The sequence below is a fragment of the Tursiops truncatus genome, chromosome 11 (genome assembly GCF_011762595.2).
Source record: "Tursiops truncatus isolate mTurTru1 chromosome 11, mTurTru1.mat.Y, whole genome shotgun sequence".
Lineage (NCBI taxonomy): Eukaryota > Metazoa > Chordata > Mammalia > Artiodactyla > Delphinidae > Tursiops > Tursiops truncatus.
Genome location: NC_047044.1, coordinates 48,231,814 through 48,375,992, shown reverse-complemented (window position 1 = coordinate 48,375,992; position 144,179 = coordinate 48,231,814). Strand labels below are relative to the sequence as shown.

The window sequence follows — 144,179 nt, the reverse complement described above, 5'->3', positions numbered from 1 at the left end:
TGAGAACAGCCTGAAGTGTTAAACCATTTGGGCGTATCTAAATGGGAGTATTTAAAGGGAAAATAAGTGCAAGAAAAACAACCCAAAACCAACCTCCAGCTGGTTTATCTTCTACAAATGCAACAAGCATACATTTCTACAACAGTAAAAACATCTATTATCATCACTTCACATGCACAACATAATTCCAGCCAGTGGGTACTTTAATTAAGGAAAGACAACATAAATAGTGCATAGCACAGAGTGAGGGAGCCTTTGCCATCAAGTGCAGAAGGAAAACAGCATGCATTATATAAAAACAATGCTTTGCTCTTTCTGTGGTATAACTCATTTTGATTCTAAGGGGGCCTAAGGGCTCCCTTAGGGATAGAGAAGAAACTTAAAGTGGCAAATGAGGGAGGTTAGGTGGCATGGGGCAGAGAAGTGAAAACAAAATGGAAAAGAACTATCAAGGGGGATAGGGATATGGATTCATAAGGGATACGGAGTCATGTGCTCCTGCATGATAAAAGCACAGTCAAGAGAAAAACTGGAGAAACCAACACCTCTAAAACATAGAGTCAGTGTAAGGTTTGGAAGGGACAGTCCTGAGATTATTCCCAGGACTCTTGCTGATATTTTCACCCAGCGCAAGACACGGTACCAGGAGCAAGTCATCCCATCCTATACCTTGAGATGGGATGACTTCACGTTCTCTTTATCCATGCTACTTTGACACCTCTACATTTCTTAAAGCTTCTATTAGCAATTTCTAAGTATCCGAACACCACGATTCTGCTTAACCGGGATTATGGTCCACTCGCTACCTGACACATTAACTATATTTACTCGATTTCAATACTATGTGGGCTCCTAAACAGAATGTGACATTTACAAGAAAAACACAAGGGCACAGATTTCTTAAAAGTCAAAGAAAAAAGTCAACAAATAAAGGGGAAAGAGAGGTTATATTTTAAGAGAAAAGCAATAGAAAAACAGCTAAGTTTCGAATTCAATTCAACAGCATTAACTACAGACTTCTTTCCAAATCTGATTTCCTCACCAGCACAGCATGGATGTTAAGAGGGATGCCATTTACAAGCTATGGACGTGGATCCAGTTACTTGACTGCTCTGTGTCTCTGTTCCTCTATTTTCAGAATGGAGATAATAGGGGAAAAAATAAAACTTTCCCCCAAATTAACACAACTTCAAATTATTAGCTGTTTCTTCATTCCTAACCCAGTGAAAGTTCCTGAAAGAAAAGTTTAGGAGAGAGGAGAATCCAACATTTATTGTGCACTTATTATTTGTTAGCACTCTACAAGTGATCTCAATTAATCACCATAAACTTGTGAGAAAACATTTTTATCAATTTATAGATGAAATGGAGTCTTAGAGCCTCCAAGTCTTAGATCAGAAGCTGCAAATGACCTAAAATCTCCTCTCTTGTGCTGCACAGCATGGAGTCATGCTCCACAGAACAGGATACCTGGGTCATCCAGCCTCAGAATCACTCAAAACGCTTGTTAAAACTGAAGATTCCTGCACCCTCACACAGACCTGTTGAATTTCAATCTCTTGACAGTAGCAGTTTGTAATGAACCGCCCACTGCCATGATTCCTCTGCACACTCAGGAGCCGTGAGCTCACTGGCTAGGAGAAGGGACTCTGAGGTCAGGCCTGGGCCCAGTTCTGCTATGTTCTAGATATGTGATCCTGGGCATATTACTTAACCTCTGTGAGATTCTCTGCCTTATTCAAAACAGAACCTCATAAGGTTACTGCAATGATTAAATAATGGATGCGCAGTGCCAAGTTCAAAGTCTGGTCTGCATTACAGTAATTATTTTTATTTCCTCTTTGCTTTTTCATTCAACTTCAGGATTCACTATGTTTGGTTTCTTCCCCATCACTCAACTGAAAGCAGCCAAGTGCATATCACAAGTGGCCTCCTCGTCAAATCCAATGACCTATTTTTGATCTCCTTCAGCTCTGTACCTAGTTTGTCCATCAATTATTCATTAAAACTGTATTGTGCATCTGCTCTGGACCATACAGTGGGCTACATGTAAGGTATTCAATGGTGAATATAGCAGGTGCAATCCCTACACTCGTGGAGCTTTCAGGCTTGTGTTGGGACATTGATTTCAGTAAGTCACTGCATATAAGCATATTAAAAAATTGTACAATGAAAGAAAAGAACAGTGTGCCTTAAAAGAGAATGACAGAAGAGATATTTTATCAAGGAGTGTCAGGGAACTTCTGGGACCAGAGAAGCCAGATATAGAGAGCCATTCCCACAGAAGGAACAGCAGCAAGTGGGAAGACCCTGAGGTAGAAAAGAGCTTGTCACATTGAAGGAAATAAAAGAGCATCCATGTGGTTGGACAAGAGGAAGGGTGGTGTGAAATGAACCAGGAAAATAAGCATGGTTTTAGCCATACAGAGCCTCATAAACCACGATGAAGGTTTAGACTGAATTCCAAGGGCAACTTGGGGCCACTGGAGGACTCTGGGCCAGAGACGATATAATCACTGTGGTTGTGATCTGGAGTATGGATTAGAAGTGGGCTAGGAGAGACACTAAGAGATCAGTTGGTTTGCAGAGTTTGAATTTGGGTGCTGAAAATGGAAATGGACACACAGTGGAAGCATGTGAGATATGTTTGTGGTGGAGGATTGAAAGAATCTGAGATGAACTGGATGTGGAAAATAAAGAAGGAAGAGGTGCCATGAAGTACTCCCAAGCTCATGTTTGAGCAACTGGCTGGATAGTAGAGCCATTTACCAAGAAAAGGCACGAAATCACTCTCTGGGGAAAGGACCAGGGCCTGTATATTTCTAGAAAGCTTCCCAGTGATTCTGATGGCTAGCCCTGGTTGACAAGAGCCAACCTGGAGGGGTAGTAGAGAGAAAAGTAGTGAAGTTTAATGGCTAATGATTGTATCTTTCTTTGGCGGTAGCTTGCCTTGTTCAAATCTTGTCACTGGGCAAGTTGGTTTCCTCATTTGTAAAATGGAAATAACAGAATATACATCATGGGGCTGTTGCAAACTGTTAACCTTATAAAATATGTGGAACATTTCCAAGCTACCCTTTTTGGATCAGTCAGTTGAAAAAGCTGGGTGCTTTCACATCTCTAAGCTCTTGCCCTTTCTTTTGCTTCTTCCATGTTGTGATTTCCTATATTCTCTTCAGAGACAGCCTTCCTTGACTACTCCCCCATCACCACCAACCCCAGCCAATCATCTAGGCCACTCCTCCTGCTTGCATGATCTTAGAATTTAACATAGCACGTTATAATTATTTATTTGTTTGTCTCCTGAACAAGCCTTGGAACTCCTAGAAGTAGCTGGCCTTATCTTATACAAATGCATGTCCACAGAACTTAGTCCGATGTCATAGATCGAAGCCCAGAATGAATTTGTTGGATTGAATTAAATTTAGCTAAATTAAAAAGCATGATACCCTCAGGGAATAAATCTCAAAAACTAAGTCTCTTGTTTAATTATGTTATCATATGGATGAAAACACAGCAAGTTACGCCCAAGGGATATAAAAAATTCACCGTAAATGGCCATTTAGGCACAACCTTAAGCCTGAACTAGTCATGCCAAACGAAACACCTTTCTTATCTGCCTCTCACCTCTGCTTTGTTCTTCCTGGGCAACGTGGGGCCCATGACTTTCTGAGGAACAGAAGAAGGGGGAAGGGGGTAGGGAAGGAAGAGACACACTCCTACCACTTTACAAAGCCTTCCTTTGCTCCGTAATGAAAGAAGGAAAGTAGACAGAGATGCTGCATGTGCTGGAATAAGCATGTCAGGCTGGTTTGAGTCCTTTGTAACCCTGTGGCTTGGTACAGACAGTCCAAACACCAGTAGGCAAATACCGATAATATTACAGGCAGAGCAAATCAGCCCAGAACAACTTTCGTAAGAGGACCCATGGTTTTCACCACGCCCTTGTATGGAAGCAAAACTCGATCTCTTTATGCTAATGCTTCTGGAGGTCTAAATCTGCAGAAGGTATGCAGGAGGTGCTGGTCATGCATCTGAAACTGAAATAATTTGATAAACGGTTTGGATCCCTGAGGGAAAAGATGAAAAGGATTTTTCACTCTAGTCTTGAATCTCAAGGCAAATGGGCATAGAAGGAGGCAGTTTGACATGTACAAGCCAACAGTTTTTGGAGCCAAAGAGACCTGTGTCCAAATCCCGACTCATTCACTTTTTAGTCCTGTGCTCATTAAAGTTAATACTAATAATAATGATAATAACAACAGCTAACACTTATATATGTTTATCGTATGCCAGACTCTGTTCTAAGTGCTTTACATATGTTAACTTATTTTAGTCCTAAGAAAAATAAAACCCACGAGGAAGACACTTCTATCATACTTTACTGTGAAAGAAACAGGCTTAGAAAGGTTGAGTATGGTACACGCTAGTTAACAGCAAAGCCAGGATTCAAACCCAGGCAGTGTAGGATCTGACTTCAGACACCATGCTCGCATCCACTGCATTTCCCTGCCCCCGTGTGCTTCAGGAGCACATCATCTGACTTTCAGAACCTAAGTTTCCTAGTCTGTAAAGTGGGTATAATGAGGGCAACCTCAGTGACGCCTGAAGGAGATGATGTAGGTAGAACCCTGGGTACCAAAGGAGCACCCAGACTAGGTCAAGTGCCTTTAATTTTCAACTTGTATGCTCATAATGTATTATCAGAATTCTAGGAAAATGCTAATAAAAGTCAGTTATCTAGAGTGTCCAAGAATAGCAAATGTTTGGGTGGGCTGGAGAAATTGGAAGCTCTAGAATGTACTTTTCTGAAACTTTAATTGATCCAGAAAGCAGTCTTAGTCTATGAAGTCAATTACCTCAATACTTCCAAATAAACGCTGGCTTTTGTTACCAACAGAAGCCCACCAAAGGGCAACAACCAGCTGGAGGTATGAGTCAAAAGCTGGGAGAGCCCGAGGGAAAACAATTATTTAGACCTGGAGGGGCCAGTTAGAAAAGTTCCTGAAGCATGATCAGAATGTTTGCAGGAAGAGAAGAGGGAAGGCTGATGTAAGGAGAGAAATCTGCATGATCAAAGGCACTGAGGCATGAAAGACAACTCACTTATCTCAAGGTTAGAGAAGAGTGAACACTGAACAACAGTGAGAATGAAGGAGGCCTGGAAAGCTGGCCAGCGCTGAATGTCGCACAATGGAGAGTGGATTTCATTCTGTGTGCGACAGGGAGCCACCAAGAGTTTTTGAAAGGACATCAGACCTGTGCTTTAGCAAGACAATTTGTGGAGTGTTGTGTATGGATTAAAGTGGAGAGTATAGGTATCAGGGAGACCACTTTTGAGGTAGAGAGTATAAGGGAACATTTGGTTTTCTTTTACACCAATATATTAAAATATACACCAAAATACACCACTATATTAAAATCTTGAGAGAGAACGGCCGAACATTATTTGCTCTAAAAGTGGAAATAAATCATTACCACCTCTAAGGAGATTAAACTAAGAAATTGTGGTTGTTAGCAAAACTGCCACATAAAATTTTAGACATACAAAGAAAGTAACTGTAGAATTACGCACATATTTCCACCAGAGAATGGAATCTGGACGGAGTGGGTGAAGTAAGCAAAGAAGTAAACATTATTCAGAGCTTAAGAAGTGCCTCACTTTTCACCAAGAAGAGCCAACACTGTTTTCTTTGAATCGGCTCTCATATTTCCCTGAAAAGAAATTGATAGTGTTGTGGAAAACTCAACTACTGAAATCACAACGAAAACTGCAACCCCATGAGAGGAAACTGGTATTATGTCAAAGCAACAAGTCACTGAACTTTTGACCGCCCACCCAAAAAAGTGGAGAATGTTTCAAAAGAAACAAGTTTGAATAATAGAAAATAGCACACCACTTCCCCCCATCCACATTTGACCTTGGGGGAACAGGAACTTGGCTAACTTAATGCAGTTGTCCACATTGGTTATTAATTCTCTACAGGATCCAAAACCAAATACCATTTCTTCAAGGTCCCTCCCAAGACCCTCCTTCTAAGTGACATGTCCCCTCGTTGAATATCCTTCCCCATATTGGTCGCCCTCGTACTTGTATGGGTAATTAGCCTAAGCATTTGTTCTTCTCAAATATGGCCTTTTAACTATTCTTTAAATATTTTATGTATACATGGTTTGTTTCTCCGATTTAACCGTAAGCATTTAAAAAGGGGAATATTTGGGTATATTTCTGTACCATTTTCATTATGGCATATAAAAATCAAAAACAACACAGCAGTAGTAACAATAGCTAAGACTTTTTGAATGCTAGCCATGTGTTCAGCATTGTTTCAAAAGCTGTACATGTATTAACTCAACTAATCATTACAACAACTACATGAGGTTGATACTGTTACTGCCCTCTGTTTACACTTGAGGAAACTGAGGCATAGGAGTTAATCATCTTTACACAGTCACACAGCCTGTAAGCATATGACCTCAGGCAGTCTGATACCAGAGCTGTGCTCCAATGTACCATTTAATATATTGTTTTCTTTGAATCCAAATTCCAAAAGGGACTTGAAAATCAGAGGCCCTAGGTAGGAACTGCAGACAAGATTTGGGATCAAGTAAGGTGTGGCTTTAATTTGACAAACAATCTTTTCGTGGCCTCCACAAGATTTCGTGGGCCATCATACACAGGGTCATCTTTGACTTGGACACCAAGGGAAACACGGCTTCCTGGACCTCTGCTCCACTGTGTTCCCTCTATCTTAATGTGCTGTCACTTACTGAGATCTGAAGATAATGTGAGTAAAGCAGATACAGTGGGAGTAAGTAGAAGAAGCATACCGAACAGAAAACATATCCACTCCTCACCGAAACAGTGAACTCTTCTCACTTTCTGTTTAGCTAATGGCTGTGACTGGCATGTGAGAAGAGGGAGGGGGAATGATCTCAATGGCCCCAGAGGAGTTCGGAGCAGAGAACAGGGCATCATCAGGTCTGGCACCCTTCTTTGGCACCAAGTTCCCCCTGTCAACCACCGCAGTAAGTACCTGCCTTCCTGTAAGCCAAAACAGCACACCCCACTGGAAAGCAGAGCTGAGCTGTGAATGCTACAGGTATTGTCTCCATGCTGTCCTGGTCTTTGAGGCTTTGTGTATCTGTGTCGTCTACTCATTGTGTTTCAACTTCAATTGTTCCAATATATAGCTTGGCCTTGACTTTCCTCTTGGGCTCTCAGGTCTCAGTATACTTTCTTCTCTAGTTCTGTCCCAATGCTCACTTGGGTACTTGGCCAGCTACCCATATTCTCATGAATGAAAGGTTGTTTTTTTTTTTTGCGGTACGCGGGCCTCTCACTGCTGTGGCCTCTCCCGTTGCGGAGCACAGGCTCCGGACGCGCAGGCTCAGTGGCCATGGCTCACGGGCCCAGCCGCTCCGCGGCATGTGGGATCCTCCCAGACCAGGGCACGAACCCATGTCCCCTGCATCGGCAGGCGGAGTCTCAACCACTGCGCCACCAGGGAAGCCCACGAAGGAAAGGTTTGACAATAGGTAATATCATATCAGAGTCCAAACTCTGGACTAACCTGCACCTTTAGTCATTTCTACCCTTATCATACCCATCATGTGTCATGTACAACGCTTATTCTGGGCACAACTGGCAGCAGGGAGATTGTTATACGTCCGAGGTCCTATTAGGCAGGCCTTCGGTAATGACATGAGAAGTGTGCCATCAAACCACTGTTCGACAAAGATGGCTACAACAAGCCTTCCAATTCTGTGCACATGCCTCTCTGCAATGCAACGTTGCCACTCCTCGCATTAAGACACAGTGTCTATTTCCCCTCCCCTTCAATATAAGCTGGCCCTGTGACTTGACTTAACCAGAATAAGGCAGTAGAAGGAACAACTTATGACTTCAGAGCCCTAGCCTCAAAGGGACTTTCAGCTTTTGCTTCCATGCTCTTGCTGCCCTGAGACCACCACAAAAGAAAGCCTGGCCAGCCTCCAAGAGGACAGAGACCACTGCCAGCCAACAGGTAGAACCAACCTTGAGAAATGTGAGTGAGGCCTTCTAGCCTCACCTGTGCTGCCAGATGACTGCAGCTGTATCAGTGACCCCAGGCAGGCCAGGCCAGGAAAAGAATCACCCTGCTGAGCCCTGGCTTCTCAGATCTCAGACCTTCCCTGCCCAAACTGCTAAGACATAGCAATTTATGAGCAGATAACATTAAGTAGATTTTGGCAAGGTTTGTTATGAAGAAACAGCTAACTTCTAAAAACTCCAAGTGAAAACTGAGACAAGAAACTCAGTATCTCTTACATTACCATGATACAACATACTATCTTCTTTAACAGTTACCATTAAACCATTAATGCTTGGCATAGTGTCTAAATGCCCTTCCACTACCACTGCTGCTACTGCTACAAATACAACAACAAAAACAATACACACACACATACACTCTTCAATCTCCTGCCTGCTCTACTCAGATGTTCTTTTGGGCTTTTCATTTCTCTATGTCCAGAATGCTATATTTCCAGCTCAGTCCTTTTAACTAACCCCATCCCCATATTCCCAGCTTCTCCTGTCTATGAAGAGTAGCTATCACTTACTACATACCAGAAACTGTTGGTTTCTCACCATCAACTTATCAAGCAGACCACCACTGTTCTGCTCCCTTTATATATGAGAAAGCTGAGGTACAGTAGATTAAGGCTACTCAAAGTCTCAGAGCCAGTAATGGGTGATGGAGCTAGGATTTGACTCCAGGCAGGAAGGTGCAAGGCCATGCTTTTAAAATCTACACTGGCCTGTACAAACTCTCTAGGTGACCCCCTCTAGGCACTCCAAGCTTTATATGTACAAAACCAACTCATCTTTTTCTCTCAGAAACCTCATATTCCCTACCTTGATAAATGATAACCAATTACTTACATGCCCAAAGAAGAAACCTCGCCCATGTCCGATGAGCCACACCCCACGGAATATATGCTTTCTCATTCATCTCACTATCATTGCCTTACATCAGGATATCATTATTTTCATCTTAAAAAATTGCAAATAGGCTGGTTGCTAGTCTCCTTACCTGTGACTGGATGGGTGAGTCACTTTTCCTTTTTACTGTCTTTTTCTTTTCCCTCAATCCTTGTCTACATCACTACTGAGAAGAATATACATTGTCACCAGAGTAGCTTACCTTGACAGGTACAAGATAGTTGGCCGTACTGGTATGATGATGATTATTTGTGAGTATTAGAGCCTGTGTGTGTGGTGGTGGTGGTGGTGGTGGTGGTGGGTGGGTGGGTGGGTGGGTGTGTGTGTGTGTGTGTGTGTGTGTGTGTGTGTGGGTGGGTGGGTGTGGGTGTGGGTGTGTGTGGGTGTGCGCGCATGTGCACGCGCATGCTTGTAGGAGGTAAGTGCTGCTTGAGGATAGGGCAACCAACTCCTTCCAGTTTGTCCTACACTTTCCCTATTTTAGCACTGAAAGTCCTGCATCCCAGGAAACTGCTGCCTCCCAGGCAAACCAGGACAACTGGTCAGCCTTCTTGAGGGAGTGACTGAGTGTAGGATTTAACTAAGTGGCTGAGTGTGGGAGGCTGTGCAGATGTTCTGCCTCCACTGAAGCCAGTGGATATTATAGCTTCTCTCTTCCTTTCACAAAATTAACCAGAAAGAGAGGTAGTAATACCATCAATCTCTTATACCCTCATTTAAATCAACTTACCAGCATCTTCTGAAATATATGCCTGTCGTGTCCTTAAAATATAGTCTTCACTTGGTTTTCAGCCCTCACACTCTCCTGATTTTTCTCTAGCCTTAATTTCTCAATGTTCTCTGATGATTCCTCTTTCATCACCTATCTTCATGTTGGAAAGCCCCAATTTTCTATGTTTGGCCCCATGATTTTCTCTTTCAATATCCACTGGATAGGTGACCTTATCGAGTGAACCCTCAAGTTCAGAATCAATCATAGGATAAAGTCAAAGAGAGGAGATCAAAATGTCACTTTGTCACTGATTTTTAACATATTTATATTGGAGAATATGGTTGAGTCACAGGGTAACGGGGCTTGCTAATCTTTTGTTGACTAATCCATTCAATCATAGGAACATTTAGACAACCAGAGGTTTCTCCCAAGGCAAACTGACTCTTGAAAAACTCACAGCATGGAAGAATAGAAAATGTATATTCTCTGAAGGCAGACATCCCAAAAAGATACAAGAAAATTAATGAACCATGAACACTGGATTCTTTCTCCCAAACTGACCAATATGTTATGTCAACCCTCCTTCCCTAGGGAAGAGTGACTAAGAGAACAGTAAAAAGCCAGGACTGGGACACTGATGGAGGTTCCTCATAGAAACACAGAAACTAGGTTATATATGTTTTCCCTATGACAAATACCAATTTATTTTAATGACTTTCCATTATATTTCCAGCTTCACCCTCTTCTCTGAGGTTCAGACTTATACGTCCACCTGCCTACTCAGCCTCTCTGCTTGGAAGTCTAATAGGCATTTCAAACTCAACATGTCTAATAGAGAACTTGATTTGTTCACTATCCTCTTCACTTCTGGGTTAGTTTGCTAGGTTTGCTTGGGTACTGCTGCCATAATAAAATGCCATAGGCTGGGAGGCTTAAACAACAGAAATTTATTTTCTCACAGTTCTGGAGGCTGGAAGCCTAAGATCAAGGTGCCAGCAGGGTTGGTTTCTCCTGAGGTCCCTCTCCTTGCCTTGTAGACAGCCACCTTCTCGCTGTGACCTCACATGCCTTTTCTCTGTGCACACGTATCCCTGACATCTTTCTCTTCCTTTAAGGACACAAGCCATTTTAGATTAGAGCCCCACTCTTATGACCTCATTTAACCTTAATTTCCTCCTTAAAGGCCCTATCTCCAAGTACAGTCACATTGAAGATTAGGGTTTCAAAACAGCAACTGGAGGAAAGACACAATCCAGTCCATTAACAACTTCTTTCACAATCTTGCCCCCATTTCAGGAAATGGCACTACCACTGACCAGTTGCTTAAGCCAAAACCTTAGGAGTCATCTAGGAGTCCTCTTTTCCTCATACCCCATGTCCAGCCCATTAGCAAGTTACCATTTCCATATCCTACCACCTCCACTATAAACTCCAGGTTCAACCATCATCTTATGCCTGATCTACTGAAACAGTCTCCTAACTGGTTTTCCTGCCTCCTTTCTTGCCCTGCCACAGTCTATTTTCCATATATCCACCAGAGATATCTTAAAAAGTAAGTCAGATATTACTGCTTCTCTGATTTGAACACTCCAATGGTTTCTCATTACACTTAGAATAAAACCCAAGTATAGTCTATGACCCACCATCATCTACCCCTTACCTCTCTGTCCTAATGCTTCCCCACCATTCACTGAACTCCAGTCACTTTGGCCTCCTTGATTTTCTTAAAGTAGGCAAAGCTCACTTCTGTGTCACAACCATTGCATGTGATGGTCCTTGTCCTTCTGCCTGGAACTCTGTAGAACTGCCTTCCTCCTTTTCATTTTATTTATACCCCTATTCAATTATAACTTCCTTAATAGAACCTTCCCTGATTTCTTTATTTACAATACACCCCACCCCCATGACTCTCCACTCCTTTACCCTCCTCTATTTTCCCTCAAAGCATTTACAACTGCCTGAAACTACAGTGGATTTGTATTTGATTAGTGGTTTACTGTTAGTCTTTCCTATTAGACTGTAAGCTTCAAGAAGGCTTCTTGCTCTCTGCTGTACTGAGAACAGACCTTAGCACAAAACAGAAAATTTGATCATGCCACTTCCTTTCTTAGGCGCTCCAATGACTGACTGCTCTCTGGGTTAAATCCAAGAATTTTGTGACGTATAATAAGTCCCTTCTACGCTTCAGCTTCACCCCTAGCTGCCCTCACCCCACAGCTTGAGCCAGAGTTGTGTTCACTCATCTTGGAATGTTTGGGCTCTAGCACAGTACCTGGCACAAAATGGCTACAAAGCAGCTGGCATTCAGTGGCAGGCATTATTATATCAATATAAAGCAGAGACCAAAAAGTGTCTTCATTTTACATTTAACTAGTTGGTTACTATGTTGATAAAATGGAGATAATAAAATTAGCCCTACTTATCTCACAGGCTTGTTGGTTCTTTAAAAAATCAAATGCATTAACATTTATAAAGCACATAATATTTATGTGCTTGGCACTGTCCCAGGTGCTGGGAATACATTAGTGAGTAGAGAAGATAAAGATTTCAGTTTTCATGGAATTTATGCTCTAGTAAAGAGAAAACATTTAAACACACACATACACACCAAGTGCAATAGAGGGAACTAAATCAAGAGCGGAGGGTGAAGGTATCTGTTGCAATGCATGTGTACATTTCACATTCAGTGGTCAAGGAAGTCCTCACAGAGGTGATGACATTTGAATAGAGACTCGAAGGGGCTGAGGGAACAAGTCAGGTGGCAATCTGGGGGAAGAACACTCCAGTCGGAGGGCACAACAAAGGCAAAGGCCCTGAAACAAGAGCACGTCTACAGTGTTCAAGGCTATAGTAAGGATCATAAAATAAGTCTCAGTAAATATAAGAGGATTCAACTCACACAAAGTATGCTCTTGGACCACAACTGAATTAAATTAAAATAAATTTAATAAATAACAGAACGCATCTCTGGATAATCCCCCAATATTTGGAAACTAAATAACACTACTGACCAACTGAAGGATCTAAGAAGATATCAAAGAGGAAATTAGAAAGTATTTTAAACTGAATGAAATTGAAGACACAAATACCAAAATTTGTAACATACAGTGAAATGTATAGAACTAAAACACCTATATTAGAAAACAACAAAGGTTTGAAATTAATGACTTTGGCTTCTGCCTTAAGAAACTAGAAAAATAAGATCAGGAAACTGGCACAAGCCTCTTAGAGGTAGCCTCATCCACCAGAGGGCAGACAGCAGAAGCAAGAAGAACTGCAATCCTGCAGCCTGTGAAACAAAAACTACATTCACAGAAAGACAGACAAGATGAAAAGGCAAAGGGTTATGTACCAGATAAAGGAACAAGATAAAACCCCAGAAAAACAACTAAATGAAGTGGAGATAGGCAACCTTCCAGAAAAAGAATTCAGAATAATGATAGTGAAGATGACCCAGGACCTTGGAAAACGAATGGAGGCAAAGATCGAGAAGATGCAAGAAATGCTTAACAAAGACCTAGAAGAATTAAAGAACAAACAAATGGGGATGAACAATACAATAACTGAAATGAAAACTACACTAGAAGGAATCAATAGCAGAATAACTGAGGCAGAAGAACGGATAAGTGACCTGGAAGACAGGATGGTGGAATTCACTGCTGCGGAACAGAATCAAGAAAAAAGAATGAAAAGAAATGAAGACAGCCTAAGAGACCTCTGGGACAATATTAAACGCAACAACATTCGCATTATAGGGGTCCGAGAAGGAGAGGAGAGAGAGAAAGGACCAGAGAAAATATTTGAAGAGACTGTAGCTGAAAACTTCCCTAACATGGAAAAGGAAATAGCCACCCAAGTCCAGGAAGCGCAGTGAGTCCCATACAGGATAAACCCAAGGAGAAACATACTAAGACACATAGTAATCAAATGGGCAAAAATTAAAGACAAAGAAACATTATTGAAAGCAGCAAGGGAAAAACAACAAATAACATACAAGGGAACTCCCATAAGGTTAACAGCTGATTTCTCAGCAGAAACTCTACAGCCCAGAAGGGAGTGGCATGATAGACTTAAAGTGATGAAAGGGCAGAACCTACAACCAAGATTACTCTACCCGGCAAGGATCTCATTCAGATTCGATGGAGAAATCAAAAGCTTCACAGACAAGCAAAAGCTAAGAGGATTCAGCACCACCAAACCAGCTCAACAACAAATGCTAAAGGAACTTCTCTAAGTGGGAAACACAAGAGAAAAAAAGGACCTACAAAAACAAACCCCAAACAATTAGGAAAATGGTCATAAGAACATACATATCGATAATTACCTTAAACGTGAAGGGATTAAATGCTCCAACCAAAAGACACAGGCTTGCTGAATGGATACAAAAACAAGACCCATCTATATGCTGTCTACAAGAGACCCATTTCAGACCTAGGGACATACACACACTGAAAGTGAGGGGATGGAAAAAGATATTCCATGCAAATGGAAATCAAAAGAAAGCTGGAGTAGCAGTACTCATATCAGATAAAATAGACTTTAAAATAAAGAATGTTACAAGAGACAAAGAAGGACACTACATAATGATCAAGGGATCGTTCCAAGAAGAAGACATAACAATTATAAATATATATGCACCCAACATAGGAGCACCTCAATACACAGGGCAACTGCTAACAGTTACAAAAGAGGAAATCGACAGTAACACAGTAACAGTGGGGGACTTTAACACCTCACTTACACCAATGGACAGATCATCCAAAATGAAAATAAATAAGGAAACAGAAGCTTTGAATGACACAATAGACTAGACAGATTTAATTGATATTTATAGGACATTCCATCCAAAAACAGCAGATTACACTTTCTTCTCAAGTGCGCATGGAACATTCTCCAGCATAGATCACATCTTGGGTCACAAATCAAGCCTCAGTAAATTTAAAAAAATTGAAATCATACCAAGCATCTTTTCTGACCACAGCGCTATGAGATAAGAAATGAATTACAGGGAAAAAAACATAAAAAACACAAACACATGGAGGCTAAACATTTCATTACTAAATAACCAAGAGATCACTGAAGAAATCAAAGAGGAAATCAAAAAATACCTAGAGACAAATGACAATGAAAACACGATGATCCAAAACCTATGGGATGCAGCAAAAGCAGTTCTAAGAAGGAAGTTTATACCTATACAAGCCTACCTCAAGAAACAAGAAAAATCTCAAATAAACAATCTAACCTTACACTTAAAGGAACTAGAGAAAGAAGAACAAACAAAACCCAAAGTTAGCAGAAGGAAAGAAATCATAAAGATCAGAGCAGAAACAAATGAAATAGAAACAAAGAAAACAATAGCAAACATCAATAAAACTAAAAGCTGGCTCTTTGAGAAGATAAACAAAATTGATAAACCATTAGCCAGACTCATCAAGAAAGAGAGGGAGAGGATTCGAACCAATAAAATTAGAAATGAAAAAGGAGAAGTTACCACAGACACAGAAGAAATACAAAGCATCCTAAGACACTACTACAAGCAACTCTATGCCAATAAAATGGACAACCTGGAAAAAATGGACAAATTCTTAGAGAGTATAACCTTCCAAGACTGAACCGGAAAGAAATAGAAAATATGAACAGACCAATCACAAGTAATGAAATTGAAACTGTGATTAAAAATCTTCCAACAAACAAAAGTCCAGGACCAGATGGCTTCACAGGTGAATTCTATCAAACATTTAGAGAAGAGCTAACACCCATCCTTCTCAAATTCTTCCAAAAAATTGCAGAGGAAGTAACACTCCCAAACACATTCTATGAGGCCACCATCACCCTGATACCAAAAACAGACAAAGATACTACAAAAAAAGAAAATTACAGACCAATATCACTGATGAATATAGATGCAAAAATCCTCAGCAAAATACTAGCAAACAGAATCCAACAACATATTAAAAGGATCATAGACCATGACCAACTGGGGTTTATCCCAGGAATGCAAGGATTCTTCAATATATGCAAATCAATCAATGTGATAAACCATATTAACAAATTGAAGAATAAAAACCATACGATCATCTCAAAAGATGCAATAAAAGCTTTTGACAAAATTCAAGACCTGTTTATGATAAAAACTCTCCAGAAAGTGGGCATAGAGGGAACCTACCTCAACATAGTAAAGGCCATATACGACAAATCCACAGCAAACATCAAACATGCCTAATAAGAACCTGCTGTATAAAAAAATAAATAATATTCAAAAATTAAAAAAAAAGAAACTAGAAAAATAAGAGCAAATAAAACCCAGAGGAAGGAGGAGAAAGTATACGATAAAGATCAGAGTGGAAAATAATGAAACAGAAAACAGAAAAAAACCCAGAGAAAATCAATTAAATAAAAAACTTACTCTTGGGAATAATCAGTAAAACTGATAAACCTCTCACAAGCAAGATCAGAAAGAGAGAGAAGACACAAACTACCAATACCAAGAATGAGAGAAGTGACACTACAAATTCTACTAATATTAAAAGAAAAATAAAGAAATGTTATGAACAACTTTATGCCAATAAACACAACAACCTTAATGAAATGTACAAATTTCTTGAATAGTATGAGCTACCATAGCTCATTCAAGAAGGAACAGATAGTGAATAGCCCTGTATCTATTAAGAAATCAAATCTATTTTTAAATGCAATCTATTAAAGAAGTTGAATGAACATCCTGTCCACAAAGAGAAGTCCAGGACCAGATGATTTCATTGATGAATTCTACCAAACAAGCAAGATATAATACCTATTCTAAACAAACTCTTGTACAAAACTGAACAGGAGGGAATACTTCCCAATTCATTCTCTGTGGCAAGCATTACTCTGATACCAAAACCAGGCAAAGGTAGTAATGAAAACTAAGTACCAATATCCCTTGTGAGCATAGATGGAAAAATTCTTAACAAAACTTTACCAAGTTGAATGTGACAATATATAAAAAGGGTAATAGCCCAGGGTCAAGTGGGGGCTTATCCCAGGAGTACAGTGTTGGATAAAGAGCAAGGAGGCCCAGGTGCCTAGACTGAATGAGCCAGGAAAGTGAGCTGAGATCTGAGAAGTAAAGGGAACTAGATCATGAGGGCCAGAGTGTATTTTCCAGATCACTTGACTTAATTGCTTTTAGTGGCCCTGAGCTGAATAGGCAATACTAATGGTGAGAATTTGAAACCTCTTTATAGGCAAAAAGGGAAGATTTGGGGGGAGAGTGACTACCACAGAAAGAACTGTAAACCTCAATGTAAGGACTTAGACTTTTAATCTGAGTGAGATACCTGAGAAGCCATGACAGGGTTTTGAGCAGAGGAGTGAGGTATCATCATTTGACTGTGTTTTAACTATCTGTTTTGTTGAGAACATACTTTAGTAGACTAAGGTTAGAATCGGGTAAACCAAATAATAATATGTAAAGCAAAGTATATTGTAAATTATAAGTCAGATATTAATAAATCAAATATTGCAATAACGTAGTCATTTTCTTAGTCATTTCTTACTGCACAATTTCTGACATGCTACTCTACATATACTTCTTATAAAGAACTGCCTTTTGATAAAATATATTTTGGTAGGGAGGGCTCTCAGAGGAATGTGGGAACCTTGCTTGGTTGTGGGGTGATCACTGAAGTACAGTGGAGTTCATCAAACCCTTTTATTACACATCCATCAGTTTTATTGTCTGAAACAAAATATTATGCTAAATGGTACAACCCTAGAATAATATAACATTCCTAATGTCATGTGCTTGGTCCTGACTTGACTGTGATGCCAGAAATACACAATATTTAACATTTTCCCAAAGAGTTGGTCTCCTCCGGACCTGCCACCTGTAGTCATCGTCCTCCTGACTGATGGTAGCAGAGAACCCTTGCAGGGTTTAACTTTTGCTTGTGCCAGAGTAAGCCTGAAGAAGCTCCATCATCTACTACTGGGCACAACAGGACATTAAGTTCCCAAGGCCTAAAGACACTGGAAATGATATTTATCTGCAATGACCAGAGACAACTTAAAGCTCCCAGGAAGTGAAAAACCAGAAAGACTGAGGAAAAAAAGCCAAGGCTATAACCAGGTAAATGGAACCAAGGATCAAGTCCAAGGTGGGAAGTACCAGTGGGTAACAAGCTCATGTCCAGGAGAGTTGGAATCAGAATTTGTGTTCAAGGTTGTGGATACGGAATACGAAAGAGAGTTTTACAAAGGGTTTGGAATATGCTCAGGGGTGGGATGGCCATTTAAAAAACATACATAATCCAACACATGCCTAATTTAGTGTTCTAGGTCATAATGATTTAATTTGTTTTAACACTTGTAAAAGAACAATACAATGGTGAGAGTTTACTAGGTCCCTTTGCAGCTGGACAAGGAAGAGTTTTTTGGAGGAAGTACATACCAGGTAGAGAATTAGCAACCTTATCCACACATAAAGTCAGTTCTGCTGACAGGTAAATGTTTTTCACAGGTAGACTCTGCAGTTTCTATTTAGCACACCTGGGAAAGTCCAGCTTGGCTATGACATTTCGGTCCAGCTCACAAAGTTACCTATGCTTCAGAGTGATGTTTTCTAAGGCTGAACATTACTTGGAAAACAAAAGTGATGAGCCAACTAACCCACACATATACTGAAATCTTAAGAGGAAATTACTGCCTACAAAACACATGTACACACACACACAACCACTTTTTAATATTTTTGAGTTTCACCAAGTTCTATTAAATGGCTTCGGAATGTTTGAAACATATCAAAAACTTCCGAGAAATTTTTGTTTCAGTAATTTTTCTATAGAAATGTTCAGGAAATTAAAATGTCTTCTTTTATTCATTTACATATTCACTCAGTAAACATGCATTGAAGTCTATCCTCAATACTTAGGCACTCAGCTTATAACAGTGAAAAACCAAGGTTCCTGCACTGAAGGACTTTAATTTATTGAAGGATAGGAGCATATGCAAGTAGCTACAATTCAAAGAGACAAGGTGATCAGAGAAGTATAAACAAAGTACTTGGGGTAAAAGAGAAGGAAGTGTCCAACTGCCAGGGTCTTTGAAGATCAACAGAGAAAGTTATATACGACCTCAATCTTCATGGATTGGAAAGAATTTACAAAGGGGAGAAGCAGAAAGAGTGACGTTTCAGGCAGAGAGAATAAAGCCTGGAGGTATAAAAGAGCATGTTAAGCCTTAAACCATATTGAAGAAGCCTTCTGCCTTTAGTATCCCCAGCATCTAGCACCTAACCAGTAATTAATTTTAGCCTGTTGACCTTGTGATTGACGTTGAAAGTGATGTGAATTTTGTGCTTATTATGAAATTTTGACTGTGATTATAATGATGAAAAAATAGGATCTTGCCATAGAACTTGACCAAAGTGTCCATGTGCCTGTGCTAACCAGTTATTTGCTACCATAATCAACCTGCTTGCATTCTGCATTTCTAAACCCTTCAGTGCACTCTGAGAAAGTACTAGTATATAGCATGGCTACTTGTTGGGCCTGAAAGAGTATAGAAAGATTATTATTCTTACACTATTATAATATAGTAAATATCTTTCTGAAATAAATTTTTTATATTCAAACTAATTCCTCTCACAATTTCAGTGATACACACACACACGACCAAATTGTTCCAAAATAAATCAGGAAAGTAATAGAGACAATAAAATAAAGAAAATTAGTACAAAAACTACGTTTGGACTAATTCTATTATGTATAACCTATTATACGTTCTTTAGTCTCTATAATAAAAACAATTTATTACTAGACTAAAAATAAACAGAATGTACAGTCCAGAATTAGAAGCTATTATATATAGCATCGTGATATTCAATAAAGGAAACACCATTAATCAATGAGAAAGTGAAGGTTTAGTCAATAAGGGCTGAGTGACCAGTTAGCAATTTGGAAAAAATCTATTTAGAACCTCATTTCATTCCACGCAACCAAAATAAACTTCAGAAAAATTAAGGAAGTAAACATGCAAAATTAAACAGAAATTAGTTGGAAAAAAGAAGTAACATGAATATTTATCAAATGTCTAGAGGCAAAATGATTTACTAAGCTAAAAAATGATAAAAGACATAAGGGAGAAAATGAAAGATTATACTATATGAAAATATAAAACTTCATACATAAACTCTGAAAATCGTGAGATTAATATCAAATCTCAGAAAAATACTAAAAACATTAATGTCTTTACGATATTATGAGCTTATACTACTTGACCAAAAACTCCACAGAAAAAAAAGGGGGCTAAAATACAAAAAAAAATTAACTAAATACAAAAGGGAAATTTTAAATAATTGTATTTATAAATTACAACTCATCAATAAACATATAAAACTTATATTCATTACTAGTAGGAGAAATAAAATAAAACAACACTGAGATATCATTGTTTGGCCGATATCAACAGTATTTTTCTAACTAATAATATTCAACGCAGATGCAGAGGTGGTACAATGGAGAATCCTTGCGTTGGGGTAATGGAGTTGTCATTACTTTTATCTTATTGATTTTTTTCAAATGTCTTTAATGGTGACATTACTTTTATAATTGGAAAAAAGTGACCATACATATCTGTATTAATTAAGAAAAATATCTTCCCCAAATTGGAGTAAATTTATAATTGCATATTACTGGGCCAACAGGTATACACTCCCACTGCCTGTTGTTGAAAAGTCTGCTTGACAGCAGTAGGATCTCCCAGTGAAGAAGGGTGATTTCTATCTACCAGCTCGAAATGTTTAATAACAAAATAGATATTGCTATACGGCCATTATTAGTCAAAGCCAAAATTTTTTTAATAGAAAATATACAGATAACTGAAACATGTATATCCAGCAGAATTCTAGGCAATGTGGTTAAAGAAACAGTGTAACTAAATTACTAGGAACTTTTCCTAGACGGGTATCACGTGTGTAAGTGCTTCAGAAATTTTTATCATCTATTTCTCTTTTCTTTAAAGAGGTTTATGGAGGCACTTGAGTTTATTTTAATACAGTTTTAAATACTTGTAAAATAACTCCACCTCTATACGATTTGTTGTTGTTGTTTGATGGTAGTGGAGGTGTGTTATGGGGGTGACTCTTGACAGTTCACTGAAATCTCAACGAACAGATGGATAGAATGATAAATGGTAAATATAATACCACATGCTGATGGCACAAAGGGCCAAGAGTTCAGCACAGGGGTTAAGGGGAAGAGAAGTTCCATGAAGGGTCGCAGAAAACTCCATGTGCTAGTTCATTGCTTGGACTAAAAACCATTAATGAGTTTCTCCTTGTCCTTCCAGCTTATATAAAACATGTAAGAAATAAAATCAAGGTCCTCCTTTTGAAATTAGTTCACAAAAATTGTTGAACCAGCTACACTGAATAAATTTACATCTCTCTTTTTGCAAAACCTATTTAGAGACTACTGTCTTGTGAAGATGTCTTGTAGAATGTATGACCATGGGGATCAGATCACTATGATCCTGATTGTAACTGGGGAATGAGGAGTAGGGGGTAGGTCAGGCTGGTTTTCAGGCACCTAGGATCTGACTACTCAAATCAGTCCTATAAAATTGAAATAAACCTACCTTCCCCGGCTCCCATCCACCTGACAGGGTACATACAGGACTCGCAAGGCTGTGGGTCCTAATGCATCAGCTGCTGTTTTTGTTCTCTGCTGACCAGGGGAATTTCCAGTTCAGGAGTCTGCTGATCATGGTGTCCCTGACAGAGTGAGAACAGGAGGACCCGGTCACACAAGTGCTTGTATACTGCTTTCCTTTCTTCCCTCGGAGGTTGCAAAGGTGCTTCAGGATGGTGATAATAAAGAATAAGAGTGAAACTAATTTGAACTTGATTGTAAGAGGACAGATTTACTGTATCCTTCCTGTATCTAACTCAACGTTAAAAGAAACACAAAAAAATCTCCAAAAAAGCTGAAGGAGAATCAACAAAACACTAAAAAAAAAAAAATCAAAACAAATAAGAGTTTATTAAGTGGCTTGATATAAAATAAATGAATGAAATTAATACCTTTCCTTTATATAAGCAGCATTAACCAGTTAGAAAACAAAAAGAGAAATAGCCTATTCCTTCAAAATAGGGGTAGGAGTGTAGAAAACTCATAAGATTATACTAAGAGACAGTGAACAGAAAGACACTTTTATAAAATTATCAATCCTGCCCAAATTAATTAATATTTAATGCAATTTCAATCACATAAAATACTTTTGGTTTTTCAAACTACAGGGAAAAGCTGTAAGTTACAGATAAAAGTTGTACATTAATATGAAGATAAATACAGGAGACTGCCTGTATATTTTTATTAAAAAGGAAAATTGAGCAAGGCAGGGTGGGGTACTTGCTATATGGCTGTTAAAACTGCTTACAAAAGTGCTGTGATCAGATTAGATGTGATGCTAGTAAAGAAAGAGACAAGTCAGCAGCAGCCAGAAAAAGATTCAGTTACCTGTGGTAACTTGATATATAACAAAATTAACATTTTCAATTTAGTGGGGGAAATTCAGTCTATTTAATAAACAGTGTTATGATTGCTGATTCACCTAGGAAAAAAGTTTGTTTAACCTCTATCTCACAATTAAGTACAAAAATTTATATACACATATATATGAAGTATATATGTATATGTGAAAGTGTATATAAATTATATATATATGCAATTTGTTTTCTCACTTGCACTTTGGACTTTTTTCATCAGTACATGTATCTTATTCTTGTTTAATGACCTTTGAATGTAACAATTTATTTAACTATTTTTTTTTTATGGACATAGGTCTTGGTTCCAAGTTTTTAAGGGTACTTTCATAAAAGCACAATTAGTAGGCAAAAAGATATGAGCATTTAAAATATTTAGTTTGGGCTAAATTATTGTCACAAAATTCTAGAAAAAATTCCTCATGTGATCTCTTTTTTAAGAGATTATTTTCAGTTAGTTCATGGATGTCTCAATTTGCCCACTACTGTACTTGATCAAATCTTAAGTTTTAATTGAGCACTTTCTTTGCTTCTGACAGTGAGCTAAGGACAGGGGCAGAAGGCATGGAGATGGTCAAGGGATACAATAGAAAGTCCTTATCCTTAGGACGGTTCCCCAAAAAAAGTAGGGACTTCCCTGGTGGCGCAGTGGTTACGAATCTGCCTGCCAGTGCAGGGGACATGAGTTCGATCCTTGGTCCAGGAAGATCCCACATGCCTCGGAGCAACTAAGCCCGTGCACCACAACTGCGGAGTCTGTGCTCTAGAGCCTAAGCGCCACAACTACTGAAGCCCGCGCGCCTAGAGCCCGCGCTCCACAACAAGAGAAGCCACCGCAATGAGAAGCCCGCGCTCCACAATGAAGAGTAGTCCCCGCTCGCCGCCACTAGGGAAAGCCCACGTGCAGCAACGAAGACCCAACACAGCCAACAATAAATAAATAAAATAAATAAATTTATTTTTTTAAAGTAAAGAAAAATACAGATATTTAAGTACCAAATTGGATGATAATGTCTACTGTATATGCTTTAAAAGAATCAGAAATAAAGATTTTTTAAAAGATAAAACTTAACTATTTTCTGCAAATATATTCCCCCAAAATGATTATGATTCCACACCTATTTGGATCTTAATATTTATGGTGATTAATGTTAATAATAATGTCCATGATATTTGACGGACTGAAATAAGTTCTTCTACACCGCAGGAAAGTTCAAAACACATGAATGATCCTGAGACAAAGCTAATGAACACTTATTAACCATGTACTATGTGCCAGGTGCTTTGATTACAGTCTCTTCTATTTTTTTCACCTCAGCATGGCCTGGAAGGAGGATACTTTGCCGGTGATTCTCTAAAATGAGAGATAGTTTTAGAGACTGAAGATTAAAAAAGAGAAGCTAGCGTCTATAGAGCCTCTATTACCTGCCTAGCACTGCACTAGAATCTTGAAGCACACTGTTTCTGTTTTACAAACACTTGATACTCTAAGGGGAGCCTGAAGATACCTTCTAACTGGAGACCAAAGGAGGAAGTACTGAGGACAGAATGGAGTCCTCAGGGACACAGTCCTAAGGGTTATAAGCTTTCATTTGAGGAGCAGAGGCACATGAGAATGGCCTCTGGCTGACATAAGTGCACTCACCTAGTAGGCCTGGGAGGTCACCCTACCACCAACACAACAACCACTTTCCCCTACAGGTCTCCAAAAGTCAATGGCTGACTCATTTGGAATACAAAAGGCCAGTCTGCCCCAACCATAACTCTGCCATACCATTTATGCTCCAGAGTCCTCCAGCGGTCAAGACTAGATTTTACCTGTGACTATATCCTTGATGAACGATATGCCCTTTCCCGTTTTGCCTCCCTGTCTCTGTTATAGGTTTTTCCTGAACACCACTCTCTCAATGAGTCACTTGGGCCTAAATCTATCTCAGGTTCTGCGTCTAAAGAACCCAGCCTAAGACAAAGGGGACCTGAGGTCCTGGCTGTATTTCTATTTATCACACCTAACATTTTCTAATCTTCACAATGACTCTTCAAAGTCGGTATTGTTATTCCAGTTTTATGAATTTGCATATTAAGATTGGTCCACTGAGCCAGATTCAGCAAAGAGGCAGATCCCAGAGAAAACAGGAGTCAACTGCTTAAATAGTTCCAAAAGGAATGGCCAAAGGCTGCCTTTAATAAGGGAGGTGTTTTGCTATCCCACTCTAGGGCCATCCATTCTAACTTTCCACAAACTTACTCTTCAGAGGAAAGTCATACCTAAGATGACACAAGTGGTATCTTTTCAATCCATGTTATAAAGTCACTGTTCTCTATCTTTAAACTTAATCTTACTCATTTCTGATCCCTGGCATGTGGAACTTACTAAATAAATATTTTTCAAATTAATATATGCCTAAGGACTGCAGGATCTAAACAGGAGTGTCATTTCTCTAGGCTTGACATCTCCATCATTTGTACCTTCCCTAGAGCTAGACCCATTTCCCCACAATGAACCTTCTGACTTGAATGCTGATAACATTCCTCTACCTCACCTTCCAACTGGGTCAGGGTCAACCATAGATTCATAACTATACAAGCCTGGAAATCTCACGCTAAACTCTAAATCGACTGGAACTTTCTGGACCAATTTTCCAGCCTTGAAGTACGCCTTCATATGACTAACAAGAACCGCAAGTATGCACTGAATGGGACACTATATCACACTTGACCAGGTGAAAGAAAACTTAATTGAGCACAGAGTGGAATTATCAGAGTTTAGACTATAGTGTGTTATATAGCCCATTGGATGGCTGGTACTAATGAAAGGATCTACCTCTTAATGTTGATAACTAAATCAGAGCTTCTCACTATAAAGCTACCCAATTAAGTCCTACGGTTTGTACTTCATACGCCTCAGTGATCTCTTGAAAGACTGACCCTAAATCAGACAAGGTATCTTGGAACCCAGTGGTCTAGAAAAATAAAGTGAAGTGTAGTAGCTGGGAGGATTAGGACATTATGAGTGGAGCAGAAGGTAGAGATAAGCCACCACTACCCCCCACTCCACCCTCACAGCTGGCTCTCAGAGCATCTCATCTTCCACTGACGAGCTGCAAATCCCAGGACAATGAAAACAAGTGCTTCCTAAGACTTTCGAAAATTCCTCAAGGCACTACATTTATAAGGTAGGGACCCTGTCTTCCGCTGCTTCAACATGTCAAATTTTCTGAGACTTTCAGTACATGCCTGTTATGCCCTTAATCCCAGAACATGTGTATTATTCCCCTTCCAAATTATTTCCTTACAGATGTCACCATGGAGCAGGGATGTCAGAGGTGGGAGTTATTTTATTGTCACAAAGATACCACTTTTTTCTTTCAGTGCTGGAAGGCAGAGATCGAATGAGCCCTAGCATCAGTCTAAGAGATATGAGATTTATAACTACAGGTTTTTAAAGCTCATAGTAGAAAATGAAGAGGAAGAAATGGCATGGCAGGTGAATACATTTGGGGTGTATTACAGAACAGAACAAGAATAATCACTTATGCCTGTCAGAACAGACGGATCTGGAAATAGTTTAGTCCTCAGGGCCAAATGTGACCACAGTAACTTGTTTTTCCCACAGGTCTACAGCCTATCTATGTTTAAAACAAAACAAAAACAAACAAAACACTTTGCAGGAATCCAAATGACCGATACTGAAAGAACACAGGAAATAATATTAATACTATCTAATAAATTTCACTTTCTCTGGCAAACCTATATGCCGGCATTGCTTGCAACAGACGTGCTTGTATGGGAATCACCCTGGAGGCTTCTTAACACAACAAAAGCAAGCAGACAAAAATCTACTTAATCGTGAAGAAATCTACATCTCAAATCATCTCCCCCGCAGTGATCTAGATTCACACTGAAATTATAACAGTGATTTTGCTCAGCAAAAAAGACTGGAAAGACCTGGGCTTGGGAAATGATATTTTGATCTAAGAATCCTGATTGAGTGCCTTGCTGCCTCTTTTAAGTCTTCCTGGCTCTTTGATTACATATCCGGTGACAAGTCAGCAGGGGCACAGCTCTGATTCCAGAAAAGACCCCCCAGAACATTCACTTGATAAGCTGCCTCCTCTCTCCACTCCCACCCCTCTGGTGAGGGAGTTTAAACTTCAGTAGAGTCTCTTACTGCTCACCATGGGTGGAAAAGCAAAGCCACAAAGCTGGAGGCCGTGGCTGGAAGACACTGCCGTTCTGTCACTCCTCCAGATGAGGTCATAAGGAGAACTTTGTGTGAATTTCAACATTTCTTATTTTTATCTTTCTTTGATGTGCAGAGAAGCCTAGAATGCCCAGAGATAAAGAAAGGAACTAACGATGTTGTAGATAAGTATAAACATTGACTATGGGTTTGGGACTGGCAACTTCTGGACTCCCCATCTCCGCTGCTGGTAATGGCTTTTCACCACACATGCTCTCCAGGAATGTTTTTGAAGCTGAGCCCAAGAGGTTTCTCAGCTATGCTTCCAAAGCCTTCACAGACAGCCAAGCACATGCCCACTACATTTACTGCCCCCTATGTGGCTTGAGCAACTTCATCTGCTTTAAACATTAACCTCCTGGTTCAGACTATATTTAAAGGGTTCCACTAATGCACCTCATTCAGGTTCTGAAAACCATTTAGGCTTCTGGAGTCACAGCTCTGCTCTACATGACAGTGACCACCCTGAGCTACATTTCTTGTGTGACTTGATCTACGCCAGAGCATTATTTTTACAGTAGAATTTCCTCTCTTATAAAATAGAGAAGATGTGCTTTCATCCTTGCAGGATAAGTGTGACGGTGAATAAGATAAAGGCTAAATTTACTCGGAAATAAACACTGCCTATTAAGTATTATAACCACACATCAACAGACTCCATTTCAGATTGTGGTTTGAGGGTGTTGGGCTATCTGCTGGCTTAGCTGACTAATCTACCCCTTTGGTAAGACTGGTTCTTATATTTTTCCTGTAGAGAGAAGAGGTGAAAAGATAAGCTATTTTTTAGTTCATGCATTCATTCATCATTTTTTAAGAGACCCCTCTGATGACTATGCAGAAAACAGACTGGGCTGGGAAAGACTAGCAATGGGGAGACTAATTAGGCAGCTAGTGCCATCCCCAGTCAAGAGGTAAAAACCCCACGTTGCAAAGCAAGATTATTTTCACAAGTTATGGAAGTACGCAAGTCTCACACGGATGCCTAATGGATCAACTCTGCCATACCCAAGGAGAGGGGGTATAGTGCAGCCCCAGACTCTTGGTTCAAATTCCAGCTTTGGCCATTGTAAGACCTTGATTCTTGCATCTTGATGACTTGTTTCTTGTACCTACGTTCTCTCATCTTTAAAAAGAGGCTAAAAGTAGTACCTACCACATAGGATCGTCAAGAATACAGGAGTTAAGTATATGTGACGTGTTTAGAATAGTTCCCACCAGGCAATAAGTGCTACTTGTTTTTTGCCTGGCACTATAAAGGATCTAAATGGGGCAATGTGGTTTGTGGCCCCAAGAGGGCAGCAGAGAAATAAGAACAGAGGTGGAAGTACACAACGCCAGATTCACGTTAGTTATCAAAGAAGATGTACTGTCTGATGAGGAAAAAAAGAAAAAACCGGGAGAAGGCTTCTATGAATCATGCAAAATGGAGGTTGAGCTCAGGGTCACGTAGAGCCTGCTACTTTGTTCTTGATAACAGTTCAAGACACAAGGGTAGTCAAAATCAATGCCTCCAGTAATGAGAAGGATCCAGGCGTTCACCCAGGAACACACTTCCACGATGGCTCACTCACATGGCCAGCGAGCTGATGCTGGCTGCTGGCTGGGAGCTTGGCTGAGGGCCAGAGCCCTTGGTTTCTCTCCACGTGGACCTCTCTCTGTGGCCTGGGCTTCCTCACAGTATGGTAGCTGGGCACCAGGATGAGCATCCCAGAGAGGACAGGGAGAGTGGGATCACTTTTCATGACCTAGCCTCAAAAGCCACACATGTCACTTCTACCATATTCTAATAGTCAAAGCTGTAACAAAAGCCCACCCACTTTCAAGGGGACAGGACATAGATGCCACCTCCTGATGGGGAGTGGCAAGGTTCTGGAAAAGCATATGGAATGGGAAATATTCTTATATCCATTTTAAAAAATATATAATCAACCATAAAGTAGATAAAGCAGATCCTAGAAATTCACACTAGGTCCTTTCTGTCTCTCGTTTTCACATGCAGAGCATCAGTATGTCGTAACAGGTACGGGGGCAAAATACATTCCAAAACGAATCTGATCTCACTTCCACTATTCCCCCCGGAGTCCAAGCTGACATGCTTCTCTCCCTGGATCACAGCAAAGCCTCCTGAGCGGCTTTCTCACTTCCAGTTTAGCCCCACATATTATTTATACCAGAGTCAGTGAAACTTTTCAAAACGTAAACCTGATCATGTCACACTGCTCATCTTAAAACCATCCAATTGCTTCCTATCATCCTTAGACTAAAAGCCGAATCTCTGGTGGTGGCCTACAAGACCCTCTCATGTCACCTTTGGCTTTCTCTCCACCACATGCACACTGACCTTCTTCCTCTAATGCCAATACCTGGGAGTGTTTCTGTCTCAGGGCTTTCTGTTCCCAAGTCTCTTCATACCTGCTCTGTCCCATTATTCACACCTCTGCTCAAATACCACCTCCTGGATCACTGAATGTCAATGAGCACTTCCTATCCCTTAACCCCGCTTTACTTTTCTTATCATATTTATCACTGAAATTGTTATTTATATATTTGATTCCTTGTTCACGGTCTGCTCCTCCCTCTAGAATGTAAGCATTTCATAGACAGGGCTTTGGATTTTGTTCACGGCTTTTATTAATAGCACTGAGATACGTTCAATAAATAGCTATGTTGAACACTGAATGAAGAATTTTTTTAAAAAAGGAAACATATAAACACACTCTTTATGGCCTTTCTGATTGGAGGTGGCATAAACTAAGCTCTGTTTTCACTATAATGAAAATGTTTGTGCTCCCTATTAGTTATGGGCAACCCCTTCCCAGGATCCTGTGGGTCTATAGACTAGTTTAGGGGTGGCTGGTTGTCTCAACGTATACACTTAAAGGGGTTTCAGCTCGACCCTGGCTGTTTGCACTGCCGGGGTTCAGTCATGTCTGGGCTTGTTTGGCAAGCTGGTGGTGACAGGCCTCAGAAAGTTGAATTCTAATGAAGTTTTTGGTTTTGAATAGTTGAAGATAAAGGAGGCTGTGGCTGTGGTGAATGAGACAAGTAGGGAGTGGGGACAGGAAGGGAACCTGAGGGTAGTGATGCCTAAGTGAACATGTCCTCACTCTTCTGGACTTCTCAGCACAACTGGACATGCTTCCTACACTTGGAGAATTCCCACCCCCTTGGCAGCTAGCACACCGGGCTAAGACACGGGTCCCCACTGACACATACACCTGAGCAAGGTTTTGAATCACTGCAGAGAAACAAGTGACCCCTGGGGTCCACTCTGGTGAGACAGGCAGCCGGCAAATCCAGCTTCCAGAGGAGGAGTGGCTAAGGTCACACACCAGCCAAGACCAGGCACCAGCAGTGAGTCTGTGCCCAGCAGAGGCCACAGAACAGTTTCCAGCAGAGCAATTCTTCAGTGTGATCTGGGCATTGATGCTGGCCGGGGAGCCTCCCAGCCTGGTTTCTGGCCTCTTGGGATATCCTGTATTCACTAATAAATTCCTTTTCTGCTTACACTATATCTCAATTAGCTGCAGCTGAGAACTCTGACAGGGACCGGTGGGGTGTTTATTTCCAGTCTAACCCAGGGACCAGGCCCGACACCTCTGGAGAAAGGAGATGGAAACCAAAATGGCAGAAATTAGTTTAATAAGCAGTTCTGTGAGACTCGGAGCATGCACGGTAGTGCTTTGTTCCCCAGGTGACAGAATTCTACACTGAGCAGGAAAATGAGCCCGCACCCACTTTTCCTTGGAACACAGCAGAATCCAGGCACCAGGGAGACCCCAGAGAAATAGTCTTCAAACAACTTTTAGAAGTTCTAATTCTTCTTTAACGAAATCCAACACAGAAACAAACCCCCTATGAACTGGATAAAAGTGGACTGCTTTGGTCGGGGTGGGACCTGGCATCCCTACCATGGGGTGGGGGGCTTACTGCCCACTTTGCAATCAACCTCTAGAACTCAATGATGGTGTCGGGCAGGAGGCTCACAGAGTCTGTGACACCCAGGCGACCATGGAGAATCACCTGAGATGACACCTGGCAGGTGCATGCCAGAAAGGCAGCAGTCCCAAGTGAGCAGATTTATTTCTGGGGACATCACCTAAGGGTTCCCATAAGACTGGTGGGGAGGCCACTGGGCCTTGTTTTAGGGACTCCAGGCTTGCTTCAGAATGTGGGGACAGTTAACCAGAGGGATTTGAACATTACATAATGTAATGTCTTTTCTAACACAATCTAGTAAAACCTGGAGAAATTTTGGTTGCAGACCTGTTTACTCAACTATATCTTACCAGTGGTACATTATGCATATTCAAATTACTTAACTTGCCTTAAAACTTAGTAAATTTGTTTATTAATTTCTGTTGTAAATTCATCTTTGGGGGAGAGCAATTTAAGTTGCTCACAAGTGCCCCTCTGCCTGCATCTCCAAGCGTTTTCCATACTCACTCACCTACCCCACTGATGGACCTCTGAATTCTAAACGCTTATCAGAGAGCCCTGGGCATCTCCTAGCACAAGGCTCTCCTGATCCAACCTTTGCCCACTGGATTGGCTCCCCTTACATCACCTTAGCTGCCTTTGTTAACCAAATGACTGTGGGTATTACAGTGGAATGTGTGTGAGTGTGGGATAAATTTGGGGTTCAAATTCTTACTAGCAATGAGATTTTCAGAGAGTTGTTTAAGCTCTCTGAGCATCCGAATAGATAAAATAATACTAACCTTGTTATGAGATAAGGTACCATAAGTACCTTATGGTACCTTATAATATGGTACCTTATGGTACCTTATGGTACCTTATGGTACCTCATAATAAGGTACCATAAGTACCTTATGGTACCTTATCTCATACGTAAGTAACAAGTACGAAGTCTTGAACCTGGAAGTTATACAAAAACATTACCCACTTCTGTGAGGGCACTTACTTTCTCAGGACCACACTTAACCATTATAGCTTTGACCCCTCTCCCTGCCTGTGGTCGCCCAGTCTGACAGCCAGGACCAAGTGATAGGAGATCCTATAGACTTAAAAGATTTGCTCACTTCATGTCTCTGTGTCACATTTTGGTAATTCTCATAATTTCAAATTTTTTCATTATTATTATATTTGTCGTGGTGATCTGTAATCAGTGCTCTCTGATGTTACTATTGTCACTGTTTTGAGGCACCATGAACCACACCCATATAAGATGGTGAACTTAATCGGTAAATGTTGTGTGTGTTCTGACTGCTCCACCAACCAGCCATTCCCCCATCTCTCTCCCCTTCATCAAGCCTCCCTATTCCCTGAGACACAACAATATTGAAATTAAGCCAATTAACAACCCTACAACACCCTCTAAGTGTTCAAGTGAAAGAAAGAGTTGTACGTCTCTCACTTTAAATCAAAAGCTAGACATGATTCAGCCTAATGAGGAAGGCATGTCAAAAGCCAAGATAGGCTGAAAGCTCTGCCTTTTGTGGCAGTTAGCCAAGTTGTGAATGCAAAGGAAAAGTTCTTGAGGGAAATTTAAAGTGCTACTCCAGTGAACACACAAATGACAAGAAAGCAAAACAGCCTTATTGCTGATACGGAGAAAGTTTTAGCAGTCTAGATAGAAGATTAAACCAGGCCACAATATTTCCTTAAACCAAAGCCTAATCCAGAGCAAGGCCGTAACTCTCTTCAATTCTATGAAGGCTGAAAGGGTTGAAGAAGCTTCTGAAGAAAAGTCTGAAGCTAACAGAGGTTGGTTCATGAGGTTTAAGGAAAGAAGCTGTCTCCATAACTTACAAAGCTGGCTACACTAAACAAATTTTCAATGTAGACAAAACAGCTTTACATTGGAAGACAATGTCATCTAGGACTTTCATAGCTAGAGAGGAGAAGTCAATGCCTGGTTTCAAAGCATCAAAGGACAGGCTGACTCTCTTGTTACGGGCTAATGCAGCTGGTGATGTAAAGTTGAAGTCAGTGCTCATCTACTATTCTGAAAATCCTAGAGCCCTTAAGAATTAGGTTAAATCTACTCTGCCTGTGCTCTATTAATAGAACAATGAAGTCTGGATGACAGCAAGTCTGTTTACAACATGGTTTACTGAATATTTTCAGCCCACTGTTGAGACCTACTGCTCTGAAAAAAATATTTCTTTCAAAATATTACTGCTCATTGACAATGCACCTGGTCACCCAACAGCTCTGACAGAAATGTACAACTATTATATTAATTTTGTTTTCATGCCTGCTAACACAGCATCCATCCTGTAGCCAATGGATCAAGCAGTAATTTCACCTTTCAAGTCTTATTATTTATGAAATACATTTTATAAGGCTATAGCTGCAAGAGATAGTGATTCCTCTAATAGATCTGGGCAAAGAAAATTGAAAATTTTCTAAAAAGGATTCAGCCCTAGATGTGATTAAGAATACTCATGATTCATGGGCAGAGGTCAAAACATTAACATTCACAGGAACTTAGAAGAAGCTGATTCCAATCCTCATGGAAGACTTGGAGGGATTCAAAACTTCAGTGGAGGAAGTAACTGCAGATATGTTGTAAATATGAAGAGAACTAGAATTAGAAGTGGATCCGGGACTTCCCTGGTGGCGCAGTGGTTAAGAATCCGCCTGCCAATGCAGGGGACACAGGTTTGACCCCTCGTTTGGGAAGGTCCCACATGCCATGGAGCAACTAAGCCTGTGCGCCACAACTACTGAGCCTGAGCTCTAGAGCCCACGAGCCACAACTACTGAGCCCACATGCCACAACTACTGAGCCCACACACCTAGACCTGGTGCTCCACAACCAGAGAAGCCACCGCAATGAGAAGTCCGCGCACCACAACAAAGGGCAGCCCCTTGTGGGGGCAGCCAAAAATAAATAAATAAATAAATTTATATAAAAAAAAAAAGAAGTGGAGCCTAAAGATGTGACTGCATTGCTGTAATCTCATGATACAACTTGAACAGCTGAGGAGCTGCTTCTTATGAATGAGCAAAGAAACTGGTTTCTTGAGATGGAATCCACTCCTGGTAAAGATGCTGTGAAGACTGCTGAAATGAAAACAAAAGATTTAGAATATTACATAAACTTGGTTGAGAAAGCAATGGTGGGGTCTGAGAGAACTGATTCCAATTTTGAAAGAAGTTCTACTGTGGGTAAAATGCTATCAAACATCATTGCCCACTACAGAGAAATTGTTCGTGAACGGAAGAGTCAACTGGGTCAGCAAGCTTCATTGCTGTCCTATGTTAAGAAACTGCCACAACCTCCCCACCCTTCAGCAACCACCACCTGATCAGTCAGCAGCCATCAACATCGAAGCAAGACCCTCCACCAGCAAGAAGACTACAACATACTGAAGGCTCGGCTAACAGCATTTTTAGCAGTGAAGTATTTTTTAATTAGGGTATGTACATTATTTTTTAGACAATGATATTTCACACTTAAGAGACTAAAGTATAGTATAAATATAACTTTTATATGCACCGGGAAACCAAAAACTCATGTGACTTGCTTTAGTGCTATATTTGCTTTATTGAAGTGGTCTGGAACCAAACCTGCCATGTCTCTGAGGCATGCTTGTATATGGGAAAAAAGAGTTCCAAAACCCTACAAACAGTATAAAACCATTTTAATAAAGCTCAAAACAACTAAAACTACATGGTTATATATGTATGTGTGCTAAAATTATCAATTAAAACAGGCAAGGGAATGATACCCATAACTTACAGGATAATGGTTGCCTCTTGCGGGGGAGCAGGAGAAGGAGAGAACATGATACGAGTAATGCATTGGTAATATGTTATTTTGTTTTGGGGGTGAAGGGTCATGTGTGTATATTTTATTATTATGTTACTGTATTCTTATGTATGTGCCAAATACTGCATAATAAAAATATTTAAAGGGTGACCAATAAAGCTGGAGTAATTAAAATCAGTAGAAAACAGGCAACCTCCTAGAAATGGCACAGATTCTGTGTCCTGTTAGGGAAGGCTGCCTGGATCCAGTCTTTCACTTTCAGGTGTTGAAGACCTGCTCTTGACTAGCCATGAGAAATTTACTCGTGCTCACCAAAACAAACATGAGCCAGAGGAAGACATCAGAATGCCAATGGATATGTTTATAATGAGAAGCACAACTCTCACATACTGGACAAACTCATCTAGCATGGTTAGCACATCCTTTCCCTGTAGGCAAACTACACAGGAAGCCAAATTATAATCAGAAGCCTCATTACTGACTTCTCACAATAATTCTTGATCAGAAGGGTGGGCTTACTGGTTTCAGCAACACATCATGCAACAGTGAAAATAAACTGCAGCTTCACAGAACAATATGAATATATCTTAGAAACACGAGTAATACAAAAAAGATAGTTTCACCCTCATGTCTGTAGAGGCAAACCTGCTCGGGAATTAAAAGTTTGCTTCATGAGCATGGATCAGAATTCAAGGATTAGGCAAAGTGAGAATAAAACAAAGCAAAGCCTCAGCTTCCCATTGTCTGCAGTAGAGTTCAACATAGCCCAGCACACACGATGCCACTCTCACTTCTCATGCCCAACACATACACCATTCATTGATCAGGGATTTTTTTTTTCCCAGGGACTGCCTCAGGATCCTTCTCAAAGCACTCCAGATAGCCACTATTAATTGGGTTGGTACATGAACTAAAAGCTATTGTTTGTAAATGTGGACTAACAGCTAAAATAAAAATTATTTATACTGTCATAGAAGACTTACAATCTGGCCACACACTACTCTAACTCTTTTGGCTCCATTTCGAGTGGTGTTCTCACTGCCCCCCAAAATGTTCTGTACTATTCTAACATGCTCATCTGTGCTCACTCAAGAGCCTCCTACCCACACACACACACCAACCTGAAATGTCCTTTCTTTCTTCTCTGTCCTGCTTGAATCCAACCTCTTCCATGAAGTTTCCCTGACCATTCCTGCCAGAAATGCTGTGTCCCTCTTCTAAAGACCTGCTATTTATATGTTTTTGGCATTCACTATCTGGCATGGGTAGCTGTGTTTTCAAGTATTTCTGTATTACAATTCATGTGGTTTTTAAGCTGCTTGAGAGAAGGACTATACTTCTTTGGATTCCCTACAAAACTAGCATGGCATCTCACATTCTTTTTTCTTCCCCCCTGCACTTAATACCCAACCTGAAACATGAAAAAGATAAGAAAGTCCCATGTAGTCCTCTGCTCTAAAAAGAGAAGAAAGAAATGAGTAAAAAAAGAACATTTCAGAAGATATATGTTCTAATTGCATTTTTAATTGAATTTTTCATCAGGAAAGTGGGAGGGGGTTGTGAGCAGTATGGTGAATAGCAAATTAACTAAAGCAACCAAGAGGGTAAATGGGTCAAATCCCAGAAAAATTTTGCATAATTTCCCCATTTTCTCTCTTATATGTAATGCATTTTTAGTGAAAATATCAAGATAATACATTAGGTAAAGAGAAGTTATGCCTACTCTTTTGTATTTACAAATATTTATTACCTTTATAATGTTCACTATAGAAAATTCAAAAAAAGAAAAGATAAGGGAATAAAAACCAAGCAGGAGTCCTCAGAAATCTCACCACCCAAAGACAACCATAGTTTGGCATATATCCTTTTATTTATTTCTAAATGCATGTATGTATTTGAAATATATATCCCTTTACGTTATAGGGCCATGTTTGCTTACAACTTGCTTTTCCACCCAGGAATCTATTATGGAAATTTCCTTACATTCATGAATATTGCTATGTCTCATCCTCTCTACTACTACATTGTACTATGTTGCATATGCATTTGTTTTCAAGTAACAGAACCCAAATATGAATTGACGTTAACAAAATAGGAGGCTAATCAGATCATGGAATCCAAGGAAAGGCTAAATAACTGAGGAAGGGGCAAGGATGCAGTGGAACCTCAGGAAAAAATTAGGAGGAGGGACTCAAACAACATTGACTTCTCTTCTCCTCATCTGTTTTCTTTCTTGGGTTCATTTCATGTTCTTTCAAAGCAGTATGGATTTCTCCACACAGTAGGAAACATTGCTCTGACTGTACTGACTATAATTTTTAGGGCACAATGTTCAAAATCTCAAGGAAGGGGCTAATTACTTAATTTCCACCCCTGTGCCAATCAGCTATTAGAATACAGCAACTCCCATAGTAGCCATGTGAATGGACAAAGGCAGGTCCTATAAGGACAGAGCTACTGAGCAGACAAAATTATAGATGTTCATCATAATTCACATAATCAATACCCTATGAATGGCCACAGAGGAGGCTTACAACTTTTTTTCAGTGTGCTAGATATTAACACATGTATTTTATGATCAATAAAAGGTTGCTAATTATTGGTGATAATGATTATATTATTTTTTAAAAAATTTTTATTGGAGTATAGCTGCTTTACAATGTTGTGTTAGTTTCTGCTGTACAGCAAAGCGAATCAGCTATACATATACATATATCCCCGTATCTCCTCCCTCTTGCATCTCCCTCTCACCCTCCCTATCCCACCCCTCCAGGTGGTCACAAAGCACCAAGCTGATCTATCTCCCTGTGCTATGTGGCCGCTTCCCACTAGCTATTTTTTTTTCTTTTTTCTTTTAGGTTGTGGTTCAGTTTTACCTTGTTGTTGTTGATTCATTTATATTTTTATTTTTTCTAATTTTATTTTATTCCGTATACTTTGTTATTGTTCTGCTCCTTTTGGCTTTTTCCCTTTTTTTTTTCCTCTGTTGTGGTTTTCCTCTGTTGTGGTTCTGTTCTACCTTGTTGTAGTTGCTTCACTTATATTTTTATTTTTCCTAATATATTTTTTATCTTTCTAATTTTATTTTATATTCTGTATTATTGTACTGCTCCTTTTTTTCCTTTTCTTTTTCCATGCCACGCGGCTTGTGGGATCTTGGTTCTCAGGCCGGGGGTCAGGCCTGAGCTCCTGAGGTGGGAACACCAAATCCAAACCACTGGACTAACAGAGAACCTCAGACCCCAGGGAATATTCATCCGAGTGAGGTCTCCAAGAGGTGCTCATCTCAACACCAAGACCCAGCTCTACCCAACTGCCTGCAAACTCCAGTGCTGGATGCCTCTGGCCAAATAACCAATAAGACAGGAATACAGCCCCACCCATCAAAAAAAATGAGACGACAAAAACATATGTAACGGATGAAGGAGCAAGGTAAAAACCCACAAGACCAAATAAATGAAGAGGAAATAGGCAACCTACCTGAAAAAGAATTCAGAGTAATGATAGTAAAGATGATCCAAAATCTCAGAAATAGAATGGAGGCACGGATTGAGAAAATACAAGGAATGTTTAACAAAGATATAGAAGAACTAAAGAACAAACAAACAGGGATGAACAACACAATAACTGAAATGAAAAATACACTAGAAGGAATTAATAGTAGAATAACTGAGTCAGAAGAATGAATAAGTGAGCTGGAAGACAGAATGGTGGAAAAACTGCTGAGAAGCAGAATAAAAAAAAAAAGAATGAAAAGAGAGGACAGTCTCAGAGACCTCTGGGACAACACTAAACACACCAACGTTCAAATTATAGAGGTCCCAGAAAATGCAAAAGAGAAAGGGTCTGAGAAAATAAGAGATTATAGTCAAAAACTTCCCTAATATGTGAAAGGAAATAGTCATCCAAGTCCAGAAAGCACAGAGAGTTCCATACAGGATAAACCCTAGGAGAAACACACCAAGACACATATCAATCAAATCACAAAAAATTAAATTCAAAGAAACAAAATTAAAAGCAGCAAGGGAAAAGCAACAAACAACATACAAGGGAATCCCCATAATGTTATCAGCTGATTTTTCAGCAGAAACTCTGCAGGCCAAAAGGGAGTGGCAGAAAATATTTAAAGTGATGAAAGGGAAAAACCTACAACAAAGATTACTCTACCCAGCAAAGATCTCATTCAGATTTGACTGAGAAATCAAAAGCTTTACACACAAGCAAAAGCTACGAGAATTCAGCACCACCAAACCAGCTTTACAACAAATGCTAAAGGAACTTCTCTGAGTGGGAAACAAGAAAAAGATCCATAAAAACAAACCCAAATCAATAAAGAAAATGGTAATAGGAACATACATATTGATAATCACCTTGAATGTAAATGGATTAAATGCTCCAACCAAAAGGCACAGACTGGCTGAATGGATACAAAAACAAGACCTGTATATATGCTGTCTAAAAGAGACCTACTTCAGACCTAGGGATACATACAGACTGAAAGTGAGGCGATGGAAAAAGATATTCCATGCAAATGGAAATCAAAAGAAAGCTGGAGTAGCTATACTCATATCAGATAAAATAGACTTTAAAATAAAGACTGTTACAAGAGATAAGGAAGGACACTACATAATGATCAAGGGATCAATCCAAGAAGAAAATATAACAATTATAAATATTTATGCACCCAACATAGGAGTACCTCAATACATAAGGCAAATGCTAACAGCCATAAAAGGGGGAATCAACAGTAACACAATAATAGTGGGGGACTTTAACACCCCACTTACACCAACAGACAGATCATCCAGACAGAAAATAAATAAGGAAATACAAGCTTTAAATGACACAACAGACCAGATAGACTTAATTGATATTTATAGGACATTCCACCTGAAAGCAGAAGAATACACTTACTTCTCAAGTGCACACGGAATGTTCTCCAGAACAGATCACATATTAGGTTACAAATCAAGCCTTAGAAAATTTAAGAAAACTGAAATTGTATGAAGCATTTTTTCCAACCACAATGCTATGAGATTAGAAATCAATTACAGGAAAAAAACTGTAAAAAACACAAACACATGGAGGCTAAACAGTGTGTTGCTAAATAACTAAAAGATCACTGAAGAAATCAAAGATGAAATTTAAAAATACCTAGAAACAAATGACAACAAGAACACGACAATCCAAAACCTATGGGAAGCAGCAAAATCAGTTCTAAGAGGGAAGTTTATAGCAATTCGAGCTCACCTCAAGAAACAAGAAAAATCTCAAATAAACAAACTAACCTTACACTGAAAGCAACCAGAAAAAGAAGAGCAAAGAAAACCCAAAGTTAGTAGAAGGAACGAAATCATAGGACCAGAGCAGAAATAAATGAAATAGAAACAAAGAAAACAACAGCAAAGATCAATAAAAGTTGGTTCTTTGTGAAGATAAACAAAATTGATAAACCTTTAGCCAGACTCAGCAAGAAAAAAAGGGAGAGGACTCAAAGCAATAAAATCAGAAATTAAAAAGGAGAAATTACAACTGACACTGCAGAAATACAAAGGATTTTAAGAGACTAATACAAGCAATTCTATGCCAATAAAATGGACTACCTGGAAGAAATGGACAAATTCTTGGAAAGGCACAAACTTCCAAGACTGAACCAGGAAGAATTAGGAAATATAAACAGACCAGTCACAAGTAATGAAGTTGAAACTGTAATTAAAAATCTTCCAACAAACAAAAGTCCAGGAGCAGATGGCTTAACAGGTGAATTCTATCAAACATATAGAGAACAGTTAACACCTATTCTTCTGAAACTATTCCAAAAAATTGCAGAGGGAGGAACACTCCCAAACTCATTCTACAGGGCCACCATCACCTGGATACCAAAACCAGACAAAGATATCACAAAAAAAGAAAATTAAAGACCAATATCACTGATGAATATAGACACAAAAATCCTCAACAAAATACGAGCAAACAGAATCTGACAACACATTGAAAAGATCATACACCATGATCAACTGGGATTTATCCCAGGGATGCAAAGATTCTTCAATATATGCAAAACAATCAATGTGATATACCATATTAACAAATTAAAGAATAAAAACCATACGGTCATCTCAGTAAATGCAGAAAAAGCTTTTGACAAAATTCAACACCCATTTATGATAAAAACTCTCCAGAAAGTGGGCATAGAGGGAAACTACCTCAACAATAATAAAGGCCATATACGACAAACCCACAGCAAACATCATTCTCAACAGTGAAATACTGAAAGCATTTCCTCTAGGATCAGCAACAAGACAAGGATGTCCACTCTCACCACTATTATTCAACATAGTATTGTAAGTCCTAGCCACGGCAGTCAGAGAAGAAAAAGAAACAAAAGGAATAAAAATTGGAAAAGAAGAAGTAAAACTGTCACTGTTTGCAGATGACATGATACTAAACTCAGAAAATCCTAAAGGTGCCACCAGAAAACTACTAGAACTAATCAATGAATTTGGTAAGGTTGCAGGAGACAAAATTAATGCACAGAAATCTCTGGCATTCCTATACACTAACAATGAAAGATCAGAAAGAGAAATTAAGGGAACAATCCCAATTACCATCGCAACAAAAAGAAGAAAATACCTAGGAATAAACCTACCTAAGGAGGCAAAAGACCTGTACTCAGAAAGCTATAAAACACTGATGAAAGAAATCACAGATGACACAAAGAGATGGAATGATAAACCATGCTCCTGGATTGGAAGAATCAAAATTGTGAAAATGACTGTACTACCCAAAGCATTCCACAGGTTCAATGCAATCCCTATCAAATTACTAATAGCAATTTTCACAGAATTAGAACAAAGTATTATACAATTTGTATGGAAACACAAAAGGCCCCGAATAGCCAAAGCAATCTTGAGAAAGAAAAACAGAGGTGGAGGAGTCAGGCTCCCCGACTTCAGACTACACTACAAAACTACAGTAATCAAGACACTATGGTACTGGCACAAAAACAGAAATATAGATCAATGGTACAGGATAGAAAGCCCAGAGATAAACCCACACACCTATGGTCACCTAATCTATGACAAAGGAGACAAGAATATACAATGGAGACAAGACCTCTTCAATAGATGGTGCTGGGAAAACTGGACAGCTACATGTAAAAGAATGAAATTAGAACACTACCTAACACCATACACAAAAATAAACTCAAAATGGATTAAAGACCTAAATGTAAGACTGGACACTATAAAACTCTTAGAGGAAAACACAGGAAAAACACTCATTGACATAAATCACAGCAAGATCTTTTATGACCCACCTCCTAGAGTAATGAAAATAAAAACAAAAATAAGCAAATGGGACCTAGTGAAACTTAAAATCTTTTGCACAGCAAAGGAAACAATAAACAAGACAACCCACAGAATGGGAGAAAATATTTGTAAACAAAGCAACAGACAAAGGATTAATCTCCAAAATATACAAACAGCTCATGGAGCTCAGTATCAAAAAAACAAACAACCCAATTGAAAAATGGGCAGAAGACCTAAATGGACATTTCGGCAAAGAAGACATAACAGATGGCCAAGAGGTACATGAAAAGATGCTCAACAGTAGTAATTATTAGAGAAATGCAAATCAAAACTACAATGAGGTATCACCTCACACCAGTCAGAATGGCCATCATCAAAAAATCTACAAACAGTAAGTGCTGGTGAGGGTGTGGAGAAAAGGGAACCCTCTTGCACTGGTGGTGGGAATGTAAATTGATACAGCCACTATGGAGAACAGTATGGAGGTTCCTTAAAAAACTAAAAATAGAACTACCATATGACCCAGCAATCCCACTACTGGGCATATACCCTGAGAAAACCATAATTCAGAAAGACACATGTACCCCAATGTTCACTGCCGCACTATTTACAATAGCCAGGACATGGAAACAACCTAAATGTCCATTGACAGATGAATGGATAAAGAAGATGTGGCACATATATACAATGGAATATTACTCAGCCATAAAAAGAAATGAAATTGGGTCATTTGTAGAGATGTGGATGGACCTAGAGTCTGTCATATAGAGTGAAGTAAGTCAGAAAGAGAAAAACAAATACTGTATATTAATGCATATTATGTGGAATCTGGAAAAATGGTACAGATGAACCTATCTGCAGGGCAGGAATAGAAAGGCAGACATAGATAACGGACGTGTGAACGTGGAGGGGTAAGGGGAGGGTGGGATGAATTGGGAGATTAGGTTTGACATAAATACACTACCATGTGTAAAATAGCTAGTTGGAACCTGCCGTATAGCACAGGGAGCTCAGCTTGGTGCTCTGTACTGACCTAGATGGGTGGGATGCAGGGGAGGGAGGTCCAAGAGGGAGGGGATATGTATATACATATAGCTAATTCACTTCACTGTACAGCAGAAACTAACACAGCATTGTAAAGCAATTATACTCCAATAAGAAAAATACTCATAAAAAAATAGAGTGGTGAGAGAGGACAGCATTAAAAAGAGACATTTAACCAGTAACCTGAAGGAGATGAGAGAGATCCATATGACTTTCTGTAGAACTCATTCCAGGCAGAGAAAACTGCAAGTATTTACAAAGCTCTGGGGTGAAAAGATGCACAGCCTGTTCTGGAAAGAGCAGGAGGCTAGTATGGTTAGCCAAGAGGCAAGATACCAGAAAAAAGGTAGAAAGGTGATAGGCCAGATCACAGGAGCCTTTCAGGCCACCACAAGGTCTTTGGCTGTTGCTGTGGGTAGTGAGAAAGCCACTAGTAGGCTTGAGCAGGGAACTAACATGATCGAAGCTGGTGCTACCCAAATTGGGGTCCATGGGTCTGTGCCATCTGTAAGCAGCTTGTTACAGGTTGGTGACAAAACAAGTACAGAAATCAAGAATAAGCATTTAGAACTTGTTATAGAAATTTTCTTATCATTGAAAGGTAATTTTATACTTGTTGAATCAAATAATAAAAGTCACATGTTTTGCATGTCTTTTTAAATTTAATTTTTCTAGTAGTTCATTTTGTACTGTATTTTACAGAGGCATCAATCTATGATGGAATGAAAATTTTAAAATAGTTCTTAATCACAGATAGTTGAGAAGTACTGCCTTAACTTGCATTTTAAAGGACTGCTCTGGCTTGCCTTGTTGAGAACAAGCAGGGATAAGTATAAAGAGAATAGCTAGGAATCTTTTGTAAGAGAGGTTTTGTGGGTTGGACCAGGATGCTAAGAGAAAAAAAAGTGGGCAAATCCTGTGTGTATTCTGATATTAGACCTTTCAGGATTTGTTAAGGCAGTGGACATGGTATATGAGAGTCAAACCTTTCCCTGAGCAAATGGAGAAGAACAGGAGAGGAGCAAAATAGAGGAGTTCTGTTCTGAACATGTAGAATGAGATACAAATTAGACTGCCACGTAAAATTTGAATTCATGGGAGATTCAACTACATGGATATTTGGAGATTGGGTAAATACAGAGGCTCCAGCAAAGGAGTCTGAGGTGGCCACTGAAGCAGGAGGAGAGCCAGGAGAATGATGTCTTATAGGGAAGTGAAGAAAACTCAAGCAAGGAGTGATCAATTATGTTAAATGCTGTTGATAGATAAATGGGATGAGGATGGAGAGATAACCAATCAATTTGAAGAAACTGGCAGTTACTAGTGACTTGGCAATTTCTACGGAGCAGGGAGTGGGGGGCAAAGGCCTGTTTAGAACAGGTTCAAGAGGGAATGGGAAGAACAGAATTGTGACAGTGCACATAGATAACTTCTTCACTCAGTTTTGCTTTCAAGGTGAGCAAAGAATTAGGGATATGGCTATCACCAAAAAGACAACAAATAGCAAGTATTGGCGAGGATGGGAAGAAAAGGGAGCCCTCGTGAACTGCTGGTAGTAGTGCAAAATGTTGCAGCCACTATGGAAAACAGTATGTAGGTTCCTCAAAAGATTAAAAATGGAATTGTCATTCGATCCAGCAATTCCACATCTGGGTATTTTTCCAAAGGGGGAAAAAAACACACTAATTTGAAAAGATATATGCACTGCAATGTTCACAGCAGCATTATTTAAAATAGCCAAGATGTGGAAGAACCTAATTGTCCAACAACAGATGAGTGGATAAAGAGGACATGGAATATATATGTAATGCAATACTACTCAGCCACGAAAAAGAATGAAATCTTGCCATTTCTGACAACATGGATGGACCTAGAAGGTATTATGCTAAGTGAAATAAGCCAAAGACAAGTACCATATGATTTCACTTATAAGTGGAATCTAAAAGAACAAATGAACAAACAACACAGAAACAGACTCATTGATACAGAGAATAAACACGTAGTTGATGGGAGGGGGTTTTCCCAGATGAATATGACAAAGGAAGACAGAGACAAGAGAGTTGAGTTGAATGTGGATACTAAGAGATTTTAATGATGGTTTATGAACTTAATATCTCAAAGACTGAGAACTTTTTAAGGTCTAAACATATTAGTTTTCTATCACTGCTGTAACTAATTACTACTAATTTAGTGGCTTAAACTAACATAAATTTATTACCTTACAGTTCTGTAGGCTAGAAGTCTGACACCGGTCTCACAGGGATGACATCACTCTGTCAAGCAACATCATGTCCCTTTTTGGAGGCTCTTGGGAAGAATCTGTTTCTCTGTCTTTTCCAGCTTCTGCCTTTTCCACCTCCTTCCTCCATCTTCAAAACAACAAGAAATGGCCCTCCCAACACTGTTCTACTCTGATCTCTTCTTCTGACTCCCTCTTCCACTTTTAAGGACCCTTTGTGATCACATTGGGCCCACCTGGGCAATCCAGAATACTAAGGTCAGCTGATTAGCGACCTTAATTCCACCTGCAACTGTAACTCTCTTCTGCCCTATAACATATACTCACAAGTTCCAGGCACTAGGATGTGGACATCTTTGGGTTTTTTGGTTCTGCGTCCCACAATACATGATGCCCAAGTGTCCTGTAGAAACATCACACTCTCTCCAGTAGAGTATGAAAAGGACTATTCACCACTACTTCACTAGTTCTAGGCATTGCTTTTCTTCATTTTGTCAGTTTGTCAGTGGACAATGATATCATAAATGGTCTTTATTTGCACCTATTTGATCACTAATGAGCCTAAGAACCTTTCCTATGGATAGACTTTTATTCTTCTTTTGCAAAGAAACTTTGTGCCCTTTGCAAAATTTTTGAAGGTCTTTTTTCTTTGCTCTTCTAAGACCTAAAAGAGATTAATTCTGTGCCTAGCATATATGCTATAAATGGGCGGGGGGGGCAGGGTTCCAGCTCATCATTAGTCTCTCAATTTTCTTTTCATTATTACCTAGACAAATTTGTCAGTTATTTGGGGTGTATTTCTGGCCTCTGTGCTCTGTTTAGAAAAATATTCTCCACTATAAAGAAATAAAATTTCCCCGGATTTCTCAGTGCCCTTGTAAAAAGTCCTAAGCCTCCTGAGACATGGAAATGTACGTAAGATAGGGACTGTTTATTTTCACTTTCCCTAGAAGAATTATACTCTGCACATACCCAGAGAATTAGATTCTGTAACCAATTGTCTAGTTAATTGTCCTAATCCAATGATTACAGTCTGGTCTAGGCCTCCAGGGTAGCCCTCAAGGAGTCAGGAAGATGGGAGCTCCAGGTATTTATGTTTTAAAAGGGATGAAGCCCAGACTTTGGACACATTTCTAAGTTATAAAAGCTGGAGACACCCACGGTTTCTCTGACTCTTGGAAAGACATAATTACATTCCAAAAGAATTAGAGAACCTAGGATCCTTTCTACACCTCAACAAGGAGCAAAAGGTTGTTTTTTTTAATTCTCTCTCTCTGCCCTTTCAGGAGGGGAGGGGGACGGCTATCTCTCTCCTGTACATAAATGGAGAAAATCCATGGTAGCCTACAGCTACTCTTGTAGGACATCTGACCTGGCTTTCATCTCATCATCCCAGGGGTAAGATCTGGCATAAGCGAGCTATCTCACTTATTTACTGTGAGGTAATAAGAAATCTCCCTCCTACCCAGAACACCTCCTATGCATATTCAGGTTTAAGTTAATAAAGATGAATATTAAAACCCAACAGCCACTCTATAAAAATAGCCTATCTTTTGGTAATTTATAGTTTTATTTCATATATTTAAATGTTGATCCAGCTGTACTTTATTTGGTATATGGACTGAGATTAATTCAGTTTTTTCCCTATCAATGGCTCTCCAGTTGCCATAAGCCCATTTTTGGAAATTAGCAACCTTTCCTCTGTGATTTGAAATATCAGTGAGGTGGGAAGCACAGGTAGAGACATTTCATTCCTATTTGATAATTAGGATAACCAAGGGCCAAAAGATTAAATGATATAAGATTACCAAAAACATTGGTGGAGCCAGGACTAGATTTTTGGTTTAAAAAAATATTTTTTTTTTCTGTAGTTTCTTTCTGGCAACCACTGGCCTGTCGTACCTAAAAATAATCTAGAGTAAGAAATGATTGGAAGATGATGACATGGTGTGATATGCAGCCTCGATCAGCAGGCAGTCTTGAGACAAAACAAAGTATCAGTAGCAATTTTTCCTTATAAAGATATGCAGAACCAATTTCAAAGTGACTGTGTATTTCCTATCTATAAGCAGTCTCTTTCAATGGTAAAAACCTTAGGAAATTCGTAAATATGTACATAAACTATGATACTGATGCCGAAAGCTCAGCCTCTGTGCACCAGTGCCAAACCGAATCTCAGAGACAGAGTTCTGAGTAAAGCAGAAAAGAATAGCTTTATTGCTTTGCCAGGCAAAGGGGGCCACAGCGGGATCCTGCCCTCGAAACAGTGTCCCAACCCAGGAGAAGGTGATGAGGAGTTTTATAGCAATGGTTCAATGGTGGGGTTGCTGATAAGATTAGGGTGTGTGCAGGACCTGCACTGCTCTAATCTGGTCTCAGGTAATCTTCTTGATGAGCTTCTCAGGTTCCTTTAATGTAGCCTCAGGTGGTCTTTCTCTGGTATGAAGAATGCTGACATTTTAAAGAGCTTAAAGACATTGTTATATGTCTCCCTTGAGGTGGAACCAGGACCCTGCCCCAAGGCTGCACTATTATTTCTTAGCTGCCCCTCCCTTGTCTTTGCATCCCTTCCCTTCCTGGATTAGTAACTGTTCAAAGAATCTGCCCTTTGGAACTCAGGGAAGGTCATGGAGGCTGGAGTCAAGAAACAGGGAACAGAAAGGCTTCCATGCCCAGGAGCCCCACAGGGTCCTGCTCAGCTTCAATACCGATTTAAATAGCCAATTAAAAAAGAAAACTGTTGTCAAAAACAAAAGCTCTGACACCTTCCATATATAAAAAGTAAGCAAAACTGAATCACTTTGCTGTACACTTGAAGCTAACATAATACTGTTAATCAACTACACTTCAGTTTTTTTAAGTCAGTGATTTAAAAAATAATTAACTTATGAATTATTTTTTTCCAAGGACCATTATTCAAAACTCCTTAAGAAAATGGAATTTTCCCCGTGACCAACTTCATGCAATCATAAACATATTATTCTTTTACTTTAATCCTTAAAAATATGTCTCACAGATCAGATGACTTTACATCATCTTTCAGGACTCCTATGATTCCAATTGAAATAGGAAAAAAGTACCATGAAAATGTTCCCGCTCCAAGCTGAATGCAAAGTTTGTGGGGGACACCAACAAAGCAGAAACTGAGATACATGTGGACCTGGAAATCCCACCATCTGCTGAAGGTCTCTAGCAACATGAGTTTTGGATATATGGAGACCACCATCCATGTGTGCCTCTATCCTGCTGACTTAACTTTAACTCATAACATGTAAGCATATCTGGTAAGTTTTTGCTTTCTTTTTCTATTTTTTCAGACAACCTTATAACAACATTAAAAAATATCAAATTAAATGGGAAAAGTGCATACATACCACCCTTACAACATCTTATTGCTTTTTGTTTTCAATTAATTCAACCTGTCATTGAATGCTCACTTTGTGTTTCATACTTATTTATGTGTATATATTTTATATAGTTGTAATTTTAGAGTATAAAGGAATAAAAATGTTTTACTCATTTTCATTTAACATTACTTTGAACACTACATTTTCCACATAGTTCTGCTTTTTATTTTATCATAAATTCAGGGGTGATAAAATAGTCCATTCCATTATAATGTATAATTTGCTTGTTTCCCTTTTGTGTTTATTTAAATTATTCTCAGGTTTTTACTAATGTAAGAAGTGTTATAGTATGAATTAAGCATATTAGCCTACACGAGACAATTCTGAATAGTTAACTTAGAATAACTCTCCAGAACTGATATCAAAGGGTCAGAAGTTCTACACATTTTCTGGCTCTTAATACTGCATTATTTCCAAGGCCTCATACCTGTTTGCATAGCAACCAACAAAGTATGAATACACCCATTTCCCTGGCAAATCACTGACTCTGGATTTTAAAATTAACTCTTGAAATTTAAAAATAATTCTTCATTGTCTCAATTAATCACCTTTTTAGAAATTACTGGCAAATTTGAATGCTTTCACAAATATCTGTTTATTTTCCAAACTTAATTTTCCATGTCATTTTTTCCATGTATCTATTGGGATACTGTTGGATTTCTTATAAAGTTGTATGAGCTTTTCACATACCACAGAGCAGAGGTTCTCACCTTTGGCATTATTGATATTTGGGGCTAAATAATTCTCTGTTGTGGGGCTGTCCTGTGATTGTGGAATGTTGAACAAGTCTCTACCAACTAGATGCCGGTAGCACCCCCCCAAAAGTTGTGACAACCAAAAGTGTTTCCAGAAGTTGCCAAATGTCCCCAGGAGGCAAAATTGCCCCATGAAGCACTGCTATAAATCAACAGAAATAGCTATCAATTACTAGTCACTACCTATCTGACACTGTTCTAAGTGCTTTATTTATATTCACACATCTCATATCTACAACAATGCTACAAGTCCCCCTTTACAGAAGGAGAAACTGAGGCCCAATGAATTAAATAACTTGAACATGTTCACACATGTGGTAGAGGTAGGATTTCTGTCTGACTTCAAAGCTCATGCTTTAACCACCACTCCTGGACCTCTCCCTTCCCATTATAGGCTTCCATTTTTCTATTCTATCAAATCCTCTTTGTGTTAGTTTTAATTTTATAAACAATTTTACATAATCAAAACTGTCCCTATTTTTCCCTGTGATTTCTTTTTTGCTTTAATTCTCTCAAAAGCATCCATCTCTTCGACATATCTTTCTACTTTAAAAATTCTTAATGTTTTACTCTCCTATGTCTTATTTTGGCACACAGTTCTAACTTAATTTTTCTCCATATTACTATTTATTATAATATTTAATAAACTTTTCTACAGTCTAATTCAATCATATATGTACTACTATACATTAAATTGATTAGCTCTCTATTACACTTCAATAAACACAAATAATTTTAGTGTTTCTATTACACTGTTTAAATATAATTGTTATTACAAATTTTACTATCTGTTAGGAGTGATCTTCTCCCATTATTTTTCTTTCTTTTTTTTTTTTTTTTTTTGGAATATTCCTTGACGTTTTCTTGTTTAATTTCTAATGCAATTCAAAAACTAGTTCTGAAAAGAATGATGTTAAAATTTTGCTTGACATTAAAGCTATGAACTAACTGGGTGGAAAACTGTCATCTTTATAAGATTGAGTCTTATTACCCAAAAGTACTGGGTATTTTTAACAAAATAAAGAAAATAAAATAATGGTGTTCACATAATACACGAAATGAAAGTGGGTATTATTCTACCTAGAAAATTTAACATCCACAGTGACTCCATACATACAAATGCCCTGACTTAGAAACCTGAGTTCCAAACATTCATTTGCAAGTTGACTTTTTAGATCTCAAAATTTTTAGATCTCGAAAAAAAGAGTATTATATAAATATTAATTGGGTTCCAAAAGAACCTCTCTCTTAACATAAGGAAATATCCATAGAGGACCATTACTCTCTGAAATGGGTAACATTTGGAGGTTTCCAGAAATGAGAGTCGCATCTTGAGATGGGGGGCCCCTGAGGTTCAGCTTCTGTTGCCCCTGAGAATTCCATAAGCGCTGCCTTAGCCAGACACAGTTTAGAGACCTGTACCCTCCAGAATCAAATCCAAGAGCAGAGGTCTAATAGCGCTTCTCTTACACTCTTGGCCCCTTTTAGACCAGGACATCACACTGGAGAAGTCTGACAAGGCTTCATAAGCTTTTTAGTTGTCCCATATTATATTCGTTATCCTCCAACTTCTCCCTATTGGGAACAGGGTAACTCTTAAAATGAAGAGAGATTTTCATTGGAGCAACTATGCTCTTTCACAGCATGGTGAGAAGAGGCTGAGGGGCAGGTGAAGAACCTCTGGAGGCCCAGGGAATGGTGGTCTCCACTAAAGATGGAAATGTTGATGAGCCTGTGGCAAGAAAGGATGATACTATCTCATAGGGTCGGGGTAGCAATCAAGCCAGTTAGTATATGCAAACAGCACTGAGAACAGAGCTTGACACATAACTGGGGTTCCATAAAGTTAGCTGGAGTTACTTAGGAGTAATCATAAGGCCTGAGGACAGAAATATCTCCTTGATTTTCCCCACTAAGATAACTGAAATTAATTTGTACTCAGCCTTTAAGCTGACCCAGAGGAATTGTGACTTCTTAAACTAGAGGAAAGGAAAGGCAAACTAACTCAAATGTACTGATGTGTTGAGCTCTGTAGTTGGGACTGATGTGCATTAGCTCATTTATTTTCTATGACTTGACCTCCCTAAAAAGGCTCATCTTATCTGATCTCTGAAGCTTAGCAGGATCAGTCCTACCTGGCCCTTGATGGGAAGTCAATCTTACAGGAAGGCTATATGAGTTAGTGGTCAAGTGTAGCAGTGTGGTCATCAGCAAGTTACTAAACCTCTCTGCCTCAATTTCTTCATCTGAAAAATGGGGCTAACAATGGTACCCACTTCGGAGTACCATTGTTACTTCAGGACGTTCTTTTTAGGAGTAAGTGAAACAATATATATGCCTGATACACAGTCAGGCTTAATAGCCAGTCAGGCTTAGCTATTATTTCCATTATCATCATTCCTACAATTCCAGGAGTTGGAAATCATTATTTCCATTGACAGAAGAGGCAATAGGTTCAGAAAAGTTAAATAAATTAATAAAGTTACATAGCCACTAGGAAAATAAAGCTAGTATTTTATCCCCAAACTGATTTTAATATCCAGGTATTTTTTTTTTTTTTTTTTTTTTAACATCTTTATTGGGGTATAATTGCTTTACAATGGTGTGTTAGTTTCTGCTTTATAACAAAGTGAATCAGTCATACATAAACATATGTTCCCATATGTCTTCCCTGTTGCGTCTCCCTCCCTCCCACCCTCCCCATCCCACCCCTCCAGGCTGTCACAAAGCACCGAGCCAATATCCCTGTGCCATGCGGCTGCTTCCCACTAGCTGTCTACCTTACTGCGTTTGTTACTGTGTATATGTTGTATTTTTCTTTTTTTTAACTTGAAGCTTCCTTAAGGGAGGACTTGCAGGAAGATGTGAGAGCTGCTTGCAGATGCTTGAAAGGTAGGCTCCCAGATGGGTGGGACTAGGCTTTCTTTGTTGCCTTCAAACACAGATCTGTATCCCAGAAGCAGAAGCTGCAGAGAAGCTCTTTGGGGTTTATTATAAAGAAGAAACTTTTTACCAAAAGGAAAGAAGCTCAAAAGCAGATTGGTCTCTTTAAAGGGGTAGTAAATCCTACGACTTCCCTAACCTCTTCACCTCTGTCGGTATGCAGAAATTAGATGGGCAGCTTGTTGAGGACACTGCAGAAGAGATTTACGTATAATCTATGTCAAAGAGTGTTCTGCCTAGGTTCTCTTCTAGGAGCTTTATGGTTTCAGGTCTTCCATTTAGGTGGAAGTGTAAACTGGCGTCACCATTGTGGAAAACAGTATGGAGGTTCCTCAAAAAATCTAAAAATAGAACTACCATATGATCCAGCAACTCCACCTTTCGGTATATAAACGGAAAAAGCAAAAACACTAATTCAAAAAGATACGTGCACCCCAATGTTCATAGCAGCACTATTTACAATAGTCTAGATACGGCAGCAACCCAAGTGTGCACAAAAGATGAATGGATAGACATGTTGTATACATATACAATGGAATATTGCTCAGCCATAAAAAGAATGAAATTCTGCCATTTGCAGCAATATGAATGGACCTAGAGAATATTATGCTTAGTGAAATGTCATACAGAGAAAGCCAAATACTGTATGATATCACTTATATGCTGAATCTAAAAAATAAAACAAACAAATGTATACAGCAAAACAGAAACAGATTCACAGATAAAGAAAACAAACTAGTGGTTACCAGTGGGGAGAAGGAAGGAAGGAGGGGCAAGTCAGGGGTATGGGATTAAGAGATACAAACTATTATATATGAAATAGATAAGCAACAAGGATATATTATATAGGATAAGGAATTATAGCCATTATCTTATAATAACTTTTAATGGAGTATAATCTGTAAAAATACTGAATCACTATGCTGTATACCTGAAACTAATATAATATTGTAAACCAACTATACTTCAATAAAAAAGAAGAGATTCATGTAACTGCTTCCAGTGTTCCCTGATCTCCTCCTGTCCTCAGCAGTATCTTGGGGACAACACTACACCAATACACCCTCTTTCCCCTATTTCAAGGGAAAGTGGATGGACCCAGCATCTAGGACCAAGGATGAGGGAGGCTTTCCTGGAATCTCCAGAAAGTGATAAATATTTCTCCTTTGCTCACTTTAGATCATTTTTACACATAACTATCAGATGAACGACTCACTATATCTGAATATCCAAGGGTCCTCTAGCTCATGTATGGAAGTCTTTACAGCTCTAGTCTCATCAGCACAGCTTCAGAACCTTTCTTGCACCTCCTAAAGCTCTGACTCTTACTGCTGGGAAATCTAGGGGAAGGAAGCCCTGGATCTCAAGAACAGTCTACTCCTGTACTTGTTCTCTCTCCAGCTCCTCCCAAGGATCTCATGGCCAACTCTGCTGCAGGTGCAGAGAACGCCACCAGGTCAGGCAGAGCTGACCTCAGGGAATGACTATTGTGAGCCCTGGGGAAGCTGCACTATGGTCTGGGGCAAAATGGGGGCAGGAAGAAAATGACCCACTACACAGCTCTGTTAATCTTTGTCATCAATGCCCCAAAGCAATACTTCTGAAGCCCAGATTCTGACAAAGCTGTTACATTAATGTGGCATTTTATTCTTAACAAAGCGTTTCCCAATATTTCCTCTCATCCCTCTTCACCCACGCAAGTATTATTACAGATAAAGTATCTATCAATTATGATTAGTTTAAATACATATAAGAGAAAACTCAACCAATAATAGTTTAATCAAAATAGGATTGTATTTTTATCTAACGTAAACAGGAAGCCTAGGAATGCAAGGCTGATCTATCTGGTGGCTCTGCTGACATCAGGGACGCAGACTCTTTCTGCTTCCTCATTTTCAGTGGGTGGTTTCCATCCACAAGGTGACCTCATGGTAACCTTATGGTTGCAGGAGTTCCAGCCATAACAATCTTGCTCTGGGTAGGAGGAGGAAGAAAGGAGAAAGGGTATATCTCCAAACTGAGTTACTTTCATTTAGAGATTCCCCATTAGCCACTCCTACCTGCAAGGAAGGCTAAGAAATGTCCTTTAAATTTTTTTTAAAATCTGGACACAAATCTATCCCTATCAATAGGTGTCTATTACTAAGGAAGGAGGGGAGAATGATTATTGACCAGGAAAATAGTGGTCTCTAACCAAGGAAACTGAGGCTAATTGGGATTAAATTATTTGGTCAGGGTAACATAACTAGTTAGTTTCTTATATAGGTCCTAAGAAATCTTTAAAACTCTCTCCTGTTACTGAACAACCCTCAGGGATATACTGGCTTCATATTCTATATAAATGAAACCCTTATATACCTTAAGGTGGTGCACTGCACGACTTGTATTGGGTTGGCCAAAAAGTTCACTGAGGTTTTTCATAACATCTTACAGAAAAACCCGAACGAACTTTTTGGCCAATCCAATACCATCATAGATGGCGACGTGACTCTTCCTTCTACACTTCGTAAAATTTTGTGTGTAATACCTCTCACCTCCGCCCCCCAGGAATCCATCTTTCCCTGTTCTAATCAGTTGGAACCGAATATTCAGCGCTGCATATTTTATTAGAGAAGTTAGGGCACTGTCCATTTGTTGGAAGCCCTCTTTCTGCCCAGGGGCAATAAGTCCTCTTCAGGTTTCTGCACACCTGGTCAGGGACTTCCCTGATTAGGAATAAAAATGGGAAGAGGCTACCATCTTTTCACTTCCTCTAAATGGATGAAAAAGTCATAAAGTTTGCACTGCTGGTGTATTTTCTTCAATTGTATGAAAAAAGTATATGTTATGGTAAGTGAAATAAGTCAGAGAAAGAAAGACAAATATCATATGATTTCACTCATATGAAAAATAAAACAAAACAAAAAAAAAACAAGAAAAAAAAATCAGTGAACAAACAAAAACAAACACGTAGATACAGAGAACAGAGTAGTGATTACCAGAGGGAAAGGGGTAGGGGTGGGGTGAAATCAGTAGAGGGTGATGGTTGGAAAACTAAATTTTTGGTGGTGAGTGCACTGTAGGATATACAGAAATAGAAATATAATGCTGTACACATAAAACATATAATTCTATAAACCAGTGTTACTTAAATAAAAAATAAATGTTAAGAAAAGAAAAGAGCATGGGGAGGTTTGGAGAGTTCAGAAAAGTGTGAATATAAGTTTGTCCCACTCCCAATTCCACCTTGGTCACTAACCCCATGCCTGCCAAAAAGAAAAAAAAAAAAGTATATACACATATATATATATATATTTAACACTGGTTTTTAAGGGTCTCATTTGTTTACTAGAAGCTATCCATTTTAGGCACCATAGGGCTTTTACTAATATTAATAGAGTAATACTTTCACTTTCATCCAGGTATAATCCTCATGTGTATTTTCCCTTATTTAGAACCCTGAAGGATGGGAGGAAACCGCTAATAATACCATTTTATTATAAATAAAAGAACTGAGTTAGGAATCTTATTTTTAAAAATTAATCATTATATTTTATGGCTATATATCATAACAGAACACTTTAAAAGTAAATAAATATATTCCTGAAACAGTTCCTATTCTCTACTTTCCCTAGAAGTTGAATTTAAGATGGGGAAATATTGATTAAAGATTCAGGATTGGGTTGGGTTATTGGAGGTTTCATTGAACAAACTCATAAATGCAATAAACTGGGATCTCACTTTCCTGATAGAATAGGACATGGGTATACTTTCCTAAGTATAGAATTCTATTTTTGAAGATGTTATCACTACAGGCTGAAGTCAGGAAATGAGGAGTCTTCCTGTGGCCATCCTGAGGTCTTTCAGTAAACTGAAAGTAACTGAGTGAAAAGGAATCTCCAAGAGAGGCCAGGGGAGTACCGCCAGCCCACCACTACACAGAAGTTCAAAGCTAAGTCAACTCAGAAAAAAATGCTCAACCACAGGGCGGATGTGCTGCTTTTCACACCTGAGCTATTTATTTGAAAAGCAAAGGCAGTAATTGTTTTGAAGGCTTCACAATGTTAGGATTACTCTGGAAGAAAAGAGAAGATAAAGAAACACTAAGCTTCCCCTTCCAGTGTCTTCCTTGCTCACTTGTTTCTCCCAGGCAGATTCTTGAAACGTTATTTCCTTAACAGGAACTATAAAATTAAGATAATCATTGTTAACCTTTAGGGGTATTCATTTAATTAATGTTTACTATTACATCTATTGTGAAAACGGGAAGAACTCCCTGGGAAGTGAATGCAAGTTCCACATGGATAAATGACAAGAGTATTAATTGGCTTAACATACCACTAAGGCTTTAATTCCAAAAGTCTGTTAAATACATGAGTAATAAGAGATTCTAAAGAGAATCAGACTGTGCTTCAAAAAGCCAAAGTAGTATAATCAATTAAGACTAAAAAAATAAGCCAAGTAAGTGGAAAAAAGAAGAAATATCCAAATGTCCTTTGATATGTTGGTGTCATCACGTTTGCACTTTCACTACGTCTCCTTACTTATTGCCTAAGAACTAATGTAAAAAATCTTTAAGGTCATCCCCAAACTGCATGTTGTTTAGAAAGGGCAGACGTCTGCTAAAGTATCTACCCAGTTTGGATAAGGCTTAAAATTTACTCAAAATATTTCTCTTGAAAGCATACTTGCATGAGAAGTCATTGGAAAAAATGGTCTGGAAGGGCTGTTGGGGCATAAACTATCACGGGACAGTTTTAGCACCATTAGCTGCTGCTTGCAACCACACTGATGAGAATGGAAATTCTATACATTCAGTTAAATGATTTGCATACTGGAGCAGTACACAAATACTGGAACAGAGGCCAAACTTAGGTCTCTTACGTTTCCCACACTCTTCTCTGAACTCCCATCTCACTTATGGTCAATACCACATAGCTCACTGCTTAGTCATGCAGTCCTCTATTGTTTGGGTCTCCAAGCAGATTGGAAGCTCCATATGTGACAGGGACCACTGTTATATTAATCATGTGTCTCCCACAATGCCTTTTCTAGAAGTAGCCATGCTTACATGCATTCATTCATCCATACATTCACCTACTGTATACTGGGAGACTATATGTGCCAGAATCCATTCTACAGATATGCTGAGGATATGGACTGTACAAAATCTCTACTCTTCTAGGGCTTAAATTTGAATGAGATGGGACAGTAAACAAACAAGAAAAATACCAGAGGTGAAAAATATGATAGAGAAAATTAAAATAGGGTTCATATAGAGAGAAACTGAGCAGCTACATTGAATTGGGGTATCAGCAACCTCTCTGAGAAGGTGCTATCTAACAGAGCACTGAACGACCAAGGACCTAATGATGAACTGGGTTGGCAGGTAGTATGGAACCAGCAGAGGCCCCGTGTGGCTAGAGCACAGTGAGAGAGGAGGAGGAGGATATGAAATGAGGTGGGAGAAAAGCAGGGAAGAGTTTATGATTTTGGAAACCACAGTTATGAACGCTTCTGGTTCAAAAAAAAAACAAATGTTCGGCATTTAGAATAATGTGGAACCCACATTTACTCTAAATGCAGGGTTTTACCCAGGAAAATAACATGACCCAATTTACTCTTTTTTTTTTTTTTTTTGCAGTATGCAGGCCTCTCACTGCTGAGGCCTCTCCCGTTGCAGAGCACAGGCTCCGGACGCGCAGGCTCAGCGGCCACGGCTCACGGGCCCAGCCACTCCGCGGCATGTGGGATCCTCCCGGACCGGGGCACGAACCCGTGTCCCCTGCATCGGCAGGCAGACTCTCAACCACTGCACCACCAGGGAAGCCCCAATTTACATTTTTAAAAGATTGTTCTAGTTACTGTATGCAATAGAAAGCAAAAAATGAAAGAGTAATTAGGTTATTATAATAATTCATGAGAAAGATTATGTTACTTGGATGAGGGAGGAATTAGAGTTAGAAAAATATAGATTGAGGAGATATTTTAGGGGTATCTTCAACAGGATTTTCTGATGAACTGAGTTGGAGGAATGATGAAAAGAAAGAAATCAAGGATTACTCAGATTTTTGGCTTAAGTAAATGAATAAATGATGATGATTTTTACTGGGATGGATGAGGAACAGGTGTGCAGGTGAGAGCAGAAGGGGAATCAAGAGTTCTCTTTAGTTTGAAATGCTAATCGAAGATGTCCAAGTTGAAAGGTCCAGGCAGCTGAATACAGACGTCTTGAAAAAGGTTGGTAAGAGGTTATATATCTGGGACTCCTAAGCCCACCCATGGTATCTAAACCATGGGGCTGAGTGAGATCACACCCAGTGTAGGTAGAGAAGCTAAGACGGACCTGCTTAGAGGTTGGGAGCCCTTCCAACCGTATATTTGCTGCCTCCGAGAGACTCACTTCAGATCTAGAGACACATACAGACTGAAAGTGAGGGGATGGGAAAAGATATTCCACATAAATGGAAATCAAAAGAAAGCCAGAGTTGCAATACTTATATCAGACAAAATAGACTTTAAAATAAAGACTGTTGGGAATTCCCTGGTGGTCCAGTGGTTAGGACTCCATGCTTCCACTGCAGGGGGCATGGGTTTGATCCCTCGTCAGGAAACTGAGATCCTGCAAGCCGAGTGGTGCAAAATAAATTAATTAATTAATTAAATTAAAATAAAAATACTTTTTTTAATTTAAAATTTTTAATTAAAATAATGTAATTAAATTTTAAATTAAAAAATAAAATAAAGACTGTTACAAGAGACAAAGAAGGACACTACATAATGATCAAAGGATCAATCCAAAAAGAAGATATAACAATTGTAAACATATATACACCCAATATGGAAGACACCTCAATATATAAGGCAAACGTTAACAGACATAAAAGGAGAAATCGACAATAACACAATAATAGTGGGGGACTTTAGCACCCCACTTACATCAATGAACAGATCATCCAGACAGAAAATCAGTAAGAAAACATAGGCCTTAAATGACACATTAGATGAGATGGACTTAATTGATGTTTACAGAGCATTCTATCTGAAAACAGCAAAAGACACTTTCTTTTCAAGTATACATGGAACATCCTCCAGGACAGATCAAATGCTGGGCCACAAAATAAGCCTTGATAAATTTAAGAAAACTGAAGTCATGTCAAGCATCTTTTCCAACCATGCCACAAGGCTAGAAATCAACTACAAGGAAAAAACTGCAAAAAAACACAAACACATGGAGGCTAAACAATATGCTATTATACAACCAATGGATCACTGAAGAAATCAAAGAAGAAATCAAAAAATACCCAGTAGTAAATGAAAATGAAAACACAATGATCCAAAACCTGTGGAATGCAGCAGAAGTAGTTCTGAGGGAAGTTTATAGCGATAAAAGCTTACCTAAGGAAATGAGAAAAATCTCAAATAAACAACCTAACCTTAGACCTCAAGCAACTAGACAAAGAAGAATAAACAAAACCCAAAGTTAGTAGAAGGAAAGAAATCATAAAGGTTAGAGCAGAAATAAATGAAATAGAGACTAAAAAAAACACTGTAGAAAAGATCAATGAAACTAAAAGCTGGTTCTTTGAGAAGATAAACAAAATTGATAAAGCTTTAGCCAAACTCATGAAGAAAAAAAGGGAGAGGGCCCAAATCAATAAAATCAGAAATGAAAAAGGAGGAGTTACAACCAACACTACAGAAATACAAAGGGTCATAAGGGACTACTACGAGCAACTATATGCCAATAAAATGGACAACCTAGAAGAAGTGGACAAATTCTTCAAAAGGTACCATCTGCCAAGATTGAACCAGGAAGAAATAGAAAATATGAACAGACTAATTACCAGTACTGAAATTGAATCAGTAATTTAAAACCTTCCAACAAGCAGAAGTCCAGGACTAGATGACTTCACAGGTGAATTCTACCAAACATTTAGAAAAGAGTTAACACCTATCCTTCTGAAACTATTCCAAAAAATTGCAGAGGAAGGAACACCCCCAAACTCATTCCATGACTCCACCATCACTCTGATACCAGACAAAGACATCACACAAAAAAAGAAAATTACAGGCCAATATCACCGATGAACATAGATGCAAAAATCCTCAACAAAATACTAGCAAACCAACTCCAACAATACATTAAAGCGATCATATAACATGATCAAGTGGAATTCATTCCAGGTATGCAAGGATTTTTCAATATCCACAAATGAATCGATGTGATACACCACATTAACAAATTGAAGAATAAAAACCATATAATTATCTCAATAGATGCAGAAGAAGTTTTTGACAAAATTCAACATCCATTTATGATTAAAAACTCTCCAGAAAGTGTGTGTGTGTGTATATATGTATATATGTATTTATATGTATATATATATGTATGTAACTGAATCACTTTGCTGTACACTTGAAATTAATACAACATGGTAAATTAACTATACCTCAATAAAAAAGAAAAGAATTAGTATTATTACAGCAGGCAGACAGCCAGATATGAGCAGAGAAATGGGGGCAGGGGCCAGGTGGCAGGAAATCACACAGCTTGTAAACAGTGGGGGGGTCCATGGGCGGACAAAGAAAAGCAGGAACCTCCAGACCAACAGGAAACCACACATTTTGGGTGATAAGTGTCCTGGAAGCAGACAAAGAAAGGTGAGGAAAGGTGGGAATCTCCTGCATCGGAATGTAACCTGTTGCTCATTATGCTCTCATTACAATAAAATTAGCCTTGCAGATAAGAAGTACCCATCGTGCACCAACACCATGACATTTCTGATCTAAGCTAAATAAGGACAAAAATCCCTCCTCCCCTCAGGAAGATGGAGCTGCGTTGAAAATCAGGGACTATAACCCCCCAAACTCCTCATTCCCCAGTGAATATTCCACCCCTTCATTTGTATGCCCCTTATAACCGGCTTGCCAAAGAAACCCAGGGTAACAGCTCCTCACCTGTCTGTCCACTCTCCCTCTGAGAGCATATTCTTGCTTAAATAAATCCTCACTTCACTTTCTTAACCTCTCTGCCTCGGCTCCAAATTCTTTCCATAAGGAGGCAAGAACACTAAACTCACTGGGAACAGTATCAGATTCCCTCCCCCTTTTAGCAGAAAAGGACACTGATTAATAAGTGGTGGTTTGCTATTTGCACCAAGACATTCGGCATAAGAAACTCTGATCAAAGTCACTGAGTACTGGAAGAATGAACACTCACTGGATTTCTGTCTTAGTAAATACATGTTTCTCATATTTCACAAATTGGACTATAAATGATCACATTATTATTAAACAGAAAATTGAAATGATATCTGCTTAAAAAAGACTTCTGTAATTGCCTTGACCTATGAAATGCAAGAATGAAAGGCTCATTGGGATCTCAATGTGGTTCCTTTAATAAATTTTATTTGTAATAAATATAAGAAAGCCAAGAAAGAGCGGATGGGTGGGGATAATGGAGTCACTGCCTATGTGAGAAAGTAAAATGCATATTTTTTAAAAGCTTATTTTCTAATTACATAAGAAATATAACATATTGTGATTATTAAAAAAGCAAATATAAAACTAAAGCCCACCTTGACAACACCCCTCAACCTTAGGCCTGTCCCTAGAAGTAGCCATCTTACCAGTTTTGTGTTAATTCCTTGAGTATTTTGCCTGTGTGTCTGTGTTTGTGCCTGTGTGTGCATGTGTATGTGTATATGTGTGTATGCATGTGTGTCACAGATGCTGTTTTGCCCTGCCCAGATCCTCTTTTCTGTTGCTGCCAGAGCTGGCTGACAGTATCTCAGAGTTTCCTTTTTCTCTAGAGAAATGCCCTTGGCCAAAAGAGAGCTGTGACTACCCCCCATACCCCTAGGGTCTGGGGGTAGGCCACATATGGTCAACAATGGAATGACCCAGGGATACAAAATAGCTGCAAGGTGGGAACCACCTTGGTGCAATCTGTGCTCCAGAGCACCACTGCAGACTGAGCTGGTCTCCACCAGGACCACATTCCTGCTTTGACTTCCTTCCCTTGTCCTACCCTGCTTTTCTCACTCCCCCTATCCTGGGAGTACTTTCCCAAAAAACTGCTTGAAGAAGAATCACTATCTCAGGCTCTGCTTCTACGGGATCCAACTAAGACAGTGTATTCTATATATCCATATATGCACATGAGAGCAAGTTTTACATAAATGTTAACATAACGTGCATATGCATAATGTAGCTTTTTTAAATAACAATTCTCTTGGAAAGCTGTTGTATCAATATGCACAGACTTATTCCATTGTTTTTAACTGAAATACAGTATTACATTGTAGGGAAAAAGATAATTTCTCAAACTTAAAAAATGTTCCAATGCCATAAATGAATGTCATCATTGTTGGTCACATTTCCTTGATTACCAGAAGTAGAGTCATCTTGTATGTTTATGGTCCACTTGTAGCTCCTCTTCTGTGAATCATTTTCATATCCTTTGCCTATTTTTCAATTGTACAGTTTGTCTTTCCCATACATAATAGCATTGGTTCTTTACAAATTTGTCTTGGATAGGTTGCAAACACTTTTTCCTAGTTATCACTGTCTTTTATGGGGTTTTTGTGTGTGTGTGCATGCAGTCTTTCATGTTATTCAGGAGTTTGGTAATTTGTTGAAAAAATTATATTTTATTCTTAATGGACTTATTATGTACTGTGATCTTCTTTAAGAAGATCACCATAAAGTCATAAACATATCCTCCTATATTTTCTCCTAGTATTTTAAAGATTTTAGAGTTATTCATTTAATCCACCTGGATTTTTTTTTTTATGACTGGCATTAAGTGTTATAATTTTATTGAATTTATTTTATTTTACTTTTATTTTATTTTTTTTATTTTTATTTTTTGGCTGCATTGGGTCTTCGTTGCTGTGCCCAGGCTTTCTCTAGTTGTGGCAAGCGGGGGCTACTCTTCGTTTCAGTGCGCGGGCTTCTCGTTGTGATGGCTTCTCTTGTTGCAGAGCACCAGCTCTATGGCGCACGGGCTTCAGTAGTTATGGCTCTCAGGCTCAGTAGTTATGGCTCTCCGGCCCAGCAATTGTGGTGCACAGGCTTAATTGCTCAACGGCATGTGGGAATCTTCCTGGACCAGAGATCGAACCTGTGTCCCCTGCATTGGCAGGCGGATTCTCCACCACTGCGCCACCAGGGAAGTCCGTCCCTCATTCCTGGACTCTTAATCCCATTCCCATTGATCTTTTTTTTTTTTCTTAGTTGAATACCAGATTATTTTTACTACCATAGGTTTGCTAAATATTTTGTTTCCTGGTGGGGTATGAACTTTTTTGTTCATTTTGTTTGTTTTTTTTAGTTTCCTTGGCTATTCTTTGTGCATTCATTCTCCCATATTAATTTTAGAATTAGCTTAGGTAGTTTCTTTTAGGATTTTGACTGGGATTGTATTGAATTTATAATGTAATTTGGGTAGAAGTGACAGCTTTAAAATACAGTTGATCCTTGAACAACCCAGGAGTTAGGGGCTTAGACCCCTGTGCAGTGGAAAAACAGGTACTGTTGTCCCGTGGTATGTGCTGGGGATTGGATCCAGGACCTGCTGCAGATACCAAAATCCGCACATGATCAAGTCCCATAGTTGGTCCTCCAAATCCATGGTTCTACTTCCTCAGATTCAACCAACCACAAATCATGTAGTACTGTATTTATTGAAAAACATCTGTATATAACTTTACAGTCAGCCCTCCATGTCCATGGTTCTGCATCCACAGATTCAACCAACCATGGATGGTGCAGTACCTTAGTATGCACTTGTTTAAAAATATCCATGTATAAGTGGATCCATGCAATTCAAACCCACGTCATTCAAGGGTCAACTGTACTGAGTTTTCCCATGCTCAAATACTGTATACAGTTGTTTATTTTTAATACATCAGGTATTCTTTTATACTCTTCAGTAAATCTTTATTAGTTTTTCCATAAATATCTTGAATATTCCTTATGGGGTTTATTCCTAAATATTTTATATTTTTCCTGCAATTATAAATAAAATATTTTTTCTAATACATTTTTTTTTCTCTTTTTTTTTTTCTAATACACTTTTAATTGGTCATTGCTGGCATTTTTAAAAGCTGGAGATTTTTATGTGTTGATCCACACCCCTTTTTAATCTTTCCAATTAGTTCTAATAATTTTTTTTTAACAAATTGATTTTATTTATTTATTTTTGGCTGTGTTGGGTCTTCGCTGCTGTGCGCGGGCTTTCTCTAGTTGTGGCAAGCAGGGGCTACTCTTTGTTGCAGTGCACAGGCTTCTCACTGCGGTGGCTTCTCTTGTTGCAGAGCACAGGCTCTAGGCACACGGGCTTCAGTAGTTGTGGCACGTGGGCTCAGTAGTTGTGGCTCGCGGGCTCTAGAGCGCAGGCTCAGTAGTTGTGGTACACGGGCTTAGTTGCTCCGCGGCATGTGGGATCTTCCCGGACCAGGGCTCAAACCCATGTCCCCTGCATTGGCAGGCGGATTCTTAACCACTGCACCACCAGGGAAACCCAGTTCTAATAATTTTTGTATTGGTTTCTTGGAGTTTTTACATAGACTATCAGACATGTTACGTAAATAACAATGTCTTGTGTCTTTCTTGATGACAGCTACATCTCTTGTATATTTTTGCTTTGGTATTACACTGAACAGGGCTCCAGTACAGTATTAAGCAGTAACTGTGATACAAGGCATCTTGACATTGTTTCTAACTATAATAAAAATGCTTCAAATGTGGCATCATGGAGCATAATGCTAACTGTAAGTTTCTGGTATACCCTTCAAGAATTTTCTTCTAAGTTTGCTACAAAGTTTTGACTTACCAACATTAAATTAATGTTGAAGATTAACAAATACTTGTTCAATATTAATTTAAAGGGGTTTCCTCCCTTCATCTAGTTAATGTAAAGAATTTCACTAGTAATTTTTTTCTTTTGACAAAAGAGTTAATATAATTTATTAATTCATCAGTGATTTTTTTCAAGACCTTAACATGTCATTTATGGTCTATTTAAGTGGTTACCCAAAACACTGCATTCCCAAAATGGCAAATAATTATCTAATCCATGTAGATATTTATGTATTAATCATTACCTACCCCTTCTTCCTTATTGCTCTGCAGGACTTTTCCAAATTCCCCTTTTGGAATAGGTACACAGTTTATTATAGGAAATACTTTCCCAGCAGGCAAGTGATTAGAACACAGAGCTCAAGTTAATTAACATTTTAACTTAAAAATTTTATTTTTAAGCTTCCCATCAACTTGTTAAAAAAACTGTGCATACTATATTTACTTATTTAATAAAGCTAATGAGTAATAACATTTAGAAGCAGCATAAACATTTTGCTTATCATGCTGAATACAGGCAGTAAATTCAAGATCAATTAGAAATCTACATTCTCAATAGCTTAGTCTTTGGAAATGAACAATTCTGATATCTGGTAAAGATTTCCAATTTCATCCAAATGGCTTGGTGTCTGAAGTATCATTGTTGAGACATCTTCTGGCCAACCTGAGGGTCTTCCTTTATTCCCCAGTCAGTCTGTTCTTTCGTTTTAGATGTTCTTTCTGAGAAACATTTCCTTACTTCCTGAAATGTATCTTTTAGACATTAATAAAGAGTGGTCTATTGATGGTAAACTCTCTCAGCTTTTCTTGAAAATGTCTCTATTTCACTTTTATTCTAAAAATATAATTTTGCTTTCTTACAGCACTTTTAAAGATATTACTCCATTTCTTCCGGCTTCCACTATTGCTCTTGAAAAATCATCTGTAAGTGTATTGATCATTTGTAAGCAATTTGTCTTTTCTCTTCACCTGACTTTAAGATATTTGCTTTAAACACTGGAATGCTCAGGCCTTTAGACGCCTTCTCTTGTCACTCCTTCTCTTAGATATCTCAGCCAGTCTTATGGCTATATATACCACTTACATGATAATGACTTCCAAAATTGTATCTTCAACCCAGACCTCTCTCTTTAGTTCCAAAATTATATCTTCGACCCAGACCTCTCTCTTTAGCTCCAGACTGGCATAACCAATTGTCTAAAAATACACCTCCTCTTAAAACATCTCAAACATAACATGCCCAAGTCTGGTCACAAGATTTTCACTTTTTTCCAAACATGTTTCTTCAGCAGTCAGTCTCCCCTATCTCAGTAAATAGCAACACTATTTTTCCATTGTCTTAGAACAAAAGGTAACCATCTTCTTTAGACCTCAGATTCAGTTCTTCAGAAATTCCACCAGCTCTACATTCAAAATAGTACAAAAAATCCATGTCTTGCCACCACCAATGCTTTATGCTACCATCTTTTTCTTGGCTTATTACAGTAGCTTCCTACTTGTTCTCCCTGTTTTTATACTTGGCATTTGTCCAATTAGTATATTTTCAACATAGTAACCAGAATGATGCTGTTTTCTGTGAATCACGTAATATCACTCATCTACTTAATAGCCTCTAGTGGGCTTTTCATTTGACTCTGAATAAAAGCCAAAATCATTTCAATGGTCTACAAGGCTCTTACATCATCTGGCCCCTTCTACTTCTCTGATTTTATCTCTTATTTCTCTTCCCCTTAATCATTAGGATCTAGCCACAGTGATGTCCTTGCTATTCGTCTATCACACAAAGCATGTTTTCTCCTCAGGGCCTTTGCACATGACTTTGCTCCTCGCATAATCGCATGGCTCACTCCCTCACCTCTTCCAGGTCCTTAGTCAATTTTCAGTTTCTCAAGCAGACTTTCCCTGATAACTATATTTAAAATTACAACTACTACCCCTCCAGAATTCCCTACCTCCCTTCTCAGTCAAATATTTTGCATAGCATTTAGACATACCATCAGACAAACCATATATTTTATGTATTTATTTAGTGCCTAATACCCCCTCCCCTACCACATGCACACTAGAATGTAAGCTCCACGCAGTCAGGGGTTTGTCTTGTCTTTCCTTCTTTCTTTTCATTGTTATGTTCTTAGTGCTATAAAATTAGCTGGCACATAATAAGTGTTCGGCTCAATAAGCATTTGCTCAATGAATGAATAAATTATGTTTTGCAGCTTCTCTACAATGTTTCTAATCGTGGATTTTAAAAACTTAATCCTTTTTCAGATAACTGAATGCAAATCTGTATTTTATCAAGACCACTGGATGATGCATATGAACATTAAAACCTGAGAAGCACTTTTCTAAGATGTATGCCTATGAGTATAATTTCTGGGTCATAGAATATGAATAGCTTTACAAAATAATGCTGAATTGCTTTTCAAAGTGATTATGCTACTTGCTTCAATAAAATGTTAATACACATTTCCTCTAACAGTACCATCAGACTTCTTAAGATTTTCCAAATTAGTAGATGTAAAATGATATCTCACTACAGTTCTAACTTGCCTTTTCAGATTATTGATGACATTAAGCACCCATCCCCACCCCCCGCATAGATGTATTTACCTCAAACATTCCTTCTGTAAAATACCTACTTTGAGGGCTTCCCTGGTGGCACAGTGGATAGGAATCTGCCTGCCAACGCAGGGGACACGGGTTGGTTCCTTGGTCCGGGAAGATACCACATGTTGCGGAGCAATTAGGCCCATGCGCTACAACTGCTGAGCCTGCACTCTAGAGCCCGCGAGCCACTGCTACTGAAGCCCGCGCGCCTAGAGCCCATGCTCCGCAACAGGAGAGGCCGCTGCAGTGAGAAGCCCACGTACCGCAATAAAGAGTGGCCCCCTCTCTCCACAACTAGAGAAAGCCCACGCGCAGCAACAAAGACCCAACGCAGCCAAAAATAAATTTTTTTAAAAATACCTACTTTTTTCTTGCACTCATTCACTAAATGGGCAGTTATTTCCTTACCACTTTAGGTGCTTTATGTATTTGAGATACTAAAGCTTTGTTGGTAATACTGTAGCTAGCAGCTTTTCCCCAGTTGTAGTCTATCCTTTTACTTTCTTATGGACTCTTTGATGAATAGAAGTTCTTAATTTTAATGTAGTCAAATATATGATTCCCTTTTTAATATTTAATCCTTTTATTTAAGAATTTTAAGATTTGAGAAATTCTTTCATACCACACAATGATAAAAGTTTCTCTTATATTTTCTTATAAAAAGCTTAAAGCATTGTTTTTCACACTTAAGCCCTAATTTCACCTGGAAAAGAATTGTATGTGTAGTATGTGCTAGGTACCCAATTCCTTATTTAAGCAATTATCCCAGCACCATTTCTTGAACATCCCCTCCTTTCCCCAGTGATCTGAAATGTCACCTCTGTAATATATCAAGTTTCCACATATACTTTGGTTTGTTGCTAGACATTCTCTGCTGTTGGTCTGTATTACCATGTACAAATACCACTGCCTTAATTATTATACAGTTGATCCTTGAATTACATGGATTGAACTGCACGGATCCACTTACATGTGAATTTTCAATAAACGTGTACTATAGTACTACACCGTCCATGGCTGGTTAAATCCGATGCAGAATTGTGGATATGCAGGGTCAACTGTAAAGTTACACATGGATTTTCAACTTCAGGGAGGGTCGGCACCCTTAATCCCTATGTTGTTCAAGGCTCAGATGTATATTCGTAAGTCATGATGTCTTATAACCTACCTAGTTATTGTTCTTCAGCAGTGTTTTGGGTTTTCTTGGCCTTAACTTGCCATATTCATTTTAGAATCTGTCAAGATCCATTTTACAAAAATATGTGAGATACTGAGTGAATTTCATTGATTCTATAGATTAATTCAGGAAGGATTGACTTTAAAGTGGTGAGTCTTCTTGTCTCTAAATGTTTAAAAACAGAGTATATTGCTCCATTTGTTTAATTCTTTTAAATATCTTTCAATATAAGGTTTTATAACTTTCTCAAACAGGCTTTATGTATTTTATTGTAATATACTTTCAGATGGTCTTTGTACCTCTGACTTTCACCTGCTTGTCTCTTCTGTCCATTAATATCCAATCAGTCTTCCTAAAATGAATTTACCACACTAACCACAGACTCAAAATCTATGGTGACTACCTATTGCCTATGGAATCAAACACAAACTTCTCAGGCTGAGATTTAAGTGGCTCCGTTTAGCCAGCCAACATCATACTGGCTAGGGCTCTTTTCCATTTGTTTACTTAGGATGGGATTACAGTGTAGAAGTGAAGAGCTCATTTAGCTTAACAGAATCTAACAAAATTAGAGCCAAGCCCTGACCCTATCACTTACTGACTTATGGCTTAGATGATGCGACTTAGTTCCCTGAGTTCCTCCAAACCAGAAAAATATGGACAATCATAGCACAGGATGTTGTGAAGAATAAATGAGACAGTGCATATGTAGCAGTTGTGATTTACTAGCATTAATTGCTATTATTATATTAATGTTACTCTCGATACATTAAAAACAAACAGATAATGGTATATCTTCTCTGAGTGAATAACCATCATCATGACTACATTTAACTCATTTTGCTTATTAAAGTGTTTTTTCTGCATATTTTTTAATGCTGAGCTGAACCTGGAAGAGGAAATGGTCATACTCTAGATGGGATTGTCCCCCCTATGGGATAGGTGGTGAAGATAGGAAACTGGGAAGGGGTAGGCAGAAGGTGTGGAGACTAAACTAGCTTATGAATGGTCCCTGATATGCAGGCAGCCAGTATCCCCAAATCATAATTACAAAGGGACATGCATGACAAATGCAGAAGCAGTCCAAACTGACTTCAACGTGAAAAGAGAAGCCAAGAGTAACCCACTGGTCACCAGAAAGCAGGAGTCACCATAATGCTAAGAGCCAAGGGAGTGGTGACATTGCTGTTTTAGGGTCTACTTGATTTAAAAGAATGTTCCCTCCAGTGTTGAGGGCTGGTAATGGTTACGCAGGTTGCCAAGCTCCCTTCCAAGCCAGAATGGGTTCAGAATAGGGTTCCCAAAAAGGAAACTGGAGTACCATTTTTTTCTTTAAAATGGCAATAGCTCAGTCATTCATATCTAGCAATCCCAGCAGGGGCAGATAAAAGACAGTAGCTTCTGTGAATACCAAAACTCGTCATTTCCCTGATTCGCATATGGCTCAGAAAAAAAAAATCACGAAGCCCTAATACTATCTTCTTTTTAGTAATAACCTTAGACACATAGTCATTACTATTTTGATGATATGCTATATGATGTGACACATCATATGAAATTACATTATGTATGACATGTGTGATAGTCAGTTGACAATGATGTTCCAGGAAATCTGTCCACATGTAACAGGAAATTCCCACTAGCGGCAAAAGTTGAATCCAGACCTAGAGAAATAGAACTTTCAAGGACTAATCAAGGCCCTGTAGTTCTAGTCCCTAGGGGATTTGGGATGTATGATGGACCTCAAGTCATAGAAGGGACCTGAGCCACCAGACAAGAGAGGTAATACAGACTAGGATCAAGGAAGAAGCCTAAGTCCACACTCTGGGCTTACTTAACATGAGGTTAAGTCAACTTGTGACTCAAAGACTATGAAAGCATTCAGGGCTCATGTCTGATACAGGGATACACTAACACAGTGGATACAGGGTCTGATTAGCGAAATAGAAACATTCTCCTTAGATAATGATGTTACTGGGTTTGACATTTAAGATACTATTAGTAGAGGTGAGTGAACATGTGTAGGACAATCATTTATTTATTTCTTTTTCTCTGTTTGTTTTATGAGGGAGAAGAGTGGAGTACCTTTGGAGCGCCAGAGGAATGATCTGCAGATGATCTCAAGGAAGCCAGGGGTGGGGGCCAAGCACACAGGCAAGAGGTAAGCTCTAAACAGAAAGGCAAAAACCTTGTTGTCACAAAGGCTAGTTAAGCATCACTTCATAAATCAATCTTGTCACTAGGACTAGGGACATGCAGAAGCTGGTCAAGGACTACAGCCAACATCATATGTACAATGGTGACATTCTATCCGGGCATAGATAATGACAATTTCTCCTATTTGTCTGCGAGTCAGGAGACTAAAACTGAAACCTACATGGATTCTTGGTCCTTAGATGGGAACTTAAAACCACATTTAAAACATGGAGGAATTTCATATCATTTCTGCTAAAATGTCAGTAAATACAGTCCAAATCAATGGCCCCCCCAATGACTGAGGTTGGGGATTTTCCTCTGCACCTTACTGTGACCATTTATCAGTAATATGACAAACCTCAAGCAAAAAAAAAAACACGTAATGGGTTTTAAAAAATCCCACCAGGACATTTGTTTTCTTCATATTTTACCTGGCCCTCATATATTGTTTCTATGACAGCAACTCAGTGGCAATTTGCTGGGACACTGGTTGTAATTTTTCCCTCTTGCAACTTAAGGCCAAAGCACTGTGGTGGGACCTACTGAGAAGTCTGCTTCCTGTCAGTGCACAGTTTGCTACAAGCAACCCTTTCTCTGGGCTGCCAGGGCCTGTGGTCTGAACTGTGTGACACTAACATTCAATTACGGTAAGATGTCTATTTAATAACTGACATTTCCAGTAAACTTGTTGTGGGTTCCATATGCCTTAAGGCAATTAGAAAAATTTCAGAGGATACTAAGAAATATTAATACTTTATTGACAAAATTTATGTTCTTCTTCTGATTTATTCTGACCAAAAATATTAAGGATTTTCCTTGGAGCTGCTTCAGACATAGCTAGGATGGATGTGGTAAGACTTTAGTGATCAAACCCTGCGAGTGAAAAAGCTTAGCACTATTTCTGCAGGACAGGAAATATTTTCAGCTGATGATTGCAGGTCCGGAGAAGCACCTGAGAAGTCCTTTTAGGTTTTCTATGGTCTGGTGACAAATACACGTCCTCTCATGCTTATCCTCACTTTAAGTAAACCATGGTGGCTCCTAGCAACACTCTGCCCTCCAGTCATCTGCACAGCTCAAAAGCAAATAATTCTATGAGTTCTCCAGTTAATGTAATCAATGGGATTTGCCTCCTCGGGAACTAATGTTAAGTTTTTCCAAAACCTTATCAGGTTTTGTATACAGGTGCTTATCTAGTTAACAAGATAATTAGAAATACTATCATGTAAGCTCTGAGTTTTCTTGGATAGGAAGTTTGAATTATTTTTCTCTTCTTTTAAACATCTTGAAGAGGAGAAAAGTTGTCTCTTCTCCTTCTTCCAGCTTTGATGGGATCAGCCGAGGAATACATTTTAAATCAGAACTACTCACCGGGCTCCATGGATCTCGGTTTCAAAAAGTCAAATGTCAAGCTAGAAGGCGGGTTTGGGGAATTCAACAAACACTCATACATTTTTCTACTCTGCTCCAGACACACAGAGCTGATAACATTAAACAAAAAGTCCACTAGATGCATAAAACTTTGTGGGTAAATTATGGAGTTTCAATATTGTTTTCGTCTGATCAATCAGGAATGGCATATTATATTACATATCAATTCACAGTTCACTATCGAATATTTTATTTTTTGCTCAAGACTCCCCATTGGGTAAGCAAGGCACATATTTCCAACCCCACTGCACAGACTGGAAAAAAAATTTGCAGCGTTTAGTGACTAGACCAAGGTCAGACATCTAGAAATTAAGGAACAGGAGTAGATCAGAGGCCTCAGTCTCTCTGACTATACCAAAGATGAAAGATGCAGCCCTTAGGTCATTTAATATACAATTTGTAAAAATCTGAAATGTCTTTTCAGTGAGCCATCTTTCGTGTAAAGAATCACCTACATCTAATCTCTTAAAAGGACAGACTAAAATGGCCTATGCTCCATATGGCTGTACAGCTATACTCAATCCACTTTGATAGGCTTTCAGTCCCTACACTACACTGAAAATGTTCTCAACAAAGTCTGTGACAACCTTCCAATTCAATGAACACTTTTTTGACCTGACCTTACTTGAATTCTTGGTGCCATTTATCACTCACTCACTCAGGAAATTCTCTCTTTCTTGGCACCTTTGTCTCTGTGTTTTCTTAAGATGGGCAGCCTGTGGCAATTGAAAAATCATTGGATCTGAAATATCACATACACTTGGGTTATAATTCCAGCACTGTCACTTACTAGTTTGAGGTCTTGGGAAAATTAACCATAACAAGCCTCATTAAAAATAATTAATGTTACCAAAATCACAGGACAGTTTGAGAATCAGAGATAACATATGAAAGCCTCTAGTCTTAGCCCATCAAAAGGCACTCAATGGATGGAGGCTCCTTCTCAGTCTATTTTTGTTGGGCTCTTTCAGGGACCACCCAGATATTAATATCATCAGGGTTCTGATATAGTTCAAACCTCTGCTCTTTTCACTCTCTATACCACTGTTGTCCAACAGGACTTTCTATGATGATGGAAATGTTCTATGATCTGTGCTTATCCAATATGGTAGCCATAAGTCACATGCAGCCTTTGCGCATTGAAATGTGGCTAGTACAACTGAGAAACTGAATTTTTAACTTTATTTAATTTTAATTAGTTCAAGGTTAAATTTAAATAATCACATGTGACCAGTGGCTACTTATAGGATAGTGCAGCTACATATTTTCCCTTGGTAGCTTCATACCACCCCATGACTTCAGCCACCACCTTTATACAAAGAGTTCTCAGCTTCATATTCCAGCCTTGATTTCCACCTGCCTATTAGACTAACTGGGCATCTCACAGGTGCTTATAATTCAATGTGTTCACAACTGAACTCATCACGTTTTCCTTCAAACTTTCTCCTCCTCTTAGTCCTTGCATCTCAATGAAAGCACCATAGTCCATTTACGTATCCTAGCCATGAACCTGTAATTACAACAGACAGTCCCTTTCTCCACCAAGCCTCCATGTATAGTCAGCCTATAATCATTCACATATGTTAAATAACTTCTTCTCTCAATATGTGCTGTCATAGGCTTAATACAAGCCTTCATTACTTCTGACTGAGAAAATATAATGGAGTTCTAATTTGTTGATGTGCTTCCAGTCACACCTCTCACCGTGCCTTCAATCATCCTCCACATGGCTGCCAGTGTTCATTCAGTGATATGATCTTGTCTTGCACTTACTCAAAACCTGTCAGTGGTTCCTAGATCTAAGGAGATTCACATCATCTGCCCTATCTCTAGCTCTCCAGGCTCATGTCCTATTACACACCCCAGAGGAAGAGGAGAGAAAGAAAGGGGAAAGAAGCTTATTCAAAGAAATAATGGCTGAAAACTTCCCTAACAGGGAAATGAAACAGACATCTAAACCCAGGAAGCACAGGGAAAGAAACAGACCTCCAAATCCAGGAAGCACAGAGGGTACCACACAAGAAGAATCTAAAGAGATCCACACCAAGACACACTATAACTGAATTGTCAAAAGATAAAAACAAAGAGAGAATCTTAAGGCATCAAGAGAAAAGCAACTTGTTATGTACAAGGGATCCCCATAAGACCAACAGAAGATTTTTCAGTAGAAACCTTGCAGGCCAGAAGGGAGTAAAATGATATATTCAAGTGGTAAGAAAAAAAAAAATTAACAGTCAAGAATACTCTAGGACAACTCTATCTAGTAAAGTTGTCCCTCAGAATTGAAAAAGAGATAAAGAACTTCCCAGACAAACAAAAGCTGAAATAATTCATTATTAGACCAATCTTACAAAGGAATGGTAAAGGTGTTCTTCAAGCTTAAACAAAAGAATGTTAATTAGTAACATGAAAACATATTAAAGTACAAAACTCACTGGTAAAGGTAAATATTAGTTTAAGTTCAGAATACTCTAACACTGAAATGACAGAGGGTAAATCAGTTATAACTTTACCATGGGGGTTAAAAGACAAAAATGTTAAAAATAACTATAACTACAATAATTTGCTAATGGTGCACATGATAAGAATATGTAAATTATGACATGAAAAACAAAAAATGGAAGGGATAGTACAATACAGAGCTTTTGGATGTGTCTGAAGTTAAATTTTATCAGCTTTAAATAGACTATTATAACAACAAGATGTTTTATGTAACCACAAAGCAAAAACCTATAGTAGATACATAAAAGATTAAGAGAAAGGAATCAAAGCAAAGACCTACAGTATATAGGTAACCAAAAAGCAAAAGCCTATAAGTAGATAAGTAAAAGATTAAGAGAAAGGAATCAAAGTGTATCACGACTAAAAGTCATTAAATTACAAAGGAAGAGAGCAAGAGAGGAAGAAAGAAAAAAAGAAACTACAAAATGACCAGGAAACTATGAACAAAATGGTAATAGTAAGTCCATACCTATCAGTAATTACTTTATATGTAAATGGACTAAATTTTCCAATCAAAATACACAGAGTAGACATATGGATTAAAAAAACAATACCAAACTATATGCTGTCTGTAAGAGACTCACTTTAACTTCAAGGACACATATAGGCTGAAAGAGAAGGGATGAAAAAAGATATTCCAAGCAAATGGAAACCAAAAGAAAGCTGGGATAGCTACACTTATTTCAGACAAAATAGACTTCAAGACAAATACTGTAATAGGAGACAATGGAAGTTGCTATGTAATGATGACAAGGTCAATTCAGCAAGAGGATACAACATTTGTAAATATTTATGTGCCCAACATAGGAGCACCTTACTATATAAAGCAAATATTAACAGACCTGAGAGAGATATACACAGCAATAAAATAATAGTAGGGAACTTCCACACCCCACTTTCAACAATGAATAGATCATCCAGACAGAAAACCATTAAGGAAACATTGGACTTAAATGACATGTTAGACCAGAGGCACTTAAGAGACAGTTACAGAACATTCAATCCAAAAGTAGCAGAACACACATTCTTCTCAAGCACACATGCAACATTCTCCAGGACAGATCATATGCTAGGCCATAAAACAAGTCTTAATAAATTTAAAAGACTGAAATCATATGAAGCATCTTTTGGACCACATAGGTATGAAACTAGAAATCAGCTGCAAGTGGAAAACTGAAAAATACAAAAACATATGGAGATTAAACAACATGGCTTCTTAACAACCAATGGTTCAAAGAAGAAATAAAAAAATACCTTGAGACAAATGAAAATGGAAAGACAACAGACCAAAGTATATGGAATGCAGCAAAATCAATTCTAAGAGGGAAATCTGTAGTGATAAATGCCTACCTTAAGAAACAGAAAAGATCTCAAATAAATAAGCTAACTTTAAACCTCAAGGAACTAAAAGAACAAATTAAGCCCAAAGTTAATAGAAAGAAAATAACAAACTAGGGTGGAAATAGATAAAGACTAGAGAAACAATAGAAAAGATAAATAAAACTAAGAGCTGCTTTTTTTTAAACGATAAACAAAATTGAAAAACCTTTAGCTAGACTAAGAAAAAAAGAGAGAAGACTCAATAAATTCAGAAATGAAAGAGGAGACATTACAATTGAAAACACAGAAATACTACGGATCATAAGAAAGTACTATGAATAATTATATGCCAACAACTTAGATAACCTAGAAGAAATGGATAGATTTCTGGAAACATACAACCTATCAAGACTGAAACATTAAGAAATAGAAAATCTGGACAGACCAATTACTAGTAAGGAAATTGAATCAGTGATCAAAAACCTCCCAACAGTATTTGTCTTTCTCTGTCTGACTAATTTCATTTAGCAAAATACTGTCTTGATCCAACCATGTTGTTGCAAATGGAAGAATTTCATTCTTTTTATGGCTGAATAATATACCATTGTATTATATACCACACCTTGTTTATCCACTCATCTGTTCATAAGCAAGTAGGTTGCTTCCATAGCTCGGCTATTGTAAATAATGCTGCTATGAACATTGGAATGCATGTATCTTTCCTAGTTAGCGTTTTCATTTTCTTCAGATATATACCCATAAATGGAATTGCTGGATCATACGGTAGTTCTGTTTTTGGTTTTTGGAGGAACCTCCATAGTGCCTCCAACTGTTTTTCATAGTGCCTGCACCAATTTGTAATCCCACTAACAGTGTACAAGGGCTCCCTTTTCTCCACATCCTCGCCAATATTTGTTATTTGTAGACTTTTTGATAATAACCATTTTGACAGCTGTAAGTTGATATCTCACTGTAGTTTTGATTTGCATTTCTCTATTAATTGGTAATGTTGAGCATTTTTCCAATGCCTGTTGGCCATCTGTATATCTTCTTTGAAAAAATGTCTATTCAGGTCTTCTGCTCATTTTTAATTGGCTTCTTTGTTTTTGTGATACTGAGTTGTATGAGCTGTTTATAAATTTTAGATATTAACCCTTTATCAGTAATATCATTTGCAAATATTTTCTCCCATTCAGTAGGTTATGTATAAAATAAGCAACAAGGATATACAATATAGCCTGTGGAAATATAGCCATTATTTTGTAATAACTTTAAATGGAGTATAATCTATAAAAATACTGAATCATTACATTGTACACCTCAAACTAATATAATATTGTAAACTAACTATACTTCAATTAAAGAAAAACCTCCTAACAAAGAAAAGTCTAGGACCAGATGACTTCGCTGGTGAATTCTACCAAACATTTAAATAAAAATACCAATCCTTCTCAAACTATCCCAAAAAATAGAAGAAAGAATATTTCCATGCTGATTTTACAAGGTCAGTATTATGCTAATACCAAAGCTAGACAAGAACATTACAAGAAAAGAAAATTACAGGCCAATATCCTTGATAAACATAGATGCAAAAATTTCAGCAAAATATTAGCAAATCAAGTGCAACAGCATATTAAAAGCACCATACACCATGATCAAGTGGGATTTATTCCAGGGATGCAAGGATGGTTCAACATCTGCTAATCAATCAATGTGGTACACCACATTAACAAAATTAAGAATAAAAATCATATGACTATCTCATTAGATGCAGAGAAGCACTTCACAAAATTCAACTTCTTTTCTTAATAAAAACTCTCAACAAATTCGGTATAGACAAGACAGAATGTACCTCAAAAATAAATATCATATGTGACAGACCCACAGCTCACATCATATTCAATGGTAAAACGCTGAAAGCTTTTCCTCCAAGATCAGGAAGAAGATAAGGATGCCCATTCTCACCACTTTTATTCAACATGGTACTGTAACACCTCACCAGGGAAATAAGGCAAGAAAAAGAAAAAAAATAAAAAGTTTAAAAACCAAAAGGAAAAGAAAAAAATCATCCAAATCAGAAAGGAAAAAGGAAAAGTGTCTCTATTTTCAGATAACATGATATTATATGTAGAAAACTCTAACAACTCCACTAAAACCTGTTAAAATAAATGAATTCAGTAAAGTTGCAGAACAAAAAATCAATATAAAAAAATCAGTTTCAATCCTATGCACTAACAACAAACTATCAGAAAGAGAAATTAAGAAAACAATCCCATTTACAACTGCATTAAAAAGAATAAAATACTTAGGAATAAATTTAACCAAGGAGATGAAAGATCTGTATACTAAAACTATAAAACACTGATAAAAGAACTTAAAGAAGATACAAATAAATGTAAAGACACATGTGTTCATGAACTGGAAGAATTAATATTGTTAAACTGTCCATACAACCCAAAGATTCAATGCAATTGCTATCAAAATTCCAATGGCATTTCTCATGGAAACAGAAAAAAAACTAAACTAAGATTCATATGGAACTACAAAAGACACCAAATAGCCAAACCAATCTTTTGAAAGAAGAACAAAGCTTGAAGCATCACACTTCCTGGTTTCAAACTATACTACAAAACTACAGTAATCAAATAGTATGGCATTTGGCCATAAAAACAGACACATGGATAAATGGAACAAAATATGGAGCCCAGAAATAAATCCATGCATATATGGTCAATTAATTTATGACAAAAGCACCAAGAATATACAATGGGGAAAAGGCAGTCTTTTCAATAAATGGGTATTGAGAAAATTGGATATCTACTTGTAAAAGAATGAAACTGGACACAAAACCTTTTATTATACACAAAAATCAACTCAAAATTAATTAAAGAATGGAAAATAAGACCTGAAACCATAAAACGCCTGGAAGAAAACACATGGGGTAAGCTCCTTGACACTAGTCTTGGATTTGACATTAACAGCACAGGCAACAAAAGCAAAACTAAACAAGTGTGACTCTATCAAACTAAAACACTCCTGCACAGCAAGGAAACCATCAACAAAATGAAAAGTCAACCTATGGAATTCACAATAACCTAGACATGGAAACAATCAATGTGTTCATCAATGGATGACTGGATAAAGAAAATGTGATAAATGCCTTTTAAAAGAAGGAAATCCTGTCATTTGTGACAGGAAATCCTGCCATTGTGACAACATAAATGAACCTAGAGGGTACTATGCTGAGAAATGAGAAAAAAAAAATACATGGAGACTAAACAACATGCTACTAAAGAACCAATGGGTCAATGGAAAAAATCAAAGAGGAAATTTAAAAATACCTTGAGACAAATGACAATGAAAACACAACCATACAAAATCTCCGGGATGCAGCAAAAGCAGTTCTTAGAGGGAAGTTCATAATGATACAGGCCTTCCTCAAAAAACAAGAAAAATCTTAAATAAACAACCTAACCCACCATCTAAACAAATTAGAAAAAGAACAACAAAACCTAAAGTCAGGGCTTCCCTGGTGGCGCAGTGGTTGAGAGTCCGCCTGCCGATGCAGGGGACGCGGGTTCGTGCCCCGGTCCGGGAAGATCCCACATGCCGCGGAGCAGCTGGGCCCGTGAGCCATGGCCGCTGGGCCTGCGCGTCCGGAGCCTGTGCTCCGCAACGGGAGAGGCCACAACAGTGAGAGTCCCTAGTACCGCAAAAAAAAAAAAAAAAAAAAAAAAAAACACAAGAAAAACCTAAAGTCAGCAGAAGGAAAGAAACAATAAAGACCAGAAAGGAAATAAATAAAATAGAGATTAAAAAAATAGAAAAAAAAAATCAATAAAACCAAGAGTTTGTTCTTTAAAAATGTAAACAAAATTGACAAACTTCTGGCCAGGCTCACCAAGAAGAAAAGAGAGGACCCAAATAAACAAAATAAGAATTGAAAGATGACAAACAACCACCAATACTGAAGATATACAAAAAAACCATAAGAAAATACAATGAATAATTATATGCCAACAAATGCAACAACCTACAAGAAATGCACAAATTTCTAAAACATACAGCCCACCAAAACTGAATCAAGAAGAAATAAGTAATTGGAATAGACTGATCACTAGAAGTGAAATAGAACCTGTAAAAAAAACAAAACTCCCTGCAAAAAAAGTCCAGGACCATGTGACTTCACTAAGAAATTCTACCAAACATACAAAGAACTTACACCAATCCTTCTCAAACTCTTCCAAAAGACTAAAGAGGGAACATTACCAAAGTCATTCTATGAAGCCACCATCACCCTGATACCAAAACCAGACAAATACCAAAAAAGAAAATTACAGGCCATAGCTCTGATGAATATAGATGCAAAAATTCTCAACAAAATATTAGCAAACCGAATCCAACAACACACAAAAAAGATCATACAGCCACGATCAAGGTGGATTCATCCCAGGGTCACAAGGATGATTCGACATACACAAATCAATCAATGTGACACACCACATTAAGAAAAGAAAAGACAAAAACCACACAATCATCTCAATAGATGCAGAAAAAGCGTTTGATAAAATTCAACATCCATTCATGATAAAAACTCTTACCAAAGTGGGTGTAGAGGGAACATATCTCAACATAATGAAAGCTATTTATGACAAACCCACAGCCAACATAGTAATGGTAAAAAGCTGAAAGCCTTCCCACCAAAATGTGGAACAGTACAAGGATGCCCACTCTCACCACTTCTATTCAACATAGTATTGGAAGTCCTAGCCACAGCAATCAGACAAGAAAAATAAAAGGTATCCAAATTGGAAGGAAAGAGGTAAAACTGTCATTACATGCAGATGACATGATACTATATATAGAAAACCCTAAAGACTCCACATAAAAGCTACTAGAATTGATAAACAAATTAGGCAAGGTGGCAGGATACAAGATTAACATACAGAAGTCAGTCGCATTTCTTTACACTAACGATGAAATATCAGAAAGGGAAAGTAAAAAAAAAAAAAAAAAAAAAAAAACCTTTTAAAATTGCATCAAAAAAATAAAATAAAATACTTAGGGCTAAATCTGACCAAGAAGGTGAGAGACTTACATGCCAAGAACTATACTGATAAAGAAAACTGAAGATGATTCAAAGAAATGGAAATATATCCCATGTTCTTGGATTGGAAGAATTAATCTTTTTTTAAATGGCCATACTACTCAAAGCAACCCACAGATTTAATTCAATCTCTATCAAATTACCCATGACATTTTTCACAGAACTAGAATAATCCTAAAAGTTATATGGAAACATAAAAGACCCAGAATTGCCACAGCAATCCTGAGGAAAAAGAACAAAGCTGGAGGCATAACCCTTCCAGACTTCAAACGATACTACAAAGCTACAGTAATCAAAACAGCATGGTATTGGCACAAAAACAGATATATGGATCAACGGAACAGAACAGAGAGCCCAGAAATAAATCCACACACCTATGGTCAATTAATCTTCAACAAAGGAGGCAAGAATATACAATGGAGTGTACAATGCTAAGTGAAATAAACCAGAAAAGAATGACAAATATACTGTGTGAAATCACCTACACGTGAAATCTAAAAAAAAAAAAGAATGGTAGTTGCCAGGGGCTGGGGGATGGGGGAACAGGGAAGGGTGAGGTTGGTAAAAAGGTACAAACTTTCAGTTTCAGTTATAAGATGAATAAGGTCTTAAGATCTACTGTGCAACATGGTGACCATAGTTGATAATATTGTACTGTATAACTGAAATTTGCCAAGAGAAGAGAACTTATGTTCTCACACAAAAAAAGAGAGAAATAAATATGTGAGGTGATGATAGATGTATTGATTAACTCAATGGTGGAAATCCTTTCACAATATGTGTGTGTGTGTGTGTATATATATATATATCAAATTATCACACGGTACACTTTAAATATATTATAATTTTATTTGTCAATTATATCTCAATAAAGCAGAATAAAAATGTTAATGTCAGGCAAGAATGAATTCAGGAAATGGACACTTTATAGTAATAATAGGTAAATGCATTCCACAATGAAAATGTGAGCCTAATGTTTTTGTGATAAACAGCACTGAATCAACATTTCTAAAGCAAAAACTGCAAAATATAAGGAAACGTAGAAATGCAGTATTTATGAGTTCAATTGACTTATCTCAGGCTTCGATAACTCAAATGAACCAAAAATAAGAAAAGATATGGAGTATTTAATAACAATTAAGAAGGTAGATCCTAATATGAAAGATTATGGGTTTCTGTCAAGCACCCTTAATAATTAGGAAAGTTTGACCATATATCATTAGGCCATGTATTAGTTTCTCAGGGCTGTCATAAGAAAGTACTACAAACTACGTGGCTTTAAAAAACACAAATTTATTCTTTCACAGCTCTGGAGTTTAGAAGTCCAAAATCAAAGCATCATCAGGACCATACTTTCTTTGAAGACTCTAGAGGAGGATCCTATCTTGCCTCTCTCTAGCTTCTGGTGGTTGCCAGCAATCCTCAGTGTTCCTTGCCTTGGGAGAGCATCACTCGAAACTCTGTCTCTATTATCACATGGTATTTTTCCTGTGTGTCTCTCTGTCCAAATATTCCTCTTCTTAAAATAAGACCCTGGGGGCTTCCCTGGTGGCGCAGTGGTTGAGAGTCTGCCTGCCGATGCAGGGGACACGGGTTCGTGTCCCGGTCCGGGAAAATCCCACATGCCGTGGAGCGGCTGGGCCCGTTAGCCATGGCCGCTAAGCCTGCGCGTCCGGAGCCTGTGCTCCACAACGGGAGAGGCCACAACAGTGAGAGGCCCACGTACCCCCCCCACGACAAAAAAAAAAAAAAAAGGAGACCCTGGTGGTCCAGAGGTTGAGACTCCGCACTCCCAGTGCAGAGGGCCTGGGTTTGATCCCTGGTCAGGGAACTAGATCCTGCATGCCTCAACTAAAGATCCCACATGCTGCAACTGAAAGATCCCGTACACTACAACAAAGATCCCACATGCAACTAAGACCCAGTGCAGCCAAGTAAATTAAAAAAAAATTTTTTTTAAAAGAAGGACACCAGTCATTGGATTAGGCCAACCTTAATCTAGAATGACCTCATTTCAACTTGATTACATTTTCAAAGACCTTATTTCCAAATAAGGTCACATTAACAGATACCGGCGGTTAGAATGTCAACATATCTTTTCAAAGGACATAATTCAACCTACAACAGTCCAGACAGGAAGCCTCAGTACCAAAAGTAGAAATAGTTTAGATCATATTCTTTGATCACAATTCAGGAAAATTAGAAACCAATAAGCAAAAAAATTTTTTTTAATCTTTGTCACATGAAAATTTTAGAATATCTCTCAGCTCATGAGGAACTCAAAAGAAAATTTAATGGAAATTAAATCCAACATTAGAGAATATCTAAAAATAATAAGTGAAAGTTTAATGTATCCATAAGTCAGAGGAAAATTCATAGCCTAAAATACAAAAAGTTACTAGACAAGAACAACAAAAAAAAGAATCTAGAAAGGAACCTCAAAATAGTCCTCAGGTAAACAGAAGAAAATAAATACCAAAAATAAAATCCAAAATTAATGAATCAGAAAACAGGAAAGTATTTGAGCTAATAAATACATTTAAAAACTGGTTCTTTGAAAAATGAATTAAAATATATAAACCATGCATTCCCTAAACAATTAGAGAGGGAGAAAAGAAAACTGAAAAATAGCCACAGTCACAGGTTAGAATCATAAGATAATTTGGTCAACTTTATGTGTATAAGTTCAATCACAAAGAATTGGATGGTTTCTAAATAACTAAAAAGTTCCCAAATTGACCCCAGAAGAGATATAAAATCAAATAAGTCAATTACTGTAGGAAAGTACTGAAACTGCCAAAGTGTACTCTTTAAAAGTCACTGGGAACATAAAGCTTTATGGGTAAATTCTATAATAATTTTAAATGACAGCTGATTAGAATACTTAACCTGCTCCAGAGCATAGAGAAGGAAAAAAAAAAACTTCCAAATTATTTCTGTAAAATCAGCAAAAGAGTGAAACCAAATATAACAAAAATGCTACAAAAAAAAAAACTAGAGACAATGTCACTTATGATTGTTATGCAAAAAAAATCCAAAAATCCAAAAATAGTGAACACTGGAAACTATTTGGCAGCATATTAAGAGTATATACCACAAAAAAGTGGTTATCATTATTATAATAATAACTCTAAAGTTCTAAACATCTTTGGCTCTAGGAAAGAATGGTTCTACTCCACAACTCCACATATGCATTGTGAGTGCACACTGATGGTGGGATCAAACTGTGGTCACTCCACTATGGTTCAATCTCAGTGAGAGAAGTTGTTGCATCATTATTGTGTCTATCTTCAACCTAATATTAATTAATAACAAAACTTCCAGATGGGAAGTCCTGTAGTGGAATGGCTAAGAGCATCGCTCAGTATTCAGAGACTGACTGGGGTCAAATCCTGGCTCCACCACCATTACCTGTGCAACCTTAGGCATATTATGTCCACAACATACCTTCTACCTAATCTCCTGATACACGTCCTTTCTCCCTTCCATGAGTGTTATACTTTTAGTAACTCTCAGCGACTTTTGCTCACCCAGTATTCAAACTTAGTTGATAATTAAAACATAAGAGCTTCCATATTAGCTTGGGACTTTCTGGACTGAGAAAAAGAAGAGTATAGATATTTTTACCATAATGCTAGAAAACAATTCATTAAGTCCTCCTTTTCTTATTCCCTCTCCTTGCATCTTCCTCATTTCTTCTTGCTTCTTGCTGTCTATCTCATTCTGTCTGTCTCTCTCCCTTTCTCTGTCTCTTTCTCTCTCTCTCTCTTACACATGCACTATCCTAGGCAATATACATGTGTCATTTTTCAAGGTGCCTTGCTGGGGTAAAATTATTTCTAGATAAATTAAGCCATATGTGATGCCTAGACTCAACTTGATCTAGGATTGGTGGAAACTTAGTATGCATCTGAGGCTAGACAACCTGCTTAAGTGATTTATAGATGTATTTCAGTTAAGGCCCTGAGCTTCCTCCAATAAAGTCACAGATAGCCTTGGGGCTACCCCAAATTAGAAGTAACTGGATGAAAATCTCATACAAGGAAATCTGTAAAACTTCCTTGCTCCAGGTATAAATATTATATCAAATGTTCTCCCACATATGGATTTAAGACAGGATTTTGTTAATCCTGTGTGTTGAGCTAAAATAATACTTATGGATTAAATTCCTTTTTTGAGAATTATGTTTCATTTGGGGCATTACTGAGGACTTAAGCTCAGGATACAGCCTCTCAGATATCTCTGAGGGATTGTTCTGCTGAATTAAATTATTTAAATAAATTATGTTGTAGCTGAAGATCAGATATATTCAAAGGGCACACTGATAAATGCTAAAACGTAAAAAAACTTTGCTGGAAGAAATCTTAAAATGCTAAATAAATGAAGCAAATAGCATTTTTAAATGATTATAGAAGGTAAAAGAAAGGACAGAAGAGACTCAACTCATTTGTACCAATAATTATAATGCCTAACATTTGTTTAAGCATATTACATAGATTATCTATTTTGATCTTATAGTAAGTCTATGTTGGGGTTAATAATCTCAGCATCCACAATGTGCAGATAAGGAAACTGAGACTGAGATAAATTAAGAAACTCATCTGAAGTCATCCAGCTGGGAATACATGGAACTGGGATCCAAACCTGTGCATAGTTATCCCAGACGGAGCTTGTGAGCTCAGGCTTGGATTCCTGGGTCGGAGAGGTGTTCATGCCATCCACATCATAGAAGACAGGGAGGGTGTGAAGCGTAAGCTTCCTCATCTTTGCCATATTGCCCTTTAATGTATCTATACATGTGCTTATTTATCATATATGCACCTCCTCCTCCACTTCCGTCCATAGAGCTAACCGTTAAACATGTGTTCTTGACCCATCTCTTCCTCTACTTGGCATCTTTCTATAATCTCTTGTACCTTTATCTTCTCTGTCTTCCTCTCCAATGACTTTCCCTTAAATTACAAAATGTGAAAGCCACTGCCATCACTGGAGAAAACTGGCTTCTCTGTATATAGACTATACAATCTCTTGACTTCTATTTATAACCAAACACCATGAAACAATATCCTGCAGTTATTTTCTCTATCTCACTATCTACTGACCCTCAACCCTTCATCTTGCTTCAGCATTCACAGGCCCTCTAAAATTGCTCCTAATAAAATCTAACAAAAACCTTCTACCTGCCTGCATAGTCCAATGGACTTCAGGACTTATTTCACTTTACTAAGATATTTGATATCACTGCCAATTCCTTCCTTCTTGATATCCTCTCACCTCTTCCCTTCAATGCCACCTCTCTTTCTTCCCTTCTCTGCCCGCTTAGCTGGCCATTCTTCTCAAACACTGGAGCCTCTAGTTTCTATTCTTGAATTTCTTTTCCTACTCATTGTGTTTTCCTTGAATTTTATCTCTTTCTTATGGCATTTCTAGGTCTGAATTTCCAATGGCCACTGGCCTCACCACCACAATGTTCCAAAAGATACTCAAACAATATGGCCCAAATGGAACTAACTGTCCTCCCACCCTGAATTTTCAAGGATTCCCTATGGTTTAACTATGTCCAATCACTTAAGTGAAGCCAAAAACTGGAGTCAATCTTGATTCTTTCCTCTGCTCTACTCCTTAGCTCCTACTGGTCATGAAAACTATGTTAATCCCAGTTCCCAGATAACTTTGGAATTCATAAACCCTTTTCTCTCTTCATTGTTACACCTTAATTCAAGGCTGAACCTGGACTACTGCAACAGCCTATAATTATTTTCCTAAACTTCTGTGTCATGCTTCTTAAAGCAATTCTGCATGTAATTGCCAAAATGGTATTTCTAAAACACAAATCTGATCATGTGTGGTAAGCTGAAAAATGGCTCCCCCAAAGATGTCCATATCCTAGTCCCTGAAACCTGGTGATTATGTTACTTTACGAGGAAAAAGGGACTTTGCAGATGTGACTGAGTTAAGAATCTTGAGATGGGGAGATTATCCTGTAGTATCTGCAAGAGTCCAATGTAATCACAAAGATCCCTAAAAGAGGGAGGTAAAGGGTCAAAGTGTATAGTAGGAGATGTGATAACAGAAGCAAGAGGGTAGAGTGATGCGAAGAAGTGGTCAAGAACCAAGGAATGCCGGTGGATTCCAGAAGCTGAATAAGGCAAGGAAACAGATTCTTTCCTAGAAACTCCAGAAAGAACACAGCCCTATTGACACTTTGAGTTAGCCCAGTAAGGCTGATTTTGGACTTATGATCTCCATAACTGTAAGATAACAAATTTCTTTTGTCTTAAGCCATTAAGCATATGGTAATCTTTTACAGCAGCTGTAGGAAACATAAATTCATGCCACTTCTTTTCTTGAAATTATCAGATGGGGTCTCATTGCCTACAGGATAAATTCCAGACATCTTAAACTGCATTCAAGAATTTTCATAATCTAACCACTGGAGACATTTTTAGCCTCCTATTCTATGTCTGCCCTCTAGGGACTCTCAACTTATAAGGACCAGATTTCTTTTCAAAACGTGAGCCACATGGTCTGATTTGGTTGATGTGAACAATGGACAGAAATCCTGAATAGCCAAGATGTATCCACTACAATCAGGTGAGAAAGGAAATATTTTGCCATTTTCCAAGTCATCTTATTGTAACAATTCCTGTACTTGTACATATTGTCTCCTTTAACCAGATGTCTTCTTCCCATTTTCTACCTGCTGAACTCTTCAACACTCACCTTAATCACTGCCTCTACTGTGAATCTTCACTGATGTCCCCTGGCAGAATGAGTCATTTTCTCTTTGCTCCTATAGCTCTCTGATCATACATTTAATATGATATTTTATCATATCTTGCTGAATGCTAATAATATAATGATATATTTATGAATTTGTCTTTCCCATTCAACCATTTGCTTCTGTGGTGGTCTCCAAAGATGGTCTTCAATGAACCACATCTTCTGGTGGTCTTGCCTGTAGTCCTCTCCCATGATGAACCTTGGTTGGCCAGTGATATGCTGTAGCCAGCTCATCTCAGTTCTTGAGAGCCAGCTGTGCACATCTCTTCCCAACTTTGTGTTCAGTGATGTCACACTGGTGGCTTGAAATCAGCCAAGGTGGGAAGATTTACACTAGGAAAATCAGTAAACACTACAAATTAGTGGGAGTTTTTTATTCGTTTAGAGAGCTGATTTCCCAGCACACCTCGGTTTATGATTCACAGAAACAAAGAGAATGCAATGGAAATGATGCTGTGTCAATTCTGAGATTAGCTTCTAAGGGGACTGGCAAATTCCACGTCCCTTCTCTTGAATGCTGATTTTTGCCATCACGTAGAGAGATCAGTTACCTGATAGGAGGACACTGAATAGGCCATGTGGAAAGGAAGAAGACTTGAGATTATATGGAAAAGGAGAAGAGCCCAGTCATCCCAGCATCCCAAAGTAGCCTCCAGATGACTCCAGCCACAGACACCATTTCACTGCAATCACATGAGAGACATAAACCAAGACCAGCAGTAGAACAACCAGGTCACCAACAGAATTATGAGAAATGAGAAATGGTTGCTATTGTTTTAGCCAACAAATTTGGGAATGGTTGGTTAGAATAATTATTAACTTAAACAGCTTCCTATGTCGAGATTCATATTTCATTCACCTGTATATCCTGGATACCTGGATAGGTACCCAATGAATACACGCTGGATAAACAGTGGATATTGTCTCCTTTCTTGCAATACTTTCTTAAAGCAATACCTACCCATCTATTCCACTATGATGGGAAAATTTGCCCCTTCATAATAGTATAACACTGTACAACAGTATTTAGAGAAAGAAAATTCCTTTTCAACAAAAATAGATCTTTACTAAACAAACACTGCAACCCCTTTCAAAAGCTTACTATTAATACTCCATTCAAACAGTCCTTCAAAACTGGCTATTATGTCTACCTTCTCCTCACCCTGATGAGTATCAAAAGTCTCTGCTCTCCTACCTGACTTTCTTGGGGGTCTTCCTCCCATGATGACATCAAGGCAAAATTCCTGGAGGGAGCTGATATCTGAGATGTCTGAGATACGTATAAAAGAAAGCCTGTGATTTTAATCTGCTAAGGAACTTAGGTGTGGTTGCAGTTCAGCTTCTGTTCTGACTATGCAGTTCTTGGGAAATGACAAAAATCTTATTTTGAATTCTGAACCTGTTTCTTTATTCCACAACAAAATCTGTTTCTCTTTTATCTATATGTCATTTAGTTATTTCTTGTACTTTTTGCTCTTTACCTTTGTTCTAGTCTCTTGTTTTTCATGCCTACATATGTTTCTTCTTGTATATGCTATGCTCCCTACCCCTATAACTTACCTATGATAAATTAGCCATTTTGCAAGATGCATTACACACATTATCCCATATAATCCTCTTACCTATCCCATGAGCTACACATTATCATTTTCAATTTACAGATAAGAAAATCTAAGATCATAGAGATAGGTAACTGGTTCAAAATATCACAGCCAACAGTAGAGCCAGATGTGCAGCTGGGTCCAGATGTACTCAGATCTATACAGCTCTAAAACACAAGAAGTGGGAGATCAGGGAAAGAGTTAAGAATAAAATTAACTCATATTTTTTTAAAAAAGAGGGGCGATTGAAAAAAACAGCAGAGGTGTATTTTGCATGAATAAACACAGAAACTTGTTAAACACTGTACAGATAGAGTTACCCAAGAAGAATGTTTCCATTTCCACTTCTACTCTGGGGTTACAGGAGAAATCTATTTTTCTCCTTTTCTTAGAACCCTTACTCTGCAGGATCAAAATCACTACACAGTGACCACATAAGTGAGAAACTGTGCTTCTAACTGCATTCTTGTGATTGGCATAAAATTCTGTAGCACAGCCATTCCTTAGATGCGAGGTCACGGGATCCAATAAGCCCACTTGGAAATTCCACATCCAGAGACCAACAGTGTTCTGTATTGGAGCGTGATGGTGAGTTCCTTTGTCCCCAACCTTGGCTGCTGCTCCACCACACAATAGGGACCTGCAAACAGTCTTTGTCAAACTCACTTTGTGGACCTCACAACCGGCAGAGCCCTGGCCTAGAGTCATTCAGGTGTCTAGATGATACAGACATCTGGACAACTTGTTGAAGAAGCAGTGATCAGAACGCTTTGGTGAGCTGAATAACCACCAAATGAGAAACTGGACTCAAAAATGTTTCAGGAGGGTACAACTTTACCTTTGCTATTCATTTTTAGAAGGTAGTTACATATTATGACAAAGCCAATGTACAAACTTACATGGAATTCTAACGTATGAATAATAATAATGCCATTAAGTATTTGAATGATTATCACGTCAGGAACTTCACATACATCATCTAACTTCATCATCACAACACTTCGGTGCAGTCGGTATTACTATATACCCATTTCACAGTAGGAAACACAGGCTCTGAGATGTTTGGTGTCTTTCCTAATCATTAGTTGGTAAGTAAGAGAGTCAGGACATGCACTCCAGTCATTTGATTAAAGAGGCAGAAAGATATGGTGATTTTAAAAAGCAGAATTCTGGATCCAGACTACGTGCACAAAAATCCCAGCTCTGCCCCACACTAGCCGTATGACCTTGGTTAAATCACTGTCTCAGTTTCCTCATCTGTAAGATAGGGATCATCGTAGTATCTACCTCATAATATTATTTTATTTTATTGTTATTGTAAGCATTGGATTAGTTCATATACATAAAACACAGTGCCTGGCATATACACTATATAAGCATTACCAATTATTATTACTGATTCCAAATCCACTGATGTTCTACTTCTTCTCTATCCCCCCCACTCCCGTGTGTGTGTGTGTGTGTGTGTGTGTGTGTGTGTGTGTGTGTGTGTGTGTGTGTGTTCTAAAATCTAGACTGGAGGTGGAAGGTAGGACTGAGAGAGAAGAGAGGACTGGAGATGGCAGCAGAGAGCTTCTAGTAGGTATGTGTAGGCTCTGACCTAATTGATGACTAAAGGAAACTTGGTGTAGCTCTGAAGGCAGGAGAGTAAGAAAGCCCTAAGCTCTGCAGTCCTGTTTTGGGGCTAAACCAATATAACATCTCTCAACCAGGAAACAGAATCTCCATCTATTGTGTAGCTCTTTGCTGAGGCTACTCAATCCATTCACAGTTGATCACAATGAGATCTCCAGGGGCTCTGAAAGAACTAATTACATTTCAGGTCACAAAGTCAATTTTCTGACCTCCTAAGCTTAATATCTGTGCCCTATCTTGAACCCTTTACCCATTTGTGTGTATAGAAATCTTCGTCTATATTACTTATTATTTTAGGTTATATATCTAAACAAAATTAAGAAAAAGGATTTAACATTTTAAGCCCCTCATGCTTATTTCCAAACTGCTTTCCAGGAAAGCTGTGCCAATTCACACTGGTTCAGCCACTCCCACCCACCACGAAGCATCATGATTCAAAAAGGAGAAATCTTTGCTAGAGCCAAAGGAACACATGCATCGGGCTGATTTAACTTGTGTTTCTTTTCTTACTACTGAGGTCAACTTTTTTTTAATCCAGACACTGTGTTATTTATTTTAGCAGTACTTTATGTCTTTAGTACACTTTTTCTGTTGGGAGATTCTGCTTTATTTAATGATTTCTGAAAGATCTTTATATAGGAATAACATTATGTCATGGTTAGTTTAGTGGAATAATGCTCTCCCAGTAAGTTGTTTGGCTATTAATTTACTTTTTAAACACCTTTAAACAGAAGTTTGGACGTCTTCTCATAAAAATTCAGAAATTATTTTACACTTCACTACATCAAACTGAGGTATTTAAGAAACGTATCACTCTTATTTATTTTCTTTTGGTTAAAATATATATTTCTTAAAAGAATACACAGGAATGTAAGTTTTACCAGAATATCAGCTCTTTGGGAAAACAGATCTGACCTATTGTGTTCCCAGCACTTATAACTGTTCCTAGCACATAGTAGGCATTCTATTTGTTGTACAAATAAGAGCATCATTATCTCAAAATTTGCATAAAAGCAGCAAATCAGACTCCCAAAGATTTTCCAAGAATCAAAGATAATTACTGCTAACATGCAAGATCTACAGTGATAATACCTGGTGTTCCGGCTGAAGTACATTTTATTGTTAGAATATTAGAATGTATACACTTGGACCTTTTGTTTTCTTTCTATTTCTATTTTCACAGCATAGATAAATGAAAATTCTGCATGTCATCTGAGATCTGCCTGATGAAAATACTTCAAAAATATATCTCCCCTTCCAATTGGTCTTTACCATCACCACTCGAGTCTAAGCCAGCATCATCTTAACCTACATTCCTACAATGACCTCTCAACTGTCCCCTGCTTCCTCTTTTGACCTCTTCCTATACCTCCCCAATCCATCCTCACTGTGCTCAGCCATGCTGGCTGGCTTCATTTCAGGTCCCTGAATAGGCCTGGTCTATTCCACCTGGGGCTTCCCCACTGCCTGCTGCCACTACCCAGATGGCTCTTGCACACCCCCTCCTGGCCAAACCAGTCATCTCATCACTTTCTGAGTGTCGCCTTCTCTGATAACCTACGCCTCCCCATCAACACACCAACAGGCTATATTAGGTCTTAGACTCTTCAGTCTAAGACTGTGCTACACTGTACTCATAGAGCGTTCTTCACAGTTTGTAATTATATAGTTACTTGTGTAATTCTTTGCTTTACCTCTCTCTCCCCAGCTAGGTAGTAAGTTCGTGGACACAGGGCTTGGCCTGTTTTGATCGTCACTACATCTCCACCACCCACCACAGAGCCTGGCACCTATGTGGCACTCAACAATACAAGCTGAGTAAATGAATGAATAAGAACAGCTGAAGGCCATCTTCTCCCTCACATGCCTAGGCCACAGGGATACTTCTCTTTTTGACCATCCAGTAGCATTTTTGTTTATGACACTTAATTTTGTCCTGGATGATGCATTGTGCTGTAATTCATAAATGTTTCTTGTTTTTATTTTTCTAAGCTGATCCTTTTCTTTGAGGGTCGGATCTGGCCTCCAGCTACTTCTAGAATCCAATTTCTGTTCATGTTCCCTTCACTGCCCTATAGATTCGCTGGCCTCCTAGCTGGTTCTTAGACATTCTTGACTCACCCTTACTCAGAGACTTTGCATTTGCTCTTCTCATTTAGAACACTCCTCCCCCAGATATTACAATGATTCCCTCCTAGTTCATTCAGCTTCTTCTCAAAGGTCACCTCCTCAGATAGACTTTGCATCCTCTCTAATAACTGACCCTGCTTGGTTGCTCTTCCCAGCTCTCATCACTACCTTGCATTACAGAACACATTCACACACCTGTCTACTATCTGGCTCCCTCACCAGAACACAGGCTGTGAGGAAATAAGAATCTGATTCACACCAGATACCTCCCACAGGATGGGGCATACAATATTTATTATACACCTGGCATATAAATATCTATTAAATGACTGAATACCAGCTCCATTGAGAGTCCAAAACTCCAGCGCAGATCGAAATGAGCATGAGTAAATTTCAGCTGGCTTAAGAAGCTATTCCTGAATCCTTCCTTCAGCACCCTATCTCAGGGAAGGAGGTAGGCACTTCTTAACCGACAGATTGCTTCTGATGTAAAGAGGCAACTAAAGGAAAGGAGAAAGATGATGAAAAAGAAGTTGGAGTATAGTAAAGGAGAGAAGTCAACTGAACTGGATGAAAAAGGAAAATACGATAATTGCAAGCATTTGAAATCCTTTCAGCAGCTACCTGACAGCAGAAAGTCAAAGTTCTGAGTTGCTCTTCCCTTTGATAAATGTGGCTCTGAATGAAATGTAACCTCTCTGTGCTGGCAAATCATCTCAGTGCTCATGTATTTGATGAGACATATCACGTAAGGATATATCTCATCTCAGAGGAAACTCCAAGAATAAAAAGAATAAAAAGAAAGAGAGAAAGAATTATAGATGGTAACGCAAAAGAAATTAGATGCTGATGTGGGGGAGAAACATTTATAGAAGTCTCAAGATGAAAGTAAGAGAATATTTCCTCTGTTGAACATAATTGATATTACATCATAAATGGGCTAACCCATCCAGAGCTCCCAAAAGGAAAAGAGACTGAGATGTTTCCACACTGAAAACCACCCAAGAATCTGCAACTTTAGATTTGTATATATACAAAAATACAAATAAGGTGTGGGTGGTAAGGCCCTTTTATAATACAGCAGTTAGAACTGTGGTGGATTGGAATGGTGGGAGGTTTTCTGTTGTTTGATGGTCTGACTGAGAAGCAAGTCCTCAAAAGTACAGTTCTTCCTCTGTACTTGATCGCCCGATATGAGATTAGAATTATGTTGGCAGTCTAATATTCAGTTCTTGGGGAGATAACAGGCATGTCTATAAAAATATCAAGTACAGTCTCAGAATCCATGATTATCTGAAATAGGTTGGCTTCTATCACTAGCCATTTAACTAACTTACATATCCAAAAATTAACTCTTCTCAGAAACAAAGTCTTAAAATTTCCTTTTCTTCCTTGATAAACAAAAGCTCCGGGCTACAGAAATCTCAAAATGAAACTGACAAAAAGTTTTCTTTGTTAATATGAGGTTGATATTTATACCACAAACAAGACTTGGAGAAGAAAAAGAAGTCTGTATAAACTGAAATCATAACTAAAGAAAACACAGAGTATGGAGAAGGAAAGCAGAAAAAACACTATATTAAATATGACTGGCATCTATGCACTTGTCTTTTCATTCATCTTTCTCTCTGAATAACCTAACCATCAATTAGTTAAAAAAAAAAAAAGAAAAAAAATAGCATACATTAATTATTTTAACTACCTTCCCAACAAATACTCAGTGTACAACAAGAAAACTCTTTTTTATACAACAACAAACTCAAAACACATAATTTTACCTCTGGTCTAACTTGAGAAGCCCATGTAATTGGATGCACAGACTTTTTCATTGGTCCCTGGACCTCCAAAAATTTTCTCAGTCTACGTCTTCTCTCTTCCTGCTTTTCCCTTGCTAAAATGAAACTTACTGAGGCAAAGAAAAAGAAAGGAACACAGGAGATCAAAGGGTACGTTTCTTCTTCTCTGATATTTTTAAATGAGCTATGAAATTTTGCTTACAAATGGCCTTTATAATCCCTACCATGATTTGCAAAAGTGGAAAGCAGAATAATGAAAAAAATATACCAGTGTTAAAGCCTAATAAAACACATTGATGACTATGTTATCATTTTATGAATTAGATTCTCTTGAGCAGAATTTAGCATTTCCATCCTGGAGATTTACATCATTGTGAATCCTTGAAAGAAAAAAACAGTATTAGAATACTTGAAAGATATTTACGGCTATATCATGATGTGCATAAGCTTAAGTGAGAAAAATTCAAATCACTTCATGATCTCCTGGTTGTTCATCCTATAATTAATGTTTGCAAGATTTTGTTTTGCATAGTATTAGTCTGTTCGGGCTACTGTAACAAAATACCACAGACTGGGTGGCTTAAACAACAGAAATTCGTATCTCCACTTCTAGAGGCTGAGAAGTCCAAAATTAAGGTGCTGCTATTTACAATAGCCAGGTCATGGAAGCAACCTAAATGCCCATCAGCAGATGAATGGATAAAGAAGATGTGGTACATATATACAATGTAATATATCAAAAGGAACGAAATTGGGTCATTTGTAGAGACGTGGATGGACCTAGAGACTGTGATACAGAATGAAGTAAGTCAGAAAGAGAAAAACAAATATCATGTATTAACACATGTATGTGGAATCTAGAAAAATGGTACAGATGAACTGGTTTGTGAGGCAGAAATGACACAGATGTAGAGAACAAACGTATGGACACCAAGGGGGGAAAGCAGGGTGGGGGGGTTGACGGTGGTGGGATGAATTGGGAGATTGGAATTGACATATATACACTAATATGTATAAAATAGATAACTAATAAGAACCTGCTGTATAAAAAATAAATAAATAAAATTTTAAAAAAAACAAAATTAAGGTGCTGGCAAGAGAGGTCTCATTCTGAGGCCTCTTCTCTTGGCAGGTAGGTTCCTGCCAACTTGACATGCATTCACATGACCTCTTCTTTGTGCGTGCATGGAGAAAGAGCGATATCTCTGGTATCTCTTCTTATAATGGTACTAATCCCATCAGACCAGGGCCCCACTCTCCTGACCTCATCTAACCCTAATTAGATAAAAGACAAAGATGAAGGAATAAAAGTTTCTATTTCCTCCCAAAGGCCCCATCTCCAAATACTATCACATTGAGGGTAAGGGCTTCGACATATGAGTTTGGGCACACAAACATTCCATCCATAATATGCACCATGAGGCACATATGCCATCTTGTTCTTCTAGTCACTATATAACATATATTCTAAGAATACAAACTCCAAGGTCCAAATAATTTAGATTAGCAAACATATGTGTATAGGTAAATGTCTAGTCCAGTTCCTTCATATAATTTAATAAACGCTGATTAAATGATGAATACTGTATGGTCATTCTGCAGGTTTTCACACCAGAAAACCACAGAAGTAAAGTTTTGCTCCAGGTCAAAAAGCTGGTTAGTGACAAGGTCAGGTCTGCTGATTACCAGTCCAGTGTTCTTTCCAATAAACCACACCATCCCTCACTGGCATGAATGCATTTTTACATGTCAGTCAACAGAACATATCATAACCCTGGGTCACATTAGATTTTGAGGGGTGAGACCTAGGATCTCCACTACTGACCTCTGAGAGCAGACAGCTCACTCTGAAAGAAAAGAAGTCAAGAAACTGATCCCTACCCCAAGACACTACAGAGGGTTACACTGGCAGACGTGCCCAGTGCAACTGAAGAAGACTGTGAGCAAGTTCCTTAAAACCAATTAAAAGCTCATATCTGCTGTTGGAAGGTCCAGGAACAAGCTTGTTTTGAGCAGAATGGGAAACACATAGTTGTCCAAGTTCCAAAGAGCCCATAAGCCTTTTTTTGTTTTTTGCGGTACACAGGCCTCTCATTGCTGTGGCCTTTCCCGCCGCGGAGCACAGGCTCCAGACGCGCAGGCTCAGGGGCCATGGCTCACGGGCCCAGCCGCCCCGCAGCATGTGGGATCCTCCCGGACCGGGGCACGAACCCGCGTCCCCTGCATCGGCAGGCAGACTCTCAACCACTGCGCCACCAGGGAAGCCCCTATAAGCCATTTTAAATGGAGACGGACACCAGACTCAATAGGGCTGACTGGCACTGGGAGAAGTTCCTGAGATCCTCTGATATAAAAAGACTGAGGGCATCTTCCAAGGGCTTGCAAAAGGCATGGGCAAGACCTGAAATGAGGGAGAGTGGCAGAGCAGATGCCTGGTCAGCCTAGCAACCTGAGAACACTGGTCTCAGTTTTTTCTTTCAGAGAACTTGTCTTAACTGCACTTCATTAGTTACGTAATTATATGGTTAGACTCTGTCTTCCCAGCCAGATTATAACCCTGTGAGGTAAGGAGTGGTTTCTATTATCTTCAAATTTTTCCCAGCACCTAGACTAGTATCTGATCTATAGTAACTGCTCAATAAATGATGTTCACTTGAGGAAAAGGAGTATCAACTACCTTTGCTAATACCCTTGGGATGAAGACTACACAAGGCATGGAGGCTAGAAAGAGGAAACAGAAACTTAGTCTTTCATTACATTCTTCCTGGAGCAATTTGTCTCAAAATATGATGAAGCTGGAAACCCTGAAATGGGTAAAACCTGGAATAATAATAACAATAATAATACAAAACTCTAATTTGCATCTTTATAGCTCTTGATTCTTCCCAAATAACATCATATTCTTATTATGATTTGCTTTTCATGATATAACTGTTCCCATTTTAAGATGAAGAGCTGAACCTCAGGGAGATTATAACTTGTCCTGCATCACAAATCTAATAAACATGGAACCAGGATTCAAATGCAGGTTTCACAATTCCACATCCAATATTCTTTCTACTTGAAGTACTTTAAAATAATTAAGTTATTAGTAAATGCTGATGTCTGAAATAAATGGAAGAAATAACCATCTTAAAATTATCAAGCTCCTCTGTCTTCTAGACTAGTGATCTGAATTTATCTTTGTGGCAGACAGTCCCCTGGTTCTGGGAGAAGGAAAAAAGCTTAAGAGGGGTTCTACGGTTATGCAAATAGGGAGCAAACCCACCCTTCTTGGGGAAGACTGGGGTGTAGTAAAACATCCCTAAGGTCCACATGACCTTTTTTCACTCTATATTTACTGATTACCTCTGTGTGCTGGTCACTGTTTAGAATAAGACACTGTGGACTACGTAACAATGTCAACTAGGAGTGTCCTTTGACAAATCTTTATGCTTGTGAATTACATTTCAGAGAATGAAACGTTTCCTTCCCCAGTAAGCATTTTGTCAGCTCTATTTAATCTATATCCTCCTTGGGTCTCCTTGCAAGGTGGGGTGTGTTGATGTTTGAGTTCTTTATAGGAACTGGGATGTTGGGAGAAAGAGACCTACATGAGGAAGTGCAGGCTTGAAGCTCCCTTCCTGCTGTGATGAAGGAAAGACCATGGAAAGGACACTGATGGTGTCTGGGACCATGTGACCCAGGCAAGCAGACACAGTCCCACTGACAACTTTATTTAGGAACAGTCCACAAGCTAGGAAGCACTAATGTCTGATTCAGGTGTTCTGATGATTTAGGGTAGCTGGAGGTTAAAACCTACACCCTGGCAAGTCAAGGTAGCACTTTTCCTTAAGTTAATGGTATTCCCAGTCAGCTGTTGTGGACAGACAGTAATTCCAGTATAGAGAGTGTGACTGGGGTTTAGGGCTTTAGACAGAATGTGGGGAAGTCTGTTTCCTGTCTCTGGGGTCGAGGGGGAATCTGCAGTGTTTCTAATGCTTGGGACCTTCTTGTAGGTGGGGTGATGGAGAGGAGCTGATCTCTGCCAGGTGGAGGCCAACTGGAAGCTAAGCAATTCTGAGGGCTCTAAGAAAAGCCACAGCTAGAAGAGGTGATTTAAATTTGACTACTTATGTGTCTAATCTCAGTTGTGTTATAGGGAATTATGGAAGGGCCTGCCTCACCGTTCAGACAGGCTGGCAAACAGGAAAGCAGAGGACAGGAGGAGAGTCTGAGGATGGTCCCCAAGAGGTGACAGGTGTGATCAGAGCAGCCCAAAATATTTTTCAGAGTTAAGAAGATGTCTCTATTTTGGGGTCATACTGGTGAGGCCTCAGACATGGGGGCTGAAGCTCTCTGCCCCCAACGACCCCCACCCTTCACGATGCACGAGAACAGGCCCACGGAAAACAGATTCCAATAACTCTGAGACAGGGTCAACAAAAGACTTTACAGATGATTAAATGTCATGTCTGGAATACTAAATTATGACATTGGAGTAATTCACTTACCCTCAACTGTCTCTCCTTCCTAATTATTCGCTCCATGGCCCCAAGACGCTCTGACAGGCTTTGTTTTAAAGAAACCCTGGGTCTCACCAGGATCAAGGCCCAGCCTAGCCCACAGCAGCTCACACAAACCTGCTTCTTCCCCCGCCCCCCCCCCCCCCCCCCCCCCCCCCCCCCCCCCCCCCCCCCCCCCCCCCCCCCCGTCCTTGAGCAGGGATCAACCACCTGAAATCCATCACATGTAAAAAGATTGTAGTCCTTTCTTGATACTCCTAATTTAATCACAATTTAGTGCACATTTTCAGAGTAAATGGACAAACTTTCATCTTCTATTTTGTATGTACAAAAAAATCAGAAAGAGGTAGAGAAATTGCATTTGCTGAACATTAAGCACAAGCCATTTATTTCTATTTAAATGGCACTAACCCCTTGGTAGCATTTCATGGTTAAGAGCATAGACTTAAGTCAGACCTGGGTTTGAATGTCCTGCTCCACCATGATGCCCTAGTGTCCTCAGGATAGTTACTTCTTATCCCCAAACCTCAGCTGCCCTGATTGCAAAATGGACATGACCATAGCACCTGCCTCAGAGGGTGGTTGTAAGGAGTGACTTATTTAATGCATGTAAACACTTAGAAAAATGTCTGGCATGTGGTTAAGTGCTCAGTAAATATTATTATTCAAATTACGGCATTTCTAAAATATTGCTGAATTCAGATGCTAATGACCGGGGCATCTCGAAAGACACACTTAGAAAGGAAATAACTAGTTAGATTCTGAACAGTACCTTAATTGTGTTTTAACTTCATCACTTGCCACTTCCATTTATTGCTTTTTTGGTAGCATGCTGGAAGATGAACCACAGTGCACTCTAACACCCACACCCCAGCAGCTCTCTAAATCAGATGTTCTTAAATGAGTCAGCACACACCCAAGCATCTTGATCACTCATCTCATGTACACAGGTTGCAGGTTCCCAAGCAGACTCTGGCTGCTGCTCCCGTAAACATTCGCTGGCAGCACGACAAGGATGCATTGCGGGGCGGGGTGGGGATCGGGGGCGGGCAGTTACACACAAGTACACCCTTCCCCAGGATTCAGGTTTTGTCATGTACAGGAGCTGAGCTGCTGGCTGCATGGTCCCTGTGTCTGCTACAAAATAAGCTGAAGAGGCAAGGGTGGTGCAGGAACAGGTTGCCCCGAGCTGCCTGGAGGAAGCATCTTCTGCCCACATTCTGCCTCGCGGTAACCAGCGCTCCAAGTCCCACAGCTTCATGACCACCAACTTCACACAATTAGCTTAGCTATATATAAAACCGTTTCTGTCTGCTCCTCCCTGTATTTTTCTCCTTGAGAAACTGAAATTGACACTTAATAAAATTGTGGATGAAGATATATGACAAGAGTGCTGGGAAGGCCATGGGAAAAATTTGGTGGGAAATCAGAAGATCTGACTTATATTCCTTGGGCGTGTTACTTACCTCTCTGCACGTCAGTCTTCTCACAAGTAAAATGAAAACAGAAAACAGCCCATCTACCACAGAGGGATCACAATTTCTCAGTACTCTGAAAAGCTAAAAACAAAACAAAACTCCAATGCCAGACAGAGAAACATGTAAAATCTCAATTAATGGAAAACTCAAGCAAGAAAGTGCCTTTATTTTCAAATCTAAGTCTGTTTCTAGCCTTTTATCAAAACTTTTCTAAAATACATTCACCCACTGAATAAGTACATTATAATGACAATTTTTGCTTTGAGAATTTGGGATCCTGAAGCCAATCAAGGGCATTAAATAGTACATGTCTTTTGTAGTCATTTGCTATTTCAAAATAAAATTCTCGAAAAACCTCTTGTCTGTGGGTTTCCAGTTGGAGTTTATATGTCAGGTAATAAAGTTGTTTTGCTTTGTTCTCCTGGAATGATACTGAGCTCAATTCTTGCTTTCCACATGCAAAGGTTATCATAAAGGAGCACCTCCATCTCTGGTTACAAAGGGAGAGGTCTGGGAAGCTCAAGAAGTAGGGTCCTAGTCAGGACTATAAAGTGAATAGTGATGAAATCAGGTTTCAGAATGAGTTTAGAAAATTTGACTTAAACTTTCAAAAAGGTGCTTTTTGAAAAGAATGAATGTTAAAGACCTGCATTAGGATTTTAAAGAATAATTATACACATCTTAGACAGAAATAAACTGGTTTGCCTAGGATTAAGAGAGAGAGAGAGAGATGCTAGTTGACCATGCTTAAAATGAGCCACCAATATATATAATGCGCTTGCCAAAAAGCAGCTCTTCCCTAGCAGGACCACCCTACTGCACTGGATTACCCCAGCTTGAAGAGCACAGACAAACCAGGCCCGTCTCTTCTTTCTCACTTCTCTATTCAGCCCACTGCCATCTAAGTTCTGTACCACCACCACTCCCTGCCAACACCTCTGAAACTGTGACTGCCAAAGGTTACCAGTGGACCACAAATTGTCCAATCAGTGGACTCGTTTCCAGTCTTAGGACTCACCCTCTTTTTGCATCTGACATCATCGACCACACCCTCACCCTCTTCCTTTGGCTTTTGTGATGATGCTCTCTTGTTTCTCCTGATACTTTGGCCACCCCTTTTTCAGCCTCCTCTTCTCTTTCTGTCCTTTGATGTTAAACTGTAACTATAGGTTCAGACCTTATCCCTCTTCTCTCACTCTACACACACTACCCAGTGATCTCAACTTCCCCCATGACTTCAACTACCACCAGGAGGATTAGAAACTCCAGATCTATCAGTCTCATCCAGACCCTGAGCACCAAACCTAATATACCCAACTGCATTCTAGAGACCCACGCCTGCATCTTCCCACTTCCCAGCTCTTGCATCTCCCTTCCCGCTCCTATACTCATATCTTGCTAAACAGCATCACCATCTGGCCCAAATCAGAGAACTGAAGACCTCTTCAGACTCTCCCTATCCCTTAGCTACTACATTGAATCAGTGACAAAAATTCTGCTCCTTAGCTTATTTTCTGTCCACCTCTTTGTCTCTCTCTCTTGCTCTGTTCTATGATTTATACGGGAGCAGGAGGCATCTCTGGTTTTTATCCACTGAGATCTAGAAAGATCATCTCTTAGGCTGCCTGCCTCAAAGTACATCATTCGAAGTCTCTTTTTGTAAAAATGTTCAACTTTCTATATACTACTCTAGAAAACAACTTTGATCAAAACTATTGTTAAAGAATGTAAAACTAATGCAGATAGGGAAAGAATAAGGAAAAACTCCTATTCCTTGAATTTTAAGGCATCTTGTAAGAACCAAACAATATTAAGAATTTCTCAATAACAAAAGAAAAATGGTCATTATTAATTCTTTCTTTCTTTCCACAAAAATTCATTGACTCTTTACTTTGTGTTACATGCTCTTCTACCTGTAAGCTGGCCAAGCTGGGGTAGGCTGGGTAACAGATGATAAATAACTAAATAAATGAGAGAATATCAGATAGTAGTAAGTGCTATACAGAGTATAACAGAGAGTGACTTAGAAGCTACTTTAGACTGGGTAGTCAGGAAAGGTATCACTCAGGGAACACAATGTAAACTGAGAACTGAATTATAAAAAGGAGGCAGCCACGGGAGGATCAGAAGGAAGAGCATTCCATGCCAATAAAACTGTCTGTGCAAAGGTCCTAAAGCACAAATAACCTGGGCCAGTTGGAGAAACGGAAAAAGGCATGTATGGTTGGAGCACCATGAATAGAGTTGGGTTACACAGGACAGATATCCATAAACTTCAAAATAATCTTACAAGGGAGTTTTTACTATTTCCACTTCAAAGGTAAGGAAATAGAAGTTAAGAGACTTCATGCAGTGAGAAAGGAAGACCAGATTTTTCTTTGTGGTGTGTCTGATTCTAAAACATGTTACTTTCTCATGGGAAATGATTCAAGTATACTCAAGATTTGTGACACTCTGGACATTTTCCACATCAGTCTAGCCCCGAATTTTGCCCCAATTTCAATCCTTCATTGTAATGATAATTGGTTTCCCCCAATCTTTTTATAAACAAGGGAGGCTTTTAAGAGACCTCTCACATTCAACAAAGTCATAAAATGTGTGACACTTGGAAAGCCCACGGCTACAAAATAAGTCTGGTGTTTGTACTTTTTAAAAAACATTTGTTTTCCTGAGTACAAAAATACTATATGAATATTTAAATTAAAATAATACAGACATATATAAAAGAGGAAAAATACATCCCATGTATCAATTTTTTAAATTGGTTTATTCCTAAGATGTATAGTTTAGTTTTAGTTTGTTTATTATTTATTATTTAACTTTAAGTGATTTTAAACATGCCCAAGGGTGTTAGGATAATAGAATAACTATGTCATCACCCAGATCAAGAAATAAAACATTACCGGTTCCTTAAAAAACTAAAAAAAGAACTACCATGTCATCTAGCAATTCCATTCCTAGGTATGTATCCAGAAAAAAATAAAAACACTAATTTGAAAAGATACATGTACCCCAATGTTCAAAGCAACACTAGGTACAGTAGCCAAGACATGAAAGCAACCCAAGTGCCCATCAAAGACAACTGAATTAAGAAGATGTGATTTATACATATAGTGGTATATTACTCAGCCATAAAAAAGAAATGAAATACTGCCATTTGCAGCAACATAGCTGGACCTAGAGAATATTATGCCTTGTGAAATAAGTCAGACAGAGAAAGATAAATACTGCATGATGTCACTTACATGTGGAATCTTAAAAATAATACAAATGAATATAAATACAAAACAGAAACAGACTCACAGATAGAGAAAACAAACTTCTGGTTACCAAAGGTGGGGGTGAGAGGTGGCAGAGAAAAATTACAGGCATGGGATTAACAGATACTAACTACAATATATAAAATATACAAGCAACAAGGATATACTGTATAGCACAGGGAATTATACCTATTATCTTATAATGGAATATAATCTGCAAAAATACTGAATCACTATGCTGTACACCTGAAATTAACACAACATTGTAAATCAACTATACTTCAATAAAAAAAAGAATTTGAGAAAAAAGAAATAGAACATTATCAATACAATGAAGCCTTTTTTATCCCCATCTCCACTTGTACTTCTTCCTTCCCAGCAGAGGTAATCACTATTTTCAATTTAGTGCTTGTTACTCCATGCACGTTTTCATACTTTTACTCATTTATATATACTTTTACTCAAATGCAAGAAGAGTTGAGGTAGAATAATTGACAAATTGACGAAGGGCAAGTGAGGGCTGGTGAAACAGGGTGAAGCTGCTGGGGGTCCCAGAAGTTGAGGAAATAAGCACCATCTAGGAGACGCTTTCTCCATAAAGACCACTGGGTGTTCACTGAAAACACTAAAATTGTGCATTGTGGAGCTCTTGTACATTGCTGATAAGAATGCAAAGTACAGTCACTTCAGTAAACAGTTTGGCCAGTTTCTTATAAAGTTAAATGCACACCAACCCTATCACCCAACAAGCCACTCTTTGGGATTTACCTGGGAAAAACGAATGCTTATGTTCCCACAAAATCTGTATGCAAGTATTTATATCAGCTTTATTCAAAATCACCCAAAGTTGGAAACAACCCAAAGATCCTTTACTGATGAATGGATAAACAAGCTATGGTACAAGTATTCAATGGAGTTGCATTTAGCAATAAAAAGCAATGAACTATTGATTCCACATAGCAACATGGATAAATCTTAAATGCATTTTGCTAAGAAAGAAGCCAGGCTGAAAAGGCTATATACTTACAATTCCATTTTTATAATGCTCTGGAACTATAAGGACGGGAAACAGATAAGTGGTTGCCAGGCATTAAGGAGTGAGAGGAGGATCTGACTACAGAAGGACAACACAGGGGATTTGGGAGTTAATGGAAGAGAATGGAAATGTGGTGGAAGATACACAACTCTATACATTTGGCAAAATCCATAGAACTGTTCATCACTGAGAATAAAGTTTGCCCTCCATAAACTAAAAATAATCAATCAGGATGTAGGGAAATACAGAATGTAGACTGTGTGTATTACACATAAATAACACAACCACACTGAAGGACACTGGAGTAAAAAGGAGCTGATCTAATGAACTTTGGAAAACAGCATTTTGACCAGACACTGTAAGAATCAAAAAAACAAAACAAAACTAAACACTGTTGATAAGTTGGTCCCTCACAAGGTTATGTGTTTTCAATTCTGAAATGACTTTATTTGTATATTGGTTTTGAACATAAACATAAACACACTGCAGATAATGAAAGGAAGATTTCTCACTGTTCTAAAAAGAAAGTTAGAAATAAGGAAAGTGTCAAGGCTAGAATATGACTCATGGTATTATTTTTAACATGTATTCAGATAGACAGATACAGAAATATATATGCATGTGTATGCATGAGCAAGTGAACCTACATATATTTCCTACTTCTATTCATTGAGAGAAGCTAGAAACAGTGATACCTCTGTAGCTATTAGCATACCTAGTACCAAGTTCTTGGTTTCTACACATCATTCCTCAAGAGAAGGGATGTAGGCCTAGTTGATTCCAATGCTGGTGCAGAGAAAATGTAAATGATATTGGAGCATCTTGTGGTGCCAGAAAGTAAGGAAGAGGTAATAAATTAAATTAAATTAATAAATAAAACCATGTTAAAAGGGCACAGCAGGAGACAACTTGAAAGAGCTCCCAATGGCCAAAGTTAAAACAACAATAGCAACAAAGTAAATTATGATACTATTAGATTACAACCCAAACAATAAAAAACCATTTGTAAACCTATACTGATATTAATATATAACTAAATTAATAAATAAATGGGGAAGAAGGGAAAACTCTTTTGTAGAGAAGAATGTTAATAAGTAATTAACAAAAATGTAATAAGAGAATTAAGCATCACCAGAACATCACAGTAATAATTATCACAGGCAACATCCACTGATAGAAGGTAAAATAAGGGAATCATGAACGTACTGCATGACAGGTAGTTTTAACATGAAGAGAAATCAATACTGACAACTTTGAAAGTTTTTTAAAAAGTAGCTATTAAAGCACAGTATTATTTATTGGGCACTTAAAATATCATTAATAATATTACTAACTTTCCTTGAGCACATTCTATATTCTAGTGTTAACTCATGTAATTTTCCCAGTAACCTCATCCCATGTAACAAATGAGAGATTACAGATAGCTTTCCCAAACTCACATGATTAGTAAATGATGCATCTGTAATTTAATACCAAAACCTACCTGATAAATAACTAGATGATAGATAAATAGATAATATTAAATATTACATTCACATATATGAGAACGATAATGTATAGAGATACATATGTAATATATCTATATCAGTTGTTTATTATGAACTGGAGTCAAACAAAATAAAATCAACCCCACAAAGAAAACACCAGGTGTTAAAATATAAAGGAGGAAAATGAGGAAATATTGGGACATCACATCTGGCTAGAGTTTTGTCTTTTTTTTTTGAATAGAGAAAATTATGGGACCAGTGAGATGATGTGGGAAAAATTGAAAACTAGGCTCTACCTATGTTTTTTTCAAAAGTGGGAGCAGCACACATGCTTTTCATCTGGCAGGGGGACCCAAATGCTTTGTTTTGAAGGTGGTCATCCTTTTTGGAAGACTGAAAGTATCATAAGAAGTCTCGGAGAGGCAAAGCTGCTGAGAAGCAAGCTGGCACGTGGAGGCTCATGGAGATATCTCTGCTCTCCCCTGAGGTTTCTGGGAAGTTTGGCAGCTGGAGCCACAGTTATGATCAACTGTACAGCCTCTGAGCCATCCATCTGCACAAGTTGCTGTCCTGATAAAATATTTCTTGTCCAATATCTTCAGAGAGTAAGAAGGTGCCCTTCTGAGTTACATTTAATAGAGATAAAGCTCAGTTTGGAGAGGAAAGAGGAGTCACAACTTAAAATTTCATTTCAAACCTATTTTGTTTTCTAATAGGACAATAATAATCTTATTTCATGTCAAATATATACACACACCCACAATGATACTGACTGGCTATTTGAAGAAATTATCTTAATCTTTTCACGTGTAATAATGGAATTGTGGTTATGTTACAGAAAAGACCTCTTATATTTAAAGATACATATTTACAATTAAATGATATAGTTTCTGGGATTTGTGTGAACTATTATGAGAGGGGAGACAGGGGACAGTATAGATGAAACAAGATTGGCTACGAGTTGGTTATTGTTGAAGCAGAATAATGAGTTCATAAGCACTGAAAATACTATACTGTCTACTATGGTAAATATTTGAAAGTTTTTATAATAAAAAGCTTTTAAAAAGAATTACAGGGCTTCCCCGGTGGCGTAGTGGTTGGGAGTCTGCCTGCCAATGCAGGGGACACGGGTTCGTGCCCCGGTCCGGGAAGATTACCACATGCCGCGGAGCGGCTGGGCCCGTGAGCCGTGGTCGCTGGGCCTGCGCGTCCGGAGCCTGTGCTCCGCGACGGGAGAGGCCACAGCAGTGAGAGGCTCGCGTACCGCAAAAAAAAAAAAAAAAAAATAATTACAGGTTTGTCTATTATAACTGAGTATAAGTGATATCAAAGAAACCTCAAATCACATTCCAAAAATAGTACTTGAGGAAGTAGAGACTGCTTAGAACCACTCAACCTTGAAACCTGAGCGGCAAGAGAAATCATAACAATCCTATTAATTCGGCAACACCATTTTTAAAGTTAAATATGTAATAAATAAAGAAATATGAGGTAAACATATTTCTTACCTTTAAAAATAACGAAAAGAGGGCTTACTTGGTGGCGCAGTGGTTGGGAGTCCGCCTGCCGATGCAGGGAACACAGGTTCGTGCCCCGGTCCGGGAAGATCCCACATGCCGCGGAACGGCTAGGCCCGTGAGCCATGGCCGCTGAGCCTGCGCGTCCGGAGCCTGTGCTCCGCAACGGGAGAGGCCACAACAGTGAGAGGCCCGCGTACCGCAAAATAAATAAACAACAATGAAAAGAAATTTGTTAGCAGCGCGTGTAAGGGCAGGCTGAACCTCCTCCGGCGTGAGGCGATCGGAAATTGCACCAAGACGGAGACAACTGCGCATGCGCTTGCAAGATGGCGCGGCCGCGGTTCTCACCGAGGAGAGGAAGGAGGTGAACGGTGCCTCACTCCCTCCATCGTGAACAGCGCCGTAATCCGGCGAAGCTCGCTGCGTTGCGCCATTGCCGTACCTTACACCCGGCTTCTGTTACCTAGTGGGGAAAAACATTGACATATTGGACTAGATTGTGCACGAACCAAGGCAACTTGTGTGAAGCACTAACATTACTCGCCAGTAAAACAAGAAACATTAGAAAAATATCTGTCAAATATAGTAGAACACACTGTGTTAATTTAAAGGAATAGTGTAAAATTTCTAAGTATTTTCTAATCCAATCGATTTTTAATGTATTTTGAAATATGTTCATATGGAAATAAATGTTCCAACACTATCAAAAGATGCTGAGAGTAAAAGTCTCCTTTTCCTGGGTCCCCTAGTTTCTACCTAGTCTCACTCCCCAAAGAAAACCATTTTTAATTGTTTTTTAATTGCTCTGATTCTTTTATCATTCTAAATAAATGCTCATTGTTTTGATTTATCTCGTTGATTCATCAACTTTAAATAAGAATTATAGACCTTCCCTGGTGGCGCAGTGGTTGAGAGTCCGCCTGCCGATGCAGGGGACACAGGTTCGTGCCCCGGTCCGGGAAGATCCCACATGCCGCGGAGCAGCTGGGCCCGTGAGCCATGGCTGCTGAGCCTGCGCGTCCGGAGCCTGTGCTCCGCAACGGGAGAGGCCACGGCAACGAGAGGCCTGCGTACAGCCAAAAAAAAAAAAAAAAGAATTATGGACTCCTTGATGTGAAAGATGAAGATGTTTATCCACCTTTGTTCTCTCCTCCTCCCAGTTTTTCTTAGTATTACTTATCGCTACTTCTTTTTTTTCAATCCAGCCTGCCAGCCCGCAGTGTTTCTACTTCTTTTATTGGTCATACTCGTATTTTTAAACAATATAGATATTTCTTGATCCATCTTTGACTCTCATTTGTAAAATAAGATAATTCACTTTGCTTCCCTCCACTATCCAACTTGTTATCTAAAGCTCTACTTCTACATTGTCAATGCTTATAAAATTTGCAATCTGTTCTCTACAATGTCACTTTTTCAGAGGTTTTTCCATAGGTTGATTCCAATTCATGTCCAAAATATTATAGTTGTATTACATTAATTATATTATATTTAACTATTATTTAAAATAAAATTGGATTGAACCCAAAGATGTTAACTCTATGTCACTAAAAATGAGACATTTGACGAATCAAGTTCAACTTAGTTCTCATTTCTTATAGCTCTATAATTGCTGTTTTGGCTTTCTTCCTATTAAGCCATGATTTTTTTCATATGACATTTTTATTCGTGTTGGAATGTCTAATGATCTTTCTTTTTCCTCTAGTCTCTTAATCTTACCGTTTATTACAGAAAATCCACTTTCTTCCCAGAGTTGTTCTCCCATAGCCTATGACTTCCTGTTCACTAACTTATCTCTAGCCTGCTGTACAACTGCTAATCTAGAATTTTATTTTTTTCATGGCACTCTCATTTAAATCCCCAGTTTATTGGACCCCGTGCCTGCCTTTTCTCCAGGTTTCTGTTTTGCTTTGCTAGAGTCCATCTCAAATAATGTTCTACACAAAGGATGTGTAGAAAGTAAATTTTCTGAGATCTAGTGTATCTGAGAATACCATTACCCTGTCTCCACACTGTAGTCATATCTGAGGAGGTAAACAATTCCATACTTAAAATTATTTTCAGAACTTCAGGTCTTCTAGCTGATGAGCAGTCTGATACCAATCTGATTCTCATCCCCTGTAGTGACTTATTTTTAATCTCTGGTAGTTATACAGTCTTTCTTTTATCTTAGGTTTCCTGGTATTTCATATGTGTCTAGATGCAGGATTTCTAAAATTCATAATACTAGAACTCAGTGGATTATTTTGATCCAAAGACATATCATTCATCAGCTATCAGCAACTTTCTTACATTATTTCTTTGATAATTGCTTTCTCTCTAATTTCTCTCTTCACTCTTCAGGAAATTTTATTATATTTATGCTGGACTTCCTAGATTACCCATCTAGTTCTTTTAACTTTATTTCACCTTTTCCATCTTCTTGGTCATTTTGCTCTATGTTATGGGGGATTTCCTTGAACTTTTCTTCTGGAACCTCTTTAATTTTATTTTTAATTTCAGCATTTAAATTTATTAAATTTTATAAATACAATTTTATAATTTTTCAAAATTTTATAAATATGATACCTTATATTGTTCTGAGGGTACTAATTAAAAATATGTAAAGTTCTTTTCTGGCTCCTGGAATCAGTTCTTCTGTTTGATCAACTTGGTCTTTATTTGTACTCCTGATTTCCTTAAATAACTGGCAATTCTTCCTGTATTTTCAAATTTACAATTGGGGAACCAGGTCGATTAATATAAGTAGTTGGCATGTGTTCCTCTATAGGTGCCAACACTCAGAAGGCTTTTTGCTAGAATTTGCCAATTCCAAGTGCTTTGTGTGAGGGCAGGTATGTCCCACAACTGCCTTTAATTTAGGTGCCTAGGCTGAGAGCCACGCTGAATGCTCCTAAACCCTAAATGTCATCTCCCATTCTAGTATCCCAAGCCCTCGAATTCAGGTTATTTGACAGAATATTCCCCAGATTCAGCAAAGGGATAAACCCTCTCACCATATCCATGATGGGTAGAGGTTGGCTTGTGCTGTATTCCCTTCACAGCTCTCAGTTATTCTCTTTGATTTCTGAGTTACCTCCCATTCCTGTTTTTTGTAAGTGCAGGGGGACAAACTTCTACCACCTACACTGTAGCCTTTCCTGTGTTCTGGGCTGCGTCTCTTTTGATCTTATTTATCTCATTATAATTATGATTAGTATCTCATTACCTACTTTCCATCAGAAACTTGTCAAAATCTCACATCTTCTGATGTCTTTTTCTCACTTTATCAGTGTTGTCATGAATTTATTCACCCTCATTCTGGAAGGGCAGGAAGGTAAATGTGGTGATCGGTCAGAACCAAATGCCCACGTCCTTTCCTCTATCTTCCAACTACTCCAGTGAAATCGAGTTAGGATAATGGTACCGGGTATCGGGCTGTATCCCACAGGCCTGCAAGCCTTGGAGCTGCCCAGACTCGAGACTGAAGAAAGAACCTCGAGACAACAACAGAGACATCAGTGGTTTGTTTTCCCGGGGATCTTATACAAAGGGTCCTGGAGCAATACCCTACCATGTGCCACAGATGTTGGGCAGGACATGGCAGCAATCTTCACTACTCCGGGAGAAGGAGGCTACCATTTATAGGGGGAATTGACATCAGGTGGGCTTATCAGTTACCAGGGACTAATTAAGCCCTGTCATTAAGAGGATTGGATAGTCGTGTGAGTGAAGCAGGGACTGGTGGAGCCGGGGCTGTATAGAGAGCAAGAAAACAGCCATCTTAAATAGAGAAACAAGTCTAGAGTTACGTACACATAAGAGGTAATGGTGAGAAAACAGTGTTCAACCTTGAAATTAGCAAAAGGTCCCAGCTGTTGGCAATGACAAGGTCTAAGTTGTGAGCACAGGAGTAAGTAACTGAGATGGCATGAAGGACAAGAGCATCAGGAGTGAGGAAGTTAAGGAATGAGGCAGTGAGAAATAAAGAGGATGCCTACCTACTCCTCCTCCAGGCTCAGAGTACGAGGGCCGTGAGAGAGAAAAGTCACCTTTTGAGTCAGTTTCAGGGAAGAGGTATCGTCAGCAGAAAGCCAGGTTTCAGTTAGAAAGCAAGAGAACATTCACAGAAGAGGCTGATGATACAGGGGATGTTTTTGATGATTCACCTCAGGTTCCACAGGGCACAGAGAAGGGCCTTCTGGAGGAGGGGAAGGATGGGATACAGGATAAGAAAGAAGAAGGGGGTCCCAAAGACTTACAGAGATTAGTACTGGGACATACTGAGAAACCCAAAAAGATATCATTATTGCTATTTATTACTTAGCCATAAGAAAGAGTGAAATTCTGCCATTTGCAATAACTTGGATGGACCTAGAGTGTATTATGCTTAGTGAAATAAGTCAGAAAGAGAAAGACAAATACTGTATGTTATCACTCATATGTGGAAACTAAGAAATGAAATGAATGAATATAAGAAAACAGAAATAGAGTCACAGATCCAGAGAACAAACTAGTGGTTACCAGTGGGGAGAGGGAAGGGGGAGGGGAGAGACAGGAGTAGGGGATTAAGAGACACAAACTACTATGTATAAAATAAATAAGCAACAAGGATATATCACACAGCCCAGGGAAACATAGCCACAGTTATTCTTTAATAACTTTAAATGGAATATAATCTATAAAAATATCGAATCACTATGTTGTACACCTGAAACTAATGTTTAAATCAACTATACTTCAATTAAGAAGAAGATATCATTATTTCTCTTTCCTTTTTACCTTTGTACATGCCGCTCTATCTGGCTGCATAACCCTGGTACCAGCAGAAAGGAGACATGATACTTTGATATTAAACACCCACATAAAATAAGCCAACTTCCCATGGAGTCATTAGCTTCCAATTTACCGAAGGCCAGCCCCAACTTAACAGGAAGGGATTCTTCAGTCTCAGTTTCTAAAGCCACTTCGAGGGGCAGCCTCTCCTGTGGCCCCTCCCCTTTCCCAACACTCTCTTCTCTTCTCTCCCATCTGGGTCCTCCCTGTTTATTTACCTCCTGTTCCTTTCTGAATGGGTAATGAGGAGGGTTGTAGAAGGAGCTTCAAGAATATAATCAGACTTTTTCTACAGTCCAAAAATCACCTTTTGTCTTAGTCCGTTGGGGCTGCTATAACAAAATACCACAGACCAAGCAGCGAATAAACAATACAAATTGATTTCTCACATTTCTGCAGGCTGAGAAGTTCAAGGTCAACGCACCAGAGATTTGGTGTCTAGTGAGAGCCTGCTTTCTTGTTCAGAGACACCGTCTTTTTGCTACAGCCTCATAGAGGAAAGGATGAGGGGGTCTCTGGGGTCTCATAAAGGCTCTAATCCTGAGGGCAGAGCCTTCGTGACCTGATCACTTCTCAAAGGGCCCACCTCCAAATGCCGTCACATTGCTGGTTAGGATTTCAACATAAGAATTTTGGAGGGACACAAACATTCAGTCTACAGAGCCTCCCTCTTTGGCATTCTCTCTTAAATCTTCATGGTGCTACAAGAGTCTCTGTCTCTATTATTACCTTGAGTTGCCATAAAAATGCCCTTTTATTTTCCTGGATTTGGGATGTGCCAGATTCCGGGAAGGGAGGAAAACAAGATCTACTATCCTATACCTGGAAGGTTCTTCGTCCTCTGCCTCACCTAATTAACTCAGGTACCACATCTTCCAGTGGCAACCTGTTTGCATCACCATCATACCATGCTATAATCTTGCAATTATATGTTTTTGTGAGCCTTTCCATTAGATTAGAAATCCTTTCTGGGCAGGGATCACCTCTTAGAAGTATTGATATCACCTGTGCATACCATAATAGTTATGTAGATGTGCAATAAAATTTTTGTTAAATAGATGAAAACCTAGTTCGTTTTCTTCGAAGTTTAAATCTAGTTGTAGGGGGATGGTGGCAGTAACTGAGTTTAACAATGAAGTTCTCTAAAATGGTCCTGAGGTATGTGCTGAAAAAAGATAATACTCTGATTAAGATCAAACCTTTTTTTTTTAAGAACTATATTAGTGAGACAGGCTGGGACCTGGGACCTGTGATGTGGGTGGGACCCTTTTCTGCAGTGCTTACACCTGGACTCCTCCAGCAACAGAATACAAAGAAACTATAAGGGATTAAAAATAACCGCATGCTTGTGCAGTTGGGGCAAATTATGAACAACAAGATACAAAAAGGCCAAAACCCAACTGCCACTTCTTGAGGAGCCAGGAGCAAAAGCCGGGTACTGCACATGCACTCTGCACACAGTAACAATAAGCCACCCCTCCAGCTGACCCACCGACCTGCCCCTACCCTCATCCCATTTAAGGAACCAGCTCGCCCCTGCTGAGCTAGCAAACGGAATCTGTTACTTGTTTTCGCTCCCTTGTGCTACAGCCTTGCCTGAATTTCTTGTCTGGTCTCTTCTCAATTTCTCTTGGTTAAAGAATCCAAAAATCCAGATCAGTAACCTTACAAAGGTGAGGTTAGTGCTATATAACTTTTTACAAGGAAGAATTAGTTAGGGAAGAAATGTTGAGGTCCTTTATTTCCAGAAAGAAAACTGGAATAACTATTTTTATCATACCACTTTATGGCATCTCTGTCATTCTCGCAGGTCTTCATTATCTTTTACAAGAAAATGACAATCATACTGGGTCTTATCGGTACCTTCCCTCTGACAGTGAGAGGGGAGGGAAAAGATTCCTTAGGAGAAAAGCAGTTGGCTGAGACAGCTGGATGACAATGATTTGTGAATGAAAGGAGCTGCCAGTAAAATGCAGCTCTCCCAGGACTATGTTACTTTGTAACACTTGAACTATCTGTGAACTTTGTAGGAGCCTTAAGCAACACATTTGCTTGAATGCTTTCCCATTAAATTAGGAGTTCCTTCAGGGCAGGCAGGAATCACCTCTCAGAAGTCTCAATATCCTCAGTGCATATAACAGTGCTTGATTATATAGGTGCTCAATGAACTTTCCTCGAATGGATGAAAAGCTAATTCATTTTCTTAGAGACCTAAATCTAGTTGTGGGGTGATGGTGGCAGTAACTGGATTTGATGGAACTGAATTTGTGCAAGTTCCCAAAGGGTTACATCTTTGTGGTGGGATTGCCCTGGGTTATGGCGCTCTTAAGATTTTTTTCTTTTCCTGAAGTGAATCTTCCTACAGTGTTCACTATACTCCCACTTGAATACACAATGGGGTGTTTGTTTGTGGAATATCTTCCTATACATTGTGTGGTACAAGAAATGTATGAGAAATTGTTTCTGTCCCCGCAACACTGATAATCCATTTGAGAGATAAAATGGAGAATAGCACAAGATAGCATAAAATGAAATGCGTCACAGAGCAAGCATTTCATTTAAAATGCTCTCCATAAAGACCTCACAGCTTTGCATAGGAGCAGACTGGTCAGTCACTGGTGCTCTGCAATTTATGGGATGTGCAAAAATGCTCCCACCCTGTGCTACAGGGCATGAAGCACCTCCCTTAGTATTTGATTTTTTAGAATGTCATTACCACTCAGGGATATTCTTTGAAAACATCAACGTCCCTAGGATAAGTCGCTCAAAGGCCTGCATTCAATCTGGCTCCTTAGGGAAAAGTTGCCTATCAGATTTCTTCCAGTTGAGTGAGCCAGGTGGGGAGTTACAGGGAAGTGAAAGTTGTGATGGGAGAAACAAGGAGGGTGCTCTCTAGGCAAGAGGCCTTGTGGATGGAGGGCAGGCCTAAGTGAACAATCACACTAAGGGATCCTAGGTAGACAAAGGGCTTTGAGGTCCAGAACAAGGAGACTGGCAAAGAGGAAGTGAGTGGGGACAGGATGCATGTTTCCTACTTCGCAAATTTGCCCAAAGCTCTGTTCTCACCCAGCTTTAACTTTCCTCTGAGGCTCTGTGTGCAGACCTATAAGGCCAGCTCAAGAGCCCCGTGATCACTTCTTCTCCTGTTTAGTATTGCACTTTAGACCAATGTCTCTTTTATTAATGTGGCTGTGACACATATTCTCAGTGTTTTCTCAGCTTTTCTTCTTCTGATTTTAGTTACAATCATGAGCCCATGATGGACAAAGGACTCTTCTCCATTGCTCTTCAAATTGTTACTTTTTTCATCTTATTAAATCTTCTTCTGCATGGATTGCATTGAGTGCTTTCCTGCTGCCGTGACTGCTATAACATCTGTCCAAGCTGCTTCCTCTCATCATTTCAGAGGTGGTGCCTGGGAGCTGCAGGCCCCAGGAGTGAGAGGGAGATGCGGAGGACTGTGTGCAGGGCGTACCCTAGCAGAGTGTATGGGGGAGGCGGGAGAGGCGAATGCATTCCTAGCATCTCCATTTCACAGATGCTTTACATAAAGTCCCAACTGCTCCTCCACGGCAGTCTTCCCCAGAGCTGGGACCACTCTATCCGCACTGCCCTGCCGTTGCCTTTCTCCTGTCCAGCGCAGCAGAATTAGCATAGCCCTCCTTTACTTACTCTCGAATCTTTTACCAGCCTGCTTTCCTGTCTCCCCTACCTCTCCCATCTAATAAATCTAGACATGGCCTCTCATTTCACTTCTGAGAAGCCATTTCCTGTCATCTCGTCAACGACTACCTCTTTCCCACTGACTCTCTCTAGTGAGGAGCAGAAAGCTAGCATCTAAGCCTCCTTGTCAGCAGCATCAGGAAACTGCTTCTCCAGCCACACCAGAAGTCCCTGCCTTGCCGGGAGCAAGTCCCTTCATGTTTTGCCACCTTGGGTGTCACTGTTTTGGTGACTCGGTTTTTAACACCAACATTCTGGTCTAGTCTTTGAGATAGGAAAAAGACGAAAATAAATATGTTTTCACACTGTAAGGTAGAAAACCCAGTCTGTGGTTTCACTGGCTGTGTTATGCCATTCACAACGAGAAGTCATTCAGCCCTACAGGCTGCAATTTTCCTTCTTTGCTAACCTGCTATTCAAAAATTAAAAAAAAAAAAAAAGGTTTCCTTACTAGCATTTAATTTTGATTTTACTGAAACTTATGTGGTTAAAAACATTCTTATACTAATAACTATGTGACCTTTAAGATATTTGGCAGGAAAAAAAATCTCATAAGAATAGAACCTCATTTCCCAACTCAGTCTCTTCTGACTTCGAGATCTTTGCAACGATCCTTTCCCTAAGCCATAGAATTCTCCCCGAACGCCTCTTTTCTCCTCCTCCCACCTCAAGAGGGACTCTGGGTCACTGTCCCATCGTGGAAATGGTCGTCATTGGTCAAAAAATATTTCTCTGGGGTTCATATATGAACTGGCTTTCTTTTCGTCACCCCATCTGAGCTCTTGGGCAACGGGGACGAAACAGCAGCTCTGCAGCGGTGACCACAAGACTTATCTTTTAAAGCCAAAAACTTACTTTTAAACAGAGGTCAAACCAGAATTCAATGAGACAGTTCATTTCTCTCTGATATGCACATAGGTTAAAAATCTAATAGCTTGAGGTCCTTGGAAAAATGCCAAGTCCCAGGTGTCAAGACCACTGTCTGAAAGTCACATGGACACTTTGGGAGGGTATGGCTGTTCAGTGACTCATGGTGTTTTCTTCTTTGTTGCTGCCTCCTCTGAGTTGATGTTTTTTGCTTTTCTGATTCATCTGTAGTAACCTTGAGTCAGGAATTAAAATAAAGTAGAAAAATAACTCAGGGAAACAATCATTGGTCTTAACAACATTATGAAAAACTGCCTTACTGACATTATTCAATAAATTGATCAGTGTCATAGTGTCCTGTTGTAATATAGACATGGATACACTTGCAGACTTGATATGGCAAAGCCAAGGGTCTGGCCTCTTCAGTTACGTCCAATTCAACCCCAGTGTGTTAGCCTAAAGAAACTAATGATGGGGATTTCCTGACTCCTGAGCCAGATTTTCCAGCATGTCATTTTCCAATTATGCAGCATTTTCTACTCTGGTCATGTTCTTTAACTTAATGATAAAAACAAAAATAGCTGAGAGTCAAGTACCCAAGATTTCTGGTGTCCCCCAACTCACCCAACATCTGTTATTCATATTCATATTTCTTATTCCCCTGATGTTTTCAGCGCCTTGTACCTCGATATACATTAGTGCACTAATATACATTAGTGCACAGTACTGTCAATGAATGAAGAAAACTAAACGGGGGCTTCCCTGGTGGCGCAGTGGCTGAGAGTCCACCTGCCCATGCAGGGGACGCGGGTTCATACCCCGGTCCGGGAAGATCCCACATGCCGCGGAGCGGCTGGGCCCGTGAGCCATGGCTGCTGAGCCTGTGCGTCCACAGCCTGTGCCCCGCGACGGGAGAGGCCACAACAGTGAGAGACCCGCGTACCGCAAAAAAATAAAAATAAAAATAAATAAATAAACAAACTGAAAATATTTGTAATGGTCTTGCCAAACCCATTGGAGGATTAATCATATATCATTGATTTGAAAGAAGAGAAAGGCAAGGATGCAAAGTATGTTTCATACATGCACAGACCTGGAAGGCTCTTTAAAATTCAATTAGTTCAATGTTCCTAGGGCTAAATGAGTGGTACCCACTTGTCTCCACTAACTTAATTTTGGAAATGTAAATGTGACAGCAACTCTGTCACAATGATTCCAGAGATTCTACTTGAATTTCACGAGTGTAGAGGCCAAGGATGTTAGAAGTCCTGTAATACATGAGACAATTCTGTGCAATGAAGAATTGCCCCATGTCCCACGCAACTTACATTTTCTTTCTTAATTTATGCAATGACCCTGTAGGTACTCTTATTTCCATCTGACAAACTATTCTGGAGGCTAATTGACAGGCTTATCCTTCCTAATTGCTTGAAACTCTCTATCCCGAGACTTGATCATTCTGTTTCAACTTATACAGACAGTATTCCTCTTTCAATTCCTTTGGCTTGTTCACATACCCACAGGGCATGTGAAGACCCTCTCTAGAGACCTTTGTTATAGCATCAAAGACGATTCACCACCTAAGGTAGTGAGAAATCATTTTGGACACCAGAGAGCTCCTAGAAAGGCTCAAAGATTAAGTACTCATAATTTTCTTTCAAAAAGGTTTTATGCAAGAGGGAAGAGATATGGGAACATGTGTATATGTATAACTGATTCACTTTTTTATAAAGCAGAAACTAACACACCATTGTAAGCAATTATACTCCAATAAAGATGTTAAAAAAAGATTTTAAAAATTGAGATGTATTTGACATGTTATTTCCAAATGGAAAGAAATACTCTTGGTAAAACCTGATAAAATTTCGTGAAAGTTCATACAAATCTCACAACCATGTTAAGGTAATTTTGAACAATTACCCTATTGGGATCCACTGAGTACACTTTTGTGAAGCTCCAGGAACATTCTTTGTACTTCCCATTTCTTTTCAAATCACAAAGTAAAATCTTCTGAGACACAAAAGATTCATTTATTTTTCCCCACCAATTTAAAACATTTCTGTTTTCTGTATTGCATGTATAGGTGAATAAATAGGGTAAGCCTTAGTAAGCTTTCTTTTCTCTGAGAATGGTAGGATTTAAGGGTTGAATAAGCAATAGACCTGAAGGTAAATTGTTTTCATGAGAGCATATGTATTAGGACAAATACTGAGTTCTTATTTGGTTTAACCAGGAAATAACTGTGGTCTTTGAGTGGCTTACAATGGAAAAATTTTCCTGTTTCCTGGGTTTGGGGAAGTAGCACGGTGTCAAGGTGTCTGATTAACCCCTATGGTCAAGTACAAGTGTTGTAAAACTACATAAGCTTGAAAAAGAGAAATAAAAATGGAATCTGCTCAGCCACGTGTATCTTAATGATCAAACATTGCAATTAAACTGAACTGGGCAATTGCCATATCAGCGATTAGAAAACTCCGATTTAACTGATTGGTCCTCATCTCACACTCCCATGAGGTGTGAAGTGGACTAGGCACCTTTACCTTAGAGATAAATGAGTATGCTTTTCCCTTGAATCAGCTGACTTCACTTCCCCACGTTTGAAGTCTATTCTGCTGAGACGTCTTTGTTTATTTTACACCATCTGCTCTTCAAAGCTAAAGACAACTCTTACTTCACCAAACTGAGATAAAGTAGGACCACCCACACATCCATGTAACACTACCTGCTCTCTTATATTTGTTTAGCATTTTTAAAAGTTTCCATACTATACAATATCGGCTCATTTTCCCTGAACCTGAAGGCCTAAAGTTATAGATCGTTTATGTGCTAGGTCTCTATTAGCTCACCAATGGATGCCTGAATTCTCAGAAAGATTTCCGGTTGTCTAGGCAAAGTCCTCAGAACCCCTGAGCAGCAAAGAGGATTAACATATTCGGAATGACTCTAAAGTGAAACGCTTGGATTCCGAGGTAGCCCAGCCCCAGTGAATATGCTAATAACCCGTACTTCCTAGAGAGCAGCAAGCTCACCTTCTTAAAGCTAATGATGGGCAAATAATAATGATGACTTTAAGCATCTGCTGGTGGGTGTCCCCAGGCAGTATGGACGACAAGAGACAGACTTACAAATTGCTGTTGGATTCTACCAAAAACGTACTCCAGCCCACAAAAGCTTCTTCTAGGCGTAAGAATGGTCAAATTTCTATCCATTTTGCTGTTGTTGCTATTCTTTTTTTCTATCTGTACTAATAAAGGTTTTGATGTACCCACAGCAGTATGTGTAAGTTACATGAACATACAGAAATTATTTTTCATTTTTCATTCATCATTAATATCATTTTTCTCATGGTTAAAGAGCAAGTGCTTTATTCTGATTCTTGCCTGCTTGCATTCATTGTACTACTCTTCAGCTGCCACTGTGACAACAAATAAGAAGAATGTCAACCGTGTTTGTTAAAATATAAACAGAAAAATAAAAAGCAAAGTCATATTCTAGTGCTTGGTGGAATATCAACGGATTTTTCTAGTTTGAAGTAGAGTTGGTTTCCCAGAATATTTTGTGAAAATCAAAGAAAATATCCTTTAGAAAAATGCTGTTTGTGTGAGTCAAGGTGATGTATGGTTTGCTCAAGGAGAAGCGGGCTGACCTATAGATAGAGACTCCATTCAGGGCCACATGATTCTTTCAGATTCTCCCTCATCACCTTATTTCTAGTTCTCCCTGTACCTTTTAGACAAGTGAGTTTCTTATGGGTCTCACTGTTGGGATGAGCCTTGCTCCTCTAGCTCGTGATGTTTCTCACTCAAATTATTTGTCTACCTCATAAATCTTTTGTATTTTTTAACATCCTAGGCTTTTGAAACTCAAGGGGAGACTGTTTTTTTCTCCATTTTCCATTGTTCCTTTTTTTTTTAACAACTTTATTGGAGTATAATTGCTTTACAATGTTGTGTTAGTTTCTGCTGTATAACAAAGTGAATCAGCTATACATATACATATATCCCCATATCCCCTCCCTATTGCATCTCCCTCCCACCCTCCCTATCCCACCCCTCTAGGTGGACATAAAGCACCAAGCTGATCTCCCTGTGCTATGTGGCTGCTTCCCACTAGCTATCTATTTTACATTTGGTAGTGTATATATGTCCATGTCACCCTCTCACTTCGTCCCAGCTTACCCTTCCCCCTCCCTGTGTCCTCAAGTCCATTCTCTATGTCTGTGTTTTTATTCCTGTCCTGACCCTAGGTTCATCAGAACCTTTTTTTTTTTTAGATTCCATATACATGTGTTAGCATACGGTATTTATTTTTCTCTTTCTGACTTACTTCACTCTGTATGACAGACGCGAGGTCCACCCACCTCACTAAAAATAACTTAATTTCGTTTCTCTTTATGGCTGAGTAATATTCCATTGTATATATGTGCTATATCTTCTTTATCCCTTCATCTGTCTATGGACACGTAGGTTGATTCCATGTCCTGGCTATTGTAAATAGTGCTGCAATGAACATTGTGGTACATGACTCTTTTGAATTATGGTTTTCTCAGGGTATATGCCCAGTGGTGGGATTGAGGGGTCTAATTGTAGTTCTCTTTTTAGTTTTTTAAGGAACTTCCATACTGTTCTCCATAGTGGCTGTATCAATTTACTTTCCCACCAACAGTGCAAGAGGGTTCCCTTTTCTCCACACCCTCTCCAGCATTTATTGTTTATAGATTTTTTTGATGATTTGACTGACCATTCGGATCAGTGTGAAGTGACACCTCATTGTAATTTTGATTTGCATTTCTCTAATGATTAGTGATGTTGAGCATCCTTTCATGTGTTTGTTGGCAGTCTGTATATCTTCTTTGGAGAAATGTCTCTTCAGGTCTTCTGCTCATTTTTGGATTGGGTTGTTTGTTTTTTGGATATTGAGCTGCATGTGCTGCTTGTATATTTTGGAGATTAATCCTTCATCAGCTGCTTCATCTGCAAATATTTTCTCCCATTCTGAGGGTTGTCTTTTCGTCCAGTTTATGGTTTCTTTTGCTGTGCAAAAGATTTTAAGTTTCATTAGGTCCCATTTGTTTATTTTTGTTTTTATTTCCATTTCTCTAGGAGGTGGATCCAAAAGGATCTTGCTGTGATTTATGTCATGGAGTGTTCTGCCTACGTTTTTCTCTAAGGGTTTTATAGTGTCTGGCCTTACATTTAGGTCTTTAATCCATTTTGAGTTTATTTTTGTGTATGCTGTTAGGGAGTGTTCTAATTTCATTCTTTTACATGTAGCTGTCTAGTTTTCCCAGCACCACTTATTGAAGAGGCTGTCTTTTCTCCATTGTCTATTCTTGCCCCCTTTATCAAAGATAAGGTGACCATATGTGCACAGGTTTATCTCTGGGCTTTCTATCCTGTTCCATTGATCTATATTTCTGTTTTGGTGCCAGTACCATACTGCCTTGTTTACTGTAGCTTTGTAGTATAGTCTGAAGTCAGGGGGCCTGATTCCTCCAGCTCCATTTTTCTTTCTCAAGATTGCTTTGGCTATTCAGGGTCTTTTGTGTTTCCAAACAACTTGTGAACTTTTTTGTTCTAGTTCTGTGAAAAATGCCATTCGTAGTTTGATAGGGATTGCATTAAATCTGTAGATTGCTTTCGGTAGTATATTCATTTTCACAGTATTGATTCTTCCAATCCAAGAACATGGTATATCTCTCCAACTGTTTGTATCACCTTTAATTTCTTTCATCAGTGTCTTACAGTTTTCTGCATACAGGTCTTTTGTCTCCTTAGGTAGGTTTATTCCTAGATATTTTATTCTTTTCTGTTGCAATGGCAAATGGCAGAGTTTCCTTTATTTCTCTTTCAGATTTTTCATCATTAGTGTATAGGAATGCCAGAGATTTCTGTGCATTAATTTTGTATCCTGCTACTTTACCAAATTCATTGATTAGCTCTAGTAGTTTTCTGGTAGCATCTTTGGGATTCTCTATGTATAGTATCATGTCATCTGCAATTGTGACAGTTTTACTTCTTCTTTTCTGATTTTGATTCCCTTTATTTCTTTTTCTTCTCTGATTGCTGTGGCTAAGACTTCCAAAACTATGTTGAATAAGAGTGGTGAGAGTGGACAACCTTGTCTTGTTCCTGATCTTAGTGGAAATGGTTTCAGTTTTTCACCATTGAAAATGGTGTTGGCTGTTGGATTGTCATATATGGCCTTTATTATATTGAGGTAAGCTCCCTCTATGCCTATTTTCTGGAGGGTTCTTTTCATAAATCGGTGTTGAATTTTGTCAAAAGCTTTTTCTGCATCTATTGAGATGATCATATGGGTTTTATCCTTCAATTTGTTAATATGGTGTAACACATTGATTGATTTGTGTATATTGAAGAATCCTTGCATTCCTTGGATAAACCCCACTTGATCATGGTGTATGATCCTTTTAATGTGCTGTTGGATTCTGTTTGCTAGTATTTTGTTGAGGATTTTTGCTTCTATGTTCATCGTTGATATTGGCCTGTAGTTTTCTTTTTTTGTGACATCTTTGGTTTTGGTATCAGGGTGATGGTGGCCTCATAGAATGAGTTTGGGAGTGTTCCTCTCTCTGCTATATTTTGGAAGAGTTTGAGAAGGATAGATGTTAGCTCTTCTCTAAATGTTTGATAGAATTCACATGTGAAGCCATCTGGTCCTGGGTTTTGTTTGTTGGAACATTTTTAATCACAGTTTCAATTTCAGTGCTTTTGATTGGTCTGTTTATATTTTCTATTTCTTCCTGGTTCAGTCTCAGAAGGTTGTGCATTTCTAAGAATTTGTCCATTTCTTCCAGGTTGTCCATTTTATTGGCATAGAGTTGCTTGTAGTAATCTCTCATGATCCTTTGTATTTCTGCAGTGTCAGTTGTTACTTCTCCTTTTTCATTTCTAATTCTGTTGATTTGAGTCTTCTCCCTTTTTTTTTGATGAGTCTGGCTAATGGTTTATCAATTTTGTTTATCTTCTCCAAGAACCACCTTTTAGTTTTATTGATCTCTGCTATTGTTTTCTTTGTTTCTATTTCATTTATTTCTGTTCTGATCTTTATGATTTCTTTCCTTCTGCTAACTTTGGGTTTTGTGCGTTCCTCTTTCTCTAGTTCCTTTAGGTGTAACATTAGATTGTTTATTTGAGATTTTTCTTGTTTCTTGAGGTAGGCTTGTATAGCTATAAACTTCCCTCTTAGAACTACTTTTGCTGCATCCAATAGGTTTTGGATCATTGTGTTTTCATTGTCATTTGTCTCTAGGTATTTTTTGATATCCTCTTTGATTTCTTCAGTGATCTCTTGGTTATTTAGTAGTGCATTGTTTAGCCTCCATGTATTTGTATTTTTTACAGTATTTCTTTCCTGCAGTTGATATCTAGTCTCATAGCATTGTGGTCGGAAAAGATACTTGATAGGATTTCAATTTTCTTAAATTTACCAAGGCTTGATTTGTGACCAAAGATATGGTTTATCCTGGAGAATGTTCCATAAGCACTTGAGAAGAAAGTGTATTCTGTTGTTTTTGGATGGAATGTCCTATAAACATCAGTTAAGTCCATCTTGCCTAATGTGTCATTTGAAGCTTTTGTGTCCTTATTTATTTTCATTTTGGATGATCTGTCCATTGGTGAAAGTGGGGTGTTAAAGTCTCTTGCTATTACTATTTTACTGTCAATATCCCCTTTTATGGCTGTTAGGATTTGCCTTATATATTGAGATAATCTATGTTGGGTGCATAAATATTTACAATTGTTATATCTTCTTCTTGGATTGATCCCTTGATCATTATGTAGTGCCCTTCTTTGTCTCTTGTAGTAGTCTTTATTTTAAAGTCTGTTTTGTCTGATATGAGACTTGCTACTCCAGCTTTCTTTTGATTTCCATTTGCATAGAATCTCTTTCTCATTGCCTCACTTTCAGTCTGTATGTGCCCCTAGGTCTGAAGTAGGTCTCTTGTAGACAGCATATATACGGGTCTTGTTTTTGTGTCCATTCAGCCAGTCTATGTCTTTTGGTTGGAGCATTTAATCCATTTACATGTAGTTATCAACGTGTATGTTCCTATTACCATTTTCGTAATTGTTTTGGGTTTGTTGTTGTAGGTCTTTTCCTTCTCTTGTGTTTCCTGCCTAGAGAAGTTCCTTTAGCATTTGTTCTAAAGCTGGCTTGGTGGTGCTGAATTCTCTTAGCTTTTGCTTGTCTGTAAAGATTTTAATTTCTCTGTTGAATCTGAATGAGATCCTTGCTGGGTAGAATAATCTTGGTTGTAGGTTTTCCCCTTTCATCACTTTAAATATGTCTTGCCACTCCCTTCTAGCTTGCAGAGTTTCTGCTGAAAGATCAGCTGTTAACCTTATGGGGATTCCCTTGTATGTTATTTTTTGTTTTTCCCTTGTTGCTTTTAATATTTTTTCTTTGTGTTTAATTTTTGATAGTTTGATTAATATGTCTTGACATGTTTCTCCTTAGATTTATCCTGTATGGGACTCTCTGTGCTTCCTGGACTTGATTGACTATTTCCTTTCCCATATTAGGGAAGTTTTCAACTATAATCTCTTCAAATATTTTCTCAGTCCCTTTCTTTTTCTTTTCTTCTGGGACCCTTATAATTCAAATGTTGGTACGTTTAATATTGTCCCAGAGGTCTCTGAGCCTGTCCTCAATTCTTTTCATTCTTTTTTCTTTATTCTGCTCTGTGGTAATTATTTCCACTGTTTTATCTGCCAGGTCACTTATCCATTCTTCTGACTCAGTTATTCTGCTATTGATTCCTTCTAGAGAATTTTTTATTTCATTTATTGTGTTGTTCATCCTTGTTTGTTTCATCTTTAGTTCTTTAGGTCCTTGTTAAACGTTTCTTGTATTTTCTCCATTCTTTTTCCAAGATTTTGGATCATCTTTACTATCATTACTCTGAATTCTTTTTCAGGTAGACTGCCTATTTCCTCTTCATTTGTTTGGTCTGGTGGGTTTTTACTTCACTCCTTCATCTGCTGTGTATTTCTCTTTCTTCTCAGTTTGCTTAACTTACTGTGCTTGGGGTCTCCTTCTCTCAGGCTTCAGGTTTTTAGCTCCTGTTGTTTTTGGTGTCTGCCCCCAGTGGGTGAGGTTGGTTCAGTGGGTTGTGTAGGCTTCCTGGTGGAGGGGACTGGTGCCTGTGTTCTGATGGATGATGCTGGATCTTGTCTTTCTGGTGGGCAGGACTGCATCCAGTGGTGTGTTTTGTGGTGTCTGTGAACTTATTATGATTTTAGGTGCCTCTCTGCTAATGGGTGGGGTTGTGTTCCTGTCTTACTAGTTGTTTGGCATGGGGTGTCCAGTACTGGAGCTTGCTGGTCGTTGAGTGGAGCTGGGTCTTAGTGTTGAGACGGAGATCTCTGCAAGAGATCTTGCTGACTATTACATGGGGCCTGGACGTCTCTAGTGGTCTAATGTCCTGAACTCGGCTCTCCCCTCTCAGAGGCTCAGGCCTGACACCCGGCCAGAGGACCAGGACACTGTCAGCCACATGGCTCAGAAGAAAAGGGAGAAAAAAAGAGACAAAGAAAAAAAATTAAATTAAATTAAATTAAATTAAATCAAAAAGTTATAAAACATATATTATTAAAAAAAATTCAGGGGCTTCCCTGGTGGCGCAGTGGTTGAGAGTCTGCCTGCCGATGCAGGGGACGCGGGTTCGTGCCCCAGTCCGGGAAGATCCCACATGCCACGGAGCGGCTGGGCCCGTGAGCCATGGCTGCTGAGCCTGTGCATCCAGAGCCTGTGCTCCGCAACGGGAGAGGCCACAACAGTGAGAGGCCTGCGTACCGCAAAACAAACAAACAAACAAACAATTTTAAATGTAATAAGTAATTTTAAAAAAGGAAAAAGCAACCAAACCAATAAACAAATCCACCAGTGATAACAAGTGCTAAAAACTTTAATAAGATAAACATAAAAATCAGAAACTAGTCAGTCGCATACAGTAAACCCCAAGTCTACAGTTGCTCCCAAAGTCCACTGCCTCAATTTTGGGATGATTCATTGTCTATTCAGGTATTCCACAGATGCAGGGTGCATCAAGTTGATTGTGGAGATTTAATCTGCTGCTCCTGAGGCTGCTGGGAGAAATTTCCCTTTCTCTTCTTTGTTTGCACAGCTCCTGGGGTTCAGCTTTTCATTTGGCGTGCCTCTGCAAGTAGGTTGCCCTCTAGCATCTGTTCTTCGCCCAGACAGGAGGGGGTTAAAGGAGCAACTGATTAAGGGACTCTGGCTCACTCAGGCTGGGCGGAGGGAGGGGTACAGAATGCGGGGCGAGCCTGCAGTGGCAGAGGCCAGCGTGATGTTGCAACAGCCTGAGGCATGCCATGTGTTCTACCAAGGAAGTTGTCCCTGGATCACGGGACCCTGGAAGTGGCGGGCTGCACAGGCTCCTGGTAGGGGACGTGTGGATAGTGACCTGTGCTTGCGCACAGGCTTCTTGGTCGCTGCAGCAGCAGCCTTAGTGTTTCATGCCCTTCTCTGTTGTCTGTGCTGATAGCTGTGGCTCGCGCCCGTCTCTGGAGCTCATTTAGGCGGTGCTCTAAATCCCCTCTCCTCACACACCCCAAAACAATGGTCTCTTGATTCTTAGGCAAGTCCAGACTTTTTCCCAGACTCCCTCCCGGCTAGCTGTGGCGCACTAGCCCCCTTCAGGCTATGTTCAAGCAGCCAACCCCAGTCCTCTCCCTGGTATCTAACCTCTGAAGCCCCAGCCTCAGCTCCCAGCTCCCACCCGTCCCGGCAGGTGAGCAGACAAGCCTCTCAGGCTGGCGAGTACTAGTTGGCACCAATCCACTATGCAGGAATCCCTCCACTTTGCCCTCCGCACCCCTGTTGCTGCACTCTCCTCCATGGCTCCGAAGACTCCCTCCTGCCCACACCCCGTCTCTGCCAGTGAAGGGGCTTCCTAGTGTGTGGAAACATTTCCTCCTTCACAGCTCCCTCCCACTGGTGCAGTTCCCGTCCCTATTCTTTTGTCTCTGTTTTTTCTTTTTCCTTTTGCCCTACCCAGCTACATGGGGAGTTTCTTGCCTTTTGGGAAGTCTGAGGTCTTCTGCCAGTGTTCAGTAGGTGTTCTGTAGGAGTTGTTCCACATGTAGATGTATTTTTGATGTATCTGTGGGGAGGAAGGTGATCTCCACATCTTACTCCTCCGCCATCTTGAAAGTCCTCTCTCCATTTTCCACTGTTACATCACTTTTCTCTAACAACAAACACAGAAAGTCTATTTTAATGGGAGGGAACTCCAAGGTCAAACAAATGAGTTAAAGATTCAAGACAATTCCACTACACATTCTTAAAATGAACTTGCCTTTCTTCTTTTTTTTTAAAATTTATTTATTTTGGGCTGCATCGGGTCTTAGTTGCAGCATGCGGGATCTTCGTTGCTGCATGCAGGTTTCTCTGTAGTTGTGGCATGTGGGTATTTCCTGTTTACTTGTGGCGCGTGGGTTCCAGGGTGGGTGGGCTCTGTAGTTTGTGGCTCGTGGGCTCTAGTGGAGGCCCGCGAGCTCAGCAATTGTGGAGCGCAGGCTTAGCTGCCCCTCAGCATGTGGGATCTTAGTTCCCTGACCCAGGATTGAACCTGTGTCCCCTGCATTGCAAGGCAGATTCTTTACCACTGGGCCACCAGGGAAATCCCGAATTGTCTTTCTTAAGGTAAGTTTTATGAGTAAGAGCTGACAAGTTTTAAAGAAATACAAGAAATTAGAATTTAGTTGATCCTTTAAGCCCCAAAGAAACTCAAGGAATCAAAAAATAGGCTATATTTCCTCATTTCATGCAGTTCATTAATCTTTGCATCCAGAATATTACAAAGTTCCTCCCAGGAAAGAATTGTGTTAGCATTATACTGTTGCAGGAAGGGGGACCCCTTCCAGGCCCTGAGAGTGGGCTTTTGCCTAACACTTGGAAATGAATTGTCCCAAGGAGACACACAAGCTGACAAAGCAAGAGATTTTATTGGGAAGGGGCACCCCGTTGGAGAGCAGCAGGGTAAGGGAACCCAGGAGGACTGCTCTGCCATGTGGCTCGCCGTCTTGGGTTTTATGGTGATGGAATTAGTTTCCAGGTTGTCTCTGGCCAATCATTTTGACTCAGGGTCCTTCCTGGTGGCATGCACATCACTCAGCCATGATGGATTCCAGCGAGAAAGATTCTGGGAGGACATAAGGACCGACGTCTCCTTTTGACCTCTCCCGAATTCTTCCAGTTGGTGGTGGTTTGTTAGTCCTGGGTTCCTCACCAGGACCTCCTGTTGTTAAGATAACTCATGCAAGTGGTTACAATAGTGTCTGGCCAGGGCGGGCAGTTTCAGTCAGTGTTTCCCCTAACAATACTTTCTCACATTTCCATATAAATTTGTAACTGACAATCACAAACAATGTGTCACTTGATCCACCCAATACCTTTTGAGTTAGTCAAGGTCACACAACTCATGAGTGACAGTGTCAGATCTTCAAAATAACTTGGTTTTTCTGAAAAGGAAGTATCTAAGAAGAGCCATAACCTCAGTTAAATAGAGTTTTTAATCCCATTCATGGCCATTGAATTTCTGACAAAGCTCTTCATGATTCATTTTTCTTTTCCCATCTAATGTGGGCTGTCAGGTCCCTATCTTGGCCTTTCCCAGCTCTCTGTGGTTTCAGTCTCAGCCTGTCCATACCTTGGGGTCTGACCAATACTGACATAGGCAGGATGTAATATTCATATCGTTTTATATCCACAGCGGCTTAGCAGGGATCTGATGCAACAGATGGATTCTGACACGCTTTTGACCTTTCAAGCCCCAAGACTCCTGCCCCTTCATCTTTCCAAGTTGTGCCAGTGCAGTTGACCAGACAACCTGATCAGCACCCTCCTGCCAGCTTCCTGCTGAGGACAAGATGCTGCCATGGAGACCCAGCTCACCAGTGGGAATCCAGGCTTTTGTGGACAGATCTCTGAAAATCATGCTTGCCACACCTGTCCCTAGGGTTTGAATTACATTCTAGATGCTCCCTCCCCTCCCTCTTCAAAACTGCCATGTCACAACCTCTCAATGACTTCCAGAATGCTCTGTACCTTCCTGACCTCAATCCCCGAAGTTAAGTCAGTTTTACAAGCCCTGTACACCTCAGTTCCAAATTTCATGTTTCCCTGATGACCCCGAGACATGAAACCTCACAAAACTTACATATTAGCCTAAGTAATGATGTATGATGCCAATGAAAACACAATTAGAACAAAGTAAAGTCAATGGCTTCTGACTGACTTCCTTTGCTACTTGCTCTCTCTTCCTATTCTCCTAGAAGGGGAAGATTCTTCAGATCAAGAAAAACTAAAGAGAACTCGTCATGGTGAGAAAGCTACTAACAATGATTCATTGATTTATTCAATGAAAATAGCATTAATAATAATAGTTACTCTTGACAAAGCATTTTCTCTCTCTTCCAAGCATTTTACATGCATTTTTAAAAATGTAACCCTCACGATGACCTTACAGTTCCCATTTTACAGATGAAAGAAAAGAGGCTTGAAGATAGTCAATAACATTCCTAAAGTTTTGCAGGTAATGAAATCTAGGTCTACCTGAATCCTGAAGAAGAGCTCTTAACCATAGCACATGTTCACTGGTTACTCATTAGTATTACTTTACACCAACCTATTACACATCCCTGAGGGTGGTCATACCCAGGATGTCAATGGTTCTCTGATGTGGCTTTACATCTGCAGCTCTGATCATAATGGCACTTTCGCCTTTGATTTTTCATCACCATCTGCCCAAAAGAAGCCTTGTCATGGGGTTGCCAGACTCTCATTCTAGGTAAAGAGAGCAAGATAAGAAACTCTTGCCTTTGTATTTTCTCCTGTGAGCCCGACAGGGTTCAGGACATGATACCCCAAAATATGCCACCTTGATGTATCGAATATTTCACGCTGAAGGAATTTGAGAAAAAGCATTTGCAGAAAAGACTTTCTGACCTTCTCCTGAAGCAGGTCACATAACCAGAGGAAAGGAGCATTCTAGTCTTTGATGACAAGGAACTCAGAGGGGAATCTGAACAGCAGCAGGCCTTGCTAAGCGTCCCACCATTTACTACACTTTTCCATCCTTCACCAAATCTAGCATAAAAACACTCAGGTTTTACTGCTTCTTCAGGTCTTTATTTTCCTTTGAAGGTCCCTGTGTCACATATAATTTAAATAAACGTATGCTTTTCTCTTGTTAATCTGTCTTTTGTTACGGGATCCCAGTCAAGAGTTTAAAATGATAGAGAAAAAAGATATTTTTCGGGACTTCCCTGGTGGCACAGTGGTTAAGAATCCACCTGCCAAGGCCAGGGACCGGGGTTCGAGCCCTGGTCTGGGAAGATGCCACAGAGCAACTAAGCCTGTGCGCCACAGCTACTGAGCCTGCGCGCTAGAGCCTGCTTGCTGCAACTACTGAAGCCCGAGCGCCTAGAGCCTGTGCTCTGCAACAAGAGAAGCCACCGCAATGAGAAGCCCACGCACCACAATGAAGAGCAGCGCCCGCTCACCACAACGAGAGAAAGTCCGCGTGCAGCAACGAGGACCCAACGCAACCAAAAATAAATAAATTAAAAATATATATAATAAATAATGCTGCCTTTAAAAAAGAGAAGATATTTTCCTTCTCTATAAGCATTCAGATGCCGATTGAATTCCAGACAGGCCAAGATTACCTCAATCCTCCCCAATTCTTTTTTTTTTTTTACATCTTTATTGGAGTATAATTGCTTTACAATGGTGTGTTAGTTTCTACTTATAACAAAGTGAATCAGTTATACATATACGTATGTTCCCATATCTCTTCGCTCTTGCGTCTCCCTCCCTCCCACCCTCCCTATCCCACCCTTCCAGAGGGTCACAAAGCACCGAGCTGATCTCCCTGTGCTATGCGGCTGCTAATCCTCCCCAATTCTTTCAACCAACTATCTATTCAGTATAACTATTTAATAATGGCTAACATAAAATTTTAGTGAAAAATAAAAGAAGGCAATAAAACTAAAAAGGAAAGACATTCTTTTTAGTAGCTGTACAATGATTTTTTTTTTTTTTTTTTTTATGGGGAAGCCTGACTTTGTTGGAAATGATTGATAAAAACTTTAGACTGGAAGAAGCAGCTCAGGAAATGGGGATCGAGTCTCACCCACTGGTATTCAGCTACTACCCAACAATCAAAATAATGACCTCTGATTGTTGTCAAGGACTAAACCGATGCTTTTACATAAACTATTTCACTTAACAGTATTGCTGTGGGAGCATTAAATAAAGTAGTTGAGATGGAAGCCTCAGACAACTAACCCTTTCTGCCCTTGACACTCACAACTGTGCCCCCACTATATACCCCAAAGCCAGTAGAATTAATCGCATTATATCCATTATCCATGTTTATGTTAGTGATCATGAGAAGTCCCAGACTCACAACACTGGAGCATCTAAGCAGTGCTCTTAATCCCCTCTCCTCAAGCACCAGGAAACAACGAGGGAACAAAAAGTCTCTTGCCTCTTCGGCAGGTCCAGACTTTTCCCCGTACTCCCTCCCGGCCAGCCGCGGCGCACTAACCCCCTGCAGGCTGTGTTCATGCCGCCAACCCCAGTCCCCTCCCTGCTATCCGACCGAAGCCCGAGTCTCAGCTCCCAGCCCCTCCTGCCCCGGCGGGTGAGCAGACAAGCCTCTCGGGCTGGTGAGTGCTGGTTGGCACCAATCCTCTGTGCGGGAATCTCTCCGCTTTGCCCCCTGCACCCCTGTTGCTGTGCTGTCCTCCGCTGAAGCTTCCCCCTCCGCCACCCGCCGTCTCCGCCCGCGAAGGGGTTTCCTAGTGTGTGGACACCTTTCCTCCTTCACAGCTCCCTCCCACTGGTGCAGGTTCCGTCCCTATCCTTTTGTCTCTGTTTATTCTTTTTTCTTTTGCCCTACCCAGGTACGTGGGGGGTTTCTTGCCTTTTGGAAGGTCTGAGGTCTTCTGCCAGCGTTCAGTAGGTGTTCTGAAGGAGTTGTTCCACGTGTAGAGGTATTTCTGGTGTGTCTGTGGGGAGGAAGGTGATCTCCGCGTCTTACTCTTCCGCCATCTTCCCGGAAGCCCGTTCAGAGGCCTGAGCAGTGGGAGCTGCAGTCCTGACTCCAGCAGAGGCCTGAGGCCCAGTCGGTCCTCAGCAGGGAGTGGCAGGATGGGCACTGGGGCGCTTTCAGCACCGTCTGCGGCCTCGGTTTGAGGCGCAGTAACCTCGGGAGCTGTAGTAGTCCGTTCACCGTGAAATTCCTCTGAGTGACTACTTTCTGAAGGCTGGACACCGTTGTGTCTTTCCCCTTCTTAACCAGCTTAGAGTTCATTACCGGTTCATGAACCATCATGAGTACACCCTTGTGTATCCCCATGACTTCCTTGTCCTCATTCTCCCTATCCTACTTACTTGGCCAAATCAAAGTCTGCTAAATGTAACTTTCTGTCTCTTCTCTCTATATTTTCACCCACAACTCAATGTGGATAGAGACAAACACTCAACTACACCAACTGGTGTTCCATAATTTCATGACCTTGGACTTCAAGTGGGCCCTTAAAGTTGCCTGGTAATCTACATTGCACTCTCCTGATCCATCCATTCTTCTGCTTCTCACAAGCCTCCAACACTCCCTGAACCTCACTCTCAGCTTTCTATTTCACTGGGAAAACTTTAAACAACCAGTTAAAATTTCCAAAAGTTCTCACCACCACATTTACTCAGCTACCAGCACCAGAACCCACATAGTCTACCTTCCTACCTGTTAACAAAGATAAATTTTTTGTGCACCTGCCTAAAGCCAGGTCCTCTGTGTCCTCAGTTCATCTCTCTTTCTTACTCATGGAAGTACTCTGAAGTTCTTTCCTCTCTCTCCTATATCATGTATTGTTTTACTCTTAGATCATTTCTACTAATAGGTAAACATGCTACTTCTCCCATCTTAAAAGCAACAACTAAAAAAATTTAAAACTTCTTTTGATGTCATATCCTGACATCTACCCCTTTCTTTGTTCTCCTTTGCAAAAAAAAAAAAAAAAACTCCTAAAAAGAGTTATCCATGTTTATTGTCTCCAATGTCTCTCTTAATCCCATTCTAATCAGGCTTTTACCCCACCCTCCAACTGAATTTCTCTTGTCCAAGGTCTGCAATGGTTTCCATGTTCCTAAATCCAGTGTTCAGTTCTCAGTCCTCATTTGACCAGACTTAACTGCATTTAATACAGTTTATTCCTGAAATGTTTTCTTCACTTGGCTTTTAAGACATCTCATTTTTTAGGTTGTCCTTTTATTTCACTGGCCATTTCTTTTCAGTCTCTTTAGTTGGTCTCTCCCCAGCCTCTTAAAGATAGTGTGCCTTAAGACTCAATACTTTGCTTTCCTTCTCTTCATTATATAAACTCATGACCTTCATAAGTTCAGCTGGTATTAGGTCTTTAAATACCTGCTCTACCTTCAACTCCTAAATTTACATCAACAGTCCAGAGTTCTCTCTCAACGCCAGACTGATATACCCAATAGCCTACTCAGCATCTCCACTTTGAAATCTAATGGACTCCTTAAACTTAACCTTTAAAATTGAATTTCTGGTTTTTCACCCAAAACCTGCTACCTCCAGTTTCCCCATCTCAGGTGATGACAACTTCATCTTTTTAGTTGCTCAGCTAAAAAATTAGAGATGTTCTTGACTCATTTTGCTCCAACCACACTGGAGTGCTGGCTTTTCTTTTACCATTCAAGGCAAGTTTCCATTTTAGAGCCTTTGCAAAAATGTTCCCTTTGCCTAGAATCCTCTCTTAGCTCTTACAAGTGCTTCCTCAATTGTTATCTCCTCAATGAAGCCAATTATAATTACTCCATTTAAACCTCTAGCCCATTTGCTTTGTCCCACCTGTAGTTTTCCCAGTTCCCCCATTCCTTTTTACCTTTTTCCCATAGCACCAATCACCTTCTAACATACCATGCAATTTACTAACATATTATGTATTTCGTTTATTATCTGTCTCCCCTTTGCTAAATTCTAAATTCCTCAAGGGCAGGGATCCTTGTTTGTTTCGTTCACAAATGTATCTCAAGTGCCTGGAACAGCACCAGGCACATGGTAGGTGCTGCAGTAAGTATTTCTTGAGTGAAAGAATAAACTCTCACCACAATATTATGAGGAAGGCACACAATTCTTTATCAGATGAGGAAACTGAAGCTTAGAGAATATGAGGGTCACACTACTTGTAATGGCAGGACCAAGATTCCAATCCAAGCCTCTCTCCCTAGAGTTCCCACTTACTATTCCATACCAAATGGTGTTTGCCCAAAGTGGCCAGAGGACAAAGGGGATACAAAGATGAAGGATGCCATGGGGAGTTGAGGGAGAAAGGGAAATAAACCTTTGTGTGCCAAGCTAAACAATTTGGACCACTTTCCACAGAAGAAGCTCTGAAGTAAATGGCTACATAGTTACATCCATATTTTGGAGAGAGAACTCAGACAGCTACCAAATGGAACACTGGAAACCAACAAATCGCCGGCAGAGAGAAACACCAATTTTAATGGGTCTTAACCCAACTCTAATATTTCCCCAGCTAAAAATGACTCTCCTTATACTAATTCATTAGTCCATGGTTCATTTAATCTGGTCCCCACTTTAGAAAAAGTCTGACACAGCATAAATAGTTATGAAATTATACTTTATTCATATATATTAAATATTGATAAACAAATATATTACTTTCCATTTGGGTACAATCACAATTGTCAGCAATATTCTGAAGCACCAGGCATGAGATGAGATGAGATGCTATGTTTTTATCACGGGACAAGTCATATCGCCTGACACACTCAAGTGCTGTCTGACATGCCATCATAGCGGTGGCTCAGAAGGCATAGTCTCAAATAGGCAGCAACTGGATGGCATCATTTCATTTATCAGCATTCATTATATCATCAAGTGAAATGAATGCACAACCCACAGGGTCTTGCTTAGGTCAGCTGCCTAGTTGGTCCCTGAGATAAAGCCTTGTAATCACATAGACTTGCCTAGTGAGTCAGAAAAAAAAGGGTCAAGTGAAATAGTCACAGGATACAGGAATTATAAATAACACATAAATTAATAGATACTCATTTTCATGACATAAAAGTTACTATTATAAATACTTTGATTGATAAGTCTAAATATATATTCCCCATATAAATAATGTAAAATATTAAATATTAATAAATAGATTTAGATTTAAAAATTCAAATATTGCAGGCAGGATTATTTCGACGCTCTCTGGCCTCGAAACAGATTCTGACTTCTCCTCCGCTTTCTGAGATTAGATCTTGGCGACAGGTCCTTCATCACTCTGATGAGTTCACTTATGGCTTTGCGCTGGATCTGCAGATCATCTACCTATTGGGAAAGAAAACAGCAAAATTAATTTCAGGCATACAAATCATTAGGATATTCTGCTGTCATGGTCCAAGAAAGTAGAAGTATTCCTTTAAAATAAATTATTTTCACTAGCAATATATTACCTTAATATGTAATGTTGATTTCTTCAGTGATTAAGACTAAAATTATAATTAAATTGCTAGTTGTGCTGTAACATGGTGGGACACATTACATATCCTTTAATTTACCACTACAGAATTCTGAAAATTATATAGCAGAAAGAGCCCTGAAGTAGTGACAAAAAAATGTGTGTTTGAATTCTGTGTGTACAATACATGTGACTTCTGTCACTTAACCTCTCCAAATCTCTGTTTTCTCCTCTGAACGATGAGGAGATTGTTTAGACGACCTCTAGGCTCTCTACCACTTCTATCACTTTGTACTTAGTCTTTGCTATAAGTATCAAATGAGTTACTATAGCCAATGGCTCTCACCTTTGTTGTGTAGAAGAATAACCTGGAGACCTAATGAAGAACTCAGACACCCAGGTGTATGAATTCAGACTAGGCCTGGGCCATTGTGTAGTTACTAACATCACCAGGTGATTCAGGCACCACCAAAGTTTGAAAACCACTGGTATAGGTTCAGTACTTTGTAAACACCAAGTCCAAGTCAGATGAAAATCATTAATTTTTAATTTCCCCCAGATTAGGTCAGTCTCATCATTTCCATAATGGGATTAAAAATAAACACTGATCATATTTACATGGCAATAATCAATTACTGGTATATAACACTTAAAATTAGGAATGAAAGCAAATTTCCCGGTACCCTGCCTTCCATTCCAGCAAATTGAACTATTTTCTCACTCTACCCAATAGGACCATTTAGGTGAAGTCATGCTTCATAAAATGAGGACCATTTAATTTCATCTTTGCTCTGCCACTAGATGTCTTTCTAAAGCTGGAAACACTGCAGCCACCTTGCCGCATTTCGGAGAATGACTAGGCTACAGGACTAAAAGGCATAACATGCCGTAAATACGTTCGCAATTGAGCAAAAAAAGACAATGGTTGAGAGCTCACTCAGGACTGCCCATTGTGAAGCAGGAGGCTTGGAGCTTCCAGAAGGATGGGACCAACAGTTGTTTTTTTTTTCAAGGCCCAGTTACAGCAGAATAGAAAAGTTTCTACCAGGTGTGTGTTTACAAGTGATAAATTGAACTTTCCAGTGTTCAAAGCATCACCAAGAAACTAAGAGACTCATCCAGGACTGAACAGCAAGCCAGAGGCAGCACTGGGCTAGGAATAAGTGCTTTTTCATTCTCTAGCCTGCAACCAATGGATATCTGCTGAACACCGGAAAACATTACCAGTGGAAGTAGTAATGGTCTTATAATTTTTCCAAGCCACTCTCATACCATCGAACACACTGGAGCCTAGAGCAATCTTGAAGAGCAGCACTTATTTCAGTTCCTAGGAGCTTATGTGAGATTGCTGAGAGGCAGACCCAGTTATAGGGAGAGCTGGGCACAAATCCTGAGAGCACAAGTCATAACGGGACCCCTCCTCTTCTCATTCAAGCCTATTTATACCAAAGCCAACCCCCCCACCCCCCAAAAAATCTGGAGGCCTTTGTCTCTTAGATGAAATTTTGGAAAATGTGACGTCTTTATGCTTCAAAGTTATTTTTCACCTTCTAGAAACCATAACTTTAAAGACTCAAGGCAATTTGATAAGATAAAGCTGAGAAGCCTAAGGATTTCTCCAGCCAAGATGTTCTAGTATCTTTTGTTGATAGGACAGTTCTTTCATAAGGTATAAATTCTACCTATTTTCTTTTCTAAAAACAAACACTCTCACTTCTACTTGGGCTGCACAATCTGAGAGGTTGACCAGAGTCTGGCTGTAGGAGGGCCTTTGTCTCCTCAAAGGCCATACCTTTCTCCTAACTCATTCTCATTTTCTGTCCATGGCATTGTAGAATTTTAGAGCAAAGGAGACCATAGAAATTATAGTGAACCCAACAGGCTCCTTTTAAGATGAGGAAACAGCCCCAGCCAGGCCTGTGATTCATCTGAGATCACACATTTCTTTGGTGGCTGAGCTAGGAGCCACCCTCCCACTTCTCCCCCCGCCCTCCCACTGCTCTTTCCATTAAGACATGCAACATCCTATTCAAAGCAAGAGAATTTCCAACACACAAACAAGGGGCAATGGGAGAACTGCTTTTCAATACTCCCCCCACTTCTTCACTACTTCTTTCTCACTGATTTGTTCATTCACCTATCTTTGTGCTGTAGACATAATTCTAGTATTTTCCCAAATCACAAATTTAAGTGACTCGCATAACTGACTTTGCAAAGTCACCCAAAACACAAACAGAATTGGTAAAGAGGGGTTTTGGCCACAGGTTCATTTCATAGCTTTAACAGCTGTACCCAGTAGCTAATTTCTACTTTCTGGGAATGAAGTGCTTTGCAAGAGCCTCTGCAATGAAACCAAAAAAAAAAAAAAAAAAAAAAAAATTAAGATCATCTCACCGGAATTTGAATCAGCTTTTTGAAGTCATCCAGTTTCTCAGAGCTGCCATTTAAGAACTTCTGAAACATGTCCTGCTTGATGATATCCATGCTCCTTTGAATGATCTGGTTACCTTTTAAGTTTTCAAAGAGTTTGAAGTAGAAGGAGACTATTTGGCTCTGAATTATTTTTTTGTCACTCTCCTTGGGAGAAAAAAGCACAAAGAGAAATTGATGTGAATTTATCCATCAGAAAATAAGCAATAGGAAAATTAGCCAAGTGGAAATGTTCAGCTTACATCTTTCCAATTCTCCAAAATTTCTAAGAAAAGAGGCCCACCACCAGCTACATCTGGGTTACTTGCATTCTGAGAAAACAAAACAAAACAGGAAAAAATTGGTTTACAATCAGTCCATAAATTGCCCTAAAACTGTACTTCAAGTTTTATTGAACTTGGATGCTGACAGTGTTCACTGATTTTCTTTTCAACACTCTGTTTAATTCTAACAATGTTTTCTCAAAAGCTATCATGTTGGATACAGCCAAAGACTATCATGCTATTTTAGCTTTCTTATTTACTAATATAACTTCACAAATGAACTCAACAAGTCTGATGATACTTCGGTTGTCCCAAATAACTATAGTAAGGGACAGAAAGTATTTTTAGGTCTAGTGAAAAACCCCAGCAAAGCCATCTCACTATAAAATACTGCCCCGCTATGGTACAGGTTTTTATAACCTCTACCTGTGCCCTCCTATAAGATATTATTTCAGCTTTAAAAGATAGCTCCAGCTGTAATTATAGTAGCTAAATTTTGGACATATAATAAAATATTTAAAATGCAAAAAACTATTTTAATTAATCATAAGTAAAAATTTTAAGGAACTCATAAAATGAAGAAAAAAATTTTTAAATAGAAAGCAGATTAAACTCTTACAAAAAAATCTCAGCAAATGACTACTCCAAGAGTAATTCACAGACAATCTGGATGGGACAGTAAAATTTGAAAACCACTTTTTGGAGAAAAACACCTGTAAGTGATTTTTTTTTAAGCCAAAGCTTTAAGGACCTCATCTTCTTTAATTGATCAGTTATTTCAAATGACCATTGTTAATGCTAATCTTGACCTTCCTTTGACTGTCACCATCATAGCAGCCTGAGAAATCAGAAAGAAAGACCTAGTCATTTTTTCAGTATGCATACTACTTGACATCATAATTAAATGGATTCTCATCACAAAATTAGCAATGCTCTAAATTATACCCGCATTATGCCCATCTTTTGGAGGATTCACGAATCCCCACTGAGTCTCCATAGCAAATTGAGCAGAGAGTTAAAGCACTATCTGGAACGTTTAGTCAAAAAAACACATCCAGCCAACAGGAGCCACAATAACACCAAGTCTTCTCAAGATGACTGTGGGCTAGAGATGAGAGCCCATCACAGATACCATTACAAGTTAACATTAAACATCAGTCATTTCAACCACAAGCATTATTAAAAGGTCATACTTACAAAATATTCCTTTAGGTTTTGTATTTCTTTAAAAAATGGGGCCTGGCAGTAAGAGCCAGAAGAACCCAAAATCACGCATAGCTGAAAAGCTAAGAAATAACTGGTATATTTCATTGTTTCGGAGAGAGTTAGGTGAAGTAGTTGTAGCTCCTGTATTAAGTTGATGAGGTCCCAAGGACGTAGCTGATCTCTCTTTTCTAATAGCTGATCTGCAGATGATCAGAAGAATGTACTGTGTCTCCTTTTGCTACTGGTATTTATACCTAGTTGAAGTCTCATCAGGATTACGTATTTTCACAAGTTTTTTAAGATGAGATGGTGACAGATAGAGATGCTAGTTAGTTGGTATTAATAACTATGGTTTTGTGGCATTTTGGTGTTGTAGTTAAGAGTTTCCTTTCAACTCCTTGGGTCTTTTGACGAGGAGACAGACCCATCATGCCCACCTGTGCCATTCTTGTGGGATACTTTGAAAGCACTTTCACTTCACACCATCCAGGGATTGGAAATTTTTGTGCACCTCCTCCTTTTGCTCTTGTAAAATGTTGATTCCTCATCCAGAGATTACACCGATCATTCGTTTGTGGTCGGAAGCAAGTAAAAAAGGAAATTCTAGGGGCTCTCAAACCTTTACAAAGGGGGTGCCTCTTAAAATTTTTCTTGCAAATGACCAGAAATCAAGGAAAAGAATGTGGTTAGAAAACCAGTGTGGTAGGAAGCCCTTCATCAAAGATGGTTAATATAATATCTACCACAAATTTATGTTGCTCTGACCAACAATGCCCAACAGAAATATAATGCAAGGCAATTTTCTAATAGCCCCATTACTAAAGGTAAAAAGAAACAGGGAAAAATAATTTTTAAATATATTGTACTTAAACCAATATATCCAAAATACCATTTCAATATGTATCAATACAGAAAAATATTAATAAAATATTATACATTCTTTTTGTTATACTAAATCCTAGAAATCTGGTGTGCATTTTATACCTATGGTGCATCTCAATTTGGACTCACCATATTCAAATGCTCAATAGCCATGTGTGGCAAGAGGCTACCATATTGAACAGCAGAGCTCTGGATGATAAATTGTTCCAAATAATCACTAATGATAGATTTTTTTTTAACTTTTTTTTTTTCCTTTCAGATACAAATAGGATTGTTTTTTCTCCTCTCTTAGTAATTTACTTATGAAATATAGCACTTAGGGATGGCACAGAAGACCCTCCACTATTTGATTCCAGCCCACCTTGCCTTTCAACCTGTACTGTATACACAGCAGTATTGCAGTTATGAATGCAGACTTGAATCCTGACTCCACTGCTATCTAGCTATATGATTTTGAGTAAGCTTCTTAACTCTTCTGTAGCTAGGTTTCCTTATCTTCAAAGTGAACCTAATATTAGTATCTTCTCTGGGCTTCAGTTGAAAATTGTCAGATGATAATTTATAAAGTGCTAAGAATTTTGCCTATCGTGTAGTAAGCACTCAAAGTGATCTATTCCTATTCAGGCACATTGGATGACTAGTCATTCCTAAAAAAAAACACACCCTGAGCCTTTGCTCATGCTGTTCCTTGATTTCCCACATCTGTGCCTCTCAGAGTGGCACCCAGCCATCCAAGTCCTACCTAAAAGTCATTATCTGCATGAGTTCTCTCAAAATGATCCTTCTGAAAAGTAATCTCACATCTTGTCTACAAAGGTCTAGGAAAGTGGTTCACACTTTTCTTAGAGTCTTGATCCCTCAATCTCATATTAGAGTTAGTTATGTATCTTCTCCTAATTTAGGGACTGAGTTCCCTAGAATCAGAAATTGTTTCTGTTCCGTAACACAGTTTTCTTCCCTAAAAACATTGTAGCGTGGAGATTTGTCCATAGACAGCACTGAATAAAAGTGAACTTGAATGCTTAATTCAGGGCCTACTCTTCCCTCAAGCTAATTTTCTTCAAGTTCTAATCCCAATGCTATCAGAACTAACCTGTAGGAAACTCGTTTTTAATTAAAGAGGGTTCATGATTAATGTTGGAAACCTGATGCTATGTCTCTTTAGCCAACCCCTGCTTACTGGGGCAATTCCATGTATTATTTTATGTGAAAAAGGCCTGAAAACTGTTTGAGGGGTTATCTTCCCAAAGAATAAACAAAATCAAAAAGTGTTTGTGGGACCAAAGCCTCACATCAAGCAAGTGAGGAGTGTCAAATTACTCTGCTGCCCACAAAGCTCTATTGTGTCGCTCCTCAAGGAAAAAGACGGCCCAGATAAAGTGCTTACAGGGTGACACTGTGACAAGAAACCCTTTCCAAAGCCTTGAGACAAGTGCAGGCACTCAATACTATCCAGGAAACCTATGACCAAACTCCAAGCTACTGTAAGGAATGTTACCAACGTTCTGGAAAGAAGTAAAAATTTGTTCTGCTCATCCCTTGATCTATCCACTGGAATATGGTGTTGGGGGTGAGGAGTTAAGAATAGCGAGGTCCATAATTGGGAATTACACTTTGTCTGGGGGTTTGTAAATTGCAAATCCCTATTCAAAATCATACGTATATATATATATATATATATATATATATATATATATATATATATATATAGACACACACACACACACACATACACACACACATTAGGGATATGTTTACAACATGGCCAGATGTATAGAATTAGTAAATACATGGCTAAAATTCAAGCTCTAATAGCTCTTGATGGCATGGCCAAGCACAGCACAGAATTAGGGAATTACAGAGACTATCTATGGCCTGTTCTCTCATTTTTTTTAGATTTGTAAATCAAGACCCAGGAAAAAAACAAGTTGCTGTGCTTAAATTCATTCAACTGGACAATGTAGAGCTCAGTCTAGAGCCAAGACCTTTTCCTTAATCTACCTGTCCCCAATGAATAGGCATCAAAACTGCTGTATGGACCAATAACTGTGTTAAATATGTGAATTCAAGTAATTACATCCTATCAGGCTTTGATTCTGGGACTTTTTTTTTTTTCTGTA

General features: G+C 39.0%; 1 protein-coding gene across 1 annotated transcript; it reads right to left on the bottom strand.

Annotated features, from left to right (window-relative positions):
- Nucleotides 1–137,013: 137,013 nt before the first annotated feature.
- On the bottom strand, nucleotides 137,014–141,329 carry IFNG (interferon gamma). Its single transcript, NM_001280632.1, has 4 exons — nucleotides 141,169–141,329; nucleotides 139,951–140,019; nucleotides 139,673–139,855; nucleotides 137,014–137,148 (listed from the first exon to the last, which is right to left on the bottom strand). Exons 1-4 carry the CDS (start codon nucleotides 141,280–141,282, stop codon nucleotides 137,014–137,016), a joined length of 501 nt encoding a protein of 166 aa, NP_001267561.1. The 5' UTR covers nucleotides 141,283–141,329.
- Between the last annotated feature and the right edge of the window lie 2,850 nt (nucleotides 141,330–144,179).

Excerpts from the sequence above, each read along its gene's own strand:
- IFNG (NM_001280632.1), bottom strand. The coding sequence starts at position 141,282 with ATGAAATATACCAGTTATTTCTTAGCTTTTCAGCTATGCGTGATTTTG. Across the intron at positions 140,020-141,168 it reads AAAACCTAAAGGAATATTTT|AATGCAAGTAACCCAGATGT; the intron begins GTAAGTATGACC and ends TTGTTTTCTCAG. Across the intron at positions 137,149-139,672 it reads AAAAGCTGATTCAAATTCCG|GTAGATGATCTGCAGATCCA; the intron begins GTGAGATGATCT and ends CTTTCCCAATAG.